Source organism: Copadichromis virginalis, linkage group LG1, assembly GCF_057382275.1.
Source record: "Copadichromis virginalis isolate Kocher_CV1m ecotype Utaka linkage group LG1, C_Virginalis_male_GT1.1, whole genome shotgun sequence".
Classification (NCBI taxonomy): domain Eukaryota; kingdom Metazoa; phylum Chordata; class Actinopteri; order Cichliformes; family Cichlidae; genus Copadichromis; species Copadichromis virginalis.
Genome location: NC_140618.1, coordinates 34,732,168 through 34,876,346, shown reverse-complemented (window position 1 = coordinate 34,876,346; position 144,179 = coordinate 34,732,168). Strand labels below are relative to the sequence as shown.

At 41.5% G+C, this 144,179-nt stretch overlaps 2 protein-coding genes across 4 annotated transcripts; one reads left to right on the top strand and one right to left on the bottom strand.

The window, feature by feature from the left end:
* The first annotated feature begins 28,777 nt into the window (after positions 1–28,777).
* nav2a (neuron navigator 2a) lies at positions 28,778–130,333 on the top strand. 3 transcript variants are annotated; one of them, XM_085460698.1, is made up of 40 exons: positions 28,778–29,011; positions 53,332–53,449; positions 56,995–57,047; positions 65,606–65,678; positions 66,670–66,913; positions 67,102–67,158; positions 69,845–69,978; positions 77,532–78,756; positions 80,768–80,877; positions 80,973–81,081; positions 81,763–82,185; positions 90,927–91,049; positions 103,800–103,929; positions 105,663–105,981; positions 106,170–106,893; positions 108,313–108,532; positions 110,075–110,358; positions 111,399–111,464; positions 112,108–112,152; positions 112,723–112,883; positions 113,012–113,194; positions 115,498–115,550; positions 117,468–117,491; positions 117,882–117,956; positions 119,502–119,585; positions 119,706–119,829; positions 120,018–120,202; positions 121,681–121,853; positions 121,948–122,101; positions 122,328–122,514; positions 122,634–122,731; positions 122,831–122,926; positions 123,115–123,289; positions 123,714–123,949; positions 124,351–124,502; positions 124,789–124,860; positions 126,435–126,631; positions 126,712–126,830; positions 127,105–127,305; positions 127,455–130,333. In XM_085460698.1, exons 1-40 carry the CDS (start codon positions 28,793–28,795, stop codon positions 127,578–127,580), a joined length of 7,551 nt encoding a protein of 2,516 aa, XP_085316824.1. In that variant the 5' UTR covers positions 28,778–28,792; the 3' UTR covers positions 127,581–130,333. The 3 variants fall into 3 exon arrangements, with proteins under 3 accessions (XP_085316824.1, XP_085316822.1, XP_085316817.1); XM_085460696.1 differs by lacking the exon at positions 28,778–29,011 and adding an exon at positions 41,329–41,581; XM_085460691.1 differs by lacking the exon at positions 28,778–29,011 and adding an exon at positions 46,349–46,667.
* A 63-nt stretch (positions 130,334–130,396) lies between these two features.
* Positions 130,397–133,640, bottom strand: dbx1a (developing brain homeobox 1a). The gene is made up of 4 exons (XM_085460702.1): positions 133,194–133,640; positions 132,975–133,076; positions 131,208–131,410; positions 130,397–131,082 (listed from the first exon to the last, which is right to left on the bottom strand). Exons 1-4 carry the CDS (start codon positions 133,555–133,557, stop codon positions 130,795–130,797), a joined length of 957 nt encoding a protein of 318 aa, XP_085316828.1. The 5' UTR covers positions 133,558–133,640; the 3' UTR covers positions 130,397–130,794.
* Between the last annotated feature and the right edge of the window lie 10,539 nt (positions 133,641–144,179).

The window sequence follows — 144,179 nt, the reverse complement described above, 5'->3', positions numbered from 1 at the left end:
TAGGACCTTTAAAAAGACATGGTTCCCTGTATTTACTTTGTTTGATTTGATTATTATTTGTTTGTTTTGTTTTGTTTCAGAACAATAATGCAGGGCTCGGTTTATTCAGCTTGACTTTATACATGACACCCGATGTCTTCTTGTCATGCCTGTCTCGTCTCTCTGTTGCCTCTTACCCCTGATGCCTCATTACCCACTAGTCTATTTATACACTTTGTTATCCACGAGTGAAGCTTTCCTGGCAGGAGCTGCTAAGCACTGCCAGTCCGGGAAAGAATGCCCATTCTGGGGCTTTGCAGAGACCATGGCCCTGGTCCCTGGAAGAATTGCTACTCTGTCTTCTGTAGCTGGTTATGTAAGCAGCGGACCTCCTCAAACTGACAGAATGATGAACTCAATTAAAGCTATGTTAACAGCAGTACTCTTTGCAGAACCCCAGAGTGTCTAAATATTGTTTTTCATGTAACATATTGAGGAAAAATACATGATGGACTGTATGGATTGAAAGCTCCAGTTAATGATGTAAGGCTGGGATCACTACATTAGTTTCTTGTTATAATCAGAGCGCTGTACATTCCTGTTTGAGAAAATGACAGAAAACCAGTCTGTGAAAATGTAAACTTTGACAAAAGAAGAATTTTGGAGATTTTTAAGCTGTTTTACAAAATTCTTGACATGACTTGTTGTTGTCGTGTCATTAAAATTGACATGTTAATGTCAAAGAAAGAAAAAATCTGCTAAGTAATTTGCTATGAAAACACTTTATTGAGTGTGGTGTGCGTGGTGAATGCTCAGCAGAGCTCAGAGTTTTTGAAAATCTCTTATGGTTTCACTACTGTAACATGTGGAACACATCTGAAACTTTGAGCCAGAGATGGAAGTGACACTTTCCCCTTCCATGTCAGGGCGTTCTTTGAAGATATGGATTGAGTTCGTCCATAATAATCTGAAAGAGCCTCGTGAGCAGGCCTGAAAGAACCCACGCTGATCAAAACCTACTAAGAGTAGAACTGGGTTAAAACTCCCTCTAAGAAGCAAAATCTAGTAAGCAGGTCATGTTAGAGTAGAAAGTCATGCAGCTCTCTGGAAGTGATGCCGTCGGTGACAGTGGGGAGGGGAGCTGGCTAACTAGAGGAGGCGGAGGCAACCCAGGATGAGGGTGTTGCTTGCCAGATGTTTAGCTATATGGTTCAAATGGAAACTAGCCCAAGTGGAACCAAAGTTGTGATGCTGGTTGATTTCCTTTATGTGGCTTCCATCCCTCCCACCTCACAGCCTTCCATTAGAGGTTTTGGGGACATTTTGCATGGAAATTAAGACTCTTATTTTACGTCATAGGTTTAATAGGAATAAATCACCACGTCTGCTCCTTTGGACCATGTATAGACTTTTATGCGAGTGTGTGTGTGTGTTATGTGAGTTGTGTGGTGCCATGGCGTGTTGCCAGAACTGTCTTCTTTGCCTCAGAGTTCCCCCGGCACCAATCAGACTCACATGTACAGTGTCAGCTGTAGTCAAACAGCTCCCTGGTGCATGATGAATAAAACAAAACTTGAATAAAGTAGTAATTGACTTTCATAAAATTAAATTGTCTATGACTGAGTGCTAAGAGTGATAACCATCATGGAGCAGCTTGTTGCTTTTTGCAGATAATTTCTGTGCATGGTAAACGGTGCTGGTGCTGTGGTCAGCTTTTGACATCAAACATGACAGTAGATGAGATGGAAGTCATCCCCAGAGTGTCTTCAACAGTGTGGTTTGACTTAAGGGACACGATTGACAGTAAATTGAGCTCACTTATTGTGGGGACTGTCACTCACCTTGTGCAAGCACTTGTATATGTTTTGGTATTTTGCAAGCAGCTTTGTAAAATGTGAGGGGGAATTTCTGAATGTCAACACTTAAAATTATGTCCAACTTAATATTTGACTTAATAATTGTAACAGAAAAGTGTGTAGTGCAAACAGTGGTGCGGGACAAAAGATGCTATTCAAATGGATTATAATTCAATTCAAACAAACTGTAAGCTACAAGTCTAAAGTATTTTTTCTTCAATTTTCAGTTCAGTGGCCTTCTTTTTTTAACACCATGTTTACTTTGTAGTTGTATAATTTGTATAATTTTGTGAGTACTGGAAGAGACTATTTTACCATTTACGAAAAGGGAAACGAGATGTTTCACTCCTTTGTGAAATTATTGACACAAAAATGAGTAGAGGTGCAGGGTACCCAGATTTCTCAGGAAATAATTATGCCCTAGAGCTTCACATGAATGCTGCTTTATAGTAAGAAGTTTAAATATTCTGTCTCCCTTCTCATATGTAAATTCAATTTTAGTTTTTGAATGGTTGCATTTTATTCTTTGGTTTCTCTCTTTACCCAGAACACATTCAAGTAATATTATAGTGAAAAAATATTATGCTTAATTTTGCTGAGGACCCCACTCAGGGATCCTTGGTGGTCCCTGAACACCCATCACTCTGGCAATCACTGCAGCACCTCCGACCACAACATGAGCAGCCTGTGCGTCACTCGGGGGCTAATAAAAACACGACAGCCACTCCTTTTCCCACTCGCCGGCATGTGCCTGTTCCACTGTGTGAATGTTTTAAGCTGATTTGGCTGTTCATAAAGGGAATAAAACTTAATAATATAGTGCAAACTCTGTGCCCAGTCTGTGCTGTTAGGGGTTAAAGAGAAAAGCTTTCCGTTCTCACACTTGGATGTATGGCTTGTGTTTATTTTGAATTAAATAGTTTTGCTTTTAAGATTGGTGTTTTTTGTGTGTATGATCTTGCTAAGTGTGTGCAGAACTGTGATAAACATATTTAGTGCTGTAGTTGATTTGTGCAAAGGTGACCCTGTAAACACCTACAGAGATTTTTGTAGATGCATTATTATAAGGGGCTTCTTGTACTTGTTACAGTCATGTTGGGTATTTTATTTTCCATAAATGTCTTCAGCAGAGATACTGTTTTATATTATAAAGAAGCCTAATTACCTCAGCAAGGGAACTTTTATGGCTTCCACTACTCATGGTAAAACACGTTTTTATTTCCCACCTTACCTCATTAAGGCTTCTTCCCTGTATATTTAGAAATATAGCCACAGTTAACATGGGTAAAATATGGGTACAGTGGAAAGTGTAGCTAGCAAAGCTGATGACTTACTCCCCCCGTCTTAGATCATTGCTTATTTGGTGTCTGTTTTCATTAAATTATGAAATCAGTGGATTTTTTTTGGTTCTCGCTGCTGTCAGTCACTAATGTGATCAAACTAAGTTCATGTTCAGTCTTCGAGAAAGTCCATGTGTGAAAGGATATTAAGACTGCAAACAGCTTCACTTTGTTGTTGCCACACTGAGTGCTTAATGAGCAGAAATAGCTCTCCCTGCTATTTTCTATGCTTTTCAGCCCATTTCATCGATGCACCACAGAGAGAGGCGGCATGTTGCCATGGAAACAGCAGACAAAGGCTACGAACAGGGATGTATGTTGAAGGCCTCCCTCGGCATGTGTGTGCACGTTTGCATTATGAATCTTGATCTCCATATCACAGGAAGCCATCGCCTTTTTCAGCAATGTTTGCACAATTCATGGACACTGGCCTTGTTTTTTTTTTGTTTTTTTTTTTAAATCACAGGACAAAATATTGAGCTAGCGTTCAGCAGTGCTGTTGATCTGGATAGTAGAAGCAGCTCTGCGTGACAGCTGTGTTTTGCTGGTGTGATATTTTCCAAGGGTTACTGGATAGGAGCATATTTTTGTGTTTTTGACAGGGGTGATTCTGAGGAGACTCGTCCCCCTTACTCCACTGCCATTTTTTTTTCAGTCAGTCACCAGCAAACAAGTGGCTCCACTATGTGGAGATGAAGCTCAAAATGCAGAGAGAGCTGTCTGTTAGTATGATGGGCAAGTAGGGCTGCTCAATTAATCGAATTTTAATCACGATTACGATCTGGGCTTTCAACGATCATTAAAAATGACTGAGCCGATTATTTATCCGCGACACATTAAAGGCCGGTCCGTGAAAATATTGTCGGGCATAAACCGGTCTGTGGCGCAAAAAAGGTTGGAGACCGCTGATTAAGAGGACCCGAGGGAAGCTTGGAAAGCTAAGCAGAAGTTGGTTGAAAAGAGAGGTAAAAAAACCCCAAAAAACTTCAGTGGTGTTGTACACTATTTTATATTATTTTTTAAAGTCATTGTTAACCCTTTAAATCCGGTCAGAGGAGCACGCTCTGTTTTGTGTAACTATTTTTAAATCCCTGTAGAACCTGAACCGCGTAAGCTAGCGCAATAATTTGTTTGCATATGAAACCGGAGGAGTTGTACTTACAACTTATGCCATCAGCTTGTCCTCGGTCACAGTTTCCTTCCACATAAAGCTTTGCAAAAATTGCATAAAAAGCACTTGCAGGAACAAAAACATAATATTCCAGAAACACGCTTTGCCGATCCGATCAGCTGTTCATAACACTTCCCACATTGAAAAAGTTGTCAGCGGAACTATCACATGTCCGCCATTTCCTGGCCGAAACCGGAAGTGATGTCATTTTTGCGGAAATGTAGTTTTTTACTTGTAGGCCTTAAAAACCTATACTGGTCATGTTTGACTTTTCTGAATAGTTTCTGGGATGCTTAGAACTCGAATTGCACTGCTGGAAATAGTTTATTTTGATGCACATGCTGTTTTCTTTGCAAATTTGCATCATAGGATTGTTTTTTTGTTTTTCCTGCAGTATATAAAAATTGGTGTATCTCCAAAATAAAACTATGAAGACACTCAAAATAAGTTTCCTGTTATTGTAAACTATTTTTGCAACTTTTCTGTATTTAAAGTTTTGAGGGATAAGCCTCTTAAATTTCTCCAAGTAGAAATATATGTAAAAAAACAAAAACGATTTTCAATTTTCTTGTAGTTTATTGCACTTTTTTGCAATTAATGTAGTTACTATGGACTTAATGCATACATATTATTAAAATATGGGCTATAACAGTTATATAGCAACTTGAAATGCTCCCACAAATGGCACTACAGCATGTAAAAATATAATATAAGCTCTGGCGGACTTGGTTTTATAGTAGGTCTTAAAGGGTTAAATAAATATCGTCAAATAATCGAGATCTCAATTTCAGTGAAAATAATCGTGATTATCATTTTTGCCATAATCGAGCAGCCCTATGGGCAAGTCAAATTAGAATAATCTGCTTTGCACACAGTGGATTTTTTAGCCAATGTGTTGGTGGTTTGAAGATAAGCTTAATAGAAACATGTCACTCCCGAATTTACAGTAATTAGTTCACTATTGGCACAGATTCCTCCTAATGACTGAGAGACAGAATTTTCAGCATAGATGATCAGTTCTGTTGCCACTATTACAGCCAATACTCTGGAAGCTAGTGTGGGACTGCTCTGCTCCTTCAGCAGGAAGTTATTCGCTGATTATTTTCTGCTAAATGTTGAAGGTCAACACCAGAGAACTCAGTAGTTTCTTTATCAGAGCTCAACTCTTAATCGTGTCTGTCATTACTCTGTTCAGATAAGCCAACCTCAGTCTTTTTCTAACCAAACAACTGGAGCCTTTGTTTTTGGGTTCTTCACATTTCTACATGCAATAAACTTATATGTGCTTCTTGTAAGACAGGAAGTAAATCAAATATGATGAGAATTTGCTTCCTTTGCACTGTAAGTGTTCAGTCATTGTCTCCATAAGATAGAAGTTGTTCATTCCAAGATTGGGAACGTACGAAAGAAAATTGTGCAATTTCACAATGACTGACTTTTTAGCTCAATTGTTCCCATGTTCACATCCAGAATTCTCTCCAAGGAAAGATTCAATCAGCCTGCGGCTACAATGGCCCTCCTACCCAAAACCAATCAGCACAAGGTCCACAGAGAGTACGATGAAGTCTTCCAGACACTAGAAAGAACGAACGAAATGACAAAGACAAGAATATAGATGGTTTCTAGGAAATGACAGTGTCAAGTCAAGTCAGCTTTATTTGTATAGCATGTTTCAAAGACATCAAGTGTCAACCAATGTGCTGAAGAGAAGGACAATGTAATCAAATAAAAGAAAGAATTAAGATAAATGAGGTAAAAAAGATCACAAAACATCCATATCTATACAAGTATAAATCTACACGTACAGGCATGTATATGCACATACATATACATACATATACGTGTAAACACACACACACGTACAGACGTGGACGTGAATACATGTATACATATACACATGTATACGTCATGCAATAAGATAAAAGATCAAAATAAAGAAGACAGAATAAACGCGGTTTCAAAGAGATCTGAAAGCCTTTGAAAGTAGATAGATCTTCAAATTTGATTTGAAGATTTCCATAGAGGAAGAGAATTTTTAGAGAAAGAGAATTGATCATAAACTCTCTTTTTGAGGGTAGGCCTGGTGGAAGTAGACCGTTAGAAAGATAAGCAGATGACTCGTAAACTGTCCGAAGTTGTTGACCAACACCATCACCACATGCTCATACCTTCAGGGCCTCACACAGACAAAATATGTCAACTTCAGTGTGACTGCAATCCATACAGATTAACTACATCATATAAATCATTCTCTGACACCCAGTTGAATATAGAGATCTCAGAGCGAGGAGAAGCATGCTGATTAAATGTGATTTGACGCCTCTCAGCTTTTGTGAGCAAGTAATTTTTCCTGACATGGTAACACTGTGATATCTCTATCAAGAGGCCCTTGGGTTTCATTGGCTTGTTTTCAAACTGAGTCAGTCTAATTTAATTTTCCTGACTGTTTTAATTCAGAAATACCAGTTAAACTGAATATCAGGTTTGGAGTCATAGGGATGGTAATGAGAGACCAATGAGAACATTTTTAAAGGAAAAACATTATACATTACGCACTATTTTTCCAGCCGATGCAATATAACCTTAAACTACAGTCTTATCTTCTAGTCAAAAAGTAAATTTAAATGATTTGATGCAGTCTTGCTTGTCTGCCAAAATGAAATATACACTGTCCAACTGACAACACAAGGTTAAATGCATGAACCTGAGCTGCATTTGGAAGGGATGAGCCGCCCATATCCATTGAGAGTTTCCTGCAATGACTACAGATAAATCACTCAATGAAGTTGGGAGCTTCCTCTACTATACACAGTGGTTAGCTCTGACCTCAGTCATCTTATAAAGCCCTCTGAGCATTTAAAGCATACAGAAGGCGCCAAGTTGGGTTCCTTTCCAACAACTGATCCTCTCTTGAGGATAGAATGGATTAAAGGCAGCTATGAAAGCTTTGGAAAGCATTTAGTTAGCCTCCTCTGGTTTGCATCCGTCTTTGTCAGCTCTCGCCGTCTACTGCACAGCTCTTAGTGGCTGTTTAGCCCAGTGGAGCTGTGCCAGCTAAGCGGAGGTATCACTGGGACACTGCCAACAGCAGTCTGGGTCAAGCTCCTGAGTGAGCTATATACCTGCATATGATATGAAAACTGCCTTGTGAGATCTGAGCCTACTTAGCTATGGATGTATATGAATTTAATCTTTATTTTCTGTTGATGATTTGTAATTTGCTCTTTTAGTCTGCACCTTCTTCTCGTGATGTTCCACCACTCAGATCTCCTTTCAAAAATTCCTGAAGGAGGCTATAGCTACAGTCAGAATCACTTGGTATTTATACCATGTTGTTTTTCCATTTACTCAAATGCACCACATGCTCTATAGTACTCACAGTCCACTGGGACAATGAGACAGTGTAGTATAAGAGAGCATATATGCTAGATTCTGCCAGAATGTAAGATTATGCTTTGTGGACACAAAAGCATACATTTGTGTAGCTATTTACCTATTAGGGATGGCATATGTCTAAAAGCTCATCATTGAGTTAAATACTGTCCTTTTAAAGAGGGATGAACAAGTGAAACAGAATTATTTTAGAGGTTTTGCCAATTGAAAAACTGTCAGAAGTGATTGGCTATACAGATTAGTTATACAGACACGGACAGCTGGAGACCTGATGGCTAAATAGTCATTCCTCTTTTTCGATTGTTCGATGATGAAATTTGTTACAGGAACCCAAGCGGACTATAGCAAACTCGCAGAAACAAAGTATAAAACCTGCTTAAGTGGGGATGTCCATATGTTGCCCACTCTAGCAGTTCAAGCAGGGAGGGTTGACACTACTTTGCCCTTTTGTAACATTTGTAACACATGGTCCTGTTGTTAATCCTGCACTCATGGATCGAGGACAGTTCAGTGTACAAAAAGTGTATAAAAGTGTGAAAACTGAAGTCGTACCTCTCTACACTTTGAGCTGTCAAAGTCAAACACGGAACACTGAAGACAAAGGGTACCATGGCGACTGTGCTTGCTAAACTGTTTGACCTTTTTATTATGGCTGCCTGCAGCTACAGTCATAAAAAGGAAGTACACCTTTTTTAATTCTAAGGCTTTGCAGGTCGTAATAAAACCTATCTGGTCTTTAACGGGTCTTAAGATTACTGTATGTAAACACAATCTCAGGTGAAATAAAAAATATGACATTACTCATAATGCTCAGAGAAACTAGAAAAAATAAACTACGTCTTAGACTCCATAGGCCTCTGTTAGCACGTTGAATGTTGAAGTTCATGACAGCACAATTAGAAAAAGACTGACCAAGTACGACTCAATTGGAAATGAGGAAAATGCCTCTTTTCTCTAAAAATAACATAGCAGTGTGTCTGGAACGATGTCCTTTGGATAAGAGAGACTATGGCGATATCTGGCAATGAGATTCAGCAACTGCTAAAATGTCTACGTGTGGTGAAAACCAAATGTAGCATATCAGGACAAATGTCTGATGCCAACTGACATCAGGGTGACAGAGGGGTGATCATTTGGGTTTGTTTTGAATCCACAGGACCTAAGCACCTTCCAGCCATGAACTTACCTGTATACCAAAATAATCTAGTGTGAGCCCACCTGTTTGACAGCTAAAGCTTGGCTGAAATCGGGTCATGCAACAAGAGAATGATCTAGAGCACGTCAGCAGAGTGACTGAGAAGGAAAAGAATCAAGGTGTAGCACAGAACTCAGGATCTTAAAAGAGCTGTGCATAGTGAATGAGTTTTTTGCATCAATGAACTGAAGTGATATGAAGAGAAGTGGGCTAAAATTCCTCCACAACAATGCAAAAGACTGATAAAGTCATGTAGAAGACAATTATTTATTGCTGAAAATTATGGTTCTACAAGCTGCTGAAGCATGGGGTTAACTTAGTTCTTTACGCCGCAGCTGTAAAAGGCTGATGGAGAATTGTCGTCACCCTTAAAAATCTGGTAACGCTGGCTAAAGTCTCCATTGATTTGTGGTTTATCTAGTCACCTCAATTACAAAATACAGCAAGTGTCTCATGCTGTTTTCTCTAGTGGATTGTTCTGTGTGTATACTTGTTAAATGCCTGTATCCAATGTCAGCTGTAATTGGAATGATGATTTATGTTGACCAATCTTCTCTTCCACAAAAAAAGCCCCAGAGACCAATTGCTAGAGGTGACAGAGAAAGGATAAAATGAAAGCCCTAATTCAGCCTCGTTCTGTATCTCTGAGGCCATCCGGCTTCTCTCTGAGGCTTTATAAAGTCCAGAGCACAGCAGGATTACGGGTCATGGCGATGTCACCTTGACTCGGCTTTAGGACAATAAGAAAGAGATGACTCTTTTGCAGGCTGGCATCAATATCCTAGGGTTTTCTTGAGTTAGTAGGGACCAATGGCTAAGCAAAAACTCAATGAAAGCACACAGAATTTATGGCCCAATATATACTTGCTGTGGCTTTTCCCATTGACACCGGGGTAAACTGAGATTATCTCCTGTCACTTTTTATTTCCTTTGATAGGATCCTGTCGCCCCTAGGGCCGTGTAAGTAATAACTCTCATAACCGCGCTGTTTCAGTGGAGCCTCACAGAAGCACAAATGGCTGAGTGTGGTTTCTCTTGAGCTGCCTTGGTTGTTTAACCAGTTAAAAGAATAATTAATTGGAAAGCTTTAGCTGAATCTGACATCCATTCTTCAGATTTCTCCACATGCTTAATCTCATTTAAAGGTCATAGAGCTGGACCCGGTCCCAGCATGCAAAGGCAGAGAAGTGCCCTGGAAATGGAGCCAGTTATTACAGGCGTGGAGTTGACACAAAAGACCAAAATGAACTCATTGTGGCTTTTCTAAGCCCACACTTTCCAGGTTGGAATTCCATGAAGGAATTATTTGACAAGATGATTCCACTGTATATTTATTGTAGTCATAAGGATACAGCTACTCTTTTTACTGAAAGATCAGCCTTTGCACTTACAATGATATGTTAATTTTTCTGATCTTGACAACTAAAGATGTTGAGTCATCTATTAGGAAAATCTACAGTGGGCTCACCTCTGCCATCAAGCCCTTTAGGAATATTTTCTCTTCTCCAGTGAACCCAATTATGGCTGCCAGTGCTGCTCAACTAGAGAAATGAGTGAGAGAGAGAGAGCGCATCCCCTGCTTTGCCTCTAGTGGATGAGCCAATCTATTAGTGCCCCATGTAATGCAGCTTAGTACTGAGATAGGGAAATGCTATTGTCCAAATAAATTCATTCAGGCTGCATAGAAGCGAGAAGCTCCTCTCAGACATCATTTAAAATCACGGCGCGCTTCTGCCAACGGATTGCCAGCTGAACAGTTTCTGAAGAGCTGCCCCAGGGTGACTACCAGTGGATGGTGGATGGTCCCAGACCGCAGAGAGGCGTTTGACAGTGAGAATCTCTTAGTGTTTCATCTAAACTGTGGTGCTCATCAAAAGTTTTGCCTCACTGCGGCTGGTCGGAGATAGGGAATTAAACTTGTATGCACTGAATACTAAAAAGTATATCTAGCTTGACTGTGTAGTCATACTGCCATGGTGTTACACAGCAAAAACACAAAATGATTATGTATAGAGCTGAAGCTGTTTGGTAGCAATATACAATCCATAATATTTCTAATCAAGCTAATCTGACCTCATGAGTCCTTTGTATATTTTGTTAACATTTCACTCTACAACCGCATAAATATGAAGTCCATAAGAACACTCATGCTGCCTAATTATCAGCAAAATGTTCATATTAACATATGGCATTTGTTTCTCCTAAACAATATCCATTAATGCAAAGAGCATATGATTACTAGGATAGTTATATTCTAGCAACTCGGTGTATTTAAGAATGAGGATGTCACACTTCCTAGATTGGACAAAATGCATTTCAGTGAATAAACCAGACCATGTAAATGCTGCTTCAAACAACTTTTGAAAATTTGTAACAGAGAGTCGCGTTTTATAGGAAATATGACTGCAGGCTAATGTTTTGGGTTTTTTTTTAATCTTTTAAAGTCCCATTTAAACCTGCCCTTTTCCATGCTTTATAATTTGTACTAACAAAGTTAATACCACCAATTATTACATAGTCCCTTGATAGATAGATAGATCACTCATTTTCAGTCTCGTCCTTGTACCTGAGCATTTTCACAGGAATGTTTTTTTTTTTCTTGTTTGTTTTCTTAAGACACTTAATACTGATCTGTGAATCATTTAAACATAAAAAGGTGTGTAACTCAAGGGATGGCACGGACATCTTGGCAAAGAACCTGTTGCTGCCAGAGGTAACAGTTTGACAGTTATAAAATATTGTTTGCACCACATCTATTTCCCATTTTCCTTTGAAAACTTAAAGAAATAAAAAGTGGTTCAGGACATTTGGCCAGTGCTGTAAGTTGCACATATTTTTAATAAAATGATATACATTTAACAATGTATTGCTGGACTCAGCTGATGGATATCTGACAGCATTTTGTCAGCTCAATACATGGAATTATCTTACAAAGAACTATAGCTGTATTCTGCTGTAGACATCTATGAGCATGCAGGCAGTGGAGGCTGCAGCTCCCCCACTGTGTTCCTCCTCAGGAAAGTTTAGCCCTTGTTATTAGAGAAAGACAGAGAAAAAATGGAAAGAGGGTTGAACTGGGTCACACATGATGTAGGGAGCAGGAAAAAGAGGCATAGAAAGTGATGGGAGGACGTTAACAGAGTATTTGTAGCAAAATCCTCAGGGAGCTTAGAGAATGAGCTGTCCGTCACTCTCAGCATCACAGAAACGATTGAGCCACCAGACATGCTTACCTCGTCATATCCATGTTTAACATGGCCATGGATTCTTTGTGTGTGGCTTCACTAAGCTGTTGCTGTGAAATAGGACCACAGGGGCTGTTGGATAAGATTCAAGAAAAGTATCTCATGAAGGCATTTTCAGGTTTGTGTGTGCACAGGGGTCTGTGTCGATTGTTTTTGTTGCAAGTATGTGCTGGTCCATAAGTGCACAGGCAGGGGAAGAAGCTGGCAGCGACACTGATGTGATCTGATGTGGTTGAAGCTTGTAAAGCATGCTTCAGGCCTCTTTGACTCCCAGTGCTAACCAGCAAGATCCACTCCCCCCTCTTCTTCATCATTTTCTCCTTTTACGCTCTCTCCCACCCTTTCATTTCTCTCTGTCTTGGCCTTACAGCATCCCCCTGTCTAGCTCTGTCTTCTCTTGTTATGTTTGTTGGGCATTCTCCTTTCTGCCATCCTTTAGGATAATTTCATGGCTATTTGGAGTCTCCATGCCTGACCCAATCTGCATTAGGTCAGGGATATCAGCTCTCCAACATTGTGCTTCTGTGCTATTGACTCGCATGTACTTGCAGTGACAATCCACTGTCAGCCAATGTGACTGTTCCGTGGTTGTGAGAAGGTGCATCCCTGACCTCTTTGTGTGTCACAGTCACTTTACCACTGAGTAAATCTGCTAAGAGTAAAGGCAAGCCAAGGTTATCCCCCATCAGAGGGTAAAACAAGTCCACAACAAAGCTCCAATGCCAATAACAAATAAAAATTGCCCTTTTGCTCCTCCCACCCACTCCATGACATGCTGGTCAGTCACAGGAGCTCGTTCAGTGAGAGACTGAGATTACCGAAAAGCACCACTGAACGACACAGGAAATCATTCCTGCCTGTGGCCATCTCCCTGTACAACGCATCCACTTAACACACTGTTTGCTGCTACAGCTACACATGTTTCTTTTCCAAATATTTATTTATAAGTGACTTATGTATGTATGTATGTATATATATGTATATATTGTACTATTCTTAGTTAGCGTATTGTCTGTCTTGTCTTAATGTTGGTTTAAAATGGAGCACTGTAACAAAAAATAATTTCCCCCAGGGATCAATAAAGTATTCTGATTCTGATTCTGATGTCCACTGTCGAAGCTTGGAGTGCACCCTTTGTTAATTTGCTAGCTGGTTGGTCCAGTAGGATAAGAAAGTCTCAGCAATGTCAGGTCATTTCATCGCGTGCACTTTCTTTTTTAATTAATAAATGTATTTATTTTTATTTTATTTACTTCGTTTTTGTTTTTTCAAGACACAAGGATGTCATGTCCATGTCAGTTAGCTTTCATATGAAAATGTTTGTTGTAACCATAGCCATCAAATCAGTTTAACTCTGGCTATTATAAACAAAGTCCTGGTATTTTTTTTAGATTTTGTCCAAAAAATAAATTCTATTTCTGTACTGAAAACACATTTTTTGTACTTTACCATTAAATGTTTAGACAGCAAACAGTCAGATTATTATTGGTTTTGCTTATTTTTTGTTTTCCTTTTCTTTTAACTGAACATTTAGCACAGACTTTCACGTAACATGTGATATACTGCAGGTATAGAGATGGAAAAAATGTCTATCCACAAAGAGTATTGTGTCTAGTATTCCAAGTATCCACTGTGTGGTTAAGTTTCACAGTATGTGCACATTTTATTGCCTTAAATTTGCTGGTGGCTGAATGGAAAAGCAAAAATTTAAGTCAAAATTGGAGTCTAAATGAACGGGATTTGTGCCCCCAGGCAGTGAAGGCAGCAGACCTTGAATGCTGTTTAATTTTGTTTCATGTTTTTGCATTCTCTAAATGTACAGCATTCAGTATTCCATGAGCACATATTTTAGACTGCCACGATATAAATAAAAAAACACTACTAAATGCTGGCCTTGAGCATGTCTCTCCAACCCAGCCTTGCTCAATCCTTTGCCCTTTTTTGTCATCACAAGAATAAAGAAACATATCCTTCGTGTTTTGATTCCCTTCTGCCAGTTCTGCCATATCACTGGCTTGGCATTTGGCTGCGGGTCAGCATAAATACTCTGCAGTAAATAGGATTAGCTCAGAGCGGAGAGTGGGCGACGTGGAGCGGGTGCCTTCCTGACCCAGCACGCTGTTGGTGGCAGACCAGGCCCACTCACTAAGCTCTTTAAAGGCTTGCTTGCTGATAAAGAGCACACCTTCTAATCTGATCTCCAGATTGCCACTGTCAGAAACGGTAGAGGTGCATTTAAAGTGGCATCTGCTGCAAGTAAAGCACTCCTGGCTAGCTCCACAGCAAGCGAGTTGTTATTACTTTTGGTTGAATGAGTAGTCAAGGACAATATCATTAGGATTTGAATGTTAAATATACAGAGTATGATTATAAGGCAGCAATTCAGTTATTGAGATTTAGATAATTGAATTTTTATAATCTTGTTTTCATGTTCTAGATTCTTGTGCTGGTGGGGCGTTTGAACATTCAGAGCTTTCAGCAACAGCACCATTTGTTTCAATTCAGAATTGATGTATACCTGCAAGCAAGCACGTTGTTTAAAATCGCAACTTGAAGAACCTAAAGAAAATGCATCTGTTACTTAATTTCTAGCTTTTGCTTTGCAGGCGTTCTAAAGGTTTCTAACTGCTAACTTTAAATCATTTTAAAGCAGTAATTATCCCATTACCATAGACAGTCTTTTATTAGTTAGTTATTAGTGTTGTATTTGGATTTATAAATCAGTTTTCAGCACATTTGGCCTACCCAATGTTCGTAAAATAGAAATACTTCCTAATTATTAAGATGTGACCTTATTCTTCATACTTGTATAGGCAATAATATCTGCATTGGTCTGAGTTGACTGTTGGTAAGTAAGACAGCTCCACCAATCTCTATGGCACAGAGCTACATGTTTACCATGTAGTCATGGGAACAAAGACAATTTTAATAGTTTCTCACAGGACTGCACAAAGTACATGCTTACTGCTTCCAAAGGAATTAAGTGCATAAGTAGCAGCCAGGTACAGCTAATCAAATGCACTTGATTAACTGATCATCAGTAAGTATGAGCATCTCTAAAAAGGTGTTTTGGCAGTTTGTTGGTTTGGAGCAGTCAGGTATGTGTTTGTTTTTTTTTACATTGCCAAGTAGGAATGATATTGGCAATGATCTTAGAGAAGCAAGTGTTGCTGCCCATCAATCTGGGAAGTGTTGTAAGGTAAAAAGAAAAGAACTCAAGACCTAAAGTTTTAAAAGGACTTTGCAGCCTGCAGTCCTTTTAAAACTTTAGTTTTCACTTGTAGGTGATAAAGATCTGAAATACTTTAAAACATTTTAATATAATCATGTTTTCTTTCTTTTTTGCAATGAAAAGACAAAAAAAGGGAGGAAAATTTGGTATTTGGCTATTGGCCAACATGATTATGTTAAACATCAGTTTTGGTATCCATATAGATTTGCACAACTAAGGCATCTGTAATCTGTTGCGCTAGCTGCACCTTTCTGTGGGTTTCACCAAAGTAGGAAAAACATTTACATATAAATAGAATAACCTTTTCCAAACTCCCTCACACAGCGTGAGAATGGGAAGGCACATTCAGCTATCGTGGCCATGAGCCTGGGCGTCTCTGTGTGGAATCAGATTCATCACAGCCAACTTGGCTCAAGTTGAGCTGTAGCGAACGAGGATGACTTGGACCTTTTTGGTTTTATTCTGGGGGATTTCCGATTGCAGCCTCCAGAGTTCAGCCAATTAACTGCTCCAAATGTTTATTTTGACGCTGGATGCCAAGTGTGTGTGTTGTTGTTTTTTGGGGGGTTTTACGCTTTACAAACGGCGTGTGCATATTTCCCACATGCAAACTAAACTTTTACTCTATCTGTTGTGTGTAAATCACTTTCTAAAAAGAAAACAAGCCTTTAAGTGTCTAGGTTGGCCGCTGCTCTTTGTTTAATTCACCAGCTTGTGGTGCAGCTCGTCTATTAGAAACATCCCTGCCAACCTCTGCCAAATTAGAGCCTTTAATTGCCGTTCCATTTTGTGGCTTGGAGTCAGTGTGTTTCCTCTTCCCAAGCTGCTTGGCTTTGAACATTTTAAAGCCTTGCTTTCAAACTTTTAAGGTTTTTTACAACATTTTATAAAATTCAGTTTGTAACCCTTGAGTTTCCATCAAAGCCTCGAGTCAGGAAACGAGCCCTTTGCCTTGATTTCCCCTCTCTCTAACCAGTATGGTTACATCGGAACTCTTATTTGCTTGTGGTGGTGTTCATTTCCTGCTTGTGTTTTAGGGTACTTTCTGGAGAATTGTGTCTATCCCACAACCCAACTGTTACCGCTCCCTGTTGCTCTCGCTCTCCCCTTGAAAGGATCCTAAAGTTTCTCCTTGTTAAAACAGGTGTGTGAGTACTTCACATTAGTTTAGATTTGCCTGCCATAAAACTGGTTTTATTGGCTTTACATCACCGTGCAAACAGCATTACCTATCGAGTGGAAGCTGTGAGTAAGTGGGGCTAAGCTGGGTGGGCAGCACTTGGCAGCACATTTCAGCCATGGCACCCTACTGGCGAAAATAGACCATAAACATGACGGGTGTTTCCCTCTAAAGATGTGAGCTGGTTGCAAGCCAAACACATTGTTTTTTAACACTGATGGATTTTCTCAAGCTTGCCTTCTTGCTTGAATATATGGGAGTGTTCTGATTTATTGATTAGCGCACTTTTCTTTCCTGGTGGTTAGTTAAAGAGAAAATTGTCTTGCAATAGCTGTTAAGTGTAATTCTGCAAAGTCAGGCTTTCCTTGTAACTGTTTTGCAGGTCGTTTAATGTGTTTCGGTTGTTTTATGACTTGCTTGTACTTGCATCATTAAAAGCATTAGGGGATTAATAGCCATGTGGGAATGTGAGTTGATAAAAATATCTTTGAGCCATGTTGGCTCAAATGTGACTGCATTTTTTCCTTGAAACATGAATAAATATTGCAGATTCAAAATCTTAGACACTCCCAGATTAAATCAAAAAGGCTTCTTTACATCTGACAGTTACTAACATGTGTTTCTCTTTCTCCTTTTCCTTCTCTCCTGCTTCCTGCCATCCTCCCTGCGGTGATGCTGTGACCTTCTTCTCCCAGGTAAGAAGTGCTTTTGTTGCCTCACTTGTTTCTCTGTCCCACTTTGTTTCCTCAGCAGCACACTAGTTTTAGAGCTGAGTGTGAGTTTCTGTCAAAGCACTCGGTCTCTTGATAGGAGCTCACATATGCATGCCAGATGGAGGGCTGAGCACAGTAATGGGGTGCTGTGAGATGAATCTTAAAATTTGCGTGTGTACTTAATGTGCATAAACAGTGACGCACCCATCCGTGCAACAACATATGCCAGCAGATGCATTTGACTGCTTTCTGTAGTGAATGTAAAGAGAAAGCTACTGTAGTACTGTGAGTTTACCATGAAGGGAAGAATACATGACTTCTTGGTCACTGAGAATCAAACTCACTGCACATAACAGCATATCTTTTCTCTCCTCATTGACCCTCCTGAGTCTCACTCCTTACTCTGTGCTGTACTGTTTCACTCTTTGTCAACCTTAAATCATTTGCTATGTTACAGAAGTACACCAGTCTAAATGCAACCACAGATATATGATTTAGATATTAAAGCTATTGGCAAATGTTTTTTCTAAGCAAAATTCATCATAAGTGTTTTCTAACATGACATTCCTGGTGGCAAAGACATGCAGACTGCCTGTCGGGAGCACTGGGACATTTCCTGGTGACTTGAGGTTTTGTTTTGGTTTTTTTTGTGAAAATATAAAATGTAGGAATGAATTAATGGACCTCGTTGTCACTATAGACTGTATACAAACATACACAAAGCTTGTATGTATTGTAGATTATGCTTTCAGTCAATTTATTTGTGTGCGTATGCTTGTGTGAATTTTATTAGTTGGATATTAGCTCATTCAGTATCTCTGCTTGAACAGTTTTTGTATCTTTAGTCTTCTACATGTCTTTGTCCTCTGATAATTAAGTCTTTGAGTGTGCACCTGCATCTATCGCCTGTCTGTCACCACTGAAATGCACTGCAGTGTGCGTGCCCACGCTGGCCATAGCGGCTGCTTTCAACTTTTTTGAGCCTCTTTCAAGCCCACAGCTGGACAGGTGTTAGATTTTAGAACTAGTTTGGGCGAGGTATCACTTGAGGTTTTATTGCCCTCTTAAAGCGACACAGCTCGCTCTGCATGCTGGAGCAGCTGACTGTCAGGATTTTCACGTCTGTATATATCGGTTATTGCTGAGTTTGAGAAATAGTTTTTAAACATTAAGATAAATGGAATAACGAATTAACAATCTACAGAATTTAGATGTCTGTATAGAGCAGACTTAGTTGTATACATTAGTTTTATACAACAAATGTTGAAAAACAGGTGTTAAAGGAAGAACATTAGTTGTCCAGTTTTTTAAAATTTCTTCAGTAAAAATAATAAAAAGTCAGAAAAGTCAGCGTATATGCCGACTTGCAGCAGTTTTTACATTTCTAATATTAAATTCAGGCAGAAGCACATGAGCTGCATCCCTCCTCCTGCAGAAACATGCTATTCTGACTGTTTCATAGCTTCTGATGAATAATCACCTCAACAAACCAGAACAAAACTCCTGGTGCTTTGTTTGATAAATCCTATTTGCATTTGTTTTATTTAATCTCCACAATCCCCCATCTCTGCTGCTCTCTTACAGCTACTGTTTTTATTATGACATCATCATGCTTTTCTTTAGTTTCCCAGCTTCTGTGTAAATATCTCTGCTGAGGTTAAAAAAAAAGATTTGAATGATTTAATTACTTTGAATATTCTTCTATTCATTCTGTGCAGTCTGTTAGACGTGGCAGTTCAAATGCTTTTTGCTTTCGTGCATGGACAAACATTCTATTAATAATGCTCTGTTGAATATACTGTATACAAGTCCAGTGCTTGTTTAATATCACTGGAAGCCTGAGAAAATGGTAGTCGGCTGTTTTTTAGGGGGGTTTTGTTTTGTTTTTTTACCTTCGATTCTTTGTTTCTGCATCCAAACCGCTGCACTAATGAGCCATTAGTTGTGTAAAAGTGCAGTAGAAAGTTTAGTTGGATGTTCTCATGTGACTCCACTGTTCAGTGAGGACTATGTCAGAGCAGAATAGCATTTTTAACCATGTACATTCTAGTTGTTGCCTAAATACACTTTTGAAAAAAATAAACAAGAGCATGTTTGCAAATGATAGTGATCCAGTATTTATCTCCTGACTCTTCAGTCAAGTACAAAAAGTAATAACTTGCTTCCTGTTGTTTCCCCAACTTATTCCTTTGTTCCCTTTAAGTCATTTCTGTTCTGATCTGCTCTATTTCTGTTCCAGCTCACTTCTTCTCTTCCTCTGTGCCTTACCTGCTGTTTCCTGTCTGCCGTTTCTGTCCTATTTCATCACTGGGGGGGCAGTAAGTGGTTTTGTGTCACAGCAGTTGGGGGTAATTGCTATTTAAGCCCGGGGCTCGCATTACATGGGCTGCTTTATTGCAGCCCTGTTACTTGGTGCAATTTTTAATCTCACCCATATTGATTATTCCACTAAGGAACAGAGTGCCATGCAGTTGAATGTCACTTGCTGCTGGGTGGGGGCTGGTGTTTGGGATTTTTAGGCCAAGCAACCTTTTCCTTTTTTCTGAACACTCAAAGGCACAAAGGAGGTCACACCAACTAATATTGACTTACCTACATTTATTATGTCATTTGAAACATTTCTGGAAACAGCAGGAAGTGGGGCTCTAATGCTTTCAGACAGTAGTTGTCCTTCTCTTCACCCTCATCCATACATAAAATATTAACCACTAGCTCCATTGTCGGTTGTTTGGGGGGGGGGGGGGGGGGGGGGTTTAATGTTAATGTTTCCACAATAAAAGAGAAGATTCCTAGAAGTCATAGCAGTTGTGTAATTAGATTTTGGTGGAAAACACGTCCAGCATTTTGTGTTCACATGTAAGTCCACCTTTAGCTAAATGGTGGTAAATGAGCTATTAAAGGCTGATTAGTGCCGGTTAATTGTCCAGACTTCATTACAAACTAATTGAGGAGACAGTTTATTATATTTTATATATTTCTATTCTCTGCAGTTTTTTCATTTAAAAAGTAGGGCTTCAGATCACATGGTGAGTTTCTCCCCCACATGCGCGCGCGCACACACACACACACACACACACACACACACACACACACACACACACACACACACTACCTTGGAGCTGTGGCCATGATGACTTCTCCCTGCTTTTCTTATCTGTCACTCCAGTTTACTGCAGGGAGACTGTTGTTTGGGTGCTGCTGTCTTCTGTGTCTCGCTTTTGTCCGCTGTCTGAGTGTGTGTGTATTTTGTGAATTTTCTCTTGTGTTGTTGCTTTTGTTCCTGGTACTGACATTTTGTCAGGTATTTAAGTAATTTGTGCAGAATTTGTCTCTGTCTCAAGAATCTTGTGTGTGTGTGTGTGTGTGTATTTTATTTTATTTTATTTTATTTTTTTACACCCATTGAACGATTCACAGGGACATTTTGTTTCTACTAGCGAAGACTCTTTTGTCTTTGGAACAGCTTGAATTATTATTTGTGGTAAAGATTGCCCAATTTGAATTTGGTGATTTGTCAGCTGCACAGTCATGACTGGAATCTCCTGTTCCCCTTCTATTAGACTGAGATTTGGTGACTGTGGAGACCCATTTGAGTACAATGAATGCATCTCCTTGTTGAAGAAACTAGTTTGAGATGATTTCAGCTCTGTGAAATGGCATATTATAAAAATGAAAGTTGGTACAGTGTTTTTCATAAAAGGTTAAACATGGTCAACAACCGTAGGCTATGGTGTTTAGATGATGCTCATTTGATACTAAGGGATAGGGCAGGGCAATATGGCCAAAAATATTTATCACGATATAAGTGTGAAAATCTGCGAGAACAATATAACTGATGATATAATTGACGCAAGACAAAATACTTTACAACTCCACAACTTTATTTATTTTCAACATTTCAAATGCAAATTCCTCGCTGACAGTTTAACCAAAAGGCATTTCCAGTGGAAATTGGCCGACATATCCTCAGCATAACCATGTATAATATCCACAAAACTTAAAAAGAGGTTATACACACACAAAACGGTAATATTTTGTTGAAGCACAGTACGTATCACTCCGTGAGGCTCCTGCCTACGATAGCCGTAATGCTCCGACAATCCATCAAGCGGTGCGGCTTCGTAGCTTACGGAAGTTGTACTAAAACATTTTTTGACAGACTTTTGAGCGCCGTGTACCACATAAGATCGGTTCGAGGTCAGTAAGCAGAACCAGAATTCATACGTAGGGTGCACTGTGGATTTATCAGAAAATCAAAGGATTGATTTTAAGTGTGCCGTATTTTCCAAAAAACACGGTAATAAAGACTGCCCGCTAGCATGCTCTACCAAAAATTGTGCTTTGTTGTGTATCTGACGGACGAAAGCCAAACCAGTTCCACACCACTGAAGTTGCAGCATTTTCACAAACCAATTCTGGTTCATCTGTTTCATACAACGATCTGCTTTCGCTCTTCTCATTCTCCGTCGCCGCATGAAAACAAAGGCACTGCGCGTGCGCGTTTTTCCATATTCTATCGCGATATTTTATTTTCTTTATTTTCTTTTAATTTTCTTATCATTGCCTAACATTATACCGGTATTACCGTGAATGGTATGATATGGCCCAGCCCTACTAAGGGGACCAAATGAGTCAAGAAAATAACTGAATTCTAGATACAAGGCAGGATGGATCCATGCTTTCATGCTGTTTACACCAAATTCTGAACCTACCGACTGAGTGTTGCAACAAAAATCCAGACTCATCAGCTCAGGCAACCTTTTCCTGTCTTCTCTTGTCCACTTTTGGTGATCCCCTGCAAATTGTAGCCTCAGTTTCCAGTTCTTAGTATGGTCTCCTGTTGCTGTAGTCTATTTACTTCAAAGTTCAAATTGTTGTATGTTCAGATAAGCTCTTCTGCATCACATGTTCTAACAACTGCTTGTTTGGGTTACTGTTGGCTTCCTTTTCACTCTAACAAGTTTGCCCATTCTCCTCTGACCTCTGGCATTTTCACTCAGAAAACCGCAGCTCACTGGATATTTTCTCTTTTTCAGACCTTTTTCTGTACACTCTAGAGATGTTGTGTGGGAAAATCACATTAGATCAGCAGTTTCTGAAATACCAGTCCGTCAAGACCAACAACCATACCACATTCAAAGCTACAGAAGTACAACCTAAGTTAAAATATGTAGGACATTTTCTTTTAACTTATTGTATTTGACTTGAGGCCAGATGACTTGATAAGAGTACAAGTGTGTGTGTGTGTGTGTGTGTGTGTGTGTGTGTGTGTGTGTGTGTGTGTGTGTGTGTGTGTATAGACAGAATCCTGCTCAGAGTGATGATTTGTGTAGGTGTCATGTGACAGGAAAGTGACAGGATGCCCCAAAGACACATACATACAAAGATTTACATACACACCACCACATGCGTGCATGAACACACACATGTTTTCACACACGTGTCACAGCTGTAGCTGGGCAAGGGCACAAACACACTCAGCAGGATCCAGACTGATGCACACACCCTTCCCTGTCAGGTGACTCTTTATTGCATTATCTGTGCTGTGTATCCTGGACTTGTTTCATGTTTCCAAAGCAAACAGTGCTTCTCTCTCCTCTTCCGAGCTGGCTTAGCTCATTCTCTTAAACAAATTTGTATAAATAGGTTTGATATTCTGAGTGTTGTTTATTTGTGTGTCATTGGCCTGACGCTGTGTGTTGTGTCACTCGAGACATGCCAGGACCCTGTTGGGCTTCATGGAGTCAGCTCCTCTTACCCCTGTGATCCGGCCTTACAGACCTGACACTGTTCATTACTCAAACTGTGTGTGTGTGTGTGTGTGTGTGTGTGTGTGTGTGTGTGTGTGTGTGTGTGAGAGAGAGAGAGAGAGAGAAAGGAAATAGTCCAGTGTGTAGGTCAAGTTGTAGATCGTGTGCTGTCATGGTGGAAATGTCAGGCCGTTGCTCCAGTTAGTGCAGCTCCTGTCAGTGGGAGCCTACTGTACTTGTTCTGCTCTGCTAACTCTGCTAATGAAAAAAAATCAGCAAAGGACGGGTATAAAGTGTGTGTGTGTGCCAGTGCGTGTGTGCAATTTTCTTCCATTTACAATGCAGAAATATTTAAATAGATATGAAGTTGTTTGGTTGGAGATTCTGGGAGTGGATTGCTGCCAGTCTGTGACTTAAATTTGTTTTACTTCACTATAGAATGATGGGTGCAGCACCCTTTCAAGAATAGCCTGCTCAGTAAGGCCAACCGAAGTGACAGGAGGAATGGGGTGTGTTCAGCAAACAGACAGCTGTTTCTAGTCAACATTTCACTGCAGCGATTCAAAAGCAGTGGTCTATGACTCCAATCCAGATAAATTAGATTATTTGGAGTGATACATAGTAACATTAATTTTGCACAGTTTGTACTGTGGGTGTGTGCTGCACTAATAAGCAAAAGTTGAATAACAGAATGCACTTATATTGAGGGGAGCATGCATTTATGTTTGTAATTCCTTATAAGATCTGCAGTGAGCGTGAGGAGCAGATCAAAGTTAACCCATAGTAGCCATTGCTAGCAAAAAATTTGGTACGTTTGTCAAAACCATGACTATGGGATAGCAGAAATTGTAGTTGTGTACAGTTTGAGTTTAAAATGAGATGGTGTTGTCTATCATGCAGCCCATTTATAAACTGAATACCAATACACAAGACAATATGCAACACCATTTTGATGAATGAAAGGGGGGAATGCATGATTAGGAGACTTCAGGTACAACTGTGTTTATTTCCTGTGATTTTGGTGGTTTCTATCTATTTGCTGGTAGAGTTTTCACAGCTTCAGTCTACAAACAAATAACACTTTGGAGACACAAATAATTGTGTTAACCTGTTACATTAACACTGTCCAATAATGTTACAGATGACCAAGGCTGATAGTATTTGCTGCCTAGCTCCCAAATTAACGTCATCATTTTATTTTTAGCCATAGCTGATAGCTGGTACCTTAACTTAATAGCTGGCTAATGTGGCTATCAGGTAATTGCTAACAGCTAAACTGCTAATGCCAACGTGTGCACCAGCTAGGTTAACATTTATGACAACTGTTAAATACTTCATTGTTGTTAATATGAAGCTTTACTGACCTCACTAGCGGCTATAAACACAACCTGAGGGTGTCAATTTTTGCGGTGCTCACCAAGTTTGTTTATTATTTGCATGCTCAGCTGCTAAAGAGTAGGGATGGGTATCGTTTAGGTTTTATCCGATACTGGTGCCAAACTGGTACTTTTGAAACGGTGCCGGTGCTTAAACGGTGCTTGAACCGGTGCTTAAAGAATGGAGAACACAAACTTTGTCCAAAAACCTATCATGTTTAGCTGGTTTTTTGTAAAACAATAACAATGTTAGCCTTTTTTGCAGTTATAGGGCACATATGGTATCACTCTATCAAACAAGAAGACAGCCGCATGTAACTAGGGCTGGGTATCATCATTGACTTCTAGAATCGATTCGATTCCAATTCAGAAGGTCCCGAATCGATTCAATCCACGATTCGATTCAATTCGATTTGAATCGGGGAAATTTTGCCTCAGACAGTCAGAAATATTATAATTCAGATCATGTATCAGTACATTTCCGTATTTTTATATCTATAAAAAGAAAGTTGACACTTGTGAGACTTTATCAAAGGTGTAAGCATCACAGCAGATGCCTTTGTGTCAAGTAGCTGAAGATAAAACACAGAAAAACATGAGGGTGATTTTCCTGGCCTGAGATTTTATAAAAGAAAAAAAAAGCACCGAAATAAAGCACCGAAATGTGCGCTGCTTTTCGGTCTGGTTACAACCGTTTATGCCATAATGGCACCGGATATCGGTACCCATCCCTACTAAAGAGTGGAGCAGCTGTATGCCTGCTGCCTTCAGTATTGAAAAACAGGTTCCTTCATATTTTCAGAATTTTGGCATAGAAAGGTACTGTTTCGGTTGTGGCGACATCCCTAGTTAGAATTTCATTACGTGTTTGGTAGGTTTACTCTTTTGTCAACTTGACAGAGAATATTCATTGGATACTAACTGATTCATCTATAAACTAAAACACTAGTGCCAACTTTAAATCTCGTTTTTTCCAACTGGAGCATAAACACAACTACTGGAATAACACAACATTTGCAGAGAAAGAGGTCATTATTTGTAACAATAGGCTTTGTTTAGACAGACAATAGCTCAGTTATATAAAAAAATGCTGCCTCCTTATCTATGTCAGTGAAACCATTAAAATAAGAGTGAATGTTCTGGCACACAGTGGTTTGATACAAAAATACATGTTCATAGCAATAAAGTTGGGCGTGTGCCAGCTTTTGCTGCAATCTACCTGCTGATTACCAGGACAGAGGTTAGCATCATTTGTCCTGTGACACAATTTCAAATGTCTGTGCTGCTTTTTGGGATGTGGTAAGGTAACATTTCCTGACTAAATGTATACCCTTTAAATTCTTTTAAAACACTGTGCATTGAGTGTGAACAAGTCATTGTGCTCTCAGCAAACGCCCACCATCTACCCCACACAACTGTTTATTATTCTAAGAAGAAATACTGTATAAACACACAGCAGAGCAATGCAGTGGGTGTCCTAGTTATTACTGTCAATACCGCCCATTTACTGCCAAACGGGCTCTATTATTAGACTCCACTGGACTGTCATCAGGTATCTTCAAAGGTTGTTGCATAAATCAAATATGACTCCTTTTTTCTTTCTACTCTGCGAAGTGCTGCAGTGTGATATGTGAGGGACCGGAACGTGTTTAGTGTCACAGAGGATAGTAGGAAAATAATGGAAGTTTCCCCTCTAACTCTACATGCTGTATGTTTTTCTTCTTTCCTCATTTTCCAATTGAGTGGATGACGTGAGACAAGCAGGGTGGGGTAAATGTATTTTCCTTTATGTTTCAAAGAAGTCCTGTGATGTCCGGATATGGTTGTTTTTAATCATGGAGGCCCTCTGTATTTTCACTCACCACCACTTACAGCTGTAGTTGACAAGGTGGGAGACCTGCAGGTAGAGATTGCAAGGCTACATACAAATGGGTGAAACTCACTGAAGCCAGTTAGAAACATCCAAGACAAACACAGTGTACAGGGTTTCAGGTTTCACGGGGTATAAAAAAATAAATAATAATTTCACCTACAACCCCACCCCTCTCTACGTACACCACCATGACACAAATTTATAAGCTGATATTGGTATTTGCATAATTTAGAATTAATGTAACAGGATTAAGATTAACATACTAAGCACACCCTTCCTTTGGATTAAATCATGCTCTTGCAAAAGTCCAGTGTGTGTGTGTGTGTGTGTGTGTGTGTGTGTGTGTGGCAGGGGTGTTACTGTTCTGAGAGTTATTAGAAATGAGAGAGTGTATAGTTAATGTCTGACCCTTTTACATCCGAATGGAATAGAGGTGCGCTCAGTTTAGAGACATAAACTTTCACATGTTTCTAATGTTGGTCAGTCTATTTTTCAATTTTTTATTTAGATTGTTTATTGTAAGTAATTACTGCATTAGACTATTTTTTAAAGTAAACAGTGGTTTCAAACTAAAAGACCTGGGAAGATGTAGAGCAGACCTGGGGCAAGATTTTTGGCTTTTTTTTTGTTGTTGTTTTAGTCGGAAATAGTTGAACAACCGCTGAAAAGATTTCCATGGGATCATGTGGAGACATTAACAGTTCATAAAGGATGGCTGGTTCCTGATGGTGCCATCAGTAGTCAGGGAAATCTTGCCACTGCTAGTTTTTTGTTGGAGAGAAAATATTTTTCCATCAAAACATAGTTGAGAATACAGTTATATACAACTTTTGATTCAAATACAGATTACTCTGTACATTCTTAAATTAACTAGTTATGGGTGACTGGGGAGGGGCGTAAATCCTTCTCTGGAGTAAATCTCTTTTTTCCCCTCCCTACTGTAGCAGGATCTCAGCAGCTTGACTAAGCCTGCTGGGAGTTAGGCTGATCTGACACTAGTCCACTAATTGGCCATCCTCATATTTATAAAGTGGAAGCTTAACAGACAGAAGAGGGAAAGAATACAGAAAAGAGAGTCTGTTAATCAGTACAACATTATATAGGAATGTCTATACCAAAATTAATGACTGTGTATTGATTTGTTGTCAAGATATTTCACTCAGTATCACAAATTCAACCTGATGATGGCACTGGAGATAGAATCTGCATCACCAAAGCCATTAATTTGGATGACAACTCCTGAAATGACCAGAACAAGCAGGCTTACATTCATGTGGAACACAAACGTGTGCAAAAAACTCCATGTAATATTTGTTGCTGGAAATTCTACTTTTCATGAAATAGCATCAAAGCAGGTTAATAGTATTGTTGTTTTCTATTAAAATCACATGATTTTATGCAACCCGTGTTGAGTGGGCTGGGATGATTTGCCACATTTTAAGACCATGGGCATCCTTATCCCGCATATTAAAATGCAAGTGGAACTAGCAAATTATTATTTTTAATGAATATTATTTTGTATCAGTGGTTAACATATAGCATCGTGGTGGAGTCTTTATGTGAGAGGCAGACTCGCTGTGTGAGAGGAACCCACTGTGTAGATATGTTGAGCTTTTCACATATGTCAGTCCTGATCTAAGCCACACCTGCTGCTAACCACGGACTTACCAGTGAGGGAGAGAGAGAGAGGCAGTAGAGGAAAGCGCAGTGTGTTTCAGGCTGTGTAGTCACAGGCTGAGCAGTCGCTGAAGTGAGTGGTCGCTGTGTCGCTGCTGACTTTTGCTTCCCCCCCCTTCCTCTCCATCTCCTCGTTTCTACTACTCTCTCTGCTCTTCCTCAAAAAAGGAGTTTCTTCCTGTCTTCCTGAAGCGACGGTGTAATTAATTACCAAGACTCTGTGGGAGTGGAGCTGCTCTGCTTCCAATTGGATCCTTGGCCATTTGCTGACTCTCATTCATTGCTGGAAATAAATGGAAGGGAACACTCACTCTACCACGAGGCAACTGGGGATTCCTTTTGGTGTGAAGTGGGATTTTTGATCTTCTTTCTTGGACTTTGCAGAGTGAATTTTCATCAGGATACTTTTATTTTTTTTTAAACCAAAAAACTCTGAGGCCAAATTATTCTTGCATGAAATGACAAGCTGATCCAACTTAGTAACAGGATGCAGGTGGGATTCTGTGGGTTTTAAACCATTCCACTGCATGTTGGGGAGCTCAGGTCAACCCCCACCTCCTGCTAAGAATCAGTAGAAGAAGCTAAGACTGGGACATGAACAAACTGCACACTTCAATCAGGCGTTGGATCAGGTGCAACCTCAATATATGTGCTGTGTTTTTTTCCTTTCTTTTTTTTCCCTCCAGTCTGGTAACTCATTCACAAACAGAAAAGTAGCTTGATTGCAGAGAATTCCTGCTTACCGGTGACAGGATTTCCATCTCAGTGTGACAGGGAGGGGAGCTTGCAGTCATCTGGTCGCTGGGGAAAAGATGCCAGCCATTCTAGTGGCCTCAAATATGAAGTCGGGACTCCCCAAACCCAAACCTGTGCACAGTGCCCTACCTATCCCCCAGACCCCCAGCAGGACGTCACCTCTAGCTCTACCTCCGGCACCTCTCAAGACGCACATTCCCTCATTGGGCCAGCAGGTGGGCTCAAGACCCCCAAGAAACAACGCAGCAGAGTCAGAGGTTGGCAGAAACACTCAGGTCAGGATGTAAAACAGTCATCTCCAAACCCAGATCCTAAGTGTTATTCTGCTAATACTGCTTTATAATGAATTTTATAGCAATGACATGGAGATGAGCTGCAAGAAGAATGCATGGTTGATTATTTGTGTAGAATATTTTTTTATTATTAATTCTTATTAGTACTCACTGATTTAAAACTCTAAAAGAAAAAAAAAATCCCAAGTAATTATAGTTTATAAGCAGTTTGAGGGCCTTTTTTACCCATGGAGGACAATAAAGTATTTATAAAAGAAATATAATAGAAAGATATTCTGTTCTTCACTTGTCAGCTGTAAATCGACAAACTCGGTATCATCACTTTATTTGGCTCAGTGTAGCATAACAGAAACACAGAGCCAGATTCAGTGAGTTCCTGGAAGGACATGGAGCAGGCTGTGTCTCTGCTGTCCAGGATGGCAGTGTAGCAGGATATCAGGGTGGCTGTTTTGCTGTGTTTGTGAAATATTGGCTGCGCTTAGCAACCCCACGCAACGCAAAGGGCTGCAACGGCAAGAGGGATCGCTCCAGCACCATGTAAGGCAGTGAGGGGAAGAAGGTGTCTGTGTGGGTTTGTGTGTATTGGTGAGGCAGCAAGTCCATGCTTGCCAGTCTGTCTGTACAGTGTGGGCTCAGTAAGCTTTAGCAGTTATTTGGGAAATCTGAATCCAGCATGAGGAACTGATACAGGACACCACTTCTCTCGCACATGGCACGAGTTTGCTGCTGGTGTCGTTTGTGTAGTGGCTAATCATGTTTTCTGACTGACCTATTTTCTGTGACTTTTTTGCTCTCTCCTGTCTGCCCTCCTTTCTCTTCCTCTCTTTATCCCCGTGGTGCTGATGATGCAGCCATCTTCACTCTCAGCTGGGTTAACCCTTGACCTCCATGACCAGGAGCAATGTTATTGCACTCATATCCTAAAATCTTTCAAATCCATGTGTATGTAGGTGACAGAGAGATGGGGGATTTCTATCTAAAGCCATGTTTGGTAGAATACCCTTATTAGTCCAGCAAAGTAGTGTTTGTTCATATATTAGCTTTATTGCCCTTATTTCAGCCTTGTGTCTGCTGGGCTTCACCCAGGGAAATGACTGAACAGATCGGAGGGCTCCGAGGCAGAATTCCTGATGAGGTTTTTGATGAGTCTTCCACATGCAGGTCAAAGCCTCAGTGGAGTACCTGCACAGACTCCAATGGTCCTTAGCATGAACTCAATCTCCTCTGATGGCAGGGTGAGATGAGACGAGGCTGTCTGGAGACGTGATGGCTGCCTCACCAGACACAACAGTGAGAACTTGTCTTTTGCCTAATAGTCACAAAGGATTCCAGTCATCCTAACATTCACTCCACTGTCATTTGGTGACATTCATTTTTCTTCCTCTGGTTATGTATAAATTAAAAGATGCTATGTCCAGAGCTTTGCAGCAGCTTTCATAGCAATTAATGCTTGTGAGGTGGGGTAAGAGCTTTTTCTCTGGAGGGTCCATTTTTTTCACCAGATTTCATCAATACAAATGGGTGAAAAATCATCTTTAGAGAGTCAGGAGCAGATTTCAGTGCCCACAGAAGATGTCAATAGACTAGTCATAAGGGTGGGTTGAAGTTTGAGTCATTTCTCAACCATGAATACTTGCCCTTTTGCTTGTACTGTCTCTGTCATCTCTATGACTGCTGCTGCTTCTTTTTATTTGAGCATGAAGATCTCCTGAAATTCAAATCTAATTTCAAGGAAAAAAGCCCCTCCCATAACAGATCACATCATTGCTGACACCCCCCCCCCTCCCCCATCCTTTTTATAAATGGTTGGAAATATAGGAAAAAGCATAAGCAGAACCAGATGTGTTTGAATGGCAAACACCAAACACAGCATGCCCTGAACATAATGGGTACTAGCAGAGTATGCCAGTAGTTATCTGACGGATTAGTAAAGTGATACCAGAGTGTGTCCGTGGCTGTGCTCCTCCCATGCATCCAGCTTGGATGGCCCAGTTGGCACTAAACACACAAACATGTTGTGTACACCTGCAACAAAGAGTTAATCCATAGTGCAGCAGGAGGCAGAGGGAGACAGGCAGGCTGTATTTACACGCAGAGAAGAGGATAGTCCTGGATAGTACTAAGGATAGTGCTTAGTCTGTGTGTGTGCTGTGTGTGAGTGGAGTCTGGCACAATCTGCTGAATCTGATGTGAAGGTGATAGTCTGGAAATGTGTGAATGGTATTTGAAGCTGTTTTCTGTGTGTGTGTGTGTGTGTGTGTGTGTGTGTGTGTGTGTGTGTGTGTACTGTCTTTCCCTCTAATGTGTGACATCATAAGAAATGACTGCTGTTCAGCTGTTGTGACCTTTAACTTTTTCCCATACTGTTATTCCTGAGCGCCTTGCCTTGAACAGATACTCTACTGCCCTCTGGTGTTTGAGTTTTCTCCTGCGCCTTCTTCCATCCGCAGACACCATGAATCGTGTGGGTGTGAATGTAGGTTATTCCTGTCATTGAAGGCATCTGTCATTGCTTCTCTTTTCATTATAAATGCCTCAGTTTTGACCCTGAGCACCTTCGCTCTCTACCTTCTTTGCCCCCCACCCCCATTCCCTCTTTTCCCTCTTTGTAATCTAATTGTTCATTATTGCCAGCTCATTAATTCTCAGCTACAGCTTTCAAAGGGTAAAGGTTCAAACCAAGAATTTTTGAAAGTCACACTGGCGGCAGGAGATCCTGAAAAATACATTTTGGTACAATGTGCAGCATTCGTATTCCTTTTATAAGGCATTAAAAACACATACTCACAAACACACATAGTCACACGCTCACTCACACAGAGAGATTTGTCTGTGTGCCAGTGTGATAAGGAGCTACTATCTTAATAAGCATCTCTCCAGATGCAGGCATAAGGCAGACTGTCTGTAAAGACTGGCTTTATTAGACTCATTACAAAAGCTCATTTCAGCCTGTGAGCTGAATCCCAATCACTTCAAAACACAGTGTGGAAACAAACAACGAACTACAATTAAGACAGGCCCTCATTTTATGGGGCTGGTAATAAAGAGCTTCGTTTAGATATTAAATCATCATGGTAACAGATACATTACTAACACAAGGCTCTGTTAATGTAATTCCTTCCATTCATAAAAATCTATAAATCCCAGAGATTATCATTTTCTCCAGTTTCAAAATTAAAATTGAGTCTGAGTCCATTGCATGACTGACAAACATATGTATCAAGTAACATGTGTGAAGCAATTTAATTACGTATACAAAGCTAATTAAATGACCTTTAAACGGGAGGTACTGACTGATGGTGATGAAAGTGTAGAGATTATATATGCAAGCACACACACACACACACACACACACACACACACATACACATATGTATATCATTTGACTAACAGTTGTTTGTTTTCCAGATATAAAGAGTTATGCTGTTCAGTTATGCTGTGTAAATGTTAGTTTGGAAGATTTTCAAGCTCTTTGATTCTAAAGAAGCAAAAATACTACACAGAGCTTTAAGCATGAAACAGGACAAGTGAAAGCAATCGAACAAATGCAGAAAATATTTAATAAAAACATTATTGGCCTGTAAATGTCAGCATCAACCTTTAAAGCCCATTTCACTTGACCCCTCTCATACGCTGGGTCTCTCATCAGCATCCTGTGAAAGGCAGTAATGACTTTTTTATGGTGCTTACATCCAACCTAAGCCTTTTTAACACACAGCCCAGCAGGTGAGAGTGAAAGGCAGAAAACTGTCATCCTGCATTGGATTGCTAATGTCTTCCTGCCTGCCTGGAGCAGGTCAGATTGGGTGGGGGTGCTGGGTGACTATATTGCTTCTTTTTTATTACCATGACAAAAGGCCACACATACACATATGTCTCTACAGAAGGCACTGCAAGTGGAAGTTAAATTTTATGGATGTTTGAGTGACTCTTTGTTGTAGATTTCATTGTTCAAAAGGAATAACAGAGAATTCAACACACTGCAGGATTCAGACAATGAGTCCAGGAGAAAGGGCCATGTCTTGTTAGGTGTTGTGAGTGATCCTCATGAATTCAGGTTATACACTTTATCATTTTGTGGTTTCAGATGTCACTGTTGTCAGTCTGGAAACCGAGGTGGATTTCTTTAATTCCTGGCAGCTGACACGTTTGAGATAAGAGGTTTTCAACCAGTAGCCAATCACACATTTCATTATCACTGTGAGGGAGGAGGAAGCCAGTGCAAGCGCTGCATCGCCACCTGTGTGTGTCCTGTGTCAGACAACACAGAGGCGGTCATCCTGCAGATTTATCAGGTTGGGCTGAAACAACCCAGTAGCTGTGATACCAGCAGATGCTTTAGGCACAGACTGAAAACGGTCAGATATACTGAGACTGGGATGTGTGGCTTTTATCTGAAATGAGGAGGCAGCTTGTCCTCCAATAGGTCCCTGAGCACCTTGTCAGTGTGAAATGGTGCAGAGATAAAGAACCGAGCAGTGTATGTGTTTAGGTTAAGTGCTGATTTCATTTATAATTTCATGAATATTAAATATTGTTGTCTTAATCAGAGTTTGTTTTATCTAAAAATGTTGCATGTGGGAGCTTTTCAGGCCTGGTTTACTTGTTAGAATAAATGTGCTCATGTATGGAACTAAATAATCAAAAAGTTGCATTTGACGTAGAGTGTGGGAAAATGACAGTCAAGACAGCAAGAAGCTGTAAAATCATCGAGCAGTTTTTGTTATCGATAAATGACCATGATGGTTTTGTGTTTTCTTTGCAGTATTTTTTCTCAAGCATATATGTGATCATGTGACAGTTGGCTACAGTTGTAATGACTTCATCTCTGCCTAATGCATCTCGATCAGATTCCACTTCCTGTGTGGTCGACCCCTGTCCTTCCTGTGTGAGGTCATGGCTGAGGACATAACCATATTAATTAAGACTGGGCATCTGCTTCTCCTGAGTCAACATCCTTCCATTGATCTCCCTCCAAGGTGCCCTCCTCACTTTGGTTTCTCTCCTTCTCTGCTTTCCTTGCGTTAGTTGTCACAAGGACCCCATTTGTGCAGACAAGCGGGTTATGGTGGGTGGCGCTGCGTGAGGAATCTGCACGGCAGAGTGCTCAGACTAACACAATCAGCTTCATGTCAGTCTGGAAGCAGCAGGCGACGTAGAAAACGAAGGTAGAGGTCAGCAGGGCTGAGCTCACCCTCCCCAGAGGATCGCACCAAGGGTCTTGCTGGACCGACACTCTGTTGGATAACTTTATGACATCCATAGAGCCAGCAGGGAGCCAATGACATATGATGGTCATGAAAGTTTGATGCGACGTGTTCGATTTAAACAGATGAACCGTACAAAGAAAAATTACATGTTCAAAGCTAGGAAAAATTGGAACTTTGATATAATATGAAGAGACGGCACAGAAATCCTGTTGAGTAGATTACATATACATATATATGTGGCCAAAAGTTACATATACTCATCATGGGCATGAAGATCATGGTATTTTGTGCTGGGTTTTTTTTTCCAGGCCAGGCATCTTCAATGATGTTTAAAAAAAAAACAAAAAACAAGAATTAGGCACAGAAGTTTGAATTTATTTTGAATTTTCTCTAATCCCCAGAGGGTCAAAGTGTTTTTGGTAATTGATTAGGTGTGTAAGCATGATTGTGAGGTGATTGTTTCAAATGAAATGTAAAAAATGGTAGTGTACATTAAATCTCCACAAGCTCTTTTTAATCCATGCTCCTCCCGCTCTACACTGTCGGTTAAGATAAGCTTAAAATGAATGAACGAAGAAGGTTGCTAATAGGTTGCTTCTTTTTGCATTTAGAGCCTTATGTTTGTGTTTAAGGCTGTTTTCCCCTTCAGCTCTGACTCTTCTTTCACAATCTTCACTTCTGAGATCTGGTGTTATAGTAACGTTTGGTGCTGTTAAATGATCAAGCAAGTAGCAAACGGGAAGTTTAATGTTCTATCTAACGCACTTATTTGGAAGAGATAGTTACATTTTTGGCCAAATATTTAGATATGTATTGTATATACTGTATTTCCTAAATGTTAAGCGTATCACCATCTGTCTGTATGGTTCTCAGCTGTGCTCTGGGTTTGATGTGATTGTTGAGTGTAAATAGACATAAAACAACTATGAAATATTGCCTGGCTTTCTGTAGACACTGCCTGCTTGAGAAAAGACGATAGCATGGATTTCTCCATCCAGCTTCAGGGAGTTTCTCATGCCGTTTTATTGCTCTGATTACAACCTGGCTAGAATCACAATGAAAGTATGTATGCGTTGTACTGTGTTTGTGTGTGTTGTACTGCATGTCTGGGCTTACTCAGTTGGACTGGTTTAGGCTTGCTGATAAATGCTGAATCCAGGAGCTGGGCTGTAAATCTGTCATTCAAGAAGCCTCTCCCAGATCCTTAACACATTAAGTACCGTAACTTTGAAGACACCAGCTTCACCTGCTCCGAAGCATGCATGAATAAACCAATCTATTTTACTTAAACAGTTAACCTCCCTTCAGGGATTACATATTATTTAAGAATATCAAATGACTTGTGAACAGTTTGTGCTTTTTTTGCTGGATTAGATAACCTTTTCCAGTCTGTGACTGGACTGGGCTATCTGGTGTGTTTAGATGCTGTTTCATCAATAAGACATCACTAAGGTGGCCTCAGCTGGTAGCTGTGGTAGATGGGCCCAGATGGCATCCTTGGATCCAAACTGTTCTAATCAGGTTTGTAATGGGACACCAGACAACTGTAATAACATTTTCTTTGCTTTATACGAACAGAACAAACTGAAGGTGAGTTTAACATTATGTTGAGTGCAGCACTGTGCCCAGTTAATATGTTATAAATGTAATTTTCTTATGCTTGCGTCATACCCTTAAATTCAACAATTGAAAGTAGTAAATGTGTAAGATACTGTAGTTAATACTCATTTAAAGCTTAGCAGGTATTACATCTGTCTGCCTGTATGGTGTCTTACTGTGGGGAGACATGGTAAATGGACTGGTTCTTATATAGATTTTCTACTCAAGCACTCAGACCACTTCACACAACATGTCTCATTCATCCATTCCTATAAACACTTTTTTCTAGTGTTTTCTATTTATCATTCACGCTGTGATGAAATCATCAGAATGTGAATCATCATAGAGCAACATGTTCAGTGTCTTTCCCAAGGATAGTTTGACATGCAAGCCGGAGCAGCCAAGGTTCGAACCTTCTGATTAATAGATGACCTGCTCCACTTCCTGAGCTACAGCCACCCCAGCACACATTCATGCCATTTTCTGCCATCAAAGAGTTAATCTGTCCACATGACAGTGCTTTAAAAGCTGAATTTAGGTTAAAAAAATGTTTTTTTGAAAAAGACATTTTACTTCCTCAAGATACCTTTGCTTCTGATTATATTAAGGGCTTTGTTTTTGTAGCATAGGCAAGTGTCTCACTGACTTCACTTCTGAGATTTAATCTCCTTAACATTCCCAGGTGTCAAGTTGTCCACCACTCTTAGGTTGTAGTGTCCTATCTTACTCACTTATTTGCAGAAAAAGAAGTAGAAAAAATGAATGATGCGTGATTACCTAATTTTTGTACCTGCAATAACCTTTAGGTATTTAGTTTGTTTAGACACAAGACAATGTCAAAGCTATAGAGAGAGAAAGGATATAATCTGCCGTTATTTCCACAGCTGCCTCTCCAGTAAGTCCGTATGTCCCTCAATCCCTCCCACCCCCAAATCACCTCCATCCAGAACAGCACAGCCAGGCAGCAGGTCCATCCCACCCCTTCACCCCCATTATTATTGCAGTCTTCCTCCCCAGGCTTTGAGAACACAGAGGTTTGGGTCCCCCAAAACAAAGACCCTTCCATGATGGGGTTATCCCCATTGTCCCCGACACACTAAGGTTTATCTGGGACTGTGAAAGGACCATACTCAGCCCATTCACTGTGACTTCACTTAATGAGCTTGTTGAAGACTTGGACTAAAACAGTTAAACAGAAGCACTAAATGCTGACACATTCTCCGCTTGTAGAGCCAGAATATCATTAAATCAATGCCAGTTACGTGTAGTAGGAGACTGATGTTTCAGTGGTGTGGGAGGCTGTGTTGATTGGCTTTTCTTTTGTGGTGGTTATCACTTGAACTATAGCATAGAAAAGGCAGGATGCCTGCAGTGTTTTTGCCTGTTTAAAGAATAGGAACCATCTGATAATCAGCTAAAAAGCTACAAATACAACATGAACATTTTTAACATGTTGGTGCAGCTACTTGCTAAAGTAGCTGCTTACTGTCAGTGTGTGTCCATATCCCCTAAATTCAGTTCCTTTTCTTTCATGAACAACATAAAAACAATCAGCAACTTTCTAACAATTTGTTAGAGAAGCAACAATTCCAATTTTTTTTTTCGATTTTCAGTTTTCTTTCTAAAATTGACAGCTTTTTCTGATACAAAATGTTATTTTCATAATAAAAGAAAGTATTAAAGTTGATAATTTCCCCCAAACTGCAGTCTATTACAGGTTCTTCTGTCACTGAAATACTGAAAACAAAGTGCTCTGCTACTATTATTTTCATTGATAAATAATCAAATGAAAATGAGCCGTTGTACACCCACCTTTACCTGACATATTTGAACTTACCAAAGAAAATCTGCTACAAGTTATTAACGTAATTTTCGGTAGCTTCAGAAGACAGGACATAGACTCTGTTAAATTTTTCATTCACCTCTATAATTTTCCTCCTAAGTGCTTTGACCCTAGGTTGACTCTGGATTCAAGATAGCTTTAGCGTTAGCCATTTTGCCTTTGTTAGCTAACCCATTAAGCTGGACGAGGGGCTATAGATAGCTATCCTTATAGAAATACATGTATCTCGAGCCTTTTACTTCTATAGTAATGGCATCATTGTGCTGCAGGCTGACTTTTGGTTTGTGAAGTCACAGTTTTAATGGCTGTTAGTATACATATTTCTGCCTTCAAATGGTAAATTAGCATGCTCCATCCATCCATTTGCTTCCGCTTGTCCTTTTCAGGGTCGCGGGGGGTGCTGGAGCCTATCCCAGCTGTCATAGGGCGAGAGGTGGGGTACACCCTGGACAGGTCGCCAGTCTGTCGCAGGGCCAACACACAGGGACAGACAACCATTCGCACTCACATTCACTCCTAAACCTATCCCCACAAGCTGCATGTCTTTGGACGGTGGGAGGAAGCCGGAGTACCCGGAGGGAACCCACGCAAACACTGGGAGAACATGCAAACTCCACACAGAAAGACCCTGGCCTGATGTTGGAATTGAACTCAGGACCTTCTTGCTGTGCGGCAACAGTGCTAACCACCGTGCCACTGTGCTGCCTTCATTGCATACTAACGCACTAAAATAAGATCATTAACTTTGTGATTTGAATAACATATTGATATTTAACTCAGTCTTTAGCTACCCTCGGTTTTATTGTCATGATTTTTCAGTTGTTGTTTTTCTTTTTTCTTTATGCAAAACACTTGTGATGGGTGTCACTATCACTAGCAAGGAACAAACACAATTACAGGGTCAAGTCAAAACTTGAATCTCAATCATGTACAGAGTAATTATTTTAACTGAAAGCCACTGACAGTTGATTGTGTTGACTTCAAGTTTACGGCGCTTTTGAGCTCTGAATATGAAAACATAAAATGCACATTTCCTCTCAGTCACCGAGTAGAAAACCTGCCTTGGACGGCTGTAAGCTGCATCTCTGTTCTTTTTTGGCAGTATAAAATGCCAGAGGTGGGACCAAATCATTGTTTTGCAAGTCTCAAGTAAGTCTCAAGTCTTTATCCTCAAGTCTCAAGTCAAGTCTCAAGTAATGTCAGGCAAGTCCGAGTCAAGTCTCAAGTCACTGGTGTAAAAGTCCGAGTCAAGTCACAAGTCTGAAACTTTGAATTTCAAGTCCTTTCGAGTCTTTAAAAAAAAACAAACGAAAAAATAATGTTGCAGTTATATGCTAAATGTAAATATTAGACCATGTAATTTTAAAATCTGTGTTTTTCTCAACACATGACAAAATAGTGAACTTAGAAAATATACACAAATTGTGAAATTGCACCTCTTTAAAATGCAGCTCAATTAAACCTAGCTCCAAGAATAATTTTCACCAACAGTTCTGAGATAAGCTGCATGTTATTCTTGGATGCGGTTGTAGGACCAGCTTTAAAATCGCATGACAAAAATATCATACACATTAAAAAAAACTGTATCACCAACGTAGCCTGGACAACATTTGCTAGTTAGATGAAGTCAGCTATCTCATCCTAGCATATTTATATGCATATTTATAATTACACGGTTCTTGGAGTGAGTGCATAGACTCATGAAGTTTAGTAACTTCAGGTCACTGCAACAAGCCCAGGTACAGTTTACCTACGGATGGGTACAGGACCTTGAAATGCACCGTGTAGAACGAAAGACCATCGTACGTATCATAAGTTTACCAGTCTCACAAATCGTCGTCATAAATACACATTCCTTAACAGTTTATTAATAGGACCTTTGAGCTCAACGGTAATTAATTAGTAGTGGAAATAATTTCGCAATATTGTGTCAGGACAATTCACTATTTATGCACAATAAACAAAGGAGCATAGCGCGACAATTTCTGTTCAGCGCCAGACTTGCTTGTAACCTATATCACCAATTATGTTAAGAAAAATGACGTATTAACTACTAAAAAACACTGACCTTCGTGTAAATGCTTGGAGCAGACTAACCTGTGAGCTGGAGGGTTCTGGGACGTTATATTTGATCTTTGAATGGCTGCAATCCAGGCCACCCGTCGCGTCTTTGTTACTTCGGAAACATGGCTTGAACAATTTCTCTTCAACGACGTAATCCGATAACAACCGATCTCTTTACCCGTCGGCTTCCCGTGGCTGTCATGCGACCGGCTATTGCAGTTAATAATACAACGGCTTCTTGACATTTTTGTGTTTCTTTTTATCGCTGTATAACTGATTTTAATTGAAAGCCTGCGTGCGCTAGTACCGCTTGCCACGAGTTCCCAGAATCCTTTGCGGTTCTACCCGTGAATGACGTCACATTTTCAATCTCTATATAATATGCATGTTAAATTTTATATTTGGGGTAAAATATCAAGTCTTTTCAAGTAAACCGGTTCAAGTCCAATTCAAGTCCCAAGTCATTGGTGTAAAAGTTCAAGTCAAGTCACAAGTCTTAGAACATTTTTTCAAGTCAAGTCTAAAGTCATAAAATTAATGACTCGAGTCTGACTCGAGTCCAAGTCATGTGACTCGAGTCCACACCTCTGTAAAATGCCGTTGAAAAGCAAACCCTTTCTTTCATTACTTTCTACTGTCTTCATGGTTTCAGTGTTATTGTTGTTTCATAAAGCTTAAAGCATTTTGTTCCGCCTGCTGGAAGCGATCAGGCATCCCCCTACTGTGGGAACTTTCTGTAAATCTTGGGCCTTTCCCAAAATTCAAATTCAGCTTGTAATTTGTGGTCGGTGGTTGCGGCGTGTGTGCACAGGGGGTTGGAACGCGCTCAAACGCAGGGCATCCTGTACTGTGGACTCTTACATACACACTCACACATACATAAATGCTTAGGTTATGAACCCACTGTACGCATGCACATAAATAAACACATGCAGCTGCTGCAGTGTGTTGCGGGTGACGGCTGATCAGAGAGCGGACTGTTCCTTCTATGGTTGGGAAAAATAAAACTTGGCTTAAAAAAAAAAAAAAATTTAACAGGCAGCAGAGGAGCTGGTTAAAGAAATAATAAATAGAAAACTTACGGTTAGCATTGAGCTTTACGTGGTTTGGACTTTGGCTCTGCACTTCTCACTATTTATTCTCTCCACTGCTATCAAGGGAGCACCGATCATCCCTTTTTTGTCTTTTGTGCTCACTTTTTTGTCATGTATGGGGTAGACTGTCGGGGGAGGGGTGGTAGAAAGGTTAAGAGGCCTGTCCCTTTCTCTTGCTGTCCCCTCCCCATATGACCAATAGTCCATTGAAGAGGAATAGCACAATGTGTTGCTGTGGGCCAAGCATGAGGGGGAATCCTCTCCTGCTTCTTCTCCACCGCGTTTGGTTTGGCTGCCTCTCAGAGCGGCAGCAGAAGCCGCGGAGCGCCTCTTGCCTTTCACCTCCTGCCTTTATTTTTCCCTCCTCCTATGTCCCAGAGTGGGTGGAGAGAAACTTGAGGGACTGAGCTCCTTCCCCCCCTCCCAGGCATACAGAGACCTGCTGGGGCTCCAGCAAGCAGTAGCTCTTCTGTTCTCCCTGGATCTCCAACGGTGCACCCAGTCGGGATTCAAACTTGCAATTGGATTCTTTTTTAATTTGTGGATTTTTCTGTATTTTGCTACAGCTCTGCTCAGTGCAGGTTGTTCTAGACCTGCTACAAATGGCTTATATTTTGGTTTGGCTGGGCAAGCAACAGTCTTCCTCAGTGTGAGGCAGGTGTCTCTGAGGAAGGAAACTGCACGACGTAACATGAGTGTGATGTTTTGCCGCTGGGAGCAGAACAATTTCACCATGAAACTGGTAGGGTGAACACTTCCAGATCATGACAAAGGTCAACCACCCATATGAAATCAGAAAACCATGCATTTCAGTTCTTGACTGTGCATATAGAAAAGTATGTAGGCTTCTCTCTGTTGTTGACAGCTCTTTCTATTCACGTCCTTCCCTGAAGCTGTAACATCAGAACATTTTTTTCTTCACTTTGTGTTTATGTGTCAGTAAAAGTGCTTGTCTCATCAGTCCAAAACCTTACCGCAGCTACAGTGTTAGCTGTAGTGGATTAGTGGCGGTCGTTTTAATATCAGAAGAAAATGCTGAAGGCATGCATCTTGATTTCCCCTCACCTGATACTAGCTTCACTTTGATGTCTGCATGGAAAGTTAAAACAGGCTTATCTAAGGCTTTAAACTGAGTTGTGTAGCACATTTGTGTGCGTGTGTGTGTGTGTGTGTGTGTGTGTGTATGTGTTCCCCTTTATAGCATTTAAGGGGGGGAAAAAATCAGGTTTGCTTGCGGCTTTGTTGCCTACTGTTTGGTGTCATATAAGTATGATGGCACAGAGATGGTAAAAATTCAACAGCATCTGGGACAGTGAGATAAAACACAGGTCCGGTCAGGTGCAGGTGGGTCCTGTGGTGCAAACAAATGGGGGGGGGGGGGGGGGGGGTCTGTGTAATGACTGATGTATATGATAAAAGTAGGAAGCAGCAGATTTAATAAAAGTCTGTTAGGATAATAGGCATCCTGTTGAGTTTACACGTAACGACGGAAGCGGACAGAACACACTCTTTTTCTTTTCTCTGTCTTTCTCCACATCTTTCTCTTTTTCAGCCTTGTTCCTTATCTGGATCTCCTGTGAGCCCAGAGAGGAAGGGGAGATGGAAGCAGAGGAGGTTATTGCCAAAGCCTTGAGATGAGCTGATAAGAGGGCTAGCTTAATTACACACTGCTAACCTACACACAACTCAAATGAGGAGGGGGATTGTGTGTTTTCCATGTGCCTTTGTGAAATAGAGTGGGGCTGACAAAGGCACGCACAGCCCAACATGTGCACACACTTAGAGAAATTAAAATGACCTTTCTTTTTATTATGAAGTATAGTCGATGTCCATAGTTCTCTCTGTTATAGAACAGGTCTATTGATTATTTGATTGTCAAGATTCTTTTGTCGATGTGTGACCCATGCAGCATAAATCAAAATGCGAGAATGATGTGCTTAATACTGATCCTGAGTCATGCCAGCATATGCAGAGGAGTAAAACCATGTTTTTGTTTTCAGTTACGCAAATAGTTGTGATGTTCTACACCGTCAAGGCTATACCCATGCATGACAAACTCAAGCTCTCAATAGCACACCGCACCCACGGCATGCCGTACCTACCCCTTCTTAAATTATTCTTCTCTGAAAATTCATATAAGTAAACTCAAAGCACATCTGTTTTTTCCTTTTAAAAACTGATGTACTTAGTTGCATTTGATAAAGTCAAGTGGCTGATCCTAAGAAATCACAGGTACATGGCATGCACTGTAACCATAATGCACCCAAACATTTGGTTGAATAGAAGGATGTGAAAGCAGCAGCAATCTTTGGCCAATTTTGAACTGAAAAAGCTGTGGAATTTAACATCAGACTCAAAGGTATAAAGATTGAAGGTTGAATATACATTATACAGGGCTTAAAAAGTAATCGTATGGTGGATAAGTGCTTTTCCAAATGCAGGAGAGTTAAAACAACAGCAGTGGTATTGTAGAGTTCTGGAGCTCACACCTCAGATGCTGCATATATCTGCTGATTTTCAAGGACCACGATGAAGCTGTTTCGCTCTAACATCACTACCAAAATTGCCTTTATAACAGCTGCTGTGCCCTCATGTGCATCAGGCTGCATGTCTCAAAATTGATGTTGATTACATGTTGCGTAGCAGACACTGCTGTGCCGTCTCAGCCGTGCACGACTTTGGGGAATTTTGACGTACTCATGATTCACTTCTCTCTCATATGCTGGAAGAACCTTTCTGTACATTCACAGATCTCGCTGCTGGATGCAAATGCTCTTTTCTTTTTATCGATTACTTGATGATGTTTTTCAGCCCATGGTCTTCAGATCACTTTTGACAAGTACAGGTGCCAGCACATACTCACTCCGTCTCTTGGCCCTGTTTCCTATCTTCTTAACAGCACAGCTCTGGCCAAGTCGTTTGTCTACATGTGCCTAGTATGGCCTCCATGCCTCACAAAGCCACATGTCTTTCATGTGCCAAACAGAGAGTAAGCAAAGGCACGAGGGCTTATTTAAAGCTGGCCTGGTTCAGTTTTCTGTGGGTTAAAGCCACTTGAGAGGACAGTGTGAGTACACTGGCATGGAGTGGATCGCTGCCAAGGGCCTTACAGACCATGAACTAACCATAGTGTATCCTGCTCATGACACCAAAGGAAAAGCTGCAGCCACAGATACACTTTTAATGAAGAGGAGAGAAAAAGAAAGCAGCACAAATGCCTTTGTGCTGTTTTTGTTTGTTTTTGGTTTGGTGGGATTACTGTATGAAGAACATGCACCTCGTACTCCGTCTTTAAAACGTTTATGTTTGGTTTGTCAGGACGGATGATGGGAAAGACACCCAGTAAACTTTTTCCACTGTAGCAAAGGAATGTTTAGACATTTAGAAGGCTTGTGTTTGAATGGCTTGTGTTTGGAAAGGGGAAAACTTACTGCTATTTCCAGGTAATTTCAGGTGTTTTTCATAGTATGGTCACTGCAACCTGTCTGGTATATAAGAATAATTATTTTAAAAAGAAGAAATAAGATAAAGATAAATACATATAAAACTATTTGTATTATTAGTATTATATACCTTTTTCTTGATTTTTTTTCTTGAATTGCTTCCCTGACTTAAGCTTGCATTCGCCTCTAGTTTTGTAGTTATAGTACATCATAAAGTGTTGCTATGGAAAGTCTGTTTGACCACCCACTGGTCAAGCATTGAAAATTTCAGTGTTAGAGCGCAGGGCATGGCACAGCAGCTGGTAGAGCAGACTGTTGTCATTTCTGTCAGACCAGGACACCTTTGTGATGCTTGTTTTCTCAGAAGCCATCTGTTTGTGTCTGCTAGTGCTCACTGAGAGCTGTGCAGAGAATTCCCTTTGCCCAGTGCTGTGTTTCTGTTTTTTTTTAAGACGAGCAAGTTTCCTGCATTCACAGTGAATGTTGTTGAGACTGTGTCAGAAGTGACAGAAAAATATACCACTGTTGGGTAAGTAGGATGCCCCTATGTACCACTCCCACCCCTCACTTCTTGATTGCTGTGTAAGTGACTCAGTCCATCCATCATCTCCCACCAGCCATCTGCTAGCCAGCCCAGAATGGGTCAGAGGGGATGTGTTGCCAAATGTCACCCTCAGCCTGCAGCAGCACGGAGGGATGCTGAGTCCTCATCGATATGGCTCAGCATGTCTAGGCAGCAGGAGGGGTCACCCACAAAAATACGTTTTCTAAGTAGTTTTTCAGGGTGTTAAAGAGGTCATCCTTTACTTTGGAAAAAGTGGGAAAGAGAAATCTTAAATGCATGTATTCATCCATGTTATATCACTAGAGCATAATTCAGCTGCCACAGGCCAAGAGGTGGGGTACACCCTGGACAGGTCGTCTGTCTTTTGCAGGTCTAACACAGAGAGACAGACGACCATTCTCACTCACATTCACACCTATGGGCAATTTAGAATACTAAGTTAACCTAACCCCAGATGTATTTGGAAGAAGAATTAGCCAGATGGATGTGGATTCAAGTCCGCGACCTTCTTGCTGTGAGGCAATAGTGCTAACCACCGCGCCACCGTGCTGTCCCACAAAAAGTCTTTAATGTTAGAGAAAACTGGAGGGTGTATTTGTCTTTATTTATTTTAATACGATTTAGAAGTCATCAGATTAAAAGCCCGTAGAAGGCAGCACATTGCAGTGCAGATATGTGTTTTCTTAAGCAAAGCATGGAGAGTTTCTTTAGTGAAGCTGCTCTGAGACCCACACTTGAAGTTTGTATTTGTTTTAGTGACATTGTAAGGTGTGAGGTCCCTTTGTGAATGTGAAGCAGCACACTGCTGATGACATAAGATGATGGCTGGATTTGGGAAGTAGCACAGCCCACCCCTGACACCTGAGACCAATCGTATTTTTGTGTTTGTATTTGAGTGTGTGCGTGCGTGCGTGTGTGTGCGCGCCTGCTGTAAAGTACAGCACCAGGTGTGCATGAAGGTCACTAAAGTGTCCTGTCATTAAGTGTGAGGAGCAAAGACATCCATCATATTTATATAATCTGTCTTCGACACAGGGAGCAACGGTGTGCTGTGAAGCACCACGAACAGTAGGAAACTTCAGAATCTGATTTCTTTCTCATTGCCTGAATCAGCAACAGTTATGTTCCCCTAGTACAACAGAAGACACGGCTTAATTGAAGAACTGTTACATGCAGGTTGGGCCACCGATAATGTAGGTAACTTATGTAGGGAAAGCCTGACAGTTAACAGTCTTTCACGCTGGAGTTTTGGGTTTTTGTCTTGTTTGTCTTTTCCAAACACAGCAATCCTCCCTAACACAGTTCTCAAGTATTAAACATAAAAGGTTCCGTTTCTAAGTTAGTTTTCTTTTGACAGTCTCTCCACTCGTAGCAGAAGAAGGAACTGAGTCAAGGTGTCTGACTCAGTGAATGACAGACAGTGAGGGAGGGAGGGAGAGAGGGAGAGGGAGAGGAAGATTAAAAGAGTGTCAGACTGTCTGAGACGTCACTATGAAGCTGACTAAAACACGGTGAGATAAGAGAGAAGTACATTTATGGAGGAATAAAGCATGCCCCTTTCCTACAAGCAAGCCAGACAGACGTTGTCACAGAGATGTGTATGTGAGGGGGGGCACACAGCATGACCACTTATCTGTTCCAGTGCGCACGAAGTGCTCTTATCTTTTGGTCTTTTTGAAGCTAAAGGATTTTCAAAATCTGAAGTTATCTTCACCCAGATATTCGTGTTTATCGACCTGTGGCCCCACATGGCGGGGTACAGCGGGCTCAGGGTGCCAGCCAGAAGCTACAGCCGCTTCTCCTGTGAAGCCTACAAAGTGGTAAGAAACCAGGGAGTACTTGTGTCAGGGGTGTTATGAAAGCTTTTTTTAAATACTTATCTACCTTTTGGTGAAGATAAAACAACATAAGAAATGATAGAGAGTATGCATTTACTTCAGGATTTAAGAAGGCAGACTGGGGAGAGAGTGCAAGAGGAAAGGTCAGCTTGAAATAGACATGTCAGGGGTAGAAACTGATCTCCAGGAACAGCATGGAATTATAATAGATTCCTCCTTACCGAAATGGGTATGCTACGAGTTTAATAAATGAATGGAGTCTCAGTGCTGGGATTTAGTTTTGCCTTATAAACCCCTAAATAGTCGCAGGAAGAGGCCTTCAACTTAGGTTGGTCTGTGTTTGACGAGGTAGATTTCTTTTGAAAAGGTAGAAGAAAGCATTGTTATCAGAGCATGTCTTTTGTAGACTCAGCACTCAGGGCCATTACCTGAATTATAACAAGAGCTGTTTAAGTCCTGGCTCCCTATGAAAGCTTTTTGTGAGAGATAGCACTTTATGGCAGCTTTGGTCCTGCTGCGTTCTCCTTAAAGTTCTTGCTCATGTTGGTAGATTAGTTCATAATGGCGTGTTAAGCACAGCGCTTTTTAGGTTGCTTACTGAACCCTGAAAGTAATAAGGGTAATAGTCCTGAAGTTATCAACATAATTGTTGCTGCGCCATCGACGTATGTGAGAACTGTGCTTCGAAGGACAGACCTCAGGTGTTGTGGTTTAATGCCGTGTGAAAATGTGAGAAATATTGCGGCTGGTTTGTGATTTTTACACTTGAACTTCAGTGGAAAGACTAAATGGTCCTCGACAAGTGGAGAAAATTAACACACCTCTCGGTTATGAAACAATTCGAAAACCTTTGCGGTTGGAAAAAAAAGGAAACGCATCATTATCACCAAACTAAAAATATACAAATCCAAAATGCCAAGAAAACATTTTGAGCATATTGCTGAATACATGTGGTAAAATTAGACGCTTCTGTTTTTGGAATGCGCAAATTAAACAAAAAGTACTGACAGTTTTTTAGTGTGTGTGTAGGGGAAGCCTGATAGCTGTGTGGTTATTTTAGTATGTTTACTGTAATTCCATTAACTCTAATATAACAATAATTTGGTATAGAATTTTATTGATGATTGTCCATTGCTAGCTAAAATTTCCCACTGTCCTTAAACATGCAAACACTAGAAACAAAGTTACGCTGCAATAGGCCCAGGCTACTGACAGCTTCCCATGATGCACTGAGTGTTTCTTATTCTTCTCTCTGCATTTATACATTTATCCATCACTTGCAGATGTCTGCCCCTTCCTGAGGCTGGTTCTGATGGAGAGTTTCTTGTTAAAAGGGAGTTTTTCCTTTCCACTCTTGCCAAGTGCTTGCTCAGATCAGAGGTGTTGTCTGATTGTTATGTTTTCTCTGTATTATTGTAGGGTCTTCACATTACAGTATGTGTGGTAAAGTGTGCTGAGGCGGCTGCTGTTGTAATTTGGTGCTATATAAATAATACTGAATTCAATTCAATTGAATATGATCAAAAAAACGGTTGATAACCAAGTTTTAGGTACTTAAAAAAGTCACTTGCAGCAGAGTGAGGACAAGCATCAGATTAGATAGAGTGCAGTGTTTACTTTAGTGAACAAGTTATCATTTCTCAAGTGAGTGAGTGCAAACAACAGAGATAAAAGAGCAAAAGAAATAAAAAGTGTTTGCTCCAGCTGCGTGAGAGTTTGAAATAAGCAAACATGCCCGCAGGAAGTACACAAACACATCAGTCTGTCTCATCCTTCTGTCCTCAGCCGAGTGACATTTGCCAAACTTATGCATCTGAACTATTCAGTTTTCAGAAAGTGCCCTTCAAATTGAGGGCACACTTCCCAGTGTGAGGCTCTGGCTGCCCTCAACTTGTATTTGACAGGGCCAACCGAGCACTGCAGGGATGGCCTGTGTGCGTCATGCCCTTCTGTAGGCATCCCACACCAGCTTGGTGACTCAGCAAGCTGAGGCAGCAGGGATGCTGGATGTGAAGCAGATCTGTGCGTTTCTGTCAGACAAAAAAAAAGGAAAGATGCAGCAGTCTGAATGACTCATCAATGTTTGTTAGAGGCTTTGAAGAACTGATGCTTTTCCAATTTTAAGCCTTAAAGGGAACATTATTATTATGTGAGCACGATGATGCAGTTAGGTCCAGGCTTTCATGGCTCACTGTTGAAAGAATCTTTTGACTAAATGGCAAGCGATGAAGAGAAAATCTACTGTAGACTCCATACAATCGCACACTGATACCAGACTGACTGTATAATGGCAGCATTTATGTCAGGTTTCAGTGTTGGTGTGCTTGAAATGCTTTCAGTGTTGCAGCAGAAAACAAATAACTGAAGTGAGATAACTTAATCTTATTGAGTCTAATTAAAACAAATATTGACAAAGTTTAACCAACTTGAAAAAGGTGATAAATAACAGTTTGTTATTCCAATACTCAGAATGTCACAAAATGTTAGAAATTGCAATAATATCTAGAATGAAGTATCATGATAATATCGTAACATGGGGCGTCTGGTGATTACCACTTCTACATGATGGATGGACACAGTGTCTAAGTGATTCTGATGGTTAACACTCCAACTCCAATCTCAATGTCTTTCTGTAGTTTCAAATCCAGGGTCCTTAAGCCCAGGGCAAAAACAGTAGATATCTGTAACTCTCCAAATACCATCAGACTGCGCTGCTAATTGTTACTGTTATATCAAAGAAAGATGCAAACTACCGGTAGGCCCAGATTTGGTTTATGGAGGTGACATATTCCCAAAGCAAAATGTCAGTAGAATTGATAGGCCACATTTTACAGTTTCTGTAAGTCCGTGACATTGTGAATGAGTCAGTGTCATGTTGCTTTCTCTGATGATGGGAACGTCCCTTACCACAGCTCCAACTTACAACTCCTAAAACGACCCCCATTACCCCCTGATGGCAATGGGGGTAATGGGGGATTTTCCATTTTCCATCTTAGAAGATGCATCTGCATGATCCCCGGCTGCCACAGTGTTGTTGACATATGGCTGTGACGGTACTGGTGAGGAAGATAAGAGAAGTATGTTCTCCCAAGGGAAGTAAAGTTATTAACAAGATCGTTTTCATGATATTAGCAGATACATGTACCAGAGATACAGAACATGTAAGTCATTATGTTGGAGTAAATGCTTTCATATTTATGGAACAGTGTCATTTGTATTTTATTTCATGATAAGTCCCTGTTTCAAGTATTATAAATGATGTATTCAGAGGACACCCACAATAGGTTATGCTTTCAGGTCCTCCACTTAGTGAGTTATTGGTCTGAAATGGACAAGAACCTTCTAACTTAGAAACTATAATTCTTACAGGTGGGGGGTAAATATAAAATATTTCACATTTGACCTCTGACATTTCCCTTAAAGTCAATAGATTTGCCTGATCAGCTCAAAGTGATATAGAGCTATTTAAAAATAAGTGTCTTTGTTTGTACTGGCAGCATTGGGAATGATACTGGTATATGGGGATTCTAAATATCACATTATAGATTGCATCCAAATATCATGTCATATTTGACCCCTGACCTTACCAAAGATTTTACAAGTAAAATAAAAAACATAAATGTTTAAAAATTAGAAATCAATAGTTACAGATTTTTGATACTTGAAATGTTTTGTTTTCAGGTACGGTATGTGTACTGTGTGCTCAGTGACCAGCTACACACAGAAATGCCAATAATGCCATGGGACTGTCTGTTGTAATAATGTTAACTGCTTATCTTCTTATCTGCTTAGTGATTAAATTGTCTATATATTATTAACAGTGGTTTAAATTAAAGACTGAACCGGAATCTGTTGTATCTCATCTGTGTTTGATAGATGGATATTGAATCAATATGGAATTAATACTTCTCTTCATTAAGTATTCAGCCTGTTAAATTGCCTCCCAGATCTGATGTCTGCCTCTCATCACCCATCACTTTTTCTTTAAGCAACTTCCAGATCACAGAAGCTCCAATAAATGTGTGGTTTACCACACATGATTCCCATTATTGCATTCTTTCTTTTTCCTGTTTATTTCAAAGTTCCAGTTATGAGTGAGGTCTTTGATGTAGATGCATCTGACTTATGTTGACTGATTCAGTTGGACAGCAGCGGGGTGAAACTTGAAGCAAATGATGCATCACTGTGGATGGCCCTGTTATTAATGCTTAATTGAGTTTCTGTTGACATGGTGAATGTAAGTTCAGTATTCGCTATCCTTTTATCTCTGTTTTGGTCTCTTCCAGGTGGTGTTTTTGTGAAGTTGTACTGCAAGTTAGACCTTTCACATATATATTAAAATATTTATTTGCTTCAGTTCAAAATGTTCATTTTTGATCAAAATCCCTGTGGTCACTGTGAAGTTTGCTTCTTGAAAGCAGCACTAAGTTGCATCAAGCCTTTCTTTAAAATGAATTTTTTTTACCTGTTGCATTTGAAGCTTGAGCTGCCCGAGTTGGAAACATCAGAGAAATAAAGTGTGTTTTGAAAAGTTGTCTCTTTCGGGACTTAAAAGGAACCTGTTGCTAACTTATCTCTACCCTTGCGACAAGCCCATACCCCCTTCTCCACTTGCCCTCGGGCCATTTGACCTCCCCTGTGGTTTACAGCTCCGTGAATGACAGCTACCCATTTCACCTCGTTTTTAATTGCAATCCAAGCCCTCCATTTACCTGCCCAAAACTACTTCAAAGAGCGCTTGCACATTCACACAAAAGCTCTTCAAGATTGCACTTCCTTTTTTCCACAACCAGCTGAGAGTGTGAATGGATCGTCTAATCCAGCAGCTTAAAGGCTTTTTTTAGTTCAGCCTGTCACTCAGAACCTTTTTTGTTGTAACTGTGCGTTTGTGTTTGGGAATGCAGCCCGTGTAATTTCAAAATGTCGCTCCGAGGCGCTTTGTATTTAATGTGTGGTCGTGTGTTTGCATCGTAAACCTTTTGCGTTTGAGCTTGTGCGTGATGATGAGTGTACGGATGTGCGTGTTTATGAATCTTTTTGAAGTGCTCGCACCTGTTGTAAGACTTCATGAGGGCAGTGATTCATCTGTCGAGGCAGAAAAGCTTCAGGTTTGTTTACAGTGCAAATTCAAAGAAAGAAGGGTCACAACTGTGCCACACACATCACCTCAAGCATGTGCTTTTAGGCTTGACCGTTACAATGCCATGCACTCACTGAGGACTGACAGATAGACTTGAATTTCACAGTGAAGTGTGTACTGATGAAGTTTGCTTGCTTGTGTGTCTGGATTTTGTAAATCAATCAGTTTTGGAATTTGACATTTATGCCAGCAGAAACTACTTTGTGCTTGACCTGCATCCCATTATCTTAATACAAGAATCTGTCAGCCTGACTAATCATTATTTTTCTTCTGTGGAAAAGAAAGATTAATCAAAAGCATAAACTTTGTACAAAGCAGAGAAGGAACATCTGTCTGAAAATCAGTTTGAGGGGTACACCAAGCTGAGTTTAAGAGATGGAGGATCCAATCACTGAAGCTGGATTTCTAGTTTACTTGGCAACGAAGAGTTGGAGTTAAAGTGCCTGAATTTCAGGACTGGGACCACGCCTCCAAACACGCCCCTTCCGGTTCTTATTTATATATGGATACCCCAGTTCTACAAGCTTTTTGTTCTGCCAGGCTTGGGAGCCGCCGCCAGTTCCCTCTGAGGCCTTCCCCAAACCCCAGCTCAATTCATGTTTAAGCCATTCACCTTTATCCACTAAAAACACTGTCAAGCCAGCTAGTGAAATGAGATTACTGCAGAAAGCTGACAGTTACTTAAACATGCTGATTGACACTTCCCTGTCATGTCTTAGTGGACTGCAGGTCCCTGAGTTTGTATGAATGCAAGAGTGAGACATGGAGTGAGAGGTGTCTTTATTTAGAAGCACATGTTTCAAATCCCTTTGGGCTCCTCTGGTGTTGCACTTGTCACACAGAGACTGCGCAGTTTACAGACAAGCTTGACATTGCTGCATATCAAGATGGGTTGATGACACATCCATTTCTTAAAAAAACATCTCCTTCATTTTTAGGAATACCCTTCTGCACAACTTCTCTTCAGCCACTTCATTTTTTTTTACCTCCTCAGAAAGAGAGACTCACTTCTTATGATCACAGAGGGAGTAAAAAAAAGAGAGTTTGCAGCTAATTATGAGGGAAGCTATTCAGATTATTCAGATGCGTTCTCTACCAACACCCCCCTCCTCCCCCCATGTCCTCTCCTCCCCCCCAGGCAGTGAAGGGTCTTTTCTGTCCCCAGAGAGTGATGTCAGCATGGCCCATTGAAAACAGCCGCCGTGTGCTCCGAGATGAATGCCCTGGCTGAGCACAATGGCCCCAATTTGAATACCACGCGGATATATGCCAGATCGGAGCCCCCAACAAAAGAAAAGAGGGCTACTCTGCTCCCATTCAAGCATGCTGTTATTTTATTAGTCGTAAATTTGCTTCATCCATTTATAGCTTTTGTAGTTTTTCAAGTGTTTATGGAGTTTGAAACACATGGGCGACCTGACAGGGTCGGCCCTTTTTTTTGGACAGAATTTTATTTTTGTTGGCACGTAACTGAAACACCGTGCTCGTGTTTGTGTCTGACCGCAGATTTACACGGACTGGGCCAACCACTACCTCGCCAAGTCAGGACACAAGCGTCTGATCAAGGACCTGCAAACAGACGTCACGGACGGAGTGCTGCTGGCTGAGATCATACAGGTCGTAGGTAAGGAAACCAACTTCTGATTCCAGGCCCTGCTGGAAGAAGCCAGCTCTGATCAAGTGACTGCTGGAGAAAAATGCGAGCCACGTCATTACTTGTTTAGATACGGCTGACCTTTACCAAATAAATGGTCGCTTGCAAACATCATCATTAACTACAAACTCATCTTTTGTTGAGGTGATACGATTAAACCATTTTACTCTATTATATAATGTAATATTGAACTATAAAGTAGATTTTGCAGCTGAAGTAGTTACTTCCACAAAGGACCAATAGTCAGGAGAAAAACACTATTGTTGAGGAAAACTTTTATGAATTTATAGACAGTCAGTGAACTACAGTCTGTAGACTGGGAGAATGTATAGAAGAGAAAGGAGAACAGTTAGAAGAGTGAATATAAATATAAATCAAATAAATTTAAACTTTCTGAAGTTTGTGCTTTGCCTTGTCTCAACTCTTTACAAACCAATGTCTTGTATTGTGTTTGTATTGTTAAGCATGTTTTTGATTCAGTTATGTTCTCAAAGAGTCTTATGATCCTAAATCAAATTAAGCAAGCTTATAACTCAACAGCAGCAGTTATACACAGTATGCAGCTGTTCAACCCACTGCTGATCGTCTGTGTTTTTGACCCATGCTCTCGTCTGTAAAATCATCATCATCATCAGCCTTGTCATCTTGTCTGGCCGTCCTCAGCCTGTCATTTCATCTGCCGGCAGCCTTGCAGCTAAAACAGGCAAACACCAGCTGACCGGTGATTCAGCATGTCAGTGACTCTGCTCCCTGCTCCTCCCCCGTGTCTCTGACCCAGATTCTGTACATTTTATGCTATGAAGACCTTTACTGTTCTCACACTACATCAGTTGTTGCATGTGATTGTGTTTTAAATTAGGTCATGAAGTCCATGCCTTCGTTCCTGAGCCTGGTTCTGCCGGAGGTTTCATTCTGTTAAAATTTAGTTTTTCCTTCCTGCTGTCGCCCAGTGCTTGATTATAAGGCCTTGTCTGATTGTTGGGGGGGGGGGGTGTTTCTCTATTATTCTAGGGTCTCTTACAATATCAAGCACCTTGAGGCGACTGTTGTTTTAATTTGGCACTATATAAAGCTGAATGAGCACTATAGGTCTTTTTGGGTTATACGAATCTTCGTCTGTTAAAAGGGTTCCAGGAAAATCCAGTTGTTTTCACACCTGTATGGTGACTAAAGAGCAAGGTTGGCATTATATTGCTTTGGGGATATGCACAAGCATAAATGCTGACACAAGAATGTGGAACTGTTCTAATGCTACTTTCCAGCCTGGATGTGGTCGTGTTTTTTATGATTTATTCTTATGAAAGTTTGATGTTTTGACTGGGTAACATGGGACCATGTCTTGCTCCTCTGTGTTTGTTCAGTTAGTATTAAATAATTCATTAGCAGTGAACCTGATTATGGAGCTCAAGAAATGAAAGTTTTGCTGAATTTTATAAGTGAAAGGTGGCTCTTGAGTTTCTGCATTGTGGAAAAAGTGCCTGATGTTAATGCAATCCAGGCTGGCTACAGCTTTGCTCTCATTAAATCATTTCCAACCAGAGCCATCCATTCACCTGTTTTGTACCTCCTTTCTGCCTGCTGCTTCTTGTATCCTGGGAAAACCTCATGCCCACATAGTGTGATGAAACCAGAGCAGCTTGCTGGTGTTGGAACAGCCGTAAAAGTTCAGAGGCCTGGCCGGATATGACACCTGTTTAGCTATTTGACCTGCTTAGATTCAAGGTCAGGGTTGACTTTCACACAAGCCTCCAGATCGATTTCATCATCAGTTGTTTTTATGAATATTTCAGAGGGTAATCTGTCCGGTGAAATTCAACCAAAATTAAGATATGGCTTTGTCCTCTGTTTCTAGTCTTCTCCAGTAATCTAGCTGTTGTATAGCCCAGCTGCAGGAATGTGAGCTGTACATTTATTTGCTCAGTATTCACAAGATAAACTGTGTGAGTTTGTTTTTTAGTTTTAGTTTTAAGTGTGTCCCAAAATCACACAGTATGTGTCTCTTGTGGGTGTTGGTGTCTACAGTGTACAATTTTTAGGTAGCACACAAACCAAAGCCAACAGTAGTAGTGTTAAATCACTGATAGTCTTGTTAGCACTAAACTATTTTGGAATTGCTTCATGCCAAATTTTAATTCTCAGTATGAAAATGACGTGCTTTAAATGCACATAGAGAGAGGTAGTATCCAAATACATGCTGCAATACCAAGTTCATAAAAGTGAAAAACCCCTTGCCTTGAAGGTCATCTTGACCTCTTGAGCTCTTCCTGAGCCGCTGCTATTTCTAGATCACTTCCTATAAGTCTCCTTCTGACCACTTGTATGAGCACCCTGTGATTTCACCACAGACCTCAGTCTTGGGCAGGAAACAAACATCAACTGCTCTTTAAACCTGACCAGACTTCCGGGATCGGTGTCCTTCCACAAAGATCAGTAGGGCCACCAGGAGCATGCTTGCTCTTTTGGGTTTTACAACATTCACTTATCTTGCACCATGAATTTGTCCTTCATGGTCAGACTGTCCTGGTGCTTCAGTGTGAGAACAGAAACCACGAGACCTGCAGTGGATCCTGTTGTGCGCCATTGTGTGTACAAAATATACAACATGTTAAAAACAATTTTTTTCATCACCTGCTTCTTTTCCAAAGTTAAAATTCAGGCTTAAAGGTCATCATCTTAAGAAACAGTGAAGGAGATCCATAGACCTTCTGTAAAAGGAGTCAAAGCTTGACTCCTATGGAGCGCATAACAGCAGCACTACAAGTATAGCAGTGTTGCCCAAGGAGGACTTTAAAACGAGTATGGTTTTACATTTTTATGGGTGGAGTTGTTGAAGTTTCTAATTGCATGTTGACCTAATTGACCTGATAACACCACCAATTAACTAACATAAACTGAAAATTAAATCAGTTTTAATTCACAGTCCAAAGTGTATGGGAGCTATTTATAAAAGCCCAGTAATCCCAGGAGTCTTCGTCATTTCCACTAAAACTGAACACATTTCTTTCATATGTGAATTGTAAAACAAAACCATCCACTTCACTGGAAGAACAGTGTTTTGTGCTGCTGTATGGTGTAAAGGATGTGGTCCTGACATGTAGCTGCCCTCTAGTCTCCACCGTGCCTCCTGATGCAGGAGTCTGTGCTGTTAGCACAGTTGTCAGCTGTGAGCTGAGGGCTGTGTCTCAGCTGCTGTGGGCTGGGCCTTCTAATGGACGGGAGGGATTCTCAACACCACACACACACAGCAGCGCAACACTCCTGGTTGGGCCCCCAACGGCCCCGCTCCCATTTGCTATGACCAGATAGCATTTCATGTGTCAGCGGGAGGGGATAGGAAAGGAGGAGAGGGGGGATCCCAGTCACTGGCATGAACACCTCTGCTCTCTGCACTCAGCCTGTCACTGTCTGGGACACACACATCGGGATAAAGGAGAGGATTACATTAAGTGAACACGCCTGAAAAGAGGTCTCATTATCTCTTCTTTTGTCTCTCTGTCTCTTCTGTCTCTCCTCAGCCAATGAGAAGATTGGTGATATCAATGGAAGTCCCAAGAGCCGTTCTCAGATGGTAAGTGACCGACCAAGTTTGTTTTGGCAGAACGTTGAGAAATTTACCTGCGTGTTTGTGTGAAACAAACCCAGCTCTTTGAAGTCCCATCTGATCAACTTAAGTGGCCCTCGCTAGAAACTGCGGCACAGAAGTCCCTGGTAAATAGTTGTAGATGTGAATAGTTAGCCCATTTATTTTTACTTTTGTGGTATGGTGTGCAGTCATCCGTGAAACCTCTGGCTCAGACTTCTGGATTTGGCTCTCAGTTAAAAGCATCGCAAGCTTTGGTTTTGGGGCCAGTTTTGCCTCTTCATGTTACACATGATACACATCCAAAGAAGTCAGCATTCCTCACATCTTCAGGGGTAAAAGCAGATGGAGAATATGAGCACTGATTTAAAAAAAAGTTCAGAGCCAGTTACGATGTGTTTTTGTCTGCAGTGATAGTTAGAAGGTACATAGGTGGGATTGCCTTCTTGACACTGTTGGTGGCATTTTAGCGGTTTTACAGTTTAGTGCTCTCTGTGGGAAATGAACTGAGCATCTCAAAGCAGGGCTGCCCTCCACTAAATGCGATGGGTCATAAATTGGGACAGTGTGCCAGCTGAGGGGACTATTTCTGGCCACCAGCCAGACTACTGAAGCCTACCAAAGCACCAGAGAGAGAATGATGGAGACACCCATACACACCCATATTTAACAACTGAAAAGGAGGTGGAAGCACAGCTGATCCCTGAGCGTCACTGCACACACATACCCACAGTGGAGCCATATTACTGTACTTATGAGGGCATTCTGCTCTGACTGATTGTAGTTCTTCTTTAGCATTTGGTGGTGTTTTCATTTCATTCGTTTTTGATGGAGGTCACCTATGTCCTGCCATGTTATTACATTTATTTCAGAATTAATTATATATTAGAGAGCTTCTGTAAAATTCTGACCTTTAGTAGAGAGCGAGGGTTCACACTATGATGCTCATGGTACGCTCTGCATTTATCATTCCTGAAAACGCAGAGAAGGGGTTTGTCCACGCAAGAGCCAATTATTCTTCTTCTCTTGGGGTTGCTGAGCATCACTGATTTGAACATGTTTTTCTGTCCGGCTGTGTTTGCGTGAGTAAGTTCATTAGAACCAGAATCAGTGAAACACTTTATATTAAATATAATGACCTAAGAAAAACATACATTAATTGCACATTGTTTGTTGCAGTGTTTATCCTGGACAAGCATTATAGGAACAACACCAACACAGAGTATACAAACTTTTTACATTTTTACAAGCGTTTGAAAACATTTATTAACTCCCACTGAAAATGGTCTCGACTCCATCTCCACTTCGCTATCAGTTAGGTCTTTCCCATTAGCCGTGATTACACCCCCAGTTCTCCTGTAACTGAGCATCTTGAAATTTTGGTCTCCATGGTCTGGACGTCTCTGTGGGTTTCTTATCAACATCCTGTTTAGAGCTCTTTCACATCCAGCTCATGTGACACAGCAGCTTTTTCTTTTGCAAAGCGAGAGGATTGTAGCTTACCTCTGAGACAGAACAAGTGGTTCCAAATGGATGGTGTATCTTTTACGGTGTTGTGATTCTTCATAGACTCTGTTTTGCGTGAAAGGAAAGGGTTTGTTTCTCTGTTTTTATAGTGTTCATTCAGTCAGTGGGAATTGTTTAATGGAAAGCAGTTGTCAGAATCTCGCTTTAACTTTGCACGCAGACCCGCAGATGTTGCAGTATGTGCGCATGTTTGTCTATGTATGTGAATGTGATTGATTCTCTGTGTATAGTCTCAGTATTTGTGTCAGCTTTAGAACCGAATCTGAAGCATTCAAAGAGCGCTAAGGGTAGGCATAACCGCAGCAATTATGCAGAATGTCTGCTTTGTGTAATCGTAGTGCTGTCAAAACAAACACACACAGAGGTTCTGAGAGTTTATTTAGCAGAAGAGTGTTTAGAGGAGTGAGAGAGCTCTTTTTTTTAACCACACTTGATTTCATTGTTGAAAAAAAATCTGCTGCCCTTCACTAGTGCTTGACTCAAGCTCGGCTTCTGAATGAATAAAAATGGAAATAAGCTCCATCAGTGGGATAAACTGTAGTGCATTCACCTCACTCACCTGCTGCCTATCCGCACAAGTGCCTGTTTCTGTAACTGTCACATTCTTGTTGAAAGAAACCCCACTGGCAGATCATCCCTTTGCCACCCAGTCAGGCTCTGTGTGTTTGTGTGTGTGTGTGCGTGCGTGCGTGCGTGTGTGTGTGCGTGTGTGCGTGTGTCGTCTGCCTGCCTGTCTGTGCAGGTTTAGTCCAGACTGATGGTGTTGATTTGACAGTGAGCTGTTAAAACATCCCACGATGGCCCATCACATAGGGAGACACACAGACATGATTACATGGGGTGTCTCATTCAGGCGCCCACCTCAATGGGACACCCCCCCCCCCCCCCCCCCCCCCTCTGGTTGAAAGTAGTTTCAATTAAAAAGTAAACTGTTAGCAATTTTCAAAAGCCAGAATCACCGTATGAGATTCAAGATTCATGCGGCATGTTTCAAAACACAGATAAACCCATGGCATCCACATGATGTGTCCAAGATGTGAACACAGAGGGAGTGAAGGTGTGATTGTGCTGTGAAAGGCTTTCTGTCTTGATTTTATCTTTTAGGGAGCTGTTCATTTCCCCCCGTCCCTCTGTTCTTCTTACTCTGTGTGCTGGACTGATTGGTTCTCACCAATCAGCCTAAAATAAAGAGGGTGAATTGAGGAAGTAGACTGGCAGACAGCCACACAGGTGGTTAAAACCAGCAGGACCAGGTGTTTAATGGACTTGATGAAGCATAGAATGAATGTTTATGTGCTCAACTGTCTGCACAATTGAGCTTTTCTTTATAATTCACTGCGTGTTTCACCTTCAGGTGTGGTTTAAGATTGGATTGTAGCAGGTGAGAAAGCACCTTACCCTGCAGTGTCTTTATTATGTTTTATTCAATCTAAAAATGTACACAGAATTGTGCTGGTGTGTCCATGGATGCTTATTTTTGATGTTTTAGCTGGTGGAGCTTTACACAGGTACACAGGGCAAGAACCAGAAGGTGTTGGATTAATGCTTAAACAGGCTGGTTAATGTTTGATCATAAGGCGTTACACTTTCTGTGTGCGTTTGAGAGAGAAATCCCCGAGTGTGTCAGCTGGTCAGAGCTCAGGTGATCACATGGTGGATTGGAGAGAATGAGCAATCAGAGTTGCTGTTGCTAAGATACCAAATATACCAGAAGCCAAATAATATTTTTCAGCCGGCACAGGCTTATTCACCCTGGAGATGTTGTGTCTTCCACATGACTTCTGCTGACCCATGGGCTGCAAAAGAAAGAGCACCTATAGCGGTGGGATAAAATAAGAGCGACGTTACCCTGAATAATGCAGTTCGGTTCAACTGTTCTCAATCAAAAGCTGCCTCCATATAATATTAACACTTTTTTCTGGTGCTGTGATAGAGAGGTAATCTTGTAATGTTCCACAAGGTATTTGTATTATATTGTCCAACCTTTGTATATACACTGTGTTCATTTGTGGCTTAACAATTAGTCTATTCATGGGAGATATGACACAGCAGTTTTTAATGGCTTTTTTTCCCAGGAACATTTAAACTTTGAAAAATGTGGCCTTTTAAGATGAAAGCCTGGGGGAATTTCAGTTTGTGTGGGTGCAAGCCGATGTTAGCCTGAATCAAAACCGTTTCAAAGGAACAATTAAAACATAACAGTCAACTTACAATAGCACAGATATCCTGATATGACTGCCTCAACTCTCAAACACAACAGTGAGTATGTAAAAATGAATTTTCAGATGGAAGAGGGCTCAGTGTGCTCCCTGTTACACCGACGTGTGTGAAGTTGCATCATGGTGTGTCTATTCATGCTGCTGCTGCGCCAGAACATTTCTGTTAAAAACTTGAGCGTACGTGGTTTTCTGTCAGAATAGAAAGAATTACTCAGGTACGTGTCAAAGTTCTGCAAGTGGGTGGCTAGATGCAATCCATGAAACATCCTGAGTGGGTGAAAGTGTGTGTGTGCGCGAGGGCACACACTGATGGATTTAACAACGCACAGTTACACACACATGCTGACGCAACGTGTTGGCTCACAGTCTTAACCAGCCAGACTCTACAAGAACCAACAGTCAAAAGGTCAAATGACACGGAGCTGTCCGGAAACGAAGCTCGTGTCGTCACATCATAGGAAAAAGGTCCAATGCATCAAGCCAATAAGGTGTTTCTCTAAAATATAACATTTCAGCCAAAAAAAGGTTCCTGCCTCATTGAAGCAGAAAAATGTAATTTGTTAACTGCTGTTTTGCAAAAAAATATGTGATTTCATTTTGTTACATTTTTTTTTCTTTTAGTGGGAAACTGTAATGTACCCAAACAGACCAGCTTCTGAATTAACTTCGACCGTTCATAGTTAGGGGTAAAGTAGGATATTTTATTGCATCGGGATTTTGATGCTCATAATTTCAGTTTTACTTCCAAATGAAGTGATGAAGTGTTTCAGACGAAACCACAGCTTTAACAGCTTACGGTCTCACAGTTTGCTGTAGTGATGTTGTGCTTTGTTCCCAGATCCCTGCGAATAGAAAAGCATACAGGTAAATGCAGAAGCAAGACTCAAATTGTGGTAAACTATCGTGGCTCAAGAGTTGGGAGTTCGCCTTGTAATCGGAAGGTTGCCGGTTCGAGCCCCGGCTTGGACAGTCTTGGTCGTTGTGTCCTTGGGCAAGACACTTCACCCGTTGCCTACTGGTGGTGGTCAGAGGGCCCGGTGGCGCCAGTGTCCGGCAGCCTCGCCTCTGTCAGTGCGCCCCAGGGTGGCTGTGGCTACATTGTAGCTTGCCATCACCAGTGTGTGAATGTGTGTGTGAATGGGTGGATGACAGGTTGTGTAAAGCGCTTTGGGGTCCTTAGGGACTAGAAAAGCGCTATACAAATACAGGCCATTTACCATTTATAATCCTCATCAGAAGGCAGGTGTCAGTCTTAGAGTTCTCACATTTATTGTAGTACATCAATCTGGTTAAATCTTATAGCCTAGTTTTGGTCACTCTGATCTGCTGGTGCTCTGCTTTTATTCTGACTGGAAGACTGACATGTAAACAGTAAATGTAAGAGCCGTTTTGCTGCTTGTCGGTGAAATCCTGCTTCACACTCATAATACTCTTGCTCAAGCATACTCCTCCCCCCCCCCCCCCCCTCTCTCTCTCTCTTGCTCTCTCACTCTCTCACTTGCTCTCTCTCTCTGTCACTCTCACACACTCTCTCTCACACACACACACACACACACACACACACACACACACACACACAATAGCAGCCCTGTGATGGGAGGAAATGTTTGTTCAGAGCACTGTTGGCCGGCTAGCCCTGCACTAACGCTGCCAGGAGCCGAGCAGAGCAGAGAGGTGACAGTGGCTCGGATCGAGGTGTGAAGCTGGGCAGAGGCAAACTGCAGGAACATGTCACACTTTCAGGCAGGTATGGGGCTTCCCTGCAGATTTGTTGTCTTATGCTGACAGTGAACGCTTTCTTGTTTAGAGGTGGGGTTTTTTCTGGTTGTCAGTAGATTCTCTTCTGTACCATATAAAATTTTGAGGCTATAGCTTACTGCCCTTTGGCAGCGTGGGCGCTTCGTATACACTTTTCCTTTCACTTCAGTGTGTCTGCAATCATTTATCAGCCGGTTATCTTGGTACAAAGTTTGCACAGAGCAGATTCATGAGAGCAGTGACCCAAAAAATAAAGTGGTGACAGACACAGACATTGCATTCCTCTTTCTTGTTGTTGGCAACGTTTTGCTAATCCAGTCAACAGTACTAACGTGATCATCCATATCAGTCATCCTTTAACCAATGCTGTTTCAGACATTTTCTTTTAAGCTGGATGATCATGTAGTATTTAGATTCCTGGCCAGCCTTAAACTAAGTTTAACTTCTATGACATTGGAACACTCTGCCTTACAAGTGTTACAACCTTTGATCCGATTCTAACTCATTAAATATCCTGAATGGACTAATCAGTGATATACAGTAATTAGAACATATATTTAGTGGTCTGAGTAGGATTTCAGGCTACAGCTGATGTTCCGCCAGCTTTACTAAACTGTTTTTCCTACACGTTTTAAATAGCAGTAGAGGTTTCAGCATATTTACCCTGACCATGACACTTATGATGGGGTGTCTCACTGAAGTATACATTCTGAGGGTTACTGCTATTTAAGCTTCAACTATAAAAGGCTGCTTACAAGTTTAGGCCCAAGGTATTAAAGAAGGTTTTCAACAAGTTTATTTTTAAGGACCCGGCAGTATTCAGAGAGGACCATAACCTGCATTCCTACTGTTCCTTAGTTTACTGCTGTCCTACGTTGAAGGACTGCATGTGCCAGGCCTGCTAACAGCTGTTTCCCAGGTCAGAGGTCATGGAAATGACAGCAGGGGCAGTGGTGCATTTTCAGTTCAGCCGATGACCTGAAGTCAGATGAACTCTTCACACACTGGCATGGCTCAGATATTTTTGGAGCTTGTTTCAAACACTGAAAGCAATGAAGAAATTGTTATCAAGCCAGTATTATTGAAATAATACATCCAATATTCTGTTAGAGGTTGTAACATTATTGTGAAATTCATAGTATCATAGTAGCAAGTCTATCTGCTAATAACTAATAATGTGGCTCTAAGAGCAGTATGACTGTGGGGTTGACTGATAAAGGAGTGCTAGTAAGTCCTTCAGCAAGGAGTACTTCCTGCTCAAGTTTTTTGCTGCTGACTGACAATTACAGTAGCCTGGACATTCCACCTTGATGATGTTGCCCTTGTTCACATGCAAATTGAGTGTAATGCTGAAACTTTAATGACGTAAATGCTGTCCTCTACACCATCTTTGCTATCTGAGCTACACTATTGCACTGCGTAAAACACAAGAGAAGGAAGGAAAAGAAGTGAAGTACACCACAAAAGGGAATCCAAGTATTCAAACAAGTTACTTTGTAACATGTACCCCCAACTGCTGGTGGATGTAACTAAATGTGACATAGTACAGGATGGCAGCAAACTTAGTAGTAATTCTGTGGCTTCTGTGGTTTAGTAGTGCACTCATGGATTTACCTACAACATTTGCTGTCAGACATTTTTATATTTTTACAAAGGCAGATGTAAATGAGTTCGTCACCTCATAGCCGGAGACTTCCTAGCAGGAGAAGCACAGTGGGCTTCTGTTTGCAGCCCACACCCAGGCTCATTTACAAAGAACACAGTTCATATGTATTTAGGTTTGAAACCACTTGCGGTATCATTGCTGTGTATCTGTGCTCCCACCCTCTGCTGTAAAGTTCTATTGAAGCTTTCAGAATGATTTTTTGTCAATATATTGTTGCAGTGTTCCAGATTAGGCTCAGTGCATTAGAAATCTACTCTGTGAATAAATAGCATTCTGAAAAGATTCGGCCCCTCCCTAACCTTTGTGTACAGTTTAAAATTTCCACTTCTCAAACAGTTTTTATTGTTGATTAGTTGCTCTGCAGAGACTTCTACACAGCTAGTAACTCTGTGTGTAATATGAGAGATCAATGACTGTATAATACTGATATATCTTTTGTTGTACCCTGTTTGTTTGCTCCCCACCAACAACAACAGTTGGTACACTTTGATCGCACAGTCATTCATCAGATCTACCCTGCTTAATGACTTGTTTTATGCGGTTTACCTTACGATAAGGTGCGCCAGCCAGCAGATTCTGTGTATAATGGGTCACATGGTCTCTAAACAAAGCCTGTCTGCCTATCAAATCCTCTCACAGTCCAGTGACAGCTCAGCAGTCTGCTCATGTTGCCATGGCTGCTGTCATAGCAACTGAGTGACTATAGATGTTTGCTTCCTCATAGATCAAGTGATGTAAGTGTGGCTGGTTTGAATTCTGCTTTGGCTATGTCACTATGTGGTCCAATTTACTTCTCTAGTATAGCACAGCAATCTCTGTACATACAGACGCTCTCTTCTACTCTTCAGGACCAGTTCATACTTTTATATGTGCCAGAAACTTGTTGTTTTAGTGCCATTTGTTTGTTATAAATGCTGATATCCCAAATGTCACAAAACGCCTTTAAATGCAGTGCCGTGTAAACACTTAACACTCAGGTCTCGTCACATAAAACTTGCCAAAAAATTGTCATGATGACTTTTTTGCACGAATCCGAAGTTGGATACAACACATTATTGAATGATCAAAAAAAGCTTATTTTCCATCTTAACTGTTTTTGGAGTCATCCTACCTGTCAGATCAGTGATTATTAAATGATAAACGATCTGCAGTCCCAACAGTTCTATCATTGTCATTGATATTCAGCACCTCTATTTACTGCTTAAGATTTTGTGATGCCAACCTTTGCCTTATGTTGACTCCCCCAGATTTGTTATTGTTGTGAGAGCCATGCAAAAAGCTAATCAGTGTGGGTGCTCGTATTTCACCATGATGCAAATTTCAATGTAAATGTACAGTATGAAGAATCATGCAGCTGTGACTCTCTCTCTCTGTAGATTGAGAACATAGATACCTGCCTCAGTTTCCTGGCAGCTAAAGGAGTCAACATCCAGGGTCTGTCTGCAGAAGGTAAGCTGGAACCACAGATTTATTCTTTCACATGGAACATGAGAGTTCATCCTGAATCAAGCTCAGGCTTAGTTACTAAATAGAACTGATGCCGCAAGAAAGATAAAACCTCAGAATTGGTACACTGATTTTAAAAAAAAAAAAATTTATTAGCAAGCTCTCTCCAGGAAACTCTGTATTAATGCAAATGAAAACATTCAGGGCTGATTTCACAACACATATAACTAATGTACCAGAAAGCTTACAATGGTACATAATGATGTTTAAATGTAGCTGTTGTCAAAAAAAAAGAAAGAAATTCACACAGGGAACTGAGAGACAATATTATTACTGGTGCTAATGCAAAGCTGAATCAAACAGCAGCATCCTATTACAGCAAGAAACACATGGGGTCCATTCACTGTTCTGTTAGGAGAACTTTGAGGTGTATCATCTTGCAGTTCAAGAACAATCCAGAAGGAGAGCTAAAGGCAGCAGAATTAGATAGAGGAATTAAACAGAGTGTGACATATTTGAAATGTCAGTTTCAGATGGGGCTGACCATCTAAATAAGGCCCAGGGCCCAGAATCGGGCTGGCAAAGACATGCCAATGTTTCTCACTGGACAACTTTGGAAAGGAGGGGATAAATTTGGACTTTTAAATGGATTAATGCATTGTACAGCTTTATACAGCTACTGATTCATGCTACACTAAAGTAATGAAATACTAGATAAACAATTAAATTACAAAAATGTTGCTGTTTTTCACTATCTACAATAAAATAGAATATATGGTTTGATAAGCAAGAGAGATGATCTCCATATAAGAAAACAATCAAAATGCCATGAAATCATTAAAAAAACCCTAGTAGCTTATTTTCCAAGCACTAGTATGGTAAATGTGAAAAATTGTTGCAAACTTCATCCTCTATTTTGTTTTCATCTCCCCACTTTTTCTTTCTACTTTTCTCCTTTTAAATCATTCACCCCATCCTTGTTTCTGACCTTCAGAGATTCGGAATGGCAATCTGAAAGCCATCCTTGGCCTCTTCTTCAGCTTGTCCCGCTACAAACAGCAGCAGCAGCAGGCCCAGCGGCAAAACTCCCAGCCCACCCTCCCACTTGCTGCCCAGTCCCAGAGCACACACCCTCCACTGAGTCAGCAGATCAGCGCCCCGGCCCAGCTCAGCCACTCTCTGCATGGGACTCCTGCCATCACATCCCAGAAAACAGCGCAGGCCGAGATGCAGTCCAGGTGAGGCTAACTGGAGTGAACAAATGTGTCCCTGTGGTGTTTACTTTCTTCACGTGCCTGCTGTTGTAATCCATCATTTTGACATTTCTATCTTCCTGTTCGCACTTTTTGTCATTTATAACTCTAAACCTGACCTCTCACTGTCTCTGTCCTCTTCCATATCTTTCCTCTCTTTTCTTCTCCTCTAGGGATGGGTGTCAAAGTAAACTACTCAAGTTTTCCCTTGGTCAGAAAAAGACCTCTAGGTCAGCTCTTGTGCCTTTCTAATTTCTTTCTCCTTCCCTTCTTTCCTCCACCACACCTCCTATTCCGTTCCATTCCTGGAAATAGGTTGAGATTGCCCCTAATCAAGGATAGCATTTCTTTCGCGCTGTAATGAGTTTAATGTTGTTTCTTTGTCTGTGATTAAGGGCAATCTCTACTACAAGCACGATCTATTATGCATGAGTGGTAGTGTTGGAGCAGATAGGAACAAAAGCTCCAGGCTCCATTTTCAGAAGGCCCTGTCTCTCTGGCAGCGTGCCTCATTTGGCAGGCCTGCTTAATGGGCTGTAGAAGACCTTTAGATAACCCTTAAGTAAATGTGTGCGTGCTTGTGTGTGTGCGCGTGTGTGCTCCTGCAATCCCCCATATAATATGACATTAATAATTAACACAGAGGAATCTGTGGCAGGTCTGTAATGAGACATGTTATATTTATCTTTGGTCTTACTTTTTTTTTCTTTTTCAGTTACATTAGCCTCCTTATAGCATGCAGCATCATATGATGTGATAACGCACCTTGAAATTTAATGTACCATTTAGTTTTGCATGCTGCCCCATCCCAGAATATGTTTACATTGCACCTGCCCGGATACAGCACCTGACCAAACTAAAGAAATGCCCCCCTCTTCTGGTCAGCATGTGCAACTACATCATTTATCAAAACACTTTTTAAACTTTTTTTTTTTTTAAATTGATTGATCTTAATTAAGATTTAAATGACTCTCTGGCAGCATCTGATAGCGAATTTTAAAAGATTTTAACGATGTGAATTGTTTATATTAATGCTAGCTGCTAATATTGCGGTGAAAGGTCTATTTTTCTTTGTTTTGGAATAAAAATTATTGTTAACTCAGTGTTAAGATACTGAGTTAACAGCAAAACATGGTGCTTTTGAACATAATGAGTGTGAAAGAATCTAAGTGAAGAGAAGAATTGCTGTACAATTTAGTGTAAGCAGACTGTTTTTTTAAGGGTTTTCTTTTGGTAAGTTGGTTGTATCCAAGTAATGATGTGCTGTTAGCACTAGTACTTCATTTTGAGAAATATTTAAGTACTTTTCTTTGTCTGCATTGCACTTTTAAGAGTGTAGAAAGAGAAAGATTTGCGGAGTAGATTTATTCTGGAATTTCTTTTCACACTATAGCCCATATTAAAATTAAAATTTAAGAAAAAAGTGTTGCTCGTTTTTTTTTTTTTTTTTTTTAATGTAACCACTAGATTGAATTACTTCCTGACAGACTCAGTCCAGTGGGGGAAGGTAGTAGACTTGCTGGCCCTGCTATAATTGAAATGATTTTAGACTACTCTAGCCTAAATAATGTGGTTAAAGCTATTACCTTGCAACAGCTGGATAAATAGTGGTCACTCAAAGTGAATGGCAAGACGGAAATGAGAGTTTCTATAATGCACACGAGAGCTGAGTGAGACTGCTGTAATCTGCTTATCAAGTATCCGCCTCAGTCCCAAGATGGTGATGATGTCGCCAATGGTCAATTAGCATTTCATTAGCAGCTGTGTGCCACAGCCTGTTAGATTCCAACTCGCCTTATAGATTGGCTTGCAAAATGAAATCAAGGTGTCATAACTTCCACCAAAGCTTGTCTACAGTCTAATCCATGTGGGGAAAATAAGGAGGAGCACGTGTAATCTGAGCTCATAGTTCTCCCAGGACCTGCTCTCAGTCTGACTGTCCACTCTGCTGCAAGCTTATCTGTCTCCATTAGCCTGGTGTAGGTGTACCCTGGGGGTGGGTCGCCGCAACGCTGCAAGAAAAGCAAACAAAAGCTAAGTTTAAAACTAAAGCTGCAATTTTAAATAGAAAACTACACATGTCAGGAACAAGTGAACCTTGAACCTTGAACAAGTTTGGAAAAATGCCTTGTTAGAAAGGAGCCTAAAATAGTGTGAAGCATTTAGAAAGACATGAAGAGGAGGGCAGTCCTATTGTGGTTAGTGTAGCAATGAGGTTGAGGTATATTTGACCTTCTGGAAAGCAAACAGAGACCACTTCCCCCAGGAAATCAATACAGTAGGTCAACAAGTTCATATTACAAATTAACTGTGGATGTTGAGGTCCTCTACAGCCTATTGAGGGTGGTACATCAGCTTCAGTGCACATCATCACAGAGGCACGGTATAGAAAACAAAGCACGCTAGTGCAGATTTCTTTTTAAAGCTCATCCTTTGTGGCAAATTGCACTCCCCTAAACAGTGAAGCATGTTTGTGTAGCACTTTCCTTTTTTAAACTATTAACTATACTTAATTTAGTTTTGAAACTATATTAATTTTATCACTAGTTTCAAAACAAACAGAAGATGTATGCTACTAGGATATTTTGGTATTTGCAGAATGTGGTTTTCTCTTTCAGAAATGTGATTTGTTCTACAACTGCCACTTACCCTTCTAATGTGTTTGGTTAAATCACATAAAATGCTTGGTCTAATAAATCTAATTATGTTATACCCTCCCATCTTAGTTTACAGTCTGTTGTGCTTGTGTTATAGGCTTGCAGTGACCTAATGTGTCTCTGTAATGTGTGGGGGAAAATAAAACTGCTTTAGATTCATAAACTCGTGTTTGTCATAAAGCAGCTAACTTTTTTGGCCTGTTTATTCCCTCTTTTTTCTCCCTTGCTTTCTTCCTTTTTTCTTCTATCTATTCATCAGACTTCCTGGCCCCACAACAAGGGTGTCCACTGCTGGCAGTGACATCCCACCGAGAGGGTCGGTCAGTGCTGCTGGGAACAGACGGAGCCAGGGCTTCAGTGACAAAACCAAAGCCAACTCACACCTGAACAAAGGTAAGCCAGAGATACAGATACAAATGGGTGCACACTGACATCTTCAGGTTGAATCTTGGATGTTGGCAAATCCCGTTAGCATGTCATCATGACATGTGTGCAAGTTTAGAGGAAGCGAAAGTAAAATTAGAGGACAGGCAGTAGCCTTGCAGCTGTAAAAAGTCTTAATGCTGTGTTTAGGATGATTTTATGGTGAATCCTTTGGGTGCTTTTTTGTTTTTGTGGGGAAAATGCAAGTTAGCTGTGCTGCTTTGAGGCTAATAGAGGATTAAAAACCATGCCAGTAATGCTTGGCCCTCAGCACGCAGTGCAGCACAGAAACAACTGTGTCTTTTAAAGAGAAGAGCAACAAAGAACTGATGAGCATAAAATCCAGAATCACATAATGACTACATGCTCACCACCTTTGGAATCATTCTGAACATTAATGTTGCATTTTTAAAGGAGGTGGAGGTTGTTCTCAGTTTGCTTGAATCTCAGGCTGACCTGTGCAGTGTCTTTAAGGAAACGTGTCTTTGAAACTCTGTCCCATTACTCTTAATGTGTGGTTTCATGTAATATGAGTTAAATGTCATTGTGACCTCCATTTGCACAGACTGTATTCATCCTCACAAATGGAAAGGTCACTCAAAGTGTGGACCATTTAGAGCACTGCTCTCTACCTTTTTCCAACCTGCACAACTCAAGTGCAACAGCACAGTGAACCCTTTAGGACTTGCGAGAGGTGTTCGCCTCAGCACAAGAAGGTCCTGGCTTTGAATGGACCAGTCAGCTGGGTGGTGTGGAGGTTACATGTTCCCTGTGACTGTGTGGGTTCTGTGTGGGTTCTCTGGATTCCTCCCACAGTCGCAGACGCTGTGAATGTAACAGTGTGAATAGTTGTCTGTCTCTTTGTGATGGCCCTGCGATAGACTGGCGACCCAGTCAGGGTGTGCCTCGGCTTTTGTCCTATCACAGTTGGGCTCTGGCACCTAACCCCCCCCCCCTCAAACAGCTGCAGCACTGAGCTAAAAAGAGTTGCCTGAAGGGATGGATCCAAGTATTATTTTAGAGAAATAAAGTTCTGAATGAGAACGTTGGCAAACAAAGTTCAGTTGCTCTTCGTAAATCATTGTGCCTTTTCTTATTTAGGAACATCAGGACCAGCTCATCATCACTTTATGTCAACTTCAATTTTTTCAGTGTGTTTTTGGTTTTTGTTTGTTTGTTTTTTTTTTTTTACTTTTTTTTTTGTTTTTTTTTTACAAAATCATAACACATGTGAGGTGTATGTTTGCTACACGATAACATCCAAAAATGTGTTTTTCGGGACACATTTAATGTATGAAGGTCTGAAGAACAGTGCAGGTATTCTAGGCAAAACAGTGTCATGTGTCCTCCACTCATGAGGCCTACGCTCTTGCCTAATCCAGATGGAGTGTTTCCACTAGTGGGACGCCATTTGATGGGGACTATCTTCTTTTGTCTGCTTTATGTGAGAAAGAGAAACAGTGGACAATGCCCCCAATCAGATCCTCTCAGCATTGCATGGAGTGCTACTGTGAAGAATATGGATGGACATGAAGATCTCTGGACACCTGGAATACCTCCTCCCACCTGATTCCTTTAAGATTAAGTGGTTATGTTGAACACTGTAATTCAAACAAGGTGGGAAAGTACAAGCAGTGTGGGAGTTTAGTAGATCCAAGAACAAAGCTGTTCACTGTGATAATTTTCCTTTGGAGTCAGAACTGTATTCACACCATATTCTTCCACGGTGCTCTGACCCAGTTTAACCGCTCTACACTGTTCTGAAGCTTACAAACTCTGGGTGTTTGGCAGTACGTTTGGTTAGACCAGTGTGGAAATAGTTTCTGTCACCACTCAATGGGCCAGAGCTTTATATAGACTTTGTTAGTGTTCACAGTCTAAACTCATTACCCTGCATTAGACAGAGAATTCTGACTGCCCAGAGAAAGACAGGGCAGAAGAGTAAGGGGAGAAAAAAAAGTGTGTGTGTGAGAGAGAGAGAGGGAGCTGGAGAGGGACTGTTGTCTGTTTAAACAGTCACAAATTAACTGGGACCAACGCTGTGAGAAGCACTGTGGGGCATTTATTCTGATGCTCGGCTCCATTCGAGATGAGTGAGTTTATTAGTGTAGACTGCAGGGAGATTTGTCGGTTTGTGTGAGTGTAAAATCACCATGATTTGGAAAAAAAACCCAACAGAATTTTGGGGAAATGTCCTTAAATTTGTTGATTAAATACACTTCATAACATGAAATCCTATTAGTGCTCAGAGTGAGATTTCCAGTAGACACATTTGTCAATGACTTTATTGGAAGTATTTCCAAATAGTTGGATTTGGTGGAAAGAGTGTCATTTTTTTAGGCATCTTCAAAGGGACTTGAGCACCAACTGCAATTCTGCTAGAAGGCACAATCCAGCTAATGAAAAAGCACGTGAAGATTAGATTTTATAAAAATCATCAGATACAGGGAGGTCAGGATGATCGGGGGGAGCTACGTTAGCACACAGCATTGACTTGAAAGTAACTGCAAGATGTGTGAAGTAGCTGTGATAATTTGCATGAAAACAATTGGCTCTTAATGCTCAGCTGGTATCCTGACAGCTGATATATGAAGCTCTGAGTCTGAAGCATAGATGCGTCGGCTGATGCCAGATATAAGCTATTTGCAGCATACTCTGGGTGAAATAAATGTGCACTGAAACCAGAAAAAGCACGAGCTTGCATGCCTTTCTAGGTTTGTGTGTTTGGGGCAGCAGGCCATATGATTGTCAGCAGGTAGCATGAGAAATACTGGTCAACCCCCTTCCAGGTTCCTCTTGGCCTGTTGTTGCTAAGCCCCTCCTCCTGCTGGAGGACCCACCACACTCCTCCTCCCCTCCTACCCACTCTAGATCTGTGGCCATGGTTTAGAACTCTTCCCTGATCTCTCATCCATCTCTTCCTCTCCTCTACTTCTTTCTCTGATGTCCTGGATGTCTGCAGCACCAGTGAGGTTTGTCATCTTTCACTTGTCGATTACATCTAATAGGCTAGAGTTACAGAGGAAGAATTTGAGTTTTGCATTGAATCTTTGATTGTTGCTGCCTAAAATGTATTTCTTTTCAATAGCGCAGAAAGCAAAGGGTTTTCCTACTGTTTAATAAGCCAATTTCTTGCTCCTTTAATGTGAAATTGATGTAGATTACCCTTCTTCTTCTTACCAATTGGTCATTGAACTAAAAGCTGCTAGTAAGTATACTACACATGAAGTTATTTGTGCTTATTGTAAGACGTTGCTCCTCGAGGTTCAGATAGTTACAGAAACACCTGCAGCTTCTTTTCAGAGGCCAGATCTGGTCTGTGTCAAAGGCTCTGATGCCAAAATAGAATAATGTTACTGGATGGCTGTACAATAAGTAAACACAAGTGCCTTAATATAAGGTGACAGTGTCTGGGTGTTCGCCGAGTGACACATAGCAGAGAGACAGAAAGAGTGTGGGACACCTATGGTTGTGTGTTTCTGTATGTGTGTGTTTCTGTTGCCCATGTGTCTCTTGGATTGTGTGTTGTATATGTGGCTGGTGCCTCTGCTGAATGAATAGCCTGCTGATGAGCTGTAGCATCACTGTTTGAGTGTATTCATGTGGAGAAACTTTAAAAAGTTTCAGTCACCACACAAAAGCCAGCTGTCGCTCTCACTTTTTTGAGCACAATGACTGAGGAGCAAGAGAGAGCAGGCTTCTCAAATGTGAACACGATGAGCAGCCAAACACCTTCAGCCTCAAACTGTGCCAGATTTTTACATATTAAATGTCTCTGAAGGTGTCAGTGCATTGAATAAATCTAACCAGTCAGGGAGAACTGACACCGCAGGTTTGGTTCAGCACAAAGATGGTTTTACTCTGGCTACATGTGAGGGTAACTTGTGCATAAGTGTGACATTTTCAGGTCAGCAATATGGTTGTTGACCGATTGAGAGCTTAATGTCTTGTTATCAGGGCAACCGCAAGGAGCAAGGAGGGTTTGTGATGTCTAAACATTGTTAGCTGATGTACACTTTTATAAATTTTGTGCATGAAATCTATCTTACATCCATGCGGACTGTGCATTGTCATAGGCTCAGTGATTTCACTGTTTATAGATGCTTAGCAGAACACAGCTAGATCAGGTGGCTCAAGTGCTTGCTCCTAGGGGCCTGCCTGGGGCTCATCTGATTGTTGGGGCTTCTCTGGATTATTGTAGGGTCTTTACTAGGTCAGGGCAATATGGCCAAAAATATTTATCACGATATATATTTGAAAATTTCCGATAACAATGTAACTGACAATATAATTGACGCGAGACAAAACACTTTACAACTCCACAACTTTATTAGTGCAAAAAACCCCATCAATGTATTTTCACTTAAACAAGCAGCTGTTTTTTATGTGCATTAAAGTTATATAAAATTTTTACAGTGCAAATGCAAATTATACATACACAATGTAGCACAGTACGTATCACGCCGTGAGACTCCTGACTACGGTAGCCGTAATGCTCCGACAATCCATCAAGCGGTGTGGCTTTCGTACTTTAGCAAAGTCGTACTAAAAGATTTTTTGACAGATTTTTGAGTGCCGTGTACCACATAAAATCAGTTCGGTAATAATGGTAATAAAAACGGCCTGCTTGCTTGCTCTACCAAAAAATGTGCTTTGGTGTGTATCTGATGGACGAAAGCCAAACCAGTTCCACACCACTGAAGTTGCACCATTTTGACAAACCAATTCTAGTTAATCTGTTTCATACAACGATCCGCTTTCGCCCTTCTCATTCTCCGTCGCCGCCATGCTTTTTCCGCCAAGTGTGTATGAAAACAAAGGTACTGCGCATGCATTTTAAATCATGCTTTTTATTTGTTTTTGTTTTTTAATGTCTCTGTAAAGCACTTTGAATCACCTTGCTGTGGAATTTTGCTATATAAATAAACTTGCCTTGCCTTACAATATAACGCACCTTGAGGCAGGTAAATTGAATTCTAATATATACACACACAGACATGAGTGTGGCACTCCATGAAATAAAAACTGAATTTGAAAATTACCATTTCAGCTCATTCCCGAAATTATTTGATGTAATCAAGATGCTGACACAGAAACAGACTTGTAGAGACCGAGGCAGATTTTTTTGGCAGACAGGAAGTAGGAGGGTGGTCTGTGATCCTTGTCCCTTTGGGCTGTGCTCTTCTGTCATTTTCTGCTTTTTATTTTAACCACCAATGCTTGCAGTAATTAAGCAGTTAAGCCATGAGTACTCAAATTCTTTCAACATGTTTCCTCAAGTAGTCAGCTCAGCCAGAACAGTAAAGGAACGGCAATGAGAAGATTTAATTCCTGGACTTGGCCGGAGGCTACACAGGGGTCATAGGGTCAGTGGCCCACGTTAAAACAATTATGTGATTATTTTTGAGGTGAAACTGCTTCCTCAAGTGCAAAAACTCCACTGCTACATGAGAACAACATAATTTGCACGTCTGCCTGTTAATTTATCATGATTGGTTCAGATTTGGACCAATTGAAAGTGATGCATACAGAACACAAAAGTCATCAGCGTTCGCTTACACATGAAGCTGACATTTGCAGACATTTCTAGATTAATGGAAAGCTGTGTAGGTGTGACAGAGGATGAGGTCTTTACACCCTCTTGTGGTCACTTCATTAAGTATACAAGTGGCAGTTTTGATTTTTATTCATACTCTTTATTCTTTCACTAGTATTTATTTTGCGTGTGACTGATTTAGGTTTTTAATTTCAACAGCCTTTCCAGGAATTGGGTCCCAAGCTTCTTTTAAGTTGAGATTGTGTTGCAACAGTGTCTAAGTTCATCACGCTAGTGTCACGTCTGACCCAACCCGTTGAAGATTCACCCCTGACAACCTAACTGGAGCGTGTAAGCCCCGGTCACTGGGTCCAATCTTGTCAGTGATCAGCTGACCCGTTGTCCAGAGCCTTTCCTTTCTTTTTTTTTCTTTTTTTTTTTTTCCCAACAAAAATCCGAGCTGACCCCATTCTTGGACAGTACCGACCCTCCTGCTGGCCGATATCAAAGCCCCACTCATCTCAAACCTGCAGTGTCAATCCCCTTCATTCTCTTTGCAGTCCCTGTAATCATAGCAGGTCCCCCTCTCATTCAGCCGCTACCAATTGGAAGCCAGCTATTAGCAACCTGACCCACTTTGCTGATTGCTAACTACTAGCACATCTAATTGGGCCCTAATCACTTCCTAATGGCTGCATTGTTTCAGACTGCTCTCACTAAATGCTAAATAGGGGTAGAAAGAAGAAGCAGTGAGTGGCCGCCTATTTGCATTTAGGGCATGAAAGGTGCTATAAAATGAAATCATCACACAGGACTAGTGTTTAATAAATTCTGACATAATGAGACCATAAGAATAACTTATGTAGTAAGTGAGTTAACATACCTGTGTGAATTGATCAGAATACCAAGTTATCTGTATTGATTTTCATGTGTAATTCTTCCTCTGAATAGAAAAAAAATGTACTGGCATGCATTTGGAGTTTGAAATGTGTTTTCTCTTGTCTCGTCTAATGAAAAACACTTGTAATAAAAAGTAAACTCAGGAGGTTTTAGGGGTTTGTAGATGAAGAAGGACAACAGAGCAGCTGCACTATCTTTGAATTAATGTGTCACTTTTTGTGTTTGTGTCTAAGAAGTAAGCGGAGTGTGTTACAGCTAAAGTGCGATGATTCATTGCACCCAGTGCTCCCTGCACTGGCCCTCTCTCTCCCTCTCTCGCTGGCCGTTGGTGTTTGAATATTCAAATGTTGCTGGTCTGAGCTCCATGCTGTTAGTAGCCCTGCTGTGCGTACACACTGAGATCTTGAGCAGCACTCAGAATACTTGGGGGTTTTTTTTGTTTATTTTTATATGGGCAGTGACTACCTTTTCAGCTCTTGCGTTGCTTCTCCAGCTCTTGGTAAGTTTGCTTGTTGAGAGTCACGTGCTGCAGATTTTCTCAGACAACTCCTTAATGAATGATGAATCTGTAGCAGGAACATGTTTGTAAAAAAAGTACTTTCTGTTCTGTTCATTTCTAATTCAAACCATATTTTTTCGTCTTGTTTCTCAGTTTAATATACAGGGGAGTGGTGTAACTAGACAGTGTTTTCTTTGTTAAGCAGAGGGACCGTGACCAAAATAAGTCCATATAAGTCCATGCCTTATAAGTGCAGCAGCACTGCTTCTTGACTAGGCCTTCTTGGCGAGACTTAAAAGCACTTGAGTATGGCCCTCATTGTTTTTATAAACAGTTTGTGATGGGCTCCTCTCGTTGTTAGTGCTAAGGGGTTTTTAACAGTTTTGGTGGTTAGTCCAGAGAAAAGTAATGGCATGTTTGGTTATATCAACACAGGCCACCTTCAGGGCTTATAAGGTAACTCTGTGTGGGGTCAAAGAAGCTTCTGTTTTTCCTTGTGTCCTTCAGATTCTTCGTCTGCCTGAATTTAGTATCTAAGCTTTAACTCCCTTCTTTATTGTTTAATAAATTGTCTCTTTTCTGGTACAGATTCCTCAGAGGGCCTGACCTCACAACCTTTGGTGATGACTGAGCTTGCTCCATCATCTGCAGTGTCTGTCAGCTCCTCCACCAGCATCCCTGCCACTACCTCTACCCTGATTCCTCCCTTGTCCTCATCCTCCTCTTCCACAGCTATTCCCCAGCCCAACAGCAAGCCCTGGAGGGGCAAGTCAGCAAGCTCCAAGCACACCTCTTCTAATTCCTCCGCCTCGACGAGCCCCCCCTCATCTGCCATGCAGTCTGTCAAGCAGGAGAAGGACACTTCCTGTAAGACTGCTCTGACAAATGAAGCTCCTCCTAAGGTAGTAACTCAAAAGTCAATGCTGGAGAAGCTTAAACTCTTCAACAGTAAAGGAGGCTCCAAGTCGTCCTCCATCTCTTCCTCCAATGGGGTAGGGCCCCAGACTGATAATGCTGCACCAACCAGGCAGCTTGGAGCGGGGCAGGTGGAGAGAGCTGAGACAGGCTCCAACACCGACCCCTTAGAGGAGAATGATGGCAATGTTCGGCCGGGACTCAACGGAACCAGCAATGGGAATTCTTGTGGAGCGGCTCCCTCTTCGGGAACTACGGTTTCTACCACCGCAAGCAGCCCCAAAATAGCTCTGAGGGGCATTGCCCAGCGAACTTTCAGCAGAGCTTTGACTACCAAGAAAGGCTCAGTCAAAGGACCTGAAAAAGATAAGGAAAAGGGGAAGGAGAAAGGGAAGGAGGTAGCGAAGCGCACCTCCGTCCCTGATAAAACAGAGCTGAGGGGAGATGAGCACAAGGAAGAAGTAGTACCTGTTGCTCTGGATGCTGACACAAATAAAAGAACCTCTAAAATTGCCAGTTTCATTCCCAAGGGAGGTAAATTGGCCAAAAAAGAGAGTTCCACCCCTGCACAAAGCGGAATACCAAAGCCAGGAGGCAAACCCACAGGAGCTGGTGGTAAAGCTTCTTCAGTGAAGGAAGCAGGGGAGAGGCCTCGGAGCATGCGGTTAGGAGGGGGTCTCGCCATGCACCGTGGCCCCCTGGACAGAGACAGGGACAGCAGGCACTCCAGCTCTACCTCCAGCCTGGCCTCCACAGAAGGAAAGACCAGCACCGCCCCTGTGGCAGGTGGTGGCACTACCCAGAGCACAGCCAGCAACACGGTCAGCGTGCAGCTACCTCAGACGCAACAGCACCATAGCCACCCCAACACAGCCACTGTTGCACCTTTCATGTACAGGTAAGATTGCACTTTCTTGGAGTATCTTGTCTAAAGTATGTGGTAGTGAATCTCAGTTTCACCTGCCTATATCACCTACATGCAATAATGAAAGCAAGTAATGATAATTTATAGTCAAACACTATATATAAAAAAATATCTCTCTCTCTCTCTCTCATATATATATATATATATATATATATATATATATATATATATATATATATATATATATATATATATATATATATATATATATTAAAATAAATAAGTGTGTGTGTATATATATATGTTACACTGTTAGAAAAGTAAAAAGAAACAAAATGAAGTTAGGCCTTATAAAACAATAGTATTAAAACACTGCTCATACAGTATGTTGCATATTCATTCTGTTGTATATGTGATCATATATGTGAACTTATTCCACATGTTTGAATGAATATGAATCGGTGTATAACCTGGCTCTATGTTTCCAGGGCTGTGTAAGATTATAAAAAAATGGAGTGTAGCCTGCAAGCTAGTTCAGACAGGCAGCTTGAGTTGCATTGCGTCATACACTCTAACATGCCTCACTTTGATTACATCGTGTACCAGATACGCCTTCACAATTTGGCGATCCATTTAAGCTGCAAACTTTCCAATCTTCCCCCCCGACAGAAAGTGCTGTCCTGTATTACACATGCTGTTTGAACCTCTCCACCACTCTAGCATTCACATGTAGGTTCTCAGAGTGATGTTTACTTAGCCCTGCTCAGTTTTATGTGTAACATATTTGCAGGGGGGCTTGAAACCAAACTCTTAACTGGACAGCGTGTGTGTACTATGTCCTGCCTGCCATCCCTTCACCCCAATTGGTCGTGGCAGATGGAAACCCCTCCCGGAGCCTGGTTCTCCTGGAGGTTTCTTTCTGTTAAAAGGGAGATGTCCTTCTCACTGTTAACAAATGCTAGTTCACAGGCGGTCATCTGATTGTTGGGGGGGTTTTTTGTATTATCGTAGGGCCCTTACTTTATTCAGGCAATTCTCGTTGTGATTTGGTGCTATATAAATAAAATTGGATTGTTGTTGTTTTTTTTTCACCAAATACAAAGTTTTTCAAAGTTTTCTTTGAATATTTGTCCATCTCTAAATTGTTAAACAGTAATCTTTAATATGTTCAGGTTCTCATATTTTGCCTGCCTGTTTGTACACGTGCATCTGGGCAAATATGTGTAGATGTTGTGCGCCCCTGACCTCTGTCCTGGTCGCAGTGTGATAAGGAAGGAGGTCCCTCATGCGCTCAATAAGTCTTTTCTAACAACCACTCATTAACTTCCTGATGTTTCCTGTGCTGCTGCCCTTTCTCCCTGTGTACATTCTGACCCATAGTTAACAACCCCACCGCCAAAAAAATGCCTCCATTATCAGCACTTTGAAACTTCCTCTTTTGCTGTCAGGTACCATTACAAGCAGGATTATACCGCCTCCACCTGTCAGAAAGATTATGTTTGAAAGTAAATTAGAAGGATTAAAAACATACGATCAATGCTGATGACCATTAACTTAAAACAAAGCACACTGGTAGAAATTAGTTCAAGGAAAAGATATGGAAATAAGCTAAAGTTTAACCCTGTATTAGGTTGGTTAGTCAGAAGGTCGAGTTTCCATGCTGCCATTCTCTGTACAACAGTGTGAGTCTGAAGCAGTCAGTGGTTTTCATTGTCTGGTACACAGAGCGAGTAGTCAACAAGGACAAAGTCTGGAATCGGGCAAAGACCGCAGGCTGAATATGAGCGAAGCTTTCGAATGTCATCATTTCAAAACACTACCAGTGGTTCAGCTGTATCGATTTATCCTTCAAAGGCAAACTTTTCTGGTGTGTGGGGATTAGCAGGCATTCATTTTGGACTACAGTCACAAGACTTGAAACACAGCAGATTTAAATCTTAATCGGGTTTATCCCTCTTTCGTGACAATTTGCTCAATATTAGGTTCCCACTAAGTGCACAATAATTCAGAATCGATTTGATCTGTTGCACAATTAATTTTCCAGATCCCAAACAGACAGCGAGGGAACAGTGACTACTGAGACCGATTCAGGAGGCAGAGGTGGAGACATTTCCTTCACCAAGACCAGCCAGACATCCATCGAGGACCTTTCAGGTCGGCGATCAATGGAAATATGTAATCTTTCTGGTTCAGCATAGAGAAAATATGTTCTTAAAATTTTTTTTGTTTTTTTTTATTGTGCTGGTCAGGTGAAGACCCAGAGACCAGGCGGTTGCGTACTGTCAAAAACATAGCTGACCTGCGGCAAAACTTAGAGGAGACCATGTCAAGCCTCCGAGGAACTCAGGTCTCACACAGGTACAGTGATTGGCACTGCGCTCTGGCTCATCCCACATAGTGTTTTTCTTGATATTGAGCAATTCATTTTTCACTGAGCTTGTTAGGAAAACAGTGCTTGGAGGGAAGTTTATATGTGAACAAACACTTACTATCTGAACAGCAACTGAAACAATGCTGTTATGGTTGAGTGGTAAATCATCTAAATCACACTCATTTTTTTGGTGGATTTGAATCAGTCTTGTGGTCAGTAGACTGTGTCTGTCTGTGTTTAACAGGTATTACCTCCTTTTTTTCTTATAGCAGTCTTATCCTTCTTTTTAGGGATCTTTTACTTTGATCGTTGGGCATGTCTTTGATGCTTCTGGCTTAGCTCTAATCACGTTCCCTCCTACAGAGTTGTGACCTGTGCTCTGGTGTTATGTGTCAGTGCTGACCCAACTGTCTACATAGTTTATACTCTGCTCTAAGGTCAATAAATCTGTTGTTCATAAATGAAATTGTGCAATTTGATGCTTTTTTTTTTCTCCAGTGCTTCTCTCTGTTCCATATTTCCAGATCCTAGGAAAAGAATTCTTGACATTTGGTGTAGTGATTGGCCACTTGCTTACTGCTTCAAAAGGCACATTTTTGAATGAAATGTTATCAGAAAACATTAATGTGTGCTCTCAACTTGTCTTGCCTTCATTGTATTCCGCTCAGCACCTTGGAAACCACCTTTGACAGCAGCATTACCACAGATATCAGCGGCGGTGGCGGCACAGGCAGTGGCAGCAGCAATAGCGGAGGCAGTCGAAGCATCCTCAGCCTTACATCTTCCCGCCCCTCACTATCCTCGTGGCGACTGGGCCAGTCTAGCCCTCGTCTTCAGGCGGGTGATGCCCCCTCTATGGGGAATGGTTACGGTGGCCGTGTGGTTGGTGGCCAGGGAGGACGCTACCTTTACCCCGGGAACCTGCGGCGACAGCTGGCTGGCAGGGGAGGAGCCCTGTGCAGCGTGGACCTGGGAGACAGAGCCGGGGAAGACGTCGACCTTGATGGAATCCCAATGGAAGTCACGGGATACATGAGCGATGGAGATGTGCTGAGCAAGAATGCTGTGCGCACTGATGATGTGACCAGTGGGTAAGTGAGTCTTTTTTAATCAGACACATGTGTTATCAATACAGAAACTTTTTGCCAATAAATCCATTACTGGCAAAAAGTAGTATAGTATAGATACTCTTGGTTAACAAGAGTATCTAGGGAACTTTCACTGGTTCTAACATCTTCACCGGGAGGATTTTCAGCATTTCTCTGTTCTGTCATTGTCCATGCATCATCTTTTGTTTCTGTATTGTTGTTGGATTAAACAGGAAAAACGTGAAAACCTGTTGGAAAGATTTTGCAGCATTTACTAATACTGCATTACAGTTCACAAAAAGTTGAGTTACAGTGAATCTGGGTAAGCGCAGTATTTATGTGACAAAAACATATTTGCAATATTTCCCAACCCCAAAAGATTACTGGTAAATATTCTAATAACTCTGATGTGCTCAAACATAAAAAAACATATGAAAATGGATGCCATGCTTATATAATATGACTTTTATGGCTGAGATGTGACAGTTTGGTCTCTCAACAATGAGAAACTTGTCTTTAATGTAGGCTTACCACAGGAGGGCAGTAGTGTTTCTTGACTGTATATGTGCAACCCAGCTGACAGATGGTCTCTATAGCACAAGTATCATTTATTCTGTACAGTGAAAATCCCACAAGTTTGCAGTCTTTCAGTGTTTCGATGCTGTTGTCCTGATAACCTGGTTATTTTTCTCTTTGAAAGCCAGTGACCATGTTGTAGCAGGCCCCTTGCATACCTTGGCTGGCACACAATTTAAAGTACTGTTGTCATCATTATTATCAGATGAAGCCATAAAAGGCACCAAATCATCTTCAGATGGAATAGAAAGTTGGAAAACAAGAGATCAGGGTATTTGTTCAAATTCTGTGTAATGTTAATATGAATGAGATTTCATAAAAGCAGTGAAGGTGATTTAAAAAACAAAACAAACAAAAAAAAACATGCCTCTTAAAAGCTGTGTGGAAATTACTTCATCTAGCCTGCATAGATCTGGATCACCATAGTCACCAGCCCCGAGGCACCTTTAGAAAGCCAGAGAGCAAAGTACTGTTGAACTACTTGATATATCTGAATCTGTGACTAAGCAAACCAAGCCAGGCCACAGCCACACCTGGACAGACGAGTGACGTGTACATGTGAGCCGAGACATTATCTTATTCAAAACACTTTATATCGGTAAGAACTATGAATAAGACAAAAATCATATGCCACGTTTATATTTATAATTAATAAATTATACTTTTTTTGGACAAACTGATTCATCAGTTTAGTCTTTAAACAAAGGAAATCAACATCATCCTCACGTTTTAGAAGCTGGTGCTTTTTTATTTAGACTGGTAAATGATCATATATCCATCATTTCAAAAACCTTTTTGTCATTTGCAAGCTAGATTGGATCAAACAGATTATGTAGAGAGTAAATTGAGCTGGATTTGATGTTTAAATGGTGCCTTTTTGTCTGTGTGAAAAACATGCTTGTGGTGTGTATTTGGTCTCAGCTGTCTGATCTCTATGGATGATGTGACGGATGGCTGGCAAAATGAGCTTTTATTCAAATGGGAACATGCTGACTAGACTAGATTATATTCTTTGTGTTGGGGCGAAGGGGGTGGGGGGGATTGCTGTGTGTGTGTGTGTGTGTGTGTGTGTGTGTGTGTGTGTGTGTGTGTGTGTGTGTGTGTAAGAAAGGAACTGTGTAGGTACAGCCATGTGGGTGTGTGGGCAGTCTTCCTCTGGGTTAACCATTATTCTCGACATCATCAGGCTATTTAACGATTAGCTCCATTCCAAGCATGTTAGCGTCCACAAAATAACAGGTTCTTCTGCACAAAAGTGGTATGTTTACCCAGAGAGGAGGAGCTGGCTTTTGGATTAGACCAGTAAACTCTCACACCTCAAGTCTTTGTTACCTCTTAAATGTTAATTAAATCTGAAATCACACGAATTACAAAAGGTGCTTTTTTCCCTCTCTTATCTGTATGGCACGCAGACTCTTGGGGTTGATATTTCTCTGAGCTCCTGGCTTCCAACACAATGTCATTAAGGCTTATGGAATTTAATTTGTGGCCTTCATGGTGAAAATATTATTTGTCCCTGTAAGAGTGAACAATCCACAAAGATCTCTCTGTAAAGTTGCCCCTAATTAATTCTATAAAGTGAGATGTTCATAGCTATGAACAACTCTGATACAATTTCTACTTCTGCAACCAAAACAGTTAGAAACATTACTTGAACTAATTCTTTAACGCCTGTAACAATATTTAGTAGCATAAAATAGCTGTTAAATAGCAATATATAATAATTTATAACATGTTTTAATTTTCTCTTGCGCTTTTAATTAAAACATTTGTAGTGTTGGGGGAGTATGAACCAGTATAATATTCTGCAGCTGCTCTTTAGAGCTGTCCACGTCTCACATGCAGGCCAGTTAGTTTTTGGGACACCAATAACATTCCTGCTTTGAAAGGGATACCTTCACTGAACACGTGTCCCTGCTAATGAACACAAAACACATGAAGTGAGCCAGAGCAGGTGAGCTAATGCTAATCTGGACATTTGCTAAGTAAGCACAGTGAAAGTCACCTTGAATTTATTATATCAATAAGTCCCCACAAACATACAAATATTTGGGTCAGCCCCTAATTCTGCTAGAAGTCTCTGCCGGTTAAAAGGGAGTTCTTCCTTCCCACTGTTGCCAAAGGCTCTCTTGGTGGTCAAGAGCAATCAGTGGTAAATAGCCATAACAGTAAAACAATTTATAGCCAAATATAAAAAATAATTATTTAAAAGACATCAACCTCCACATTATATTTACTGGGGTCCAGTAACTGTATTTGTCTTTTTATCTGTTTTCAAAGCCTCAGGTATTTTTTTTTCTTGCTGTTTTACATTTTATGGAAAAAATATTGCGATAATGTTGGGAGGTAAGTCAACAATGAAAACAAGTTGCAGCTCTAGAAATGTCTAAGGAATCTACATTCTTGATTGCTTAGAAACGTCTTGAGACATAACAGGTAATTTATTTAGCATACACTCAATCCTAGTAGACAGGCAGTGTGACTGACGGCACCACTTTTACTATTTACAGTGGGGGGTTTTTATCAGTCACCAATCACCCCCACCCCCTTCTCTTTTTTTCCCTTTCGCTATCTCTGCTCATGGAAATGTGGGGATCTGTCTCCTTGGCTCAGGGCTATGTGGCTGATATACCACTCCCCCCACTCCAATTCTTCCCTCCTCTCCCTCCTCCAACCTTTACAGACAGACCCAACCTCCATTCAGGAGAGAAAAACATGTGGAGCAGGGGAGCGAGACTGCATATCAACACTGAGTTTTCACAGAGCAGGACACACTACCAAACAGTCAGGCTGCACCTTAGTATATACATGGAGAGTTGCTGGGTGCTTTGCATTTATCTCTGATATCACCAAACAGGTTTTCACCTGGTGATATCACAGCAGATCTCACACACGCACAGGACCAGACTTAGTAACAGCAGACAGAAGAAGCCAGACAGTAAAAGACAGTTGACATTTCTTTGGAGATTTTCATCAGCAAAGATCAACACACACCTGGACTTGTTTATTTTTCTTCGGACTAACTGTTTAACCATGTTCAAGGCAGACAGGTATGTCTGAGTGGAGTAGGAGCTGTAACTCCTGTTTGTTTGTTTGTTTTTTCCGTAGTGTGACAATATGGGAGTTAACTCCTGTCTGTACCATAGTGCATGCATTGTTAGTGAGTCAAATATATCTGCAATGTCATTTACCCACGACTCTCTCTTTCTGTTAGTTGCTTGACTGTGTAAACTGTACCTGGCTGTTCAGTGTCAGCCCATAAAGTGTCTTGTTTGGACACGTTTCTCCTGCTGCAGAGGGTTACAGGTTAACAGGCGTCTGAAACAAGAGGAGAGGCCCTCAGTTAGTTATTAGTGTCAAGGAGTAACTTGTCAATCAGGAGTTTTGCTTATGTATGTGAGTGGTTGTGTGTGTCACCGTCAAGGTGACTTTGTGTTGTGATGACGGATGCTTCCCATAAAGGGCAGCAAATCCCCCCATCCAAGTTGGTCCTTTGTCAAAAGAGAATCCCAGTACCTTCAGTGTCTGTGTCTTTTGTTGTTATGAAAATCAATTGCACTCAAATCATATCTGGGCTATGTTGTCTCTATGATTTTTTTTTTTTATTCTTAAACATATCCCATTAATTTGTTTGATATTTAGTAGTCCATGGGTCATTTGGTTTAATGTTGACAGTTTTATTTATTTATTGCTCAAAATGTTGATAGGCACCAGATGATTTTAAATCAGTAGCATCAGCATATGGGCCATTACCATGTTGTTGTTGTTGTTTTTTTTTTTTATCCAGGGTTAGTGCATCTGGACAAAGGGATGAAGCGCTAATTTATGAATTATGGGTAGCAAGTCTTGTTACCAAGCAGCAGGAGGATTTGTGTGGGTGAAACTGCTAATTAACACTAATTTAAAGACTAGGAAAATACTACAATTCTACATCTTGGATAATCTTTTCCACACAACAGACCGTTTCCGTTTTATTTGTCAGCTGTTATTAAAAACCAACAGAAATTAGAAGAGGTTAGACCTAGCAGCCAACAGCTCCCTTTTGGCACACCTGTCAGTTAAAGCAGTCGAACACCCAACTTTAAGCCTAAGTAGTGGATTGGATAGTAAGTACAGATGGACTGAAAATCAGAGTGAAAGAGAGAGGAAGACATGCAGCAAAGGGCCACAGGTGGGATTCAAACCTTGGCCGCTGTGTTCTAGCTATGCAGCATGTAGTTGCCTGCTCACGCACTGATCTACTATCCAGTTTATATCCAATAATATAATACTGGTATGTTCTCTGTGAATACTTTATGTATGTTTTTGTTTTTTAACCAGGCAGCCTTTTAATGCTGTTTAGCTGGACATGTTGACATTTGGCATCCTTGAGGACTGATTGACATTTGTGGCCTGCTTAGAGTGGCTCTTGAAGGAAATGCAGTTTTTGGACTTTCTGAGTTAGCTTTATTTCTCAAACCTGAAGGCTACTGCTGCATATCACTGCATTATAGCTCAAAAGGCACGGGATTTACCAATACCAGTGTTTCATGGTTACAAAATCTGATATATAGGCCAATATTTTTTTTTCTTTTATACACATGGAGCATGAACAGTTTTCCTTAACATTTATGATATGTGTGATTTGATTCATTACTAAGATAATATGACATTGCAGTACAAAAACAAATTGTAGACAAATACTAAATGCTATTAAAGTAATAACTGATAAACACTTGGTCTATAAAGATACATTGTCCATATCAGTGCAATCCTTCCAACCAATGCCTGCAGATGCCGGCCGCCAGAGGCGGAGCCAGACATTTGAAACACCCGGGGCTTAGCCCTAAAGGGTGGTATGCATGTGGGATTTTTTTTTTTTTTTGGGGGGGGGGGGGGGGGGGGGGGTTAGAAATGACTGAAAGATTAATTGGCTCTGTTTTGAGTTTTGTTCAAAAAAGAATGACTTCATATAGGGAAAAATATATATCACATATGCAGGTCACCTTAAACTAGTTTTTTAATTAAGCAGCAAGGCAGAACAAAATCAGGGCTGTATCAACACACGAGGACTAAACCCCAATTCAACCAGACCCAGAACTGATCCAGAATTAAAACAGGACTATAACAGTTCAAAATCAGGATTACTTAGGATTTAACCAAGACAGAACCAGAATCAGAACTAGATGATAGTAGAACTAAAAATCATCATAGACCTGCACTACACTTGTTTTTTTTTAATTCTACCAAAGTCCACTATTTAGATTGAGAAAAGTTTCTATAATTATTTAGCCTTGTTGTGCAAACAAGCCTGCATAACTTAATAAATATAGAATTTGAAAAATAGCAAACCTAAAAAGAAACACTAGGTACGAGATACATGAGGACCTATGATACGGTGATACTTTTGGCAAACGACCATTTGACTAACATGTGTGTCTCACCTGCTCTTGTTCCATCTCTGTCCTGTCCTCATTCTCCTCTCTCTCCCTCTCTGTTCCTCTCTCTCCCTCTTTGTGCTGACAATCATCAAATATACAGATATTTACACACTCTTCAGATCAAAACACAAACACTTTTTTAATTGTAACATCAAATTAGACTAAATGTTTATTTTTTTAGATTGATAAATATAAAAAACATATTTGTTAACTTTAAGAGTAAAGAGAGAAACTATCTGTATTTCTTAATTGCAAATGGCACCAAATTGTATTCAAAATTGAGCCACACTTATGGAGCTCCACGATTCTTTTTCTGGTGTTTTGGTTGACATCTCTGGATTTTCCCTTTTTAAAGAAACAGGCTCCGTGTTTTGCCTTATATGCATCCACAGGTGTGCCACCAATTTACTCACATGGACTCTACTAACCTATCAGAAGCTTCTTCAGCTCAGAATGGAATCGTCTGGAGTTTCTTATTAATTAACAATAAACTTAGTGTATATGTACTCCTAAATTTGATGAAAGTGATAAAAAATAGACAGCTCTGTCTCTCTTTATTCTAACATTTAACTAATTCAAAAGATATTTCAATATTTATTTATCCAAAACAAAACAAGTTTACTCTAAATTGATGTTATACAGTAAAAAAAATGTTCTTGTGTTTTCCATAAAGTGTATGTAAATATCTGGTTTCAACTGTGAATGTACTGCTGTGTATTGAAGTTCCTCTTGTTTTGCATAGAAATATACTGAACAACATACAAAGCATAATATATAAAATACTACCTGAGTTTTTTCTTTGAAAGAAGCTCCTTATGTCCATTCTTGTATATCAGTGCATTACTGAAACCGATTTATTTAGCCGTGGAGGGTAACAACTGAAAATATGACATAAACACACATGTAAGCTAAGACTCTCTAAAGAAACAGCATTGTTGTTGTTCGGCTTTTCATTTCGCCATTTCTTGATTCACTTGAAGAGCAAGTAACGTAATATGGGTCAAGTGATCAGTTTGATATCAATCTTTCGTGATACATCGTCATATTTACATTATTTGTACAGTACGAATGATTTGCTTTGGTACCTGGTCAAACTTCAGTTCTCCTCTGTCTGCCTAGCTCCGTTTCTCCAACAGCGCACTCGTAGGCAGCACCTGCCCCGCCCCGCTTAGTGCCTGAGCTCGGATCATACCAATATTAGGGGGGATTTACGCACAGTCGTAAATTCCCACAGTGTGCACTATGTGCTTCGAATATTGTGTGTAGTTTTTTGCTTTATACAGTTGTCAGCCAGGCATCTAACTATGAAAAAATTACACTACAAAAGACCCCGGGCTTCTGAAAAAACACCCCGGGCTTAAGCCCAGTAAGCCACCCCCCCGCTACGCCACTGCCGGCTGCCCTTCCCTGGGTCTGGTTCTTGTAGGGGTGTCTTCCTGTTAGAAGGGGTTTTTCCTTTCCACTGTTACCAAATTCTTGCTTGTAGGCGGTGTCGTCTGATTGTTGGTTTTCTCTGTATTAATGTACAATATGAAGTGCCTTGAGTGTTAAATACATTGAATTAGTGCATATTTAGTTTAGTTTTATCACTTGGCAATTCATAATACATTACTACCAGACAACTTTTAAAAAAGCTTGTATAATTCTCTCTTCTGGTTAAGAAAGTATAACATTTGATACTTTTCAGGTTGGTTACTTAGACACAGTTACATTTTCATGCTGCTGGGATACAGCACACAGAATCTGCTTTCGTGCTGATTCCATTTGAGTCACATACAAAGAAGCTCTGTCTGTACGAAACACTGTACTGTGTGTATACTGTATACACATTTAGGTACAAATGCGCGTTTGTCTGTGCGTGCAGGGTTTCCTCTCACCGAGATCTACATTGAGATAACGCATAACTGTTTTAGTGGTCGCGCTTTTGCTAGGCTTCTTTCTCTACTCACATCACTGCATACACAGAATCATCAAAACTTCAACGTTAAACCAGCAAACATCTCATTAAATTACACCCGGGTTAAAGGAGTCAATATTTAGTTCCATTAGGAAGCTCCTCCACAGGTAAATATTTGGGGAATTAGTTAGTGTTGTTTTAGTTTGAATGGGAATGTTTATGTAAGTGCTCATGGCCTCAGCGTTAGCCACAGGCTGTAACTGCTGCTCACTGAGCCTCCGAGGCCAGCAAGCAATAAATTGAGTCCTTTCAAATATAATTTTCCGTTACAAAATGAAGTGAATGCCCTACTTAGCCTGCACATATAAATACAGTACAAGTATTTTTAGCTTCTTCTAATGCTTAGTTACTCAGTCAATCATAATATTCCAGTCTGGTGCACTGATGGTCTCAGTATTGGTGATGAATTGCAATGTGCTTCCTGTAGACATAGAGAGCAAACTGTCTTCTAAGCAGTTTTTTCTTTTAAAGGCCACTGTTGTTGAACACTAGCCACATGAGAGAAATGTGTCCTTAGTTAGTTTGCTGTCTCCAGTGTTGATGTGGGAGGTTTTTGCTCTATTTAAGCCTGACTGATGAGAGCTTCACCTCAGCCAGAGAACTACATGGATGTGGCTTCCTGCTCAATAAGACATTTATAACAAAAGCAGCCCCAGCAAGAAGACAAGTGTCTGTTAAGTCGTCCCATTATCTCAAACAAAGTGGCGCAACCTCAAATCATCCTCTTTGAGGTCTGTAATTATATATGTCAGAGTTACTTATTTCTAATACGTTTTGGTTGTCTCTTGCAGCTACATGACTGATGGAGGTTTGGGATTGTACACTCGGCGCCTTAACCGCCTTCCCGACAGCATGGCTGCCGTTCGAGAGACGCTCCATCGAAACGCGTCATCGGGACAGGGAGATGCTGACAGGTAGGTCTGAAATATCTTACCTGCTTCTTCTCTTAAACTTCTCTTAAGCTGTGTTGCAGCTTAATATCTTTAAGTGATCAGTTCAACTGAGTTTCCAATCTATAGGCTCCATTTCTCAGGAGGCCTTTATACACCTACTATCGAATGCACTGAGCTTGATGTGTTTGTCTGAATGAAAGACACATAAATATAACTAGCCGGTCACTTGGCTCATGTCTCTGGTTGCAATGCTTTTTGCTTGTTTCCTGCTGTCACTGTAGAAAATGTAAATTTATTATCCTGCAAGTGAAGGTGGCATGTAGAGATATTGTGTTGTTCTGGGACAGGGAAATATTCAATGAGGTCATCCTGAGGTGTGGCACAAAAACAGTGCGTCTGAATGAAATTGCGAAACTTCTTGACCATGGGCTAAACAAGGTGTTTTTACACATGCAGGTCGAAAAATTCACTCGAACCGTGAAGGATACATAAAAATCAGTCTCTGATTAAACATTTGTTAAGGTGGCCTAGTTTCCGCTTCTTCACATGCATTTCAGTGAACGACTGAAAAGCAAATGCACAGTTACAGTATCCACTAGAAAATGTCTGCTTTTACCCATATCAATGATAAATAAAAACACACAGAGCGATGCACATTTTCGGGTGGATTTGATTATACTCGTTCAACTACACAGGACATAATGCAGCGAGCTTTACGGACACCACACCGCTAATGTACGTAAACTCATCCTAAACGCAAGTTTCTGTGTTATTGGGATATGTGGGCCACAACATGTAGTAAAATGAGAATATCGCTTGAATATTTTTATATCTGCGGGACTTTCTGAAGCGTCTCGTTTCAGTGCAAGTAATTTGGTGAGACATTGCCGTCTTTGTCCTGTCATCGAGCCGTAGAAGGATTTTTGTTTTCTGGCAAGTTGACAGAAGGAAATGAATGAAGGCTGAGCTGAAACCATGTTACCAGATAGTGATGGGGGTGGTGGAAAGAAAGAGAAATAGGTTGGGGGGATGGAATGAGCTTGTTATGAAGATGAACTGCAGAATGGATGAAGGTGGTAATGAGAGTAAGGGATAAATCGTGTGTGACAAAGGGGACTATACTATAGCTTAAGATGCGGCATTGGTCTTCTCAACAGTATCCCTTTGTCAAGAAAATGTCTATATTTGTGCTTCGGTGAAGTGTAGAAAACAAAAGCTTTTAAACCTTTTTAATTTCTTCACTCTTAAGTGGATGTGTTGTGTTGTGTTGCTTTGAGGGTTTCAAGTAGTCTTTGTCCATAAATCCTCAGGTGTGGCTAATTTCCTGTCTGCCAGACTTTTGACCTTCGCCCCCTTGCTACCTTTTACTCTGTACACACACACACACACACACACACACACACACACACACACACACACACACACACACACACACACACACACACACACAAATACACTGTCCTTCACATTAAACTGCTCCAGCCCTCAGGTGGGCCTTAAAACAAACTGTCCTCCTTCTCACCTTTCATCTGTCCCCTCCCTATCATCCTCCTCCTTCTCTCTTTACTCCATCTCTCCTCTCACCTCTTATTTTTCCTCTTCTAAGTTGTTTTGATTAGAGTGCAGCAATGAGAAGAAACTTAAAGGCAATAAAAAAGATAAGTCAGGGGGTTTCCCTTTTGTTTCCATTTGATTTTGTGCTTTAATGTTTCCAGCCTAATTTTTCGGTTCAAAAGATTAGAGAAAAATTCAGATGGGCTTTCAAGAGGAGATGAGGTGACTGCACTCCTCCCGCCCACACCTCCTCGCCCCTGAAGCTTTGCCTGATAAATGTGCTTACCACTTTTACTTTGAGATTAATTAAGAGAGCTGAAGAAGCAGCTCATGAAATATATTAGCATAATAAACAGAAACTAGTGGAGCTGCAGGATAAAGAAGGGTGACTGGTTTTCTCTTGTATAAGATAAAGCCAGTTTAATTCACAAAAGGAGGGTTAACAGTGCAATTTGGGGCTGGTGGAGGAGAACCAGCACCTTACTGTCTCTGTGTGTGCTTTGTACAGTTTATTTGCGAGTGTCACAGTTGAACATGTGATCTTAGAGGTATGTTTATCTATATTTATTTACTGGGTATGGTTGCCACCAGGCTGTAGTTGCCTTTAATGCATTTTCTGGTTTACAATGCAGCCGAGCCTCCCAGAGGAAGTCGGGCTGGGGGTAGGTGTCTAGTGTTGTTGTGGCACCGGGGCAAAATGCTTGTGACCCCAGAACGAAGAGGTCACAAGCTTCAAAGGCCCGAGGTTCACAGTTAAGAGCGTTCCAAACGTCTTTAAGCTTCTGCGCTAAAACCCTCCAGATCAGGCCAGTGCCGGGCTAATAAGAAGTGAAGGATGCTGGAAAACACGGTATTGAACAGCATATTCTGACAACAGGGAAACCACACAAAGTAATTATGAGAGCGTCAGTTGTGGTCTGGCTGTTTGAAGTGCAAAAACTAGTTTGACCAACTGTCAGATGTATGCAAAGGAGAACATGGAAACAAAATGACTCATGGGAGAACAGGGCCTGCTATCCTGAGTGTATAGACAAAGAAAATAGAGGCTAGAAAGTGTGTGTGTGTGTCAGTGTGTGTGTGTGTGTGTGTGCGCACGCGTGTGTGTGTGTGTGTGTGTGTGTGTGTGTGTGTGTGTGCGCGTGCGTGTGTGTGTGTGTGTGTGTGTGTGTGTGTGGCCGGAGAAAGAGGAAGCTATCCATAATGGCCTGTCTTCTGCTTTGGCTTCTCTTTGTTAAAGCAGACAAAGGGATGAGGTCTTTGTGGTGTGAAAATGCTGTAGCAGTGAGTGTTACAGAGACTAACCCTGTGATTCCTGCATACAGGCGTTGGGGATATCATTACTCTATCTCAAATGAGGACGTGACAAAAAGAAAAAAAAACAAAGGATCACCACACATAACTCAGTTTGAGACAGTTTTCACACGAATCAGTTTAATGTGGAGTCAGAATCCTGTTAATGATTTAGGGTTCTGCGAATAGGCTCTATGTTTGTCTTGATGGTGTCTACACAAATCGCCGTGGAAAACAGACACGATAATACATAAAGTCTCCATTTTTATTGATATATTATTTGTTTGATAGCTGAGAAAAATGAATTTATATTGAAATAGACCAAAGTATGTCAAAAACTAAAACATTGCTTGTAAGTACAAGCACAAGTGCTGTTTTGTGGCTGGGTCAGATCACTCAGATCATCATTGTCAGAGTGTCTTTCAATAAGCGCCTTTCCTAAAAGGTTTTAAATCAAGATCAGAGACTTGGTAGACTTCCAAAGACTTCAGAGAGTATGTGTATATGAGTTATAGATACAAGTACTTACAGGGAACAGCAAACAGGGTTGTCTTGTGATGAAATATAATTTGGATTATAGACTATTCCAACAACAAAGACACTGTAGTCCCGAGGTAACATAAAGAACAGGAACAAAGAAAGTGCTTGTTTTTTTTTTTTTTTAAATGTCTGTGTATGTTTTACAGGCTTTGTGTGATGCTTCTTAAGAGCAGGATTACACTCATGTTTCAGAAGCTGTTTCTCAGTCTGTTACCTTTCATTGTAGATTTGTTTCCTTTGTAAAGTATTTTGCATTACCCTAATAAACTAAAATAAACTTACCACCTTTGACTAAGCCTTTATGCCTTTCAAGATATTCAGATCATTGTTAGAAGTACATCTAAATACTCCTCATTTATTGCAGTAATGCTTCAATAGGGCTCAATAATGCAAAGAAACACAGGAAGGCCTTGGTTTAATTTTTAGCACAGACTATGATGGACTGGATTGGCGAATTCCCACATTCCTGGAACATCACTCTGCAGTGTGAATTGTGTAAGTCCACTGTGATAACTTGCCAGAGCTGTAAAATCCCTTCTCTTGTTAAGCTATTGTGCAATCTCTCAACATCTGTAACCCAGCCCGGTTGTTAAATGTTGCTGTTCTAGTTTCTGTCAGTATGGACTACCTGCAGCTACCTGGTCACTGGTAGCTCCTCTGATTTGCTCTTAATTGTTTATCCTGGGGGCCGAAACTCATGTCAGCTCTCACAGGGTGAGAAGCAGGACACACCCTGGACAGGTCACCAATCTATTACAGCGGTAGCACAGAAGAACTCAGCAGTTCATATTTGTCTTGAAAGTGTGGGAGGAAGCTGGAGTAACTGGAGAGAACACATGAGAGCTCTCTGGGTTTGAGCAGGTTCCCTGTTGGCCTGCTGAGCACAATTGTGAGGCAACCACTGCCTCACAATTGGCAACCACAGGCAACAAAGTCTTGTTTAATTCAATATTTAAATTATTATGATGCGTTTTCAAAGGACTTTATCTGCAATCCTATCATGCAAAAACAAATGTGCGTATCATGGACTTTGATACTTAAGAAATCTCTGATGATTTTATTTGTCAGAAAATTGGTGCCTATGTTTTTTGAAAGCACATTTGCTGGTTTCCAGTTTGTCTCACTGCGCTTCAGTCCCACCTGCATGAGAGCTGAAGTTGTTTAGAACATGCCCCGAGCCCCAATATCTTATCTCTCCTGTCTAGACTTGAGTAGGTTCCCTGTTGGCCTGAGGTAGGGGAAGAAAGAGCTTCAACTTATACCTCATAAGCTCTTTTCCTCAGCTACCAACAGCTGGCATGCCATGTGTCTCACACTTTACCTGTCTATCTCTGTCTGTCCTCTGTAACCCCACCTCCACCTGCTCTCACTGGCTTAGCTAAGTGAATGTGTGTGGAAGGTTTCCGAGCTCTGACTAAAATAATTGCTAGATCAGTTTTTACCTTTTCTTTATGACCCATGTTCCCTGAAACCAGGAGAATATGTTAACAGACATACATGGGCACAGCTGCATCTGGTCATACTTTATACTGTCTTTTCTTGGTCCTGCTGGTTGGCGTCATCAGCCTGTCACTGCTGAACACAGCTGCTGTTTATCAAGACTTAACTAACAGTAACCCATTAGTTTTTGTGTGTTTGTGTGTATGTTGGACCTCAGCTCCAGTCTAGATTATCAGAAGGCCTTGGTTAATGATGGCAAACGGGTGCAGGTTGCAGTAGTGATAGATTATCAGGATTAGGGAGAAAATGCTGCATGATTTTTTTTGTGCCATTATGTAAAATGTTGTGTTTGGAATTAAGTTAAAGTGCATTTTTTGTGAAAACAGTCTGCTTTGAGAGCTGAATTTGAGCTGCAAAGCTTATATAAAGGTTCCAAGGAATTCCACCAATTCCACCGTTATTAGAGCTTTTTCATCTTAAGGATATAATTTAAACTCCTTCTCATTCTTTGTTTCTGTTGATTGTCCAAGATTTTCATGTATAGCTTAACCCTGTAACGCCAGGTGTTACAGGGTTCCAGGTGTACAGGGTTAAGCTATCATGTTTGTTACCTCTGCATCATCAGTGTTTTATTTGTTTAAGGTAAAGATACTGTGAGCAATAAATTGAACAAAAAAACCCAGATGTAGCAGAAATGATTCAAATAAAAACTCATATATGCAAATTAATATTAATTTCTCAACACACAAAACACGTCAGGTTTTTTTTGGTTTTTGGTTTTCAATTTTATCCTTCAGGCCTTACAGGATTAACATCTTTGACCCATTGGTGGTGCTAAAGTGCTCCAAGTGCCAAACATGAACCTTGGAGAAAAGAATCAGGAATGTCCCCAGTAGGGATGGGTATCGTTTAGGTTTTATCCGATACCGGTGCCAAATCGGTACTTTTGAAACGGTGCCGGTGCTCAAACGGTGCTCAAACCGGTGCTTAAAGAATGGAGAACACAAAATTGGTCCAAAAACCTCTCATGTTCAGCTGGTTTTTTGTAAAAAGATAACAATGTTAGCCTTTTCTGCAGCTATGGGGCATATATGGCATCACTCTTGGCTTTAAGCAGTGCTTAAACAATGGAAAAAACACAAACTTTGTCCAAAACCTCTCATGTTTAACTGTTTTCCACTTTTTCTTTGGTCATTTTAGCCTTTTTGGCCAGGGTGAAGGGAGTATCTGCCATCAAACAGGAAGACAGCCGCATGTAGCTATGATGAGGTTTGCTAGTTCACCTTACATGCATTAATGTAATAACGTGGTTAGCCTACTCAACGTAAATTACACACGAACAACATTAAGCTACTCGCCCAGAGAAGAACGGCTGCTGCTGCCGTCATCATCCGTCATCATTTCTGCTACACTGACAGGGCTAGGGGCCAGGACTCTCCTCTTCGTGTTTTTGGGGGATGTTGCTAACTCCGGGTCCAATAACAGGCAACCCACGCACAGTAGATGTGCTCGGTGTGAGGTCTCGCAGCAAGCTATCATACAGCGCATTTCTGGGCTTTTAAAAAAAACGCTATGCGTCGCCAGGTGTTTCATCGGATTTGAGGTGTTACCTCCTTTGACAGTATCACAGTATCAGCTTAAAGCACTTGTTGCAGGCTGCTGAGTTTGCATATTTTGCTGTGAAGTACAGCCAGACTTTTGACCGCTTCGCCTTGGACATTTTAATCTGTAGCTCTGCTCTAAAAGAACGTACGTACCTGGCCCCGCCTACTATCCTCGGAAACGTAAAATTATTGGCTAGAAGTGTATCACAGCTCAGGAAAAAAAAGCACCGAAATAAAGCACCGAAATGTGCGCTGCTTTTCGGTCTGGTTACTACCGTTTATGTCAGAACCGGTGCCATGATGGCACCGGACACCGGTACCCATCCCTAGTCCCCAGTGAGATTTTCTTTACTGTATGGTTCTAGACTGTAATTAAACAAAAGAATGAAAAGGTATCTGTAACTGCACACATTCACCCCGTGAGTTAAAAAGCCTCTCCTTTGTCTGCTCTATCCTTCTACAAATGCTCACTCATAGCACACAATAAGCAGCCAAATATTTTTCTCTCCAAATGTCCAGACTCTCACAAAGCCTTCGACTCCCCCTCGATTGCTAAATGCTTTAACTGCCTCCCAGCTACAGTCATGCTAAAAGCTGTGCTCTGCTATATCCCAAGGGGGCAGGGGCTGCTCAAACCATGCAGGCCAGGCATTGCGGGGCTTCTGGGAGCCGTCTGAATCTGAAGCTGTTCGATGCAAGATGTGAGGTCAACTGTGTTTCCAAGTTAATGGTACTCCCACACACATGCTGCAGCTGGCATAAGATGCTATTCCGCCCACATGAGAAAAAAAAAATCTCTATTTTAGTCAGTTCAGTTGCATGTTCTTTTTTCCCTAAAAGTAAGACCTCTCCTTGACAGTTATTGTAGCTCATATCCTTAATTTTTAGTTTGTGTTAGGGGGTGAAATTGATAAATGTTGAGGGTCAATCGATGGGGAAGAGCAACATAATATGAGAAGAAAGAAACCCACAGAGACAGAGTCTTAAGAGAACTGATGTTTTTGTTGCTATGGATACTGCATCAGCAGAACACCAAACACCTACCCGCTGGGCACACTGACAAGCACTAAAGAGGGCGGGCGGGGCTGCTACTCAGGTAAATTCAAGTGTTCTCTTTTTGTCAAACATTGCAGCTCTAACAGCCACAATCGTTCTTTCCCCATCCTTCCACCCACTTTTTTTTAAAGTACTAATAGAGGGCAAAACAAAAAGCTTAATATGGGATAAAAGTTGCTGCCACAGGCAGCTGAACAAGCTACAAGTCCAGTCGTGTGGTTTTTTTTTAAGGAAAACAAAGAAGCCAGAGATGGTCCCTTGTCTCTGGTCCAATATGGAATCTGACCCAGACCAGGAGGTGATAATAGATGGGGAATGCAGATCAAAGGAGCATTAACTAATCTACAGCGAGTGGTTTGTGGAATCAGCAACACAGAGTAAGTTTTAACTCTCCATACCTTCCCTGAATCATATATTTTCCATGTTAGCTTGAATTCAGATGGGGAGTAAGGGAGTGGGGTTCGTGCAGGTTGCAGCTTTAAAGTATTAAGCTGATTATCCACGTTTCACCATGTGAGCTCAGGAAAAGCTCTGGGGACACGAGTGTGTTTCAGGTCTGCAGACCTGAAACAGACAGCATATTTTGTCCCATGATTCCCAAATGTTATCCTTCATTTATCCCAGTTGTATATTTATATAATAGATATACAGCTGATACATGTTAAACAGGAATGGGTTTTTTTGGGGGGGTTTTGTTTTTGTTTTTTTACATCAGCAGTTGTATTTACTGCACAGTCTTGCACTGCATGACTAATCGTTAGCTTAGATGGAAACCCAACCAAGAGCATCTGTCGAAAAACTAGAAAAGTGGGAGAAAAACACAAATGGTTCAAGAGTAAGAGAGAAGCCTCTTGAAAATGTTTTATTTCCTTAAAGTGGGTTATCATCTGTCATCTGGGGACTCTTTTAAAGATTTCAAACCAGATGAGTATTAAAAAAAAGGGACAGCTTAGGAAAAATCTGTTTTTATGTTGTAGCCGTCTTTTCTTTCTTTATTTATCCCAGCGATCCCGGGAGCCTGTTTCCTTAACCGATGGTCTACAGGCAGGAGTCACAGCTCTGTGCTTCATTCTAGCATTGAGGTGACAGTAGGTTAGTTTTGAGTGCGGTGTGTGTTTATGCCTGCAGACATGAGGAATTCCAAGTTTGTCACAGTAGTCTTTTAAATTTAGGGGTTTTTTTTGTCGCGTGTGCAGATGCAGCATGGTGGAGTCATGTGCGTGAGTTCAGAGATGCGTGTCACGTGTGTGAAAAGTTTGTTGAGTTTTTACCGTGGATCCGGGTCAGTCTGTCGAATCTAAAGGAGTCTGTGTTTACACATCAAATAGAAAGAGAGAGAGGGAGAAGTCAAAGAGAAGCTAAGTGAAAGAGCGGCAGCCAGAGGGATCTACATGCTTTGATAAATTCTCAGAGTATAGATAGCAAATGTTTTCCCAGGACAGAAGACAATAGGACTAGACACCAAAGAGAGATGGAGAAAAAAATGGAGAGAGCGAGAGAGAGAGACATTCCTCAGTGTGTTGTCCAGTCCAGTCCTGTCTTACAGGGACAGCTGTGTCATTTTCATACCACAGGGCTCCTGGGCTCCAGCCCAGAATGTGCCGTTCTCCACTGCCTTCATCTTCACACTGTTCGCACTTAGTCCTCATATCATTTGTTTTGTTTGTTTGTTTTAAGCTTTAAGTGTATTCAAATATATGGTCTTTTTTCAGACTTTCAACTTTTTCTTATACCATAATAATACTTTTTGAAGTACCTCAAACACAGGAAACACTTCCTCCTGGGCTTCAAGGCAATGAGCACCTGCAGGTGTAAATGCTGTTGTGAGGCAGCGTTGGCTTAGAGAAATTGATATCCTTCATGCTGTACCATTTAGTGATAGGAATAAATTGTTTTGCATGGTTATGATGGCACTGATTTGTGTGGAGGTAAAGTCTAGACACTCCTTCTGTCCCGATGCTTCCACAGGACTCACCTGTCAAGTTGTCCATGCTCTTATCTGCGTCGTGCATCAAACCCTGAGGGCTGGAAGTCAGAGAGACCGTCAGTTAAAGCCGCTCCCTCTTCCTCTCCCATCTGTCTGTCTGTATAGTGGGCAGAGCAGCAGTTTGGGGTTATGTGATACAGCTGCAACGTGAGGACCAGTAGTCACCCCTCAAACACAGGAAATCCCCTTACTTCTGCTTCGCAGCTCTGTTGTGGCCCCACGTCTGTGTGTACATTTCTGCGGCACAGATCCTGTGTGCATGTGCCAGAGTCGGACTGGGCTTTTCAGGAAGGGGGGGGGTACAGTACAGCAGACCAACCCACCACAGCCTCAAGGGACACACACAAGAAAAGTTAAAACAAACACAACCGCTGCCCTTTTCTCAGGACACTTTTAGACACTTCTATTGGCTGACCCGAGCAGGAGCCCATTTTTTTCATTCATCCTCTTGCCTCCCCCTCTCTGCTTTTCTCTTTAAGGAATTTTGGAGGTTTGACTTCTGAACTCTGACCCCTTCGGGAAAGCAGCAAGTTTTCTAAAGGGACCTGGTTTGAGACGAGGGTTCTCGCTCTCTCTTCATTTAGGTCACTTTCTTTCTTCACTTCTGTCCTGTTTGACTGGTTTGCAGAGTGACACAGTGTAGCCGCATGTCATCCCGATGAATGACAAACTTGCACATACAGTTTAACTGCAAACTCCACTACATGTAAGAGTCACTTTTCCGTTCATTTCCATACCCTATCCCGCTTGCTTCTGTTATATTATGTTAGAGGAAGAAATCTAAAAATCCCGAAATTTTCTACATGACTTGATCCTGTAAAAGGTTAAGAGGAGAAAATATATAATTTTATGATTTGGGTAAACTGGAAGAGTTAGGAGTACATCACATCATCCCCTCAGTGTGATGATCTATTAAATGCCGACCTCATTGGCCTGTGTTTGGCACCGGTTCCCCCCGTCTCTGTCTCCTGTGATTGGCTGTAAAGGGCTCAGTGGTTGTTAACTGGCAGGTTGCTTTGCCAGCGGGAGGCTGTGGGCTGAGCCACGCCGCTTGGCCTGATCTCTAATTAGCACTGGCTTGTCAGCTGGTCAGGGTGGATCTGTCTGGGAAATTGCAGTCTTACAAACACACACACACACACACACACAGGCATAAGCCATGGCTGGGAAAGACACAAAAAAGCAGCAGCGGGATGCGGATTGTCCTTTAGTTTCAGAGACTTTGTCTGTGATCATGCAGTTTTGACTTTTGTTGCCTCTTGATTTTTGTCAGGCTGAAGTGGCTTATTTAGGGCTTGGGGTGTGTTTCAGTGTGCACTCTTTAGTGGTGCGGCTGCAGCAGTGAAGTGGTTAAAAGTCCCGGGGGAAGCTCATGTTACCAGCAGTAGGGCAGGCCCTTCTCCCCCCCTCCTTACAGGTTTCTCTCTCTGTTAGTCCAGAGAGAGACGAAGAGTGCCCGAGGGGTGAAGCATCAGCGCAACGAGTGACAAAGGAGCTCAATCTAGGAACTTTGCCAGGGCAAGAGAGGGAGCGAGAGACATTGAGGAAGCTCAGAGTGAGAGAGCGACAGACAGAGAGGGAGTGGGACAGATATTTGGCTGCGTGAACTCTCTCAGCGGCATGGAGTCATGAAGCTCTCTGTCCAGCTCGGCATTTTCCCGCAGCGCTCTGCTTCCCACAGCAACCAAGGCACCCTGAGCAGGTAGATACCTATGTGTGTTCTTATCTTTGTGTGCGCGCACAAACGCATAAAAGAAAGTAGAAAGTTTGTCCTTTAGCACAGACAGCTATGAATTGTTGAGAATCTGCAAAGGCCATTGCAGATTTCATATGTTATCTTTATTTCCTTTTTGGGGTTTTTTTTTTCTTGCATTGATGTGTGTGGGAATTTCCCCTGTGGCTGTGTGGATGAGCTGAACCGGTTGTGGTCACTCTCAATCTCTCTGCACCTCACAGCTCGTTTGCTTTACGGATGCTTTACGGATGCTTTCAACTCTGAAAGCCAATGGCTCCACTCACTCTGCTTGTGCCGGTGATCCCAGAAGGAAGTTGTGTTTTCCCCTGTCTCTGTTTGTCAGGTTGTTAGCAAGGTTGCTCCAAAAGCAGCAGATGTATTTTGTTTAGAGTCTGCCAAGAAACAGCTGATTAGGTTTCGGTGGCAATCTGAGTCTGGGATTTTTGCCATAGGAAATGCTTTGTTTTTGTTTAGTTTTCTCTTTTTTTTTAAGGCCATAATTATATGTTTTCATGCGGACTTCCAAGTTAGCCACTGAGCAGTAATGTTGTATAAAAATCAAGACTGCAAGATGAATGAGGAATTGGAGCAGTTAGAAAATAAACGATGGGATATTTGAGTTTAGGTTTTTGGTGGTCTTTCAAACACGTACCCTTAATGAGATGAAGCTCTTGTGTTGGTGCTTATGTTCAGACACTATTGTTGATTTGAGGAGTTTTGCTCATTTTGTTAAGGGAAAGCTGCAGAAAAACACAAACTGCTCAAAGAAATCCAAATTCAACCTGTATTGTTTTAAATCATATACAGCACAACCTTCATAGTTTACAAATTCTCTGGTTTTACTTCATTTTAGAAATAGAACATTTTAGGTAATAACAGATTTATCTGACAGACTAACTTATAAAGAGTATTTGTAGATGAAACGTACAATATACTGAGACAAGCATGTGTCCTCGATGAGTCTTAAAAATGCAAGTGACAGCTTGACAAGAGTTGTGCGCGTGTGTGTTCTGATGCCAACCCTGTACCGGCCATCACCATTTGCCCCCCCCGGTCCTTTCAGAGTGATCTTTGCCAACTGGCTGGGTTTCCTGTCCCCCACAGATTCTAAGCAACACACACACACACACGCATATTTACAAATATCCTGTTCAGATGGGTCTGTTTGAACAGTTCAGACACACACAAGCACACCATGATGTCACCCCTCCATTGCGCCTTTGTTCGTGTGATAGACAACCCCATTCAGCCTGTTTGTGTGTGTGTACCCACACTGAATTCAGTTCAATTTCAATGAATATAAATCACGAGGCAGCTCTGAACGTTTATTTCAGTTTAGCAGTGCTCAAAGTTCTGTGCGTCTGTGCCTGAAAAGAAATATGGAAATGGGGGAAAGGGAACAGAATAATTACTTTTAGGTAGTGCAGTGTTGTATTCATAGGATAAGAAGCATCACAATTCAGTCTGGTGTCTCCAAGCTCTGCTGTCTTCCTTTTTGTCTTCACTCTGGAAGAAGCACTATTTAAAATGAGTGTTTCCTCCTGTACTGGTGTGTGTGTGTCTAGTTGGGACGACAGCAGCTCTGTGAGCAGTGGCATCAGCGACAACATCGACACAGATGACATCAACACCAGCTCCTCCATCTCCTCATACGCCAACACCCCCGCAGCACAGCGCAAGGGCCTCAGTACACAGGTGAGACTACACACTCAAGAACACTGCAGTCTTTTTAAGAGTGTTTAGAGCTTCTCGTCAAAGATGATCATTTTTGTTTTATCATTATTTTTGATTTATTTCGCCAAAATAGAGCAGGCATTTTCTTTGTGCCCACATGAAAACTCAAGGGTACCAGTCAAGAAAAATGTTAGCTGTTGTTATTTAGGACATAACAGTGTTTTCTGATTATGGTTGTGTAAGAGGTCCACCATCCGGGCACCTCACACCAACCTGTTTCATGACATTTTAATTTGACAGCTGAAAATATGGGGTGCTTGATAAAACCACAGTCTTTATTTGAAAATAGAAATAATAAATCTTTATTGTTGTTGCTGCACACATGTCTGCAAGTCTTAACAAACCTGTAATCTATAGCCTAACCTTCTGTCTTGACGCTAGTTATAAATATGAAACCATCTGTATCTGAGGTTGGAAACATTCTGCTGTAGTTGCATGCCTGCTTTGAGTTTAACAACTTTCTGAAGCCTTTGTTTCCATCTGTGGCTCCAGATCTTTGTTGCTTTGTGGATTCAAAATGACAGCAAGGCATTAATGGTTTTTTTTAATTTAGAAACTGTCTGATGGCCAGTGGACATACAGGCCTCTTTGTACACTCTATAAAAACATACTCAGTCTCCCACCTGAGTTGAAATGATCTGCCTTCAAAATGAACTTTGCTTTTTTCTTGTGTTCTTTAATCTTCAGGTGCAGTGGAGACGTGCCTGTCCGTTTAGTTTGGCATTTGCAGGGAGTGTATGTAACTCTCTGGGCCAAAATTAACATATTCTATCTTTTAAAATGTGAGCCAGATGAAAATTTGTGAAGGGCCTCATATGGCCTGGATTTTTATTTTTTATTTTGATTGATTTGAATGAGCGTCTGTCTGCTTTACTTCAATTTTTTTTTCTAACTGTGTCTGTCCCAGCATTCCTCGGCACATCTCTGAACTCTCAAAGCTAAAGCTGGTGTTGACACTAGCTTTAAACCATTAAATAGTGATTTTGAGCCACTAAAGGCTCAGGAAGTTGAGAGGTGAAATGAGAATATTAACAGCTGACTCACATGTTTATGTCACACACACACACATTGTGTTGTGGCTGACGCGTGTCTGTTATTGCTTCAGAGGCAGAGGTGGAGAAGAAAAACAAAGGTGTGCACAAAGACGTCTTTCTCTTAGTGCAGCAGCCAGATTCATTAAGTGTGTGTCATCTGTCCTCGTGGAATCCTATATTGGCTGGATTTTTTTTAAGGTCTGTGAGCAGAGCTGCGTTTTTGTACCGTTGTCTGGAAAGCTGCAGAATCTACTTAAAAGCTGCTGTCATCTTTCCTGTAGCTGAAATCTACTAATTTACAAATTAAGGCTGAGCTGTAACAGCAAATTGAAAATGGTAAAGCTTAAACAGTCAGCATGATTTCAATGATCACCTATCGGAGTTTTAAAAGGCTTGCATCTTGCTTCAGAAAATTTTGAAATGAAGTAGCTTCCTCAAAAACATGAACTGCTTGACAAAGCAAAGGTAAAAAAGTGTATAAGCTGTTAGTGTTCGAGATGCTTAAGCCCAGATGTTCTCAGACAGCTGCACAGGTGGTGATGACGGCGTAAATGCTGGTAGCTTTAACCAGTATGATGGCTTTGGTCATAAAAGGGGGCTTTTTAGAGCCACATTCTCTACTACTGCAGTAAATCTGACTATCTTTGTATGTCTTCCCAGCCTGTAACGGATGCAGAGAAGCACTCAGCCTCAACACCGGCACACCAGACTTGGTCTGGAGACGAGGTCAAGAGGTCAGACGGACGTTCAGACAGCGGGGTTAGGATGGAAACAGGTTCCAGGTGGAGTCGTCGGAACCCCTCCGACATTTCTGATGAGTCAGACAAGGGTGGCTCAGGAAGAAAGACTCCCTCCGTGTCCCACACTGGCTCTTGGAGGAGAGGCATGAGCACTCAGGTGGGGGTGACGTCACCCCGGACTAAAAGCACTAGTAGCACAGGCTCCACTGGTTCAGTGAGCCACAAGACCCACAGTTCAGGTAACATGATCATCCAGCACTGATAATAAAAAAATGATCATTAAAGTCAAGTGTGACGAATAAACTTTTAGACATAAGGACAATTTGTCACATTTTATAGATGCAGGTGTCACTGTATTGAGAAAAATGAGATGTCAAGTCAGAGTTTGAAAGCCTGTGTTTCTGATGTCTCATTCTGTGTTCTGCAGGTAAGACAGATGATGTTAAGGTGTCAGAAAAAGGACGTCTCTCTCCTCGTTCCAACGGCCTTCATCGCTCACCCTCGGATGCTGGGCGCAGCAGTGGTGATGAGGCCAAAAAACAGACGATCCCCACCAGCCGCACACCGACAACACACACACTCACAAACACCGTCTCCGAGCCCCACACACAGACGCACGCACTGACCTCACGCACCCCAACCAGCACCTTTGGCTTCAAGAAGCAAGGCCATGGGATGGTAACAATGGTTACCGCCAGTGGTGCCACCATCACCAGCGGCTCGGCTACACTGGGGAAGATGCCTAAATCTGGGGCGCGCTCACTGTCCGGAGGGTTGAAGGCTGGCGGGCAGGATGGAGGCACAGTGTTAGGACACCATGATGATGGTTTCCTCCCGATGAGCGCCCGCTCCACCCTGCAGTACCGTAGCCTGCCGAGACCCAGCCGCTCTGGAGCAGCCGCCCGCAATGGGAACCGCTCCTCCACCAGCAGCATTGAAGCCGCTGTGCTTTCTGTCACCTCTCATGGGAAAAACTCAATCAGCATAGCCAAGGCCAACGGCTCAGCAAGCCTGCTGGCCAATCAGACAGATCGGGAAAAAGGTGTCTCTGAGATTGACAACCTCAGGAGTGGGGTCGCGATGCAGAGCGGAGGAGCAGCAACTGTTCCTCTGACAGGAAGACAGCAGGTTTCTTCACCTACATTACGCAGGTGAACACACACACTTAGAAACCATCGTTTTGTATGCTGAGTAATCCTGCAGACTCACTGACAGCTAAGTGATGAGCCACCCTCTGTGGGGGCCCTCTTGTATGGGCTTGACTTCACCCGCATGCAGTACACACACACACTGAAGACCATTTTAAAGGCAGTAATCATGCACTCACAGCAAATGATAAGTAGTGGTGAGTAAGGAACACATGTGTAGACTTGTTACAGTCTTTGAGAGGTTAAATCAGGCCATTGTGAATCAGACCTTGAGCTCGGCTGATCAGCTGCCAAGCCTCAGCCTTGGTGGTGTGGGGTGTAGGGTGTGGCACAGGGTAATGGAAGCTGAGTCTTACCTCAGCTCTCTGCCCTCATTAATGTGAGGGAGTGATAACTCTTCAAAGAGACTGTGCTGCTATTATCGCCTACCACGGCTCCAGTCACCGCTGCCTGCCATTTAAATCTAACCACAGATTAGCATAGAAAGAGGAGAGAGTTGTGTGTGTGCTGGCCTTGTCTCAGATTCACTGACTATACTGGCTACAGTTTTGCTACTGTCCTCTTTGTTACAGAGTTGAAATGAATACAGTTGAATTGTTGGCAAAACAAAAGCACTTTTAAATCACTTTGCTGCTCCATTTAACACTTTAATCCTGCCACAGCTCCAAACTAGGCTGTCCAGGTAATCTAAGTTTTAGTTTTCAGCTTTCAGTGATTATAAAACTAAGGTGTTGATGAAAGAAAAAACAACAACAACAACAACAACAACAACAACAACAAAAGTTGTTCTGTCATATTTTAGACGTTTTATCTTCTATCATAAATATGGTGCTCTGAAGTACAACACAGCCTTTTGTCCTTACCTGTAAGATCAAACTGACTTCTTTTCTAGCTTTGGCAGCTTTAGTTCAGTGTATTGATTTATTCATATGTTTATTAAGGTTTTTATTTTTAAATTCAGCGAATGCCCGATGCTTCCAGAGTAAATTTCAGAGTAATAACATGAAATGATGATCATCATCTCAACACAAACGTAATAGAATGATGGTACTCTCTAAACATTTTACTCCTTTTTCTATTTTCTATTAATATTAATATGCTACTTTTTTAAATTGGTTTTGCTAGAAGTTTCCTCCTGTTAAAAGGGAGTTTTTCCTTCCCACTCTCACCAAGTACTTGCTCATAGGGGCTTGTATAATTGTTAGTTTTTTTCTGTATTATTGTGGGCTCTCTATCTCACAATATAGAGCACCTTTGGGCGATTATGGTTTGGTGCTGTATACAAAAATCGAAATGGAATTATTTATGCGATGATATACTACAGTGTTAATTGTGAATTTGCTGATTACAAATACAAGATTGCACACTTTCTGCTCTACTACAAGCACTTTAGCTTTTCTGCCTCTTCCGCATTTACCACAGATTATTTGGTGGAAAGCCCAGTAAACAGGCGCCAGTGACCACAGCTGAAAGCATGAAGAACTCTACTGTTATCTCCAACCCCCATGCTACCATGAATCATGTGGCTACAGTGCTGGAGTGTCCCGATGGAGGACTAAGTTGCTTGGACAACGAAACCAGCAGTCACCTGTTTGGAGGCCGGGCACTTGGATCGGGGACAGGCACGCTGGGCAGTGAGCAGGTGAGCAGGACGTAAATAATGGAGAGACTGGATTAGAATATCAGTCAAATAAAAAATATTACATCTATCAAGAAGATTCTTTATTCTCTACAGAAAGAATTTCATTTATACACTATAGGTGCTATCAGTCTTTTAAACTTTTGAAATTGCTGAACTAGACTGGATATTAGTTGATTTTAGTAGATGTCGATTTTGGATCTGTCAAGGGAACAGCTACTTATTCATTAGCTGTACTTTTACATGTAGCTGTACAGTTCTCCAACTGCTCACCACCTGTTAGTTACCATAAAAAGAGCCAAAGTATCTACTTGGTTTGTTTTGTGGTTTAAAAGCAGCTATACAAAAATAAGAAACATGTTTGCAGCATGACAAGAAGGTATTAATTAATGAATTCATGGAGTACAAAGGATGAATTGAAAGAGTTCCCAACTTTATTTATTAGGCCTTTGAGAAGTACCATCTGGTTTTGAAGGCAGTTCCAAAGTCAGAAGACGTGCCTATTCCTCCGTGGTTGGTCAGGGATTACATGAACTAAAGTTAAACGGGTTGCCATGAAATTTGGCACAGACATCCATCTGGTCTTTAGAGTTAATGCTACAGCGACTGCACGTGTTAGCTTTGCGATTTCTGGTCGACATCCAAACAAGAAGGTCAGGTTCGGCTTTTAGATTCAAAATGGTTATGCGCCTCTGAGCTCAGCAATGATCCAGATGTGTGTTAAGCACGTGAGATATGTTTGTAGAACTACTACAAGGCTTTGGGAGGGACACGGAGATAATTTCTGTTCTCACCTTACTAATTCCACAAATGTGGTAATTTCCTCGAACTGCTGTTAGGTGTGTTCAGTTGAAGTAGAACCTGGCAGTGTGTGTACTTGTTGGATTGACTGTAGGCTACATATTGCAGCACAGCACAAATGTGTGAGCATGCTGGATCATGACCTTTCCATCATGTTCACACATGATTCATTAGGCTTAACCAGATTAGTTATGAATCATGAAGTGTCACACTTTGTCATCTTTTACAAAGTAGCAGTCGTGTCTTTTTAAACAGTGGGCACGAAGATATCCAAATACTCAGTTATCCTAATGAATATACATCCTCTGAGAAAACTAGAACATCTTGTATACTTGTGAGGGTGCATGTTTAAAAATATGTCTGTTTGCTTTTATAATAGGGTTAGCATTGTCCTGGGCCAAAACAGGCCACTCAGTAAAAACACGGCTAACACAGTCGATCTTTTGGCAGTTAAAGAGCCAAATGCTAGTTTGTAGGGATAAAATATAGACCTAGAAGAAGGTCAATATCAATATATTTTTCCCTCATCAGCTCAGGGTTAACTAAGGTTAACCCATTAGGCCAGAAACATGTCTCCCAATATGATAATCTTACTCTGTGACTGCGAGATGTGTAAATCAGCAAGTTTAATTGGACTGTGTCAGTGCTCTATCTTATTGCTGCACATCACAAAATAATCACTTCAAAATATAGGCAGATTTTTTTTTTTTTTTTATGTTAAATCTAATTTTTGATCATCCTCAGGCCTCCAGCCCTGGCTCTGTGTACTCCTCCACTGGACCCTCCAACAGCCTGACGTGGGGAACCACCCTGAGCAGCTCCTCTGTGCAGAGCAGGGAGAGCACCCTGGGTGGACACGGTGGAACTGGAAGCGTGGGTTTCCCTTCTGTCAGCAGCATGCACACGAGCAGCGAGTCCATCGACATGAGCCTAGGCAGCGCCGGAGGTGGCGGCCACGGGACCCACAGGGAGGACACGCTGTCCGCTCTGGGTCGCACCGGCAGTGTCAAGACCGGCATGTCTGAAAGGTTAGAACACACATTTCCTACGAATGATCAAACATTGAGCCCTTTAATATTTTACATTCATCAGTTTGATTTTTGCAGAAGATTTCACATTAATGACAGTTCACCTGAGGAGAAAAAAAGTCGGATTGTGTAGAAGTCCTCTTAACTGTTACCTCTGTAAGCACTTTACTAATGTTTATGGTGTTGACTAGTTTTGAGTTGTAATGTTCTTTTGGTACATTATGTTAAAAAAAGACAGTAAAGCAGGTTAGTTATCTCATGACCTTGCAGTGTGCCTCAGTTTCTCAGTCAGATCAGTGCCTCATTATAACATTGTGTTTCTAAAAGCTAAGATAGCAACAGCTAAAAAGAGTTGTTAGTTAAAAGGACAAATAAGACAGTAATTGTAGTAAAATAATACAATCCAGCTGAATCCAGCTATTAATGAATGACCACTGTAGCTGCAAACAGCAGTTGAAGGGTAATAAGAAATGCATGCCTCATGTAAAATGGTCATGGCCTAATGAAGCAAATAAAAAGCTCCTTACATATGAAAGCGTAGGTTAAGTAAAAAATGGTTTGTATAATGCTTAATTCTAGTGAGCACTTGAAGTCTTTTATTCTAAGATCTATTGTGTCCAACATTCTGTTGACTTGACATCGGCTACCTTTTAAAGAACTCAGAATCAAAATGATGTATAAAGCATCCACCATGGTGAGTTGTCACTTCTTGTTTGTCATTCTGTCTGCACTCGAGCAGAAACATAATCCCGTGGCGCCCTCAGCTGATTATACAGTAATTGTGGTCATTGTAGCAGATTCCATCCTGACAGGTTGACTTTGTAATGTGACAGGAATGACATAGAGGAAACTTAATAGCATCTGAAGTTCAAGCTTTAAGGAGGTGACATCACCCTCGCTGAGTCTTCTTATTAGCTTCGCTGGTGAAGCGTCATGGACTTGATCTGTTCTTAAACATTTCTTCATTTGTGTTATTTTCTAAAAACTTTCTTTCTCTGTGTCTGTTGTGCGTTTTTTTTCCCCTTCCTGTCTTCCATCAGTCCCCTCTCCTCCCCCTCTGCTAGCCCTATATTCAGCCGAAACACCCTACCTCGGAGGCAGGACAGGTAAAATGTGCCTGTATGCAAGTGCTAGGCTTCTGGTGAAACAGCTGTGGATTTACCTACTAAACCACCACCTGCTGTCACACAGAGAGCACCACCAATAACCTCAGAGAGTCCCTCTGTGCGGTAGTTAGTTAGTATTTTGTGGTTTTAGTTTGAAATGTGTCGCTCTGTGTGGTGGTTTGTGTGGATATTGTTTTTATGACCTTTTTTTTAAGCTACTGTGTGAATGGTTGTGTGTCAGAGTGCATTTGTGAGGGTGTCTGTGTGGATGTTGGCAGCTTCAGTGTTTTTGTTTGGCGGACAGCTTCTAGTCTGTTATGACTGTTCACTTATCGCCACCTTGTGGTAGAGTACAGAGATGCCAGCATGAGCTTAGGTTGTGTTTGAGTTTTCACTGCAAAAATATCAATCTCAGATCATTATTTTTATTTATCTTTCTGAGTCTTTAAACTCTTTTCCACAGAAAAACTGAAAAATTGTGTCCAAAAAAATTTAAAAAAAGATGACTCAACATGTAAAGATGGATGTTTTTTGCAGTCTAGAAATAATATAAATTGGTAGTTGTTGAGAGATGCAGCCACACATGTTTCCTTGCCTCCTTGCTTCCTTTGTTTTCCTCTTCTGAAGTGTTTCTCTCCCACAGCGGACCACACTGTGGTAGAAACACTCTGCCTAAGAAGGGACTCAGGTACTGAATTCACTCCCCCGCTGGTCATGTTGCACTTTTGCACACTGGTTCACTAAATTGTCCTCCGCCTTTCTTTTTGTTGTTCTGCGTCCACATTCAGTCTTCGAGGCTTGTTGTCACGCTTTCAGGAATGCTTTTCTTTTTAATTTAGCACTTGGCACATTTGTTGTTGTGTTGTGCTTCTGTGCAGAGGCATGTCGCGTTGTCCCCCGTACAGATCTGTCACTGTGCTTCGATGCAGCACACTTGATTGTGGGCCTCAGATTTTCTTTGGCTTCTGCTCTGCTTTTTTTTTTTTTCCTGCTAGTTTATGTTTCTCACAGCTGGAAGTCGGTCAGTGTTGGCACATTGTTGTCTTAATTTGTTTCAGCATCTGATTCATCTGTCGCTAAATCCAAGCCATTAATCAGTTTGCTTCAGCAAAAAAAAAGAAAGAAATCATCTCACTGATTGTGACGTATCTGGGGAAAAAAATCCAAATCGAGATCAACTCATCCGTAAAAACGGAGACCTGTTCTGCTCTGTGTCCTCACTTCTGGTTTGACCTTTTTTGTCTTTGATGTCCTGTAGGTATGGTCCCTCACCACAGCTGCGAGGCCACGAGGAGGCCCGTGATTGGCTGCGCTCCCACTCCACCAGTGGCCTACAGGACTCGGCCAGCAATTCTCCGTTCTCTCCCGGCTCCAGCCTCACCTCCCCCTCTGGAACACGCTTCAACTTTGGACAACTCGGTATGTCTCCACATCTGACAATGTTACCTTAGTCCTTTGTCACAATTTTATAACATTTTATAAACATATGAGTAACAAAGAAATGTAATGCTTGCCAACTTTTACATTGCCGTATATCATTTTCACAGCATCAAGCCCGACCTCATCAGCTCAGATTAACCTTGGTGGTCTGCGCAACAACAGCCTGACCAATCAGGATGCCCCTATCGACCCTTGCTGTGACAACCGTCTGAGAAACTCCTGCATGTCGCTTGACGAGAAGACACGCACCATGAGCAGATCGGGATCCTTCAGGGATGGCTTCGAAGAAGGTAGGAGGAGACGGGAAAAAGCTGGATGTGGTGGTTTGGTGAATATTCGGTGGCTCCGTGTGAGTCCTGGCCACGTTTTCCTCAGATGTTTGGTGAAATCTGTAATTAGGTGTAATCCTTTTCTAAGAACTGCATGCCCCCCCATCCCTCTGTGACTGTGAAGCCTCAGCTTCCTTATTTCACGTCCTCATGCCAAAAGAATTATTATTCCATTTGTTTAGAGAACATTAGGGCAGATTACAACCCCTCCTCAAAGAAAAGCCCTTTATCCCCCTTAGAAATCCATAATCAGCTTTAGTGTGGCTTTGTTTTTTTCATAAGCTTGTTTATTGGGAAAAGTACCCACCAGTGCTTTTCCCACCAGCGGGCAGACTCCCCACTCAGGAGAGGTTTCTCTGCTGGAGCCATCCCAATCCTCTGAGCCATAGAAACAGCACTTTGATTTAGAGGGGGGGGGAAGAGAAGAAGGGAGAGTGAAGGAAGCACAGTATTTTGTTCTCTCAATGGGGAAAAACCCAGCATTCAGTGATGTTAAAACAGTAGTTTGCTGTGAACTTGGATTTCAGTAAACCATAATAAACACATAACCTATTATAATGCAGCTGAAAGACATGCTAGGAGGTAAAGTGAAACATTTTATAGTTTAAAAAAAGTGCAGAAATTTATACTCCTCTCAAATTTGTCACAGTCATCCTGGTTGGTTTTAGGTTATAGGATGCTGACGTAAAACTTGAAAGCACAGATGATCATCACAGGCGGGTTTCACACCCAAAACTGTAAAGGAATACAAAGGCATGTGTGTCCTCCACAGTGAAGGCGGTGTGTAAATATAGAGGACAAAGCCATGAGCAAAGACATCAAATCTGGTAACACGTTTTGTGAAACAGCTGATTGTATGTGTTCTTCTAAATTCCACATTGAAACCTTTTTTCTTTTTTTTTTTAAAATATCAAACTCTGATAAACATCTTTTGTCAGCCATACCAGACATGTTCATGATTTCACCTTTTGCCATCCGTTATCTTCCTCCAGAACACTGTTACATTTCTAAGCAAACACATGTTTAAGGCTTTCTTTTGCTAAGAGACTAAGGTCACCGGTTAGTCGTGTCCTCTCTCGTGTACACAGTTTCAAAGCTGCCTTAATTTTGAAAGTCACGCACACCTGATTGTTTTTTTTTTTTTTTTTTTTTTTTTTTTAAGAGTTTGGTGGAATGTGCACGCACAGTTACTTCGCTGCAAACTTATTATTAAGACACCGCCATTCCCGATAGCATATCTGCCTCAGTTCTTTCCAGCTCTACGAGTCTGTCCTCTCTTTTACTAGTGGAGATAATGACAGGGTTCACAGTGAGGTGTGAGGGATATGTGGTGACATTCAAGATTACTCAGACATAACTTTCTCCATCTCACACACTCTTGCTGTGTGTTTGTGTGTTGGTTTGCAGTGTGCAGGCCTGTGAGGATAAGAGTGTGTGTGTGTGTACATGTGCGTATTACCCAAGTGTAGAGTTACCCGACTGTTCTTTGAGTGACAGGACAAAAGTCACATTATACTCAAAACACTTTGTCGGACCTGTCCTTTTTTTAAGAGCGACACCATTATACAGTTTCACTCCATCCCCTCCACCCAAAAGCCTCCCCATTTTATCATTGTATGTTCTGATCCTCTTCCTGCATCTGCAGGCTAAAAGAGACTTACTGGGAATTTGCACTCATAAAACCTTCAGCGCTACCGGCGTCCTTAATCAAACAACTTCTGTGAAGAATAATGGATATTAGTAGTTAGAAAAAGATGTAAACTAATAATGATGATCTAAAACTAAAGTGCAGTTCACCTTTTCATGTGGCTTCCAGCACATGATTCTGTCTAGACCAAATCAAGATAAAAGTGAGTCACATCTCATACTTACAAGGCTATTTATGAACTAATAAATCAGCTGGGATCGGCACAACCTCTCGGTGCGGTTGATGACATCACACTGCTGATCCTTTCTGATCTGCTCACAGCCAGGAAACAGTGCTGGTGTTGTTTCCCTGCCTCTGATGTGTTATTACCAGTTGAGTCATTAGTTGCGCCACAGTCTGACTGCTGCATGTAGGAGTTCTTTATCTCGGCAGTCATTATGTCATTTATGAGGAGGTGGGCAGGAGCTGGGAAGACTGGGAGGAACCGTGCTGGGTGGGCAGTGTTGGAAAAGAGTGGGTGGTTAGTGAGGGGAGTGTGGGAGGTCTGCTGATAATGAAGGTGCTTGTGTCTACAGATGTAATTTCTAATCACTGCTTTCACATTTTGTCTTTTCAGTTCACGGATCATCTCTGTCTCTGGTCTCCAGCACTTCTTCCATTTACTCCACGGTGAGTTCAGAAACTGCCAAGTTAAACAGAGTTAGTCATATATGACTGAGGTTCTGAATAAAAACTACATTTTTAAAGTGATGCAAAAGAGAAGCAGTGCATTTTTTCTGGATACATTATTTTTGGGTAAATAAAGAATAAGAAAAACATTTCAATATAACTGCTACTGAAAAAGCGTGCACTTTTGTGATGGTATCTAAAAGGCAAAATCTCATTTAAGGCAGTCTTTGCAAAGCAGCAGGTATTGTGGTATTGCAGCAGCACCACAATTCACATGGAAACTGGAGAAACCAGTTTGTTCTTTTGTCAGCGCAGTTATGATATACTGACTACATGAATTGGTGAATTTACCCCCTAATCCGCGCAGATATGTAACTCAAAGATCCTGTGAGAAATTGGCTGTTTGAAGTCACACGGGACAGCCCACGAGTATGCACTGTAGCCAGTCAGAGGTTTGTGCTTCACAGTGTGGCTCCTCCTCCCTGTGTGAGTTTCCTCACCTGGGCAGGTGTAGCAGAGAAACTCTCAGACACTGGCTGGTTCTTTTTGAGATAAAGAGTCGCAGGTTCAAAATCACAGAGGGGAAGAGACTGGAAGCAAAATGATGGCAACTTTATCCTTGACAGGCGCTGTCGCATCGTGGCAACTAACGGTAGGGATGAGACGGAGCAGGGCCGTAGGGTGCAGAAAGTCTTTGTTGTTTTTCTTGTGGTCTGAGTGTTGAATACAGCTGTTAACTATCTGATTATGTGGAACTTTTTTTTTTTTTTTCTGAGTGTAGATTGCGAGGTAATGGTGCTTGATTGATTTCAGAGATTCATTTGCAGTTTAGTTTAAAGGTCTCCAGGTTAGAAATCACACTGATATGAAATTTCTTTTATCCTATTTATTGCTTGTCCTTAAAAGCACACAAACATTTTGCCTAACTAAATTATATTCACATTTGAAGAGCTTATGTGTCACCACAGAGAAAATACATGATATGTTTTGTCTGCGTTTCCAAGACAGACTGCTGTTTGTGTATCTAGGATAAGCCTTTCGTGTGTGTGCGTGTGTGTGTTAGTGTTTGCATGCAATTGACAGCTCCGTTTGCGTATGTGGACAGATGCCACGTGCCACAACACAGATGTGCTCACACACCTCTGTGCACAGATTAGATGATAAAAGCTGTTGCGTGCTGCTGCTCCGATCAGGAGCTGGAAAGTGGACAGATGGAAAAATCGTGGCTTATCAGCTCTCCTGCTCAAGTTCAGGAGCTATGCTGAAAGACTGTTGATCACACTGCAAATCACACTGCAAAGTTCTATAAATGTAATTTCGTATTTAAAAGCTTCATATTAAATCTTATATCTAATCTTCATCAGAAGATGCAAAATTCATGGAAAACTGAGGCATTTGCTACGTCGCTGTCATTGGTTGGAAATGGCGTAAGACGGCTTCATAGTCGTATTAAATTTTAGCCTCAGGGAGGCCAGTTTTGATCCAACAATACACTGACCTCTTGCTAAGAAAGATCTTTCCGTTGCAGTGTGTTTACACATAAATGTGGGTGTTGCGTGTTTCGCTGTTTTGGTGAACGGCAGCAGGGTGTGTTGTGTTCGTGCGAGCGTTTGTTTTGCATGCTCTCACTCTGTACATATTTGACTACCTGTCTTTTCTTACTATTGTTCCATGTGTAGCCTGTCAAGACAATGAATCTCTCAGTGAAATGCCTTTAGGAGGATTTCTCTACTTTCCAGACATATTACGCCAGACAATATCTTCCACAGTTTATAAAGCTCATATCCATGGAGCTAACAAATCAGACGAGAGTGTGCTCCAACCTCCACTCTGCTCTGCTTTTTAATTAAAGTCTGTCTCAATTCAGTCAGTGGTGCCCTCTAATGGTTTTCTTATCTTCTGGTGTTTGTTTTACAGAATGAGGAAAAGTCTCAGTCGGAGGTAAGCATCAGCCCGCCCACAGCACTTCTCTCCTCTTTAATTTTCCGCACACAGCCACTGGACTTGTTGGAACACGGGGATGTTTTTACAGTTGGATCCAGATACACGTGTAGCTGTATTGTGACTGACCCTGTAACAAGCTCTTGTTCCTGTGAACACCTGCGCGTGCTCTTTTATGCTTTCTGCCATTTCACCGCTGAACCTGAACTTCAATCACAGCTTCAGAGCTTCAATCTGGGAGCCTGACTCTTTTGATGCTGGATGCATTTATGTGCTTAGCGTTACATACATGCTCCATGAAGGCATGCATGTATTTAAATCTATGTGTGTATGCTTTTGTTTTGGCGCCTTTTGATGTCATGGCATTTTTTTTTTCTTGTAAATCCTCAGATTCGCAAGCTTCGGCGGGAGTTGGATGCCTCCCAGGAAAAAGTTTCAGCCTTGACAACACAACTGAGTGCAAATGTAAGGCCTCAAGCACTTAAGAACATGCAAACCCAAACTGTTGAAGAACATCTGTCAAAACTATCAAAGGGGTTAAAAAAACCCTTTTATTATATATAGTATATAGTTTTTATTTTCCAAAGATTAAGCTAAATAAGCCATTATATGTCAAATAATTTCCATATATGCTCATTTCTAACTGCTAATTAGAGAAGTTTTAACAAACATATTGAGCTCTTTAAAATGCCAGCGTTTTCTCAAATTCCTGAACATTTTCCAAATACAGGCAGAAACACTTATTCAGACTGAGGGGATATCTCTTACAGGTATCATTTTACAACTGGTAGAATGATCAGAACATCTCTTTAAGCATCTCTAGACATGATCATTTCTGCCAACCCTGCTCCTGTATTGCACAAGTCCTGCCACGCTCAGCTGGTAATCTTCAGCCTGAGTGGGTGCTTGCTAGTAGTTTCACTGTGGATTAGAGATATGGAAGCAAGGCAGAGGTGTTACATTACAGCAGTGTCAAGTCCCAGCACAATGCCGAGGGTTTGTCCCAGATGTGGAGTAAAGATTTGTTGTCGATGACGCCTGGATACACAAAGTGCACACGAGTGTTGAAAGATAAGCACAGACGGAGCAGACAGGAGCTGGTATTGGGGAGGTGGGCTTTGTTCAAATGTATTTATATGCATGATGAATTATCTGAACACACCTTGAAGCCTTGGAGGCTGCTCTAAAAAGTCACGACTTGAATCACATGTCAGTCAGCACTGTGCTCAACTCTCACACACATTTCTACAGGCGTCCGCGGAACATTTATATTCACAGCCCAGAACATAATAGTGAAGGATGAGCAAGTTCACCCATGTCTAACTGTTTAAATCACCATAATGATCCATGTCACTCAAAAGGAATAGTTCAAGTCTTTTGTTGTAAATTTGTCTCCAGTTTTAATCCTTGGCACTCACATTATTTTTCTTTGACATGTCATGTCTGTGTCTGTATTTCTTTTGAACTGTGAACACATACCCAAGTTACCTCTTTCTCAGAAGGTCGTGTAAAAAAAACAAAAAAAACAAAAAACCACCTAGAGTTAAACTAGGTCTGACCAATCGTTGACTGTCTGTGGCCTTGAATGAGCCAAGGATCCAAGGATTGTTTTTGGAACAGTTTTGTCATAGTTGTACTCGTAATGTGCCCTCTCCAGAAGATAATATTTTTTCCCAGGACATTATTGGTTAGTATATTATTTGGGTTTGGTTATGTTTTCATTTTGGTGTGAAGATGGATTGACTAACATGTTTGGGCTTTAGCCTCAAGGTTAACGTGTCTCACTTTTTTCCGTTCATCCAAAAAGTAGGCCGTTCATTTTCTTATTGTCTCTGTTTATTAAATCAAGATTGTTTCATACACTTGCAGGATATTATAAAACAGACTTGGGATACAATTCTTTATACACGAACCACTTAGCTCTCTGAAGTTAGCTAAAATTTGTGTATTTGTATATTTGCCATGTTATGTAAGGAGTTGTTAAGATGCAATTTGATTGTTTCTTGTCAGGCTCACCTGGTGGCAGCGTTTGAACAGTCTCTGGGCAACATGACCATAAGGCTGAAGAGTCTCACCTTGACGGCCGAGCAGAAGGTAAAAACAGAAAAGAAAAAAAGAAAAAAATGTTTGGTTTCTGATGTTTGAAAGAAAACTACTGTGCACAAAGTCTCTGTAGATGATTGTTAGGTTGATCATCATGTTTTTTCTGTACAGGACTCCGAGCTGAATGAGTTGAGGAAGACCATCGAGCTTCTGAAAAAGCAGAACGCTGTTGCTCAGGCTGCCATCAATGGAGTCATTAACACACCTGAACTTACACCTAAAGGGGATCGCACAGGTACAGAAAATAACAGTAATGCCTCAGTACAGCAATTTGAATTTGTGCCAATAATATCAGGATTATTAACTGGGAATCATGCAAAGGCACTCTAGTATAGAGGCTCTGTATAGACATGTCTGGGAGAAAGGTCATCATGGGACACATTGTAATGCCATACATCTTTTCCCCATCCTCTGTCTCCCCAGCTGGCAGTAATGGCAGTCCACAGCAGCAGCAGCAGCAGCAACAGAACCAGCAGCCAGATCTGCGCATCAAGAGACAGCACTCCTCCGACAGCGTCAGCAGTGTTGCCAGCGCGACCAGCCACTCGAGTGTGGGCTCCAACATGGATGCTGACGCTAAAAACAAAAAGAAGAACAAAAAGAACTGGGTAAGAAGCCAGCAGTTTAAATAGATTATGTACAAGGAGGTGATTGCACTGTGTGACAACAAGCAGCCATTTTTTAACTTTTTTTTTTTTTGTCTTGTGTATCTGCATTTTCATATTTGTGTGGGTGACACATCTTTGTGTTTCTCCTCTTTAGCGTTCTTTGACTGGGGAGAAGGTGATTACAAACAGTATTTTCATAGGCTCAGTGTTGTTGAAAAGCAAGTAATGATGGATTTGACTGGTTATTTTAGAGATCAGAAAACATCAGCGTTTTACCTTGATATTTAGCTAAATGTAGTAGTTGTCTTTTGACCTGTAAATTATGTAGTAATGCTTTCTGGATAGAGTGTTGTCCCAATGTTGAGTCATTAGTGTTTTTTTTTATTTTTTTTATTAGTGATCATACAACAAATATGACACTTAAAAATTTTTTGTTGTTGTTGTTGAAAGACTTTTTTGTGCACCGGAGGACAAGTCAGAGATGATGAAGTACGAAACTTTTCTTCCTCCCTCTCTTCCTCCTGATTGACTGAAACAATGTGTTTGGCCACCTGTGCTTGTCAATCCAGATGTTGTCAAATGTCAGGAAGAGCAATGTAGCACTTTTAGACATCAGATCCTCTAGAGTTTCCTGCCTTAGGTCACAGTGATAATAAAATACCACTGCTTGGATAGATGAGACCCCACAGGAGCCTCCTCCATGCAGGTGCTGCTCATACAGTGAGTGATGTGTTGAGTGCATGGGGGCAGCGTGTGTTGGAGAGTATATAATGGATCATGAAAGACTCCTCGCTTCATGGTGGCTATGATGTAGAATTAGCTTGCAGCTGCCTGGAAGTCAAATAAAATCTCTAGTCCTGTAGGCATCTCTAGTTTAATCTGTTTGTCCCACCATAACACATTATCACCCCCAAACCCATATGAACATGTGCTGTTTTGTCTCTCTGTCTTCCTGTGCTTCGCTTCATGTGGCAGGTGTATGAGGTAAGAATGGTACGCTATGTGAAATGAAAGGAAAGAAGCCTAACCCCTGCACTTTTTATAGGTTACTAACATCGGCCCTCTTCTTCCTTTCCTGCACTTTGCTGTCACTGTAGTGCCTTTCTTCTCCTTTCTAACACTACTTCTCCCTGAAAGCTGCTCTCATGACGCTTGAGCTGGCTCTTTAAGGAAAAATTCACCTGAAAATGTCAGAAGAACCATAATGCTTGTGGTTCTTGTAGGAGATTGCCAAAACACCTTAAATAAATTACTAACATGAAGAAGAAGAAAACAAATATGTTTACATAAGAGTGTAAACATAACACATTACACTGTGTTTGGGGCTGTAGCTCTGAGTCAGTCATAAGACAGTTTCCCCCTATTTCTTCTCCCTGTGACTCACTTGCAGTTTTCCCACTACTTCCCCTCTCAACAGCTTTTCTAATAACCTCACCTGTTCATCGCCTTGCTTTCTTTCTTCTTTTTGTTTCCTGCAGTTGCGAAGTTCCTTCAAACAAGCATTCAGCAAGAAGAAATCTCCGAAGTCAGCCTCCTCTCACTCTGACATCGAGGAGATGACGGACTCTTCATTGCCATCCTCTCCCAAGCTGCCTCACAATGGCACCTCGGCCACAGGCCACATGCTCAGGAACACGCACTCCAACACACTGTGTGTACTAGCTCAACATCTGCATGTGACAAAAAACTGCTCAAATTGCACTATGTTAATGCTTCAAACTGCATTGCCTTGTGTGCGCATACAGATTGTCGGAGTGTTTGGACAGCGAGGCTGAGACGGTGATGCAGCTGCGCAGTGAGCTCAGAGAGAAGGAGATGAAACTAACTGACATCCGCCTGGAGGCTCTTAGCTCTGCACATCAGCTTGATCAACTCCGCGAGGCCATGAACCGCATGCAGGTCTGCAAATTTCAGACTGAGCTTACTGAGTATGCTTCACATTGAGATGGATGTAAACATTGAATGTCTGATTGCATATAATTGTTGCTGTACTCATGTGACTGAAGCGTTATTGATTTCTGATGTTTAGTTTAATGCATTTTTAATGCTAACAGTTTAATTGACATGAGGGAAGGGTGAATACATACATGTACATAAAAGATTATTTTCGGATGTTTATCTGCAGGTGGAGATTGAGAAGCTCAAGGCGGAGAATGACCGTCTGAAGCTGGAGAACCAGGGCAGCAGGACGGGCTCCCAGGCCTCCATCTCATCTTCTCCTCCCCCTCATACACACGGCCACACCCCAGGGCCTGCACCAGGGCTCTCCCAACATGGCCTCAACCTCACGGCCAGTGAGTCCACCAGCCTGGGTAAGACAGGACCTGCACAGTTCAGGATGATACATTACTCCAGTGTATTTAACAATGAAATGTTTTAATGTGTAACACTGACAATGGAGAAATCACATGTAACGTTGTCTTCCGGTCAGACATGTTGCTGGATGACACGGGCGGAGAAGGAGGAAGGAAGGAGGGGCGGCACGTGAGGATTGTCGTTAGCTTGGATGAAGACAGCAAGTGGGGAGAGGTGAGACTAATGTAACAAACGCTTTTCTGGTTGTTTTTAGGTTTTAATTTTATCTGTAGGCTTTTGGTATATTCAACTTTTTTAATTTTTCCATCACAGGAGGCTCGACCTCGACATTTTCTTATTGGTTGCATCGGTGTTAGTGGCAAAACTAAGTGGGATGTCCTGGATGGAGTAGTCCGACGCCTTTTCAAGGTAAAGACAGGAAAATGGTTAAGAATCAGATAGAGACAAAACATGGTTGGCTGTATTTGACACATTTATACTTCCTATATTGTATAAACATAATTTCCTTCCATTCACTTTCATGTTTTTGGACAAAACATTCTCATTCAGAAACATTTCAGTCCTTAGAAAGCTGCTAAATGCTTTATCTCTGACAGGAGTACATCACCCATGTGGATCCAGTGAGCCAGCTAGGCTTGAGCTCAGACAGCGTGCAGGGATACAACATTGGAGAAATCCATCGGCCCAGCAGCCCCAGTGCCGCCAACACGCCTGAGCTGCTGCCGTGCGGCTACCTGGTGGGAGACAACACTATCAACATCCAGCTCAAAGGTACCAACCTCTCAGCATGCTCATTGGTCCCAATGAGTTCGCATCGCAGCCTTCAGATATGAGAGAGTAGTTTTTAAGAGAAAGGTTTCCCACAGTAATAAATCAAAACAAAACACCTTGTGCTAAAACTTAAAATATGTCTTGGGTTCAATAAATGAATAAAAATTTTATTTCACTGTAAAAAAAAAAAAAACAATGAATAAAGCTGTCAAAAAAAGGATTTTTAATTGTGATACATTAAATTATCTGAATTTAAACAAACTATTGATTGATTAAAAAATCTAATTAATACACTTTGGTTATGAAAGGTAGAGGATTTTAGCTAACTGAACTAAAGAAAATAACATTAAGATATTTGACAAACTCAGTCATCTTCTGCAAACTGCTAACCTCCCATGACATGAATATATGTGTCCGTGTACAGGTGCAGGAAGTGAAAACGTGGACTCGCTGGTGTTCGACACGCTCATCCCCAAGCCGATGCTGCAGCGCTACGTCTCCCTGCTGAAGGAGCACAGGCGCGTCATCCTGTCAGGCCCCAGCGGTACAGGAAAGACCTACCTGGCCAATCAGCTATCGCGTCACCTGCTGCTGCTGGAGGGCCGACCGCTAACTCCAAATGCTGTCGTCACTTTCAACGTGGATCACAAGTCCAGCAAAGTAAACATGCACACAGATTCTCTACATGCTGGTTGTTAAACCCAGTCTGCAAAATGTAACAAGCACAAAAAGCTACATTGCAGAGGAATTCCTCTTTAGTGGGTCGTAGGAGGTAACAGCTGAATTTATCACCTCTAAGAGCTCCGATATTTAATTTTTCTAGGGTTAAGTAAGTGTTGGGTTGACTCTTGAATATATTGAATTTAATTCTTTATGTTTAGTTTGCAAAACTGTAAACAACAGCTACAAATATTAGGGCAACAATTATTTCAATATGTCAGAGCAGTTTGCACCCCCCCCCAAAACATGGTTGTTTTCTAAAGCGTCTGGTCAGACGGGTTTTTGAGAAACAACTTGTTCCCTGGCTTAAGAAATGTAAAACGTAATCTATGTGTTTGTAGGAGCTGCGTCAGTACTTATCAGGTTTGGCCGAGCAGTGCAGCAGTGTCTCAGGGGCAGAGAGCCCTCTAGTGGTCATCTTGGACAACCTCCACCATGTCAGCTCCCTGGGAGAAATCTTCAATGGTCTGTTCAACTGCAACTACCAGCACAGGTCAGTTCACTACACATTCCATCTGCACAGTCCTCCTAAAGCTTGAATGGATTTTGTATACATGCTTGGTGTTTTTACTCAATAAAGACTAGAAGTATCGCATTTATTTGAAAATGTGTACAGTTGTTCTGTAGAGCAGGTTGGCTTCACTTTACCTCAAATGAACTGAGCTGAAAGAAAACCCCTGTTAGAACAGCTCAGGGAGTTACGTCAGATTAAAGCAGAGTAAATCCCTCTCAACGTGTTTAGTAACTTCATGAAATGATGTACTTTTCTTGCCTTTCAGCCCTTACATTATCGGCACCATGAGCCAAGCCACTTCATCTGCCCCCAACCTGCAGCTTCACCACAACTTCAGGTAAACTGGGGATTTATACCATAGCTACGTAAACCCTACAGCTTAACCTGACATGCACCTCCCTAGAAATGTGACTACAGGTTCGCTCCATGCAACCCACAGCTACAGTGACAGGCCTGTTCAGAACAGTTGATTCTTCTTCTGTTTTTCTGGCTACTTTTCACCCCCGTTTTTGAATTTATCAGTGAGAGAGTAACAATCATCCCCTCAGTATAAAGAATAAATGTCATAGCATCAATATAAGAACTTAGAAATGTCAGCAAATTCCTGGAGGAAGCCTGCTGAAACTGCCAGAATGGACCTGAAGGAATGTAAAAAGAATTGGAACAGCTAGACGGACAAATATGTGTGCACCCGAAAACAAAATGAGCACAACAAAGAGCAAAGACCTGGGGGGGGGGGTAACCCCAGCGTTTTATTTGTTTCTATCGGCTGGCACTGCTTATAAAACACAGAGACCCAACCACACAGTAATTAAAACAAAATGCACCAGCACAAGCATAAATACCAACAACTTATATAACGGTACAGGAAAGACCTACCTGGCCAATCAGCTATTGCATCACCTGCTGCTGCTGGAGGGCCGACCGCTAACTCCAAATGCTGTCGTCACTTTCAACGTGGATCACAAGTCCAGGAAAGTAAACATGCACACAGATTCTCTACATGCTGGTTGTTAAACCCAGTCTGCAAAATGTAACAAGCACAAAAAGCTACATTGCAGAGGAATTCCTCTTTAGTGGGTCGTAGGAGGTAACAGCTGAATTTGTCACCTCTAAGAGCTCCGATATTTAATTTTTCTAGGGTTAAGTAAGTGTTGGGTTGACTCTTGAATATATTGAATTTAATTCTTTATGTTTAGTTTGCAGGCAGCACGGTGGCACGGTGGTTAGCACTGTTGCCGCACAGCAAGAAGGTCCTGAGTTCAATTCCAACATCAGGCCGGGGTCTTTCTGTGTGGAGTTTGCATGTTCTCCCCGTGTTTGCGTGGGTTCCCTCCGGGTACTCCGGCTTCCTCCCACCGTCCAAAGACATGCAGCTTGTGGGGATAGGTTAATTGGAAAATCCAAATTGCCATTAGGTGTGAATGTGCGAGTGAATGTGAGTGCGAATGGTTGTCTGTCCCTGTGTGTTGGCCCTGCGACAGACTGGCGACCTGTCCAGGGTGTACCCCGCCTCTCGCCCTATGACAGCTGGGATAGGCTCCAGCGTCCCCCGCGACCCTGAAAAGGATAAGCGGAAGCGAATGGATGGATGGATGTTTAGTTTGCAAAACTGTAAACAACAGCTACAAATATAAAACTGTAATATTAGGGCAACAATTATTTATATATGTCAGAGCAGTTTGCACCCCCCCAAAACATGGTTGTTTTCTAAAGCTTCTGGTCAGACGGGTTTTTGAGAAAACCCTGGTTCCCTGGCTTGAGAAATAGATTATGTTGTAGGCTGTCGTTGTAGAGCCTGGCAACTGAATGCTTAGATTCACATGATCATAGTTACAGCTTCTCCCTTCAGGACAGGCGGTAGGATGTTATATTTCTGAGTCCTAATATGCCTGTGTGATCTCTGATCAGGTGGGTGCTGTGTGTCAACCACATGGAGCCAGTGAAAGGTTTCCTTGGCCGCTACCTGAGAAGGAAGCTGATCGAGATGGAAATCAGCAGCCGGACACGCAACGTAGAGCTGGTGAAGATTATTGACTGGGTCCCGCGGGTCTGGCACCACCTCAACCGCTTCCTGGAGACACACAGCTCCTCTGATGTCACTATTGGTGAGAGCACGGGAGAGAACAGGGAGTGCATAGATGCCAGTGTGGAAGCACTATTTATACCTCTGCTCTGTGGTTTGCAGGACCCCGTCTCTTCTTGTCATGTCCCATGGACGTGGAAGGCTCCAGGGTTTGGTTTACTGATCTCTGGAATTACTCCATCATCCCCTACATGCTGGAGGCAGTGCGTGAGGGACTGCAGGTTGGGCTTAGTTTTTGTTTGTAGAGTTATTAAACATATTACCATTCTTCTCTTTCACATTTTTCCCATTTCATCAAAGAATCAGAAGCTGTGTCTTCTTTCATTTCTGTTCACATATGTTCCAGCTTTCACTCTTGTCTGCTGTAACTTTTAGTTATTACTCATAAACCTGAACCTCAGCAACAAACTTGTTTTTCAAAACTGTTGTCCTAAATTCTTTGTCCACCTCGAAGCTTCTCTGGGTCACAGTTCTGATGTTCGTCTCTCTCTGTAGCTGTATGGCCGCAGAGCTGCATGGGAAGACCCAGCTGCCTGGGTTATTGACACCTACCCGTGGTCAGCAACCCCCCCTCCAGGTGACTGGCCCCCGCTGCTGCAGCTCCGGCCAGAGGATGTCGGGTTCGATGGCTACTCAGCCCCGAGAGAAGGAGTCAGAAAAGAGCCGCCACAGAGTGACAGTGACGCAGACCCACTGGTGAGTAAAGAGCAGACTGTGATGCCTGTTTCTGTTCTGAGCATTTAAACCATTTAAACCAAATGCACAGTGTCTACTATAACCTGTGTGTGAAAGAAACTGCTTCGTGCATAAAGCTCAGTCGAACTGACACTTAGTTGTGCCGACAGATGAACATGTTGATGCGTCTGAAGGAGGCAGCGACCTCGTCGAGCCCACAGAGCTACGACAGCGACTCCAACAGCAACAGCCACCAGGATGACATCCTGGACTCATCGCTGGAGTCGACCTTGTGATGCTATCTGAAGGCAACACCGGCATCACTTTAAAAAAAAAATTTTTCTTTTAAATAATAAGAACTGTTCTCAGTGTGAGAACTTCCGTTTGAGGGTTGAATTTCATGCTACAAAATCCAGCCACCTTAATTTGGGTGCAGGTAACCCAAATACTTTAAAAAAGGAAAGAAAAAAAAGTGAAATTGCATTTCAGTAAACGGGCAACAGAAGTTTCTACTGCACTGCGCTGTTTGTCCTGTTTTTTGTGTTTTTTTCCCTTCACCACTGTGGCCCGTGGCTCCTCTCTCTGGAGCCTGACATGTATTCCAGACAGACAGAAGAAAAGCACGCAGCCTGTTGCTGTTGGCAAGGCTTCATCATTACCATCATCACCAGCCATCAGTGTACTTAAAACACCAGCCAGGAGTCCTCCATCCTCCACAAGGCTGCAGCATCGGTCCAAGGACACCAGGCTAAGACACTACGGGTCCTGCCAAGCTGTAGTGTGCCAGAGCTGCCTGCAGATGGTGATACAGGCCCTCAGCTCTGGAGCGTGAGTGAACCCTGTACTTCAGCCTTCTGAAAACATATATGCTGCTGTGGGTTGAATGGATGGAGGAACAGCCAGCCACTTTCTTGCTCCTCCTCCTCTTCCATTGCTGAAGTTGCCTGTGTGATCACTGGAGGATGAATCGAGCCAAAGTGAATGTTCAGTCTCATAGCATGCCTGATCTCACTCCAACAGACTTCTCAGAGAGTTCATTAGTTGTCCATCCCAAACTAGCAAAGACAAAAAAAAGAGTCCATCGAAGGACACGTGTCCATTAAAACCAACTAAGCGATGAGTTCCTACCTGCCATAGCCGAGCGTGTTTGTGGACATGAAGGATGGGAACTGATGGCTTTCTATATGGTACCAGAGAAGTAAGCAAATACTGTAGCAAAGCTTTGTCTACACCGTGTTTTAAGAAAGAACCTTATGAAGGCAAGCTTAGTTAGTTGAATCAAAAGTTGTTATCACAAAACCTACTTACACTTTGTTTTGGTATTTTATTATATTGCACTTTTTCTTTAAGGTCCACAGAGGTTATATGGCATTATAGCTGAGAAATTATTATTCCAGTAAATCTAGAAGGATAACATGTAGGTTTTACTGGCTAAAGAGACAAATATAAACACTTACTTCCTGAGAAAAGCTTTTTGTTTCTTTTTTTTAATCCACAGCATCTGTAAAGTAACTTTTAAAAAACTGCACAGATGAAAATCTCTTTTACAGAATCCCTTTAAAGTTCTCACAAAAAGATTTTTAAATGGAAAGGGCACTTAATGGGAAGTTATCATCCACCACAGCTAGATTTGTCCTTTTTGAGGAATTCTTCTCCTCTAGCTGTGTTACAACTTCACCGTGCAAGTCTGTGAGCTCATGCTTCAACCCCCTTAGTAAACATTTGAGATCTCCATGCACATTAGCCCCAAGCAGGCGGTTGTAGCACAGAACCCTTTTGGTGCTGGACTGAATTCTAACAAACAATGCCTTACTATTTTCTACGTGCATTAGCGGATTCTTTATTCCTCTAAATGGCTGTAAACTTGACAGGGCTCTGAGTCGACTCTCACCTCGAGCGACTGCGGTTGTCGAGGAGTGATGCGGACCTCTCATCATATTATTCACCAATGCCGCATGATTGAATACACATGAAAGAGAAGTAGTGCTTTTGTATGCATGTGTGAACTGAGAAGATGGTGTAAATATTTGGACCACTATCAAGAAAAAGATTCGGATGTGTTGTGGTGCTCAATACCCGAACTTAACTTATTGATGGTTGATCGGGTGAGGGGAACTTTAAGAAAAAGTCTTTAATTTTTTTTATACCTCATCCACATCGTTGAACTGTGCTTCTGCCACACTTATTGTCTGTTTTTATGTGATTTGTGATGAACAAAACTGTCATAACTACATATTGAGCTAATTATGGAAAACTAGTGCATATGCTGCTTTGTTTATATTAATATAATTAATCAGAGGTGAGATAAAAGTACTTGTGGTTGAATGATAATGAAAAGTGGTTTGCCATTATTTCAGTAGCTTAAAGAATTACGAATATCATACTTTTGTTTTAAGCCTCCCAGCCTGCCTTCTGGGAGGGGTGCTTAAAGCTGGGGTCATGGAGTCCAGCGCGACTTTCCATGTTTTTCTCACCTATCCTATGCAACATTCATTCTGATCTCCAAATGGAAGCCAAAAGCCGCATGCGTGTTTGTTTTCAGCACTGCCTCGAGATGTACAGCTTGGAACCAGATATGTGAAGACTTTACAGATTTGTGGCCAACGTTCTTTGTCCATTAAGTGTGTCTGTGTATTTCATAAGGCCTCTCCTGCTACTGTCCTCGTAAGCACAAAGAGACTTAATTCTGTTTGCGTGTGTAAACCCACTCTGAGAGGTGTGGATGTCTATCAAGCGTTTGACTCGTCTGTTGATTTATTACTCACAAACTCAATGAATGTTTAGCCTTCTTAGCAATGTACTTTTTTTTTTTTTTACATGTAACATAATTTTGTAAATAGTTTATTATTGTGCAGCATTTTGATGACCTTTTTCTAGACAATTTGTTACAGTACTTGAAAAGGAGTATTTTGTGTACAGTCTCTTTACATCAGAGCAGATTGGTGCAGTTTCTCATCACTGGTTTGTCCAGGGCTCAGAGAATTAAATTTGATATCACTGTACTAGTCTTAAGTTATTGTGTTTCAATAAAATTAATAATTATTTATGATTGAATGGTCAAACTGTTATCTTAAAACTGCACACACATGTGACTTGGAATTGTTTAGTTTTATTTGATTTTTGTACAAAAGGTGAAATAAACATATATACAGCACATAATACAACATAGTTATTAAACAAATTGGTATAAATTAACAAAATAGCTACATTTTTCAATAAACAACTCTATTCATGTCAATGTAAAGTAACGCAATATTCTTGGCATAAAACTTCCATACGAACTTGTACAAAATACTGTACAATTCAACAAAGCTGTGCAAAACAACAAACTGTGTCTCAGTAGCAGATCCTGTCCAGTGCGCATGCACTGATGAAGCCACAAACATGGGTGCAACTTGTTTGAACGGCGACGTTGATGGTTTGTCACAGCGGCAGTTTCCTTCTAATCTGGTCACAGTCTCATAAAAACAGATCATGGGTTATAACTCTATACTCGCTTTTCAAAATAAATTAAGATACTGTTATCTCCTCTTCATCTGACTCCGAGAAATCCGAGTGCTTACTGGAGAGGGAGGGAGAGGAGATGGTGGAACCTGCCGCCCTCATTCTCTCTGTTCCGAACTCCTTTTCTTCCTCCTCTTCCTCTTCGGCTGAGGACTTCTTGCCCACATCGCTGAGGTCCGGGTGCGGGTTGGCTTTGGTGGGCAGCGTCTGCTCGCGGCATCCACCGGAAGACAGCAGCTCTCGTTCCTTGGAATTTCTCCATTTCATCCGTCGGTTCTGAAACCAAATTTTTACCTGCAAGAAGGAGAAAATCATGAGTGGGTAAAGTTGTTTGTCGATAATGGGTTAGTCGCTAGAGGATTACGGAACTGGTTTTTACGCACGGCGTACTGAACATTTTGAGCACTTGCGAGTTTTACCTGCGAGTCTTTTAGGCCAAGTTTAGATGCCAGCTTCTTCCTGTCGGGCTTGCTGATGTATTTCTGTTTCTGAAACATTTTCTCCAAGGCTTTGCGCTGCACGTCGGAGAACACCGCCCTCCTCAGCATCCCTCTCCGGGGTTTTCCTCTGGCTGCCAAGGGCCACGAAAAAGTCCCCGGGATTGGAACAACGGATGAAGATGCTACAGTGCAGGAAAAACAAAACAGAAAATTAAGTGGAAGCAATTAGCATCGTTTTCCGTCATTAAAGACAACCACCATGCCACAAATGTACCGAATTGCTGTACTTAAAACTGCCTGGACATGAGACCATGACATGGCCGCATGAATATAACGATTCTGCGTTAGGACCAGCTTTCAATGGATTATTATTTGAAGTTTCCCTTTTGGAACTGTGCAGTGCTTATGCGTCCTGAGTGAAATGGCACGAGGTGACTAATTAGCACATTGGCCGGTCCCCAACCGCATTGGTATGGTAAAGAGGTAGCATATCCTTTAAGGAACCCTGTGAGGGCGGATAGAGGAGTTAATAAACCGTGAACGGTAATTGTGTAGTAATGAACTAACGGTGAAAAGACTCTGGACAGGCGGCGAAGGCCATATATTATCGCAACAAAAGGAGATTTACACTTTCAAACTAAACACAACTGCATACCAGAATACTGATGCTTGGATGGGGGAGTGAAGAGTGGAGGGGAATGGTGCTTTTTTTTCGTGCCCTCAAATCATTTTCATTAAATGAACACGAAAAGCTATTCAGGACGCTGGAGTTGTTTTGTTGAGGCATTCAGCTGAGCCCATGAAAAGACTCCATCTCTATTATGATTTGTCTGAATGAAAGACTAGCGACTTTATAGACTTTTCTAAGAGATTATTCTTTATCTCAAGTCGATGATTGGCCCGCTCGGAGAAAAGAGAAACGTTTAAGGCACAGACAGAGTGGGGATTTGAGGTCAGCGGTAACCTATCCTATGAGTCGCCCAGCATGCAGAAAACTTTCCCCCGACTGCTCCAATTGGAGCACAACTGGGATTTTTTTTTTTTTTTTTTTTTTTAACGTTGGCGTTATTTGAAAATCCCCTCTCCCGGCGAAGGACGGTGTTCCTGTCCGCACACTACTGCCTGGACTCCCCCTGACTGCAGCTGCCCCGCGCTCGCAGTAGCACCAAGAACAACGACGCGCTATGTGGTCTTGTGAGAATATTGAAAACTCTCAATAGCGCCTAATAGGGAAATTAGTGCATGACTGGTTCACGCCTTTGGTCCGACTGGTAAAAGTCACTCTCCGGGGTGTGTGGGTGGTTCACCCGGTGGGAGCTGACCAAATTGGTCACGGTGGTGAGGGCTTTGTTGCCCGCCACAGTGGCCCGCTGGCCCCCCGGACGCTGTGGGAAAACGCGGTGCCGGGGAAATGCCAAAACGCCCCCCAATGGGAAGCAAGGGGGACTATAACTCGCCACCCCGCCTCAAATTTAGAGCGTGACGATTTGGGATAATTGGTTAATTAGGGGGTGGGTGTGTGGGTCCACGCAGAGGCCAGAGCCAGCGGTCCCCATTAATGAGACAGTGATTTCTTCTTTTCTGGCTGTTTGTTTCCCTTACTGCTTCTGTTTTGGTTAAAATATATGACAGGAGGGGGTGAAAGTGTTTTACATTTAAATGCAATTAGTACAGACACGACTCTAAAGGCCAAAGAGAGTCGTAGATAAGGAAGAAGCGAGTAAAAAAACCAAATGTTGCGCCTACCTGGTAAATAAGGCGCCCTGAATATGGGGTGAAAGGTTGCGTCAAAGCAGGGGACGGGGAAGGTCTTGGTGTTCAGACTGTGGACTGCAGGGGGTAAGGACGCTGTTGAAGAGCAGAGCATGTTAAAATCATTCCTTCATTTAGAAAAGAAAAAAGTGGCTCTAAATCAAACGCATGCGCGTAAGGAGAAAGCAGAGCGATGCTGTAGTGTCTACTCACCAGTCTTTGGTGAGGGTGCGAGGATGGCGTTCACTCCAAACTTGAGAAAACTCGGATCCTTGCTGTTCGGCACCGATGTTTTAGGTGAGCACGATTCGCGCGTCCCCGTACCCACCGCTACCGTGCGCTCCAGCGCGCCGCCGGTGGACACGGTGGTGGTGGCTGTTGTCACGGAGGCGCTCGCTGACGGGACAGTCCGGTTTATAAAGGCGGCGGGACGGCTTATCCGCAGCAGATCCTCCACCAAGAAGCTGGAGTGGGTCTGGAAGGCCGACGGCAGGGTCTGGTGGAGCGGGAGAGCCGCGGCGGGCCGGTACAGCCCGGGGTAGAAGGCAGGAGGCGCAATAACGCTTGGGATCATCATGGTCCCGGCTTTAAGAAAAATTCAAATACTCCTTGTGTCAGCTGGGAGAGAATCAGTCTTGTGAACGGTTGCTAACTCCTCTGGTTTCCTCACTCTGGGGAGAGAAGTTTTATAGTAGCCTGCCCCCCCTCGGCCCTCCACTCAGGGCTGACAGCCTCAACAATGGTGCTCAACAAAGTTCTCCACATGGGTCGCTTTCATGCAGCATCTCCCGGGCCGCTGATTGGCCGGAGGACGCAATTTATGATTGTATTAGACTTCATAAGCAAGTATCACACAATGTGGGGACCACAAAGGAGGCTCAGTCATCAATTTTGCATGTTGGCTACTTTCCTTTCAGTTTGTTTTGTTTGGCAGAGCCAAGCGCCCTAATTAAAGAGCAATCTTTGTATTCAGGTATTATATTGGGAGATTTAATGACTGCTTAAAAAGATATCATTCCCTTTTAGCTTTAACGCTCCCCTTCTTTAAGTAGAAGGGGAGCGTTAAAGAAAAGCTTAGTTATTATTTTAATCTATTGTCAGTTATGCAAAAAATAAAAATCTTGGGGTGGATTTCTTTTAAAAGAAATCAGGTGAGATTTCTATTTGGCTGTCATTATTAGAATAAACTGCAGTCTGTTTTTGTTGTTAAACCTACACCTTCTACATCAGTTGCAGACATGGGCTGCATCTCAGATGTAAATCACTTTTAGGGTTTCATAGGATTCTCAACACTCAATCTGGCCCTCGTCATGGAATAATGTCTTAAACGGATTTCTGCTATCAAAACGCTTTAACAGATGTGTTAAATATCACTCTTTTTTGCACAGGCTTCATTCATTGCGCACTGAGCTGCGGCTGTGCGCAGAGTAGAAGTGTGCGGCCTGAGCCGTGCGCTCATGATCCTGTTAACCATGAACTAACTGTCACCCTCAGCTGCGGAGGAGGCGCCCCTCGGCCTTTCTCCCCTTCCTTCTCTCGCCTTCAGAAAAAGCCCAGTGGAATAAAAAAAAAGAAAGAAAAAAAGCCTTATTTCTAAAGACGGTTTTGTTCTGCTATTTTAACTGGCTGAATAAAAGTGCATCTGTGATTTGATTTAAAACGCATTCATATGAGCGGACACTGAAACCCCATATAAAACTCTTATTAAAGCGACTTGGAGCCTGATAGTCGTGTTCTGTCAGCCTTCCCCCCCCCCCCCCCCCCCCAGAAAACCCGTTAAAGCAGCGCAATCAGGCGAAAATGCGTTTCAGACTCAAAGAGGGAGGGGGGGGGGATCCCAATTGTTGCCAGTATTAAACCCAATTAAAAAACAAACAAACAATTAAAATAAAACCAATCTGGAGGAAATATGTGGCTTTAAAATGTAAACAAAAGCTACAACTTGATTTTATTAAAATATGTAATTTAGCCCCAGATGTTTTTTTCGTTTATATCTTTTCTTTGAGCTCAAGAGTACAACGCTCGGCGCATTTTAGGCCTTAATTACGTTTCTTTACCAAAAATTAATTTCGATCACACTGATTATTTTCATTTACAGATATGAAACTCATTGTGTGCAATTTTTCAGTCTCCTTAAAAAAAAAAAACAAAAAAACCAACTAAAAAATAGAGTAGTTACACTCTTTAGACCATATTTTAGTTTGTTTTTGTTTTTGAAGAAAATAGGTTCACTGTTAAGTGGAAGAGCGAGTTAAAATCTGACATAATTAAAAATCAGCCTTCCTTCCCTTCTCTGAGTTGCAAATTTTGTATGAAGCTAAGCTTCATTTGGGATCAGCTCAGATCATGATTAGCACTTCTACGTCAGTCTAATATAAAGTGGCCACAATTCCGATAATTAAAAGGGAACGCCTCCGTGAAATGATCCTTTAAAGAGAGTCAGCGCTTGTAAGAGGTGCGTCTGCGTTATTCACGAGCGCAGGACGCACAAACAGGCGTTAACACAGCGCTCCGTCCCGGCAGCTACACCTCCGCTAAGTAACGAGACCTTCAAAGCTTTTTTATGAGCCTATATTCCTTTACTTGGCCGCCCGAAATCCTTCTTTTGTGAGCGGTAAGCAGATGGTTAGCAGGAAGCATAGGCTTCTCTGGCTGACCGAGACTAATTTCTACGAGCTTTGCAAGCTTGCCACGTCCCCGCTCCTTTACCAGGCCGAGTAAAAACAGCTGGCTGCGGCTGAATTAAAAGCCATTAATAGCGCATCTCTCAAACATTAACACTAACGACCCTCCCTCCCTCCCTCTGTCAGAGCACGATGCAGTCCATCACTTTTATACAATCATCCCGCAGGGATTCAGATACAAGTTAAAGTTTAGGCGGCACCACGTGATACTCTGTAGTACAAGCCCAGAAGTGTTTTATAAATCACTGCGAAAGTGTGGATCCGCGGTGGTGTTTACCGTTTAGTTTTTAATGCGTCAGTTTGACATAGCAATATTATTCATATTGCCAGTATTATTTATAGTACTCAGAATATCCTGATAGCCTTTGATAGGCCTGTCTGTATAGGGATTACCATTACAGAGTGGCAGCTGCAGGAGATGCAATTCATTTACACTCCCAGCTATACTGATTACATTAAACACTTTTCCTAAGAGTGTTATAGTTTTTTTTCCGGCTGGGCCATGCCAGTTTACCAAATAGATGAACTTAACCATTATCTTGGCTCTCTTTCTGCTTCGTTAAGTGAAAGGGGCTGAGTAAATATGTTACCCATGCATGAGAGGCTCTCTATGGGCCGTCCTATTGTGCTGCGGGTCCGACAGGTGGTTGACTGTTTATTATTCCCTCATTATTTATCAGTGACGTGGGCGCATCGAGGAAAGGGAACTCCCCGTCTTTTCACTTAACCGGGACGAACAGATTGTGCTGACTGGTTGCTGCCTGGTTTATGACACCGGCCACCAGTCCATCCATCTCCACCCTGCAGCCGTTTAGCCGGCATCCACCTCCATCAGGGTCTGTTGACTCCGTTAAACGCTTTCTCTGAGTTAACACATCCATCCCGACAACTTCTGTTGTGCCGATTTCAGTGTGGTTTTAGCAACACTGTTTAGCTTTGAATCATTACAACAAAACTGATAAATAAATAAAAATCTGCACGTCGAAAGTTTAACAATTTGTAGCTCTACATACTGCAAAATTCAAATTTACGAGAAAAATGACGCAGTTTGTTTCATTATGTTAAAGAAAAGCCTAATTTTGCACATTTTACATATTTGTACTCGATATTTTCCATTTGAATACAACGCCAAACTCGTTACCCACTAACATTTAAATACAAAAAATGGTGCACTCTGAAATAAAACTAGGCTTTAGTTAAGGGAAAAGGGTAAACTTGAAATGTAAGTTCCGTACTTTTTGTGTTGGGTGTCCAAAATATGAGTCCTCAAACACTACATAGCTCCAGAAGATTTTTTTTACATTTATTTTCACATGCATGAAAAAATAAACAGGTAAAAATAAAAATCTGGAAACAGATCATTTCTTTTTTGGATCACGTTTGCATCACTTATTATACTTGCAATAGAAAAAGGAGAAACTAGTTTTGGCTGATTACAAACTACAATTCACATGATGGTGTGCTACACTAATAATCTAAAAAACAAACAAACAAACAAACAAACAAACAAACAAAAAAACTGAGTCTTTTTTTACTTGCCAGTGTGGAAGTATTCATACAGTAAATCCAATTTTATTAAAAGAAACAAGTATGCAGGAAAGTAGACAAGCCAGTGGAAGCAAATAGAAGATAAAAAATTAAATAGGATATTCTTTGCATTTTCAATATGAAATGATCTAGTGGTACGTACATTTATTGTAATCAACTACTTCAGTGAGATCATGGTAAATTACAGCTTCTATAAAGCAATTACTAAAAAGAAGCCTTAAACTCATCTTTCTTTGATAACATTAAAATAATTTATGATAATCTTCATGCCCCCCATCCCCTCCAATTTTTAATGATTTTGGTACTACTTGTTGAAGTTTGTGAGTGCTTGTGCCCTCGCTGTATATCGTTTGTCAGATGACTCCGGCCTTTAGCCCATACAGTTCTTAAAATGTCCCAGTGTGTACAGGTTTCAGATGAAGCTGAAATGGGTCTTTGCTCCTGCCATGTGAAGTTAACCAAACATCTATTTCAATGGATTCAGTTTGTGACCGGGCTTCACCTCAGCAGCAGCTCCCACTTGGGGTGTTTTGCCCGCGGCTTCACCTCACCGCTCGCTGCAGCACTGAAGGTCCCTGTGGCATCTGGTGCAGGCGGTGCAAAAGCCCCGCTCAACACTGAGCGAATTAGCGATGCCACAAGATTCAGAAGAACAGTGACAAGCATTAAATTGATATTAACTTTGTATTAAACATGGGCCCCTCCTTCTTCCCCAAATGGACGGGAGCCATATCAGGACACAAAGCGCTCTGTATGAACTCTAGCTGCACCTGTTCCCTCTCACTTGGTCATGGGAGTTCAACTTCTTAGTTTCACCCCAGGCTCCCTTTTTTGTTTGCTTCGCCACACACTGAATTCTTTTAGTTTGGCCTTTTGTTAGAATTTTTTTGATCTCATCTTCACAACCCCAAAGTTACATCTTATCAAATCACAATCCTTAAGAACATCAATTTCACAGCAACCATCCAAACTTTAAATTGCAAGTTCTGCTCTCAGCCGCATAAAGTTTCCAAGCAGAATGGCTCTTTTCGGGCCAGACGGGGGACACTTGCCTCCCCTTTTTGCTGTTCATTTATTAGCAGTTGTTGGTATGGATGTCGAGTGGTGTCCTAATCCTTTTAAAACGCATGTTGGTACAGTTTGCATATCATTTTCTGATCTTGGAGAAAGGCCAGAACCCTCTCTATTCACAGGGATTCCCTGTCCTCTTTCAGTGGAGCCACTGCCAGCAGCATTAGCATAATCTGACAACCAATACCATTGTCCGTGACCTTGTATGCAAAGTTAATTGCTCATTAATACCAGACAAAACAGAGGGGTGCAGAGGAAACATAGTAGTGCTTGAAATCCCTGTTTTAGAAGGGATAGTCAGGCAGGTGGAACATCCTTGACTGGGTTATTAAACTCTACCTGAAGTTACTGCAATTACATCATGTCTGAAATATTTTAGTGCTGGCTCCTGGTAAAAAAAAAAAAAGACTCCAAAACATTTAAATAAAAAACAAACAAACAAACAAAATCACCTGGTATTTAGACACTTCATTTGATCTGGTTTTAAATAATTGTTGTTTAACTAACCTCTTTAGTTTTCTCAATAATCTGGTGCTGATATTGGAAACACGCACACAAAGGGTCATACACACTCTCTCAAAATTATATACAATTTGTCACAGTGGCTCAGTGCTAATCAATTGCAAATGTATCTCTGTGCATGTTTAATCTCATCTCGACATTAGTTTCACGGATTTGGGGCGATTTATGAGAGGAGACTCCACTCCACCACCCCCTCCCGAGCACCTGGCAGTCTTTTGGGGTAGCGTCATGTAAACACCCACTGCTTCAACGAGTGCCCTGTCTAAGGACCCAAGCGTCATTGCACAGCACGGAAAAGAAGGCCGGGTTGTGTGGTTGTCAAGACCGGTTTAGCTTAGGAGACCCATGGTGACATTAGTGGTGACTCTCCTGGTCAGCCCGACCTGCAGAACTTGTCTGATATAGATATAGCTGCTAATATCTGATTATTATGGAATGAACAGGCACTAGACAGGGCTCAGAAGGATACTGAATGCAGCTGCCTAATGCTGTCTTTGTGCTCTGCAGAGCTGCACGAGAACAAGCTTGACACAATTAAAATAAAACCAAATGCTTGCTTGCATGTTTTCCAGCAATGTGCACAACAAGAAAGCTTGAAATAAACAAAAAGCAACTATTCAGACAGAATGGAAGGTGGAAGAGTTTTCAGAGTTTTAATGAATTATTCCCCCCCCCCCCATCTTTCCAACAAAGTTTTGATCGGGTTTAAATTTGTCAGTTGAAAACTCTTTCCTGGAAGTTTGTTGTTTACTAAGGCCGGAGGCCTCAAGAAGTGTGTGTGAGAGTGTGTTTGGGAGGGGTAGCTGCACAGGGCAGTTGAAGAAGGTGCTATGAATGGGGAAAGAAGGAGCTTGGGTGGAGGAGGGGATGCTTGACGGACTTCACTGCCTGTTGGCCCTGTAGCATTGATGCCGTGTTGGCCATATAATCGGATTGCCAGTGAGTGAAAGTGAGCCTGGGTGCTTATGTCAGTTTGCGTCTCGTCAAGCTGAATAATACGCATGGCCGGGGAGTGAAGCGGACGCTTGCCATTGAGGGCTCTCAGTACTTGTGGCTAAGCATTTCTAAAAGAGAGAAAAAGCCTCATTGGATTCATATATAATTCTCACTCAAGCGTTTTGATGCATTTGCATAACAGGGGGAAACCAGTGATCTTTTCAGTGCTGCTACTGCTCCTGCTGCACAAGTGTGTTTGCATGTAATACTGTGTGTGTCTGTGGGTGTGTGTCGAGCTGAGCCTTGCATAAACAAGGCTGACACGGTTCTTGTACTTGGCCTCATGATTAATCGAAGATCAACAAGAAAACAACAGAACATTTAGCATTTTCCACTTATCTTCTTTTACATTGAGAGAAAAACATTGTCAGAACCAAAGGTTTTATTGTCTATTTATTGTCATTCTAAAGAAAATGTACAAAGATCTTAACATTCAGTTATTTTTGCCTGAAACACTGTTCTATTTATTTATTTATTTAAATTTTCTGTTAAAGTCAATAATGGTACCGAAATGCTCTTTTTTCTCATTGCCTGGGCTGGTGTTGTTTAGCCCACGATTATCATTTTTAAAAATACACTGCTTTGTCCCCATTCTTAAGCTCAATTTATATGATTAAATTGTTAAAATGTTCACTTTCAGGATTTATTTGAGAGTATTGACTAAGTGGAATTCTTGAAAAATGAATGAAAAGCAAAATAAAACCAATCTTTCTCCAAAGGCCAATTGAGGCTAGCTTTAAAAACAGCCTCTGTATATTCCCTGTAGGCTACTGAAATGTCAGACCTTACAGTGGAAATAATCTCAAATACTAGCCAAAATATATATTAAAAAAACCCCAACTCATTTTATACAACTCAACAATTCAGATTATTAAGCCATAAAGTTTTGCATTATTAGGGTTGTCGCTACTTTGGCAGATGTTGCTAGCTGCTAACTAGGCCTCGTATCTGCTAATGAACAAATGAACAACCGATCAAAAAGTCTCCATTCCTTTTTTTAAGAGAAATTTATTCATTATTTATAGATTACCACAAAAGTGGCATATATTAAAGTGGAATGATGGGATGGCATTTGCTAAGCAAGCAAGCTAGCTAAATTTAAGCTATATTTAAGTCATTTAAAGCTGGTTGCTCCTTTTATTTCATTCTTTTTTTCATTCATCTTTGGGTTTTTAACTGTTCACTGGGAAACAAAGTTAAAATGTCACATCTGAGAGCTTGTAATGAACAGAATCTATTAAGTCAAAAATAAACAATATGAAAAATACTAACTGAGGACTTTAGCAACATTTAGTTGCAACACAAACTTGGAGCCAAATATGTGTCAGTATTATTGTTTCTTTCTTATTCTGTACTGCCAAAACAAGACCATTTGTAACGGTACCTACCATACTGTACAATATTATCCAATGTCTAGTTTACACTGGTTAATATTCAAAGTATATCACATATCATTATGTTGATATTTGAACCGCATGGTTCTGTGGGACATGATATGAGGTGGTGGTTTGCTAACAAGGGAGCTGCAGTTCCCTTCAACCCGGATGTGAACCTCCCGTCGGTCCATTTAGCCTGTTGAAACTCTGTGAGGCATGATGACCATCGGGGCAGTCAGGGTCTTTAGGTATAACAGTTGGGAGTAATGTGGTCTTTCTGACTTTCCACACAGCGGACCCCCTGCACCTCAGTCTGAGTCCTGGAGCAGTCAAAGTCTTGCATCTCAAAGTCATATGCAGCCATTTGGAACCACTGGCCTGTGCTGGTTCTTATTCTCAGTGTGACTGATAATTTATCCCATCACTGCATTATGGGGGAATCTAATAGGCTCTAGGTGAGCTGACCTCTGCTCCGTAGTTCTTTAACTCCTCTTTTCTGCTTGTCAGTTCACCAAACCATCACTCTTCAGTTCCTTTCAAAATCTCCTTTCTTCTTCACTCTTCCTCTTTCTTCAGGTTTAGCAGCTATGTTGAGCTCTAAGCTGTTTCAACTTAGTGCACAATATACCCAGATTCAAGTTTTTTGTTTTATGCAATTCTCACATCGATTTGTCAGAATTGCATTGTTTAAACTCACGACTAGGATGCGGAGTTAAACAGAGATGAGGTAGAGCTCCTTATTTCTTAAAGCTTTTGCAAACATTATGGGAGACTGATGAAGTCTCTGGCTTTGTTGCGATTCCTCTGAATCTTCGACATTTCCATTCATCTCCTATTTCAAGTTGTTCAAAGCTGTATTGAGGTATATCTCAGAGTACTTTGTATATTATCTTTAGTTGAAGAGTCTTCCTAGAGACCTCTTGTACGTCTTACACTCTTGTACAATAGTGGAATGAAGGCAGCAGGGGGAAGGGTCACCTATTGCAGAGTGACCTCTGCTCTGCAGTCCCAAACAATAAGACGCTTGAGGTCAAGAAGAGAACAATGGACAGAGAGAGAGTCCACTCCAAAGAAAACAAATTGCAGAGGAGGAATGTGAAACTTTCACTTGCCTTCAAAAATCTCTTGAGGTAAAGCTTGAAGAAGAGATGCCACCCTTTCAAAACTACGCAATAGGTCAAGGATGCAAGGAACTTGACCTGCTCTTACAACTCATCTTCATGTTTAGGCAGCACAGAAGACATAAAAACAGAGAGTGACCTATTGTTTGCCCTGCTCCACACAGGCACAGATTATAGCTTCAGTTGTTCTAATTGGTTTTCATGAGGCAGAGTGTGATTCCAGCTATTATCCATGACCACTGTGTCCTTGAACATTTTCCCACTGTCTTGTCTTTATGTCTACAGTTTGATGGATCTTTACAGACTTTTTACTATAGGGTTGATACAGTGAGACAAGGCAAGAATAATTGATCAAGGGAGCAGCAAATCTCAGTGTCACAGTCGGGGAATCCAGTCGCGTTAGCTTTACGACGTGTGTCCAAAAAGTCCAGCCCAGCCTGATCTCCAATTATATCCAAGATCCAAGCACATGGATGGGAAATTATAGCTACCATTTGTTGTTAGAAGCAGATGCATAGTTTTATACTCATGCAACTCCTTGAATCAGAGCGGCAGTGATAATTCATGGAATCCGAGAAACTGAATTTTCTGCATGTTTGATGAAAAGAAGAAAAGACATTTGCAAATGATGACTGCTGCGTGAGACATTTGCAGCTTGTGAGCGATGGCCTGTGAAAACAGGCTGGGATAAAACAACTGACTGGCAATCACAATATAATGAAAGATTTACAGAATAATGACACATATGTTCCAATTTTACACCATTCATTGAACTGGGGACAATAATTCAAGGATTAAAGATGACAGGCTATGATAGGCCATCTCCTGAGTCCAAGGATCACAGCTCTATTCACATGCAAAGAGACTACACACACACACACACACACACACACACATACACACACACTTTGAAATTTATTTTTAATGACCAGACAGCACAAAAATTTTCACAGTAAGAAACCGATTCCTTCCAAACATTTCACAAGCTACCAATGACAATGGCACCAATAGTGTGCAAAAAACTAATTAATAAAAGCACAATCAATTCATTCACTGTTGCAACATCAGACAATGACAGCAGAATGAAGAGAGCAAGAGACAGTTGCAAAGGCCAGTTGAGAGAAACTATTCAGTCTTTCCTATGTCCTCCATACTCACAGAGGAGATGACAAAGAGCACCAGTTAATTAGCAAGAAGTAGCATCTCAAGGACCAAAGGAAAAAAAACTCCATTCACTTTCTCCGCTCACCTCTTGCTTATGAGGGAGACTGAAGAGTTCGAAGGAGGGGGGCAATGAGACGAGAGCAGGCTAAGCTCAGACTGAGAGCTGAGCTTCTGGCATGGAGCTGCCTAGCTTGATTTAATCTGGACAGTCATTCCTTTAATTTGCAAGGTCATTGTATCTAATGTGGGGGGGATTTCAATTGAGGCTGGTAAATAAGTGAAAGGCTTGGAGTGCGAGTCAACGATGTCCCCCTTCTGTCTGCTTGGTGAGACGCGGCTGTGGAGGGGGAAAGAGTATGAGAGGAGAAGAATAAAGCAGAGCGCGGGGATTTGGACATTTGGAGGATGAAGTTTTAATTAAGGCAATTCTCCTCTCTCTAAGCAGACTAATTTAGCCATACTTCCTCACAAGTGTATGAGACGATTGAAACAAGAAGCAAAGGAGAGGGCTGAAGGGCAGCCAATATTAGATCTATTGTAAAAGAAGATTTTGAAGTGCTTGAATGTGTCATTCAAGAGAAAAATAACTGTGAGAGGGGGAAAAAAGACAGCCGGACAGTTGGTGTGCTTTCAGAAAAGAAAAAAGGAAATGAATACAATCCTTATTATCAATTTGGAAATATTACTCTTAAAGCACAAAATTTGGTGTTAAAATTT

Excerpts from the sequence above, each read along its gene's own strand:
- dbx1a (XM_085460702.1), bottom strand. The coding sequence starts at position 133,557 with ATGATGATCCCAAGCGTTATTGCGCCTCCTGCCTTCTACCCCGGGCTG. Across the intron at positions 133,077-133,193 it reads CGCACCCTCACCAAAGACTG|CGTCCTTACCCCCTGCAGTC; the intron begins GTGAGTAGACAC and ends GCTCTTCAACAG. Across the intron at positions 131,083-131,207 it reads TTGGCCTAAAAGACTCGCAG|GTAAAAATTTGGTTTCAGAA; the intron begins GTAAAACTCGCA and ends TCCTTCTTGCAG.
- nav2a (XM_085460698.1), top strand. The coding sequence starts at position 28,793 with ATGCCAGCCATTCTAGTGGCCTCAAATATGAAGTCGGGACTCCCCAAA. Across the intron at positions 66,914-67,101 it reads CAGGCCGAGATGCAGTCCAG|GGATGGGTGTCAAAGTAAAC; the intron begins GTGAGGCTAACT and ends CTTCTCCTCTAG. Across the intron at positions 91,050-103,799 it reads GGACAGGGAGATGCTGACAG|TTGGGACGACAGCAGCTCTG; the intron begins GTAGGTCTGAAA and ends GTGTGTGTCTAG.